Raw genomic sequence first — 144,179 nt, forward strand, 5'->3', positions numbered from 1 at the left:
TCATACTCAATGGGCAAAAATTAAAAGCAATCCCCTTAAGATCAGGAACAAGGCAGGGGTGCCACCTTTCACCACTCTTATTTAACATAGTTCTGGAAGTCTGAGCCACAGCAATCAGACAATAAGAAGAAATAAAATGCATCCAAATTGGAAGAGAAGAAGTAAAACTATCATTATTTGCAGATTATATGATACTGTATATAGAAAACCTTAAAGTCTCAGTCAAAAAACTACTGGACCTGATAAAAGAATTCAGCAAGGTGGCAGGATATAAAATCAATACTCAGAAATCAGAGGCATTTTTATACACCAACAATGAACTCTCAGAAAGAGAAATTAAGGAAACAATCCTCTTCACTGTTGCAACCAAAATAAATAAATAAATAAATAAATAAATAAATAAATAAATAAATAAAGTACTTAGGAGTAAATTTAATCAAGGAGATTAAAAACTTGTACTTGGAAAATTATGAAACATTGATAAAAGAAATCAAGGACGATACAAACAAGTGGAAGCATATACCATGTTCATGAATAGGAAGAATAAACATCATTAAAATGTCTATATTACCCAAAGCAATTTATAAATTCAATGCAATACCAATTAAAATACCAATGACATACTTCAAAGATATAGAATACATATTCCAAAAATTTATATGGAACCAAAAAAGAACACAAATAACCTCAGCAATCTTGAAAAGTAAGAATAAAGTGGGAGGCATCACACTTCCTGATATCAAGTTATACTACAAGGCCATTGTACTCAAAACAGCTTGGTACTGGCATAAGAACAGGCATATAGATCAATGTAACTTATAACAGAACAGAGAACAGAGAAATAAACCCACACCTTTATGGACAACTAATATTTGACAAAGGAGGTAAGAGCATACAATGGGGTAAAGACAGTCTCTTCAACAAATGGTGTTGGAAAAATTGGACAGCTACCTGCAAAATAAATGAAACTAGACCACCAACTTACACCATTCACAAAAATAAACTCAAAATGGATAAAAGACTTAAATGTAAGCCGTAAAACCATAAGCATCTTAGAAGAAAACATAGGCAGTAAGCTCTCCGACACCTCTTGTAGCAATATATTTGCTGATTTATTTCCATGGGCTAGTGAAATAAGACAGGATAAACAAATGGGACTATACCAAACTAAAAAGCTTTTGCACAGCTAAAGACAATATGAACAGAATAAAAGACAAACCACACAATGGGAGAACATATTCGACAATACGTCTGATAAGGGGTTAATAACCAAAATTTATAAAGAACTTATAAAACTCAACACCAGGAAGATAAACAATCCAATCAAAAATGTGCACAAGAAATGAATAGACACTTTTCCAAAGAGGACATACAGATGGCCAATAGGCATATGAAAAAATGCTCAACATCACTAATCATTAGAGAAATACAAATTTAAACCACAATGAGATATTGCTTCACACCAGTCAGAATGGCTCTCATTAACAAAACAACACAAAATAAGTGCTGGCGAGGATGTGGAGAAAAGGGAACCCTTCTGCACTGCTGGTGGGAATGCAGACTGGTGCAGCCACTGTGGAAAACAGTATGGAGATTCCTCAAAAAATTAAAAATCAAACTGCTTTTTGACCCAGCCATCCCACTTTTAGGAATATACCCCAAGAACACCATAGCACTATTTCAAAAGGAGAAATGCACCCCCATGTTTATGGCAGCATTGTTTACAATAGCAAAGATCTGGAAACAGCCTAAGTGTCTGTCAGTGGACGAGTGGATTAAAAAGTAGTGAGTGGTACATACATACAATGGAATACTATGGGGCCATGAAAAAGAAGGAAATCTTACCTTTTGCGACAACATGGATGGACCTGGAAACTATTATGTTAAGTGAAATAAGCCAGGCAGAAAGAGAAAAATATCATATGACTTCATTCATTTGAGGAATCCAATGAACAATGAGAACTGAGGAATGGAATTGAGACATAGGATGGATCAAAGGGACCAGAGGGAAATGGGATGATAGGAGGGGATAAACCTGAAGGGAAGGGGTGAGTGTGCTATGGGGAGGAGGGCAAGGGAGATGTTGAGGAGAATATGGGGGAGGGCAGGATGCATTTGGGGCGACACTAGAATTTATGTTAACACAATAAATTAAAATCAATAAAAAAAAAAGATCTCAAACTTTTCCCCTAAGAAACTAGAAAATGAAGGATCAAATGAAATCTAAAGAAAGCACAAGAATAAAATAATAAAGATCAAAGTATAAATTGATCAAATAAATAACAAAAATAATAAAAAATTGATGACACCAAAAATCTGGTTCATTGGGAAGACCAAAAAAAAAAAATTGATAAACCTCTACCCAGACTGATTAATAAAAAAGAGAGAGCACACAAATTAGCTATATTTGCAATGAGAGAAGTGACATTATCATAAATTCTACAAATAATAAGTTATTAGAAAAATATTATTGTGGTGGATGACTTTGATATCTCCCATGACACCCCCAATAAGAAAATGAAAATCCTACATTTTCTATTCTTGAACTTTATTCGTTGTACCTAATTCTGTTGTAGCAGAATTCATTCCCATAGTTTTCTTTTCCCGCCCCCACACCTTGCCCTTCTCAGAAGTACAGCATCACATGTGTGGGAGGAGTTGTTGCTTTTAGTCTATTTCTGTTGAGGGTTTAGGGGTAGGGACTTAAAGTAGGGCTGAATTTGGAAAACTATAGAGAACATGAAGATTCAGAGTTTGATTTTAAAAGGGAAAATTTAAAGTTTTATAACTAAGGTAGCAAATTTAAATAAATTCCTCTCTTTCTTGTCATTTTTGAATGCATGATGTATTGAACAGTCTCAAGCAAGAAATTGAGAGGTGAACTTTATGCAGGACTGAATTTCTACATTTAGAATAGATGTACTGCTATTTTCCTAAATGTTTAGGTTAAAAAAAATAACTTTAATTTCATGTAGTTAATAAGTTGGATTTCCCTCTCTCTCTTTCTCTCTCTCTCTCTTTTATTTAACATGAATTCACTTGGGAATCTGGAGACACTCTCTGAAGATATTAAGAGCTACTGCAAACCATCTCGCAAGGATTCCATTTTAAGATCACCTCTGGAGGACAAATTTAATGAAAGCTCAATTCTAATTTTCCTCCTATCTAGTGCCAGAAGACCAAACTGACCCTGCTGGGATTTGATCCTTTAATTCAGTTATTTCTCATCTGATATTTGGACCATTTAAAAGTGCTGTATTCTTACATTGCATTTCTAATCAGGGAACCATAAAACAAGACCTGTCCTTAAGCTGTATTGACCTTATAATGATCTCCATTTCCTTTCATTAGGCATTATCTTTATAAATTGCTGTTCTTAAAGATCCCTTTTTGTCTGGAAAGTGGGCAATAGATCAGGCACTGAAGGTTCTTGCAGGGATTGAGATTTTAGCCACATGTTATATAACCTCCTGAATGCTGTATTTAAGGTGACCAACTTTTTTACAGTGAAAAGGAGGACAAAAATAAGTTGAAGAAAACAATATCGTAAATAGAGGAAACATTTTATTCATTGCAACAATAATACACTATAATATGATAAATGCATAATAAAAACATTTGTAATATTTTATATTATAATTATGCTTATTAATTTTTAATAATAATTGTAAGAAAAAAGTAGTCATTTAGATACAAATACATCACATCACACACAATGGATTGATTCTGCATTGATTGAATATGGACATTTATACAGATTAGCCTTCCAATATCAAAAAGGAGGACATGTAGAAGGACATTTTTCAAGGAATGATGGAATTTACAAATGAAAGACTGTCCTCCCTAAAGAAGGATGATTGGTCACCTTAGTTGAATTAATACCCCACAATATTCCTCATTTTGCTCTTTGTTTCTAATTTGTATACTAGCTACTTTAGCAAATTAGACTGGCTGGATTCTCCCGGCAACAAAGCATACTGTTTATCTAAACTAAGAACTAAAAAGCATACAAAATATTACCATACTTAGAAAAATCCATAGAGTACTGAAATTGTTTAATAAAAAAGAAAGAAAGAAAACAGTCCTATAAGTCAGGTCACATTCCTTACATTCAAATGTTAATTATTCCCAGTGAAAATTACCTTTGTAATTGATTTATAGAGGTATGTTAGAATTTGAATCACTTACCTACATTCATCCCTAGAAATATAGCAGTAGTTTAAAGAAAACTTACATGGTAATTTGTCTGTACTTATTACACTTGGAGGAACACTTAAAAAGCACTACACATAAACAAAATACAAAGCAGGCACATCACTGTGGAGTACAAGTTCCTTACAGTGACAGTAACAATTAGTATAAAAAGAGTAACGTTAGCTCTACTGAGAACTACCATTTCCTCAAAAGCAAAGGAGCAATTTAAAGGAAAGCTATTGGAATTAGTCACCATAGCAGTGAGTTGATTGTTAAATAATGCCGTGAATTGACTTTGAAATAACACATGGGTATAGCTATGCTCCTGGCAAATGGTACAGAAAAAATTTCTAAATTCAGTTACATTTACCCGACTCTCTTTTTTATCAAGGTTTTTTTTTGTTTTGTTTTGTTTTGTTTTTTTACCACTGAGAAGTCAGGAAAACACCTGTCCCTCTGTTAATTTTTATAGTATTAGATTTATACCTCTAATAGAGGTTTAAAAGGCTACTTTGTAATTATCAAGTACAAATCTCAAATTCATATTTAAAAATAAAGATAATGTCATACCCAAAGTCATGGAAAAATGTAGAAATGTTGTTTAAAATAGAAATTTAGACTACTGACTTGAAATCCCATGCTCTGACCACCAGACCACACGCCTGCCCAGGGATACTTAAATTTTTTACTGAGTTATTCTTCTTTGTAATTAGATGCAGTGATTAGAGTCTCTTTTGCATTACTCTGCATTTTTCTTTTAAGTCAGGGTTGTAAGCCACATAGGGCACTGTCCCTTACAAACTAAACAAGGGATTTTCAGTCTTGCAATACAATCTCTTGATATTTGTTTATGGGTTTCACACATCAAAAAAACAATGAAATCTGTAATTTTTCAAATTACAATCTTTTCATTCTCTAAGTTATGTGCCTATGAGAATTTACAAATCTTTTGAGGGGAATGTAATCTTTATGCTTACAAAATGTAGGCTTTCATATTTGGGTAAAATGACAAATTAAGGCCTTTTCCCCCTCATAATAATCAGTTTCTCAAAGTTGTGGGTTTTCCTCATTTGAAAATAAATTAATGGGAGTTTTAAAATATAATTCATCCAGTTATTAAATCATTTCAATCTTTAAAATTAGATTTCTATTCTCAATTTCCAAAGAAGCAATGGCAGAAAATGCCTTATGTTATAGCTTATTACTTTAAATTTTTTATTGAGGGAATAAAAATAAATAGCTAAAACGAGTTTAATTTAAAATTTAAAAACATTTATATGGCTGCTTATTGTTATACTTCTTTTTCATGACATTTATATTTTGTGTGCTTAAATACTGAGTTTTTCTCTATCAAGTACCCTGTAAGAGAGGTCAGTTTTGGAGCAGCAATAATTAAAAGTACTGTGGAGGGTTTCCAAAGGAATTCAAATTAGATAGTAGTTAATGTTGCAAAAAGCAACGATAACCTCTCTAGCTCTAAACATCAGTTTTTTTAAAATTAGAGATTGAGGTACAGTACAAAGGAACTAATTTTGCATGATTATTTTTTAAATAATACAGCATAGTTACTAAATTATACAGTAATTTTGTATAGAGATACATATTTTCTGAATGCTGTCATGTAATTATTTAGAAATTTTATTCTCAAAACCATGAATTTTGGACACAACTTACTTTTTTTCTATTAATACTTTATTTTTGAGATGAAAATATGGTCATTCACATTTTTTCCAGCCCTTTCTGGAGCAAGCTGCAGGGCTGGACGTGGGAGCTGGCGGAGTCGGGTGGCAGTAGACACACGTAAAACTTGTTAGGCCTCATATAAGAACACAGGCTTTTGGAGAGGGTCTAAAGAGTTTCCCAGAGGGAAGAGAAAGTGGAATCAAGAACATCAGCGCCCATAAAAGGAGGCAGTCTCCCAAGTAGTGTTGCTCTTTGTCAAAACTCTAGAAAATAAGCTTGGAGAGAAGGTTCTTTGTCTCATTTGCTGAATACTGTAACTCTGGTGTTTAGAATAGCAAATATTTGTTAAATGAATAGATGAATGGATGAATAAATAGTGACTCTTTTAGACGCCTTTTAAATCAAGTTGCCAAATTCACATGAATAATCATAGCTAAACAGAAGGTAATCCCGCTGGTCAGTGAGGGGTACAGGAAGTATATACACCCAGAGAATATTTGAGAGAACACAACCATGGTTGGGATCAGGGATACTTGAGGGCAAATGGGCACTTGAACACCTGAACTTTTTCAAAGCAGATGAAAGTCTTGGAAAGACTAGTTATCTATTGACATCAAAAACCTCTTCTTAAATTTATGGATGAAATAGGATAGGTGGGGTATAAATGAAATAAAACTGGCTACATATTGATAATTATTGGAGCTACGTCATGGGATCCATTATTCTGTACTCTTTTCTGTTTTGGCAATCTTACATAAAAGTGAGTCCTCTTCAGAACTTGACATGATATTTTTACTGCCTGAGATGGAGATATCAATCTCATTTTATTTTTTTATTCTTTTTTTTTTTTACAGAGACAGAGAGAGAGTCAGAGAGAGGGATAGACAGGGACAGACAGACAGGAATAAAGAGATGAGAAGCATCAATCATTCGTTTTTTGTTGCGTGTTGCGACACCTTAGTTGTTCATTGATTGCTTTCTCATATGTGCCTCGACTGTGGGCCTTCAGCAGACCAAGTAACCCCTTGCTTGAGCCAGAGACTTTGGGTCCAAGCTGGTGAGCTTTTGCTCAAACCAGATGAGCCCACGCTCAAGCTGGCGACCTTGGGGTCTCGAACTGGGTCCTCTGCATCCCAGTCTGACGCTCTATCCTCTGTGCCACCACCTGGTCGGGCAATATCAATCTCATTTTAGAAAGTTTTTCTTACAATATATAGATAAAGAAGTTAAAAAAAATTTCTTTTCATGACAAAAAATTAGACTTAGCTCTAGATGCAACAAATTGTGATAGAAATCAGTACTATATCATTGATAGCAGGGTTGTTGTTGTTTTTTTGTTTTTATAAATAATCTTAGAGAAAAGCTAAGGAGAGATGCCTAGACTTACCTTTTACCAAAGCCCAAGTAGTCCTCAGCACATCTTTAAACTTAACTTGGATAACAGCTGAGGAAGTCAAGATTATTGGAAATGTAACCAAGTAACCAAGGTAACCTTGATAACCTACCTATTGCTAAGCATCTGCAGAAAAACTTAGGGGTAGCCCTCTTATCAGGTGCTGGAATTTATTACTTTTTTTTTATAAAAGTTTTTTATTAATTTTAATAGGGTGACATCAATAAATTAGGGTACATATATGCAAAGAAAACATGTCCAGGTTATCTTGTCATTCAATTATGTTGCATACCCATCACCCAAAGTCAGATTGTCCTCCATCACCTTCTATCTAGTTTTCTTTGTTCCACTCTCCCTCCCCCTCTCCCTCCTTCCCTCCCCCTGCCCCCCGTAACCACCACACTCTTGTCCATGTCTCTTAGTCTCATTTTTATGTCCCACCAATGTGTGGAATCCTGCAGTTCTTTTTTTTTTTCTGATTTACTTATTTCACTCCGTAGGAATTTATTACTTTATAGTGCTTTCATGTGATTCTCATTGCTTGATCATAAACTAGATTTATTTATCAGATGTAATCTTAGATTCTGGTCTAACAACCATCTTGGTTCAATCAGCTGCTATAAAAAAATACCATAGACTGGGAAGCTTCTAAACAACAGAAAGTGGCCCTGGCTGGTTGGCTCAGTGGTAGAGCATTGGCCTGGCGTGCAGGAGTCCCGGGTTCAGTTCCTGGCCAGGACACACAGGAGAAGTACCCATTTGCTTCTCCACCCCTCCCCCTCTTCTTCCTCTCTGTCTCTCTCTTCCCCTCCTGCAGCAGAGGCTCCATTGGAGCAAAGTTGGCCCCGGGCACTGAGGATGGCTCCATGGCTTCTGCCTCAGGTGCTAGAATGGCTCTGGTCGCAACAGAGTGATGCCCCAGATGAGCAGAGCATCGCCCCCTGGTGGGCATGCCGGGTGGATCCTGGTCGGGCACATGTGGGAGTCTGTCTGACTGCCTCCCTGTTTCCAACTTCAGAAAAATACAAAATAAATAAATAAATTTAAAAAAAACAACAGAAAGTTATTTCTTACAGTCCTGGAGGCTGGAAGTTCAAGATCAGAGTGACCATGTGATTGGATTTTGGTGAAGGCACTCTTCCAGGTTACAGATTGAAACTGTCTCTCTATATTATTTTATATAGGTACTTGGGGTCCCTTTTATAAAGACAATAATACCATTCATGAGGGCTCCACCCTCATAACCTAATCGCCTCCCAGAGGCTCCATCTTCAAGTCTTCTTGGGTATTAGGTATTCAGCATATGAATTTTAAAGGGACACAAACATTTGACCATAGCAAACCCTTTAATGACTTTCCATGTCTCTTAAAGCTGAATTCCTTAATAGAGGATGCATGTATTCCCCTGTCTCTTTAAAGGACTTTTTCAGGCCTTTTTTTAGCTCAGTGATTTGTGACTTCATAAATAGTCTAATATATCTAAAGTAATTAAAGTACAATAATGTTGACTTCTCAATTTATCTTTAGGAACCATCATAAGTGTGTGACACATCCAAATAAGAGTTGATGAGAGGTGATTGTTCCAACCCAATCCTCATGCTTTTCTACTCAATGGATATTTTCACTAACATTGATTTGTGAATGTTTGGCGTGGAAGCTTAAATTAAAAAGCTACCTGTTAGATGGCCCTACAGGTCAGGAAATGTCTCTCCACAGTACCGTTTTCATTTTCTCACGGCACCTAATAAATAATTCTGTTGCATTGTAGACCCCAATACCTTTTATTTTTTTGCAACTATTACCATCACTGTCACCACACAGCCTGGCATGAAAATAAATAACTCTAATCTTTAATAGGGTTAATCGGAAAATTTTACAGTCAATCTTGTTACTGAATTAAGAAATTATACAATAGATCAGTACTAAGACTGAAAAATCATTACTGTAAGAGAACAAGGTCAAAATTAAGTGAGCTATTCAAGTTGTACCTTAAATCTAGTGTTCATATATTATTTTGCAGTTTCCAGCTGACCCCTCAAATCAACTTACAAGAAGAGAAGTTTATAATTCAAATATTATAGGAAGAGGAAATCTAATTTTGACCTTCAGTCAAATTGATGCTAAAAAAAGGTTATGGTTTTCTTTACTTTATAAGCTGTAATTGCAAATACAGTTTCCTTCATTTAACAAACTACTCCACCCTGAAATTTTCAAACAAAAATAGATTTTAGAAACATTGGCAAAAGACATGTTCAAAGGAAACTAACTAGTTTCAATGAGAGAGGGAGGAGAGATGGTGCATATTTTTAAAGGGATTATGTTTTCAATATTTTGGGTACTCCGTGTCTAAATTCTGTTGCTTTTTAAAAAATATATTTCTCATTTAAGATTTAAAAGTATATTAGTAATTTAAATGTGCTTAGTTTGTAAATAAGATAAAAACATGAATGCGTGTAAGATAACTTTAAAAGAAAAACACAATATGAATATTTTAAAATATTAAATAGAAACAAAGTTGAGCAAATGCCATAAAATACCAAGATATGTGGATCCATATTATGGCATTAAAATATAGAAATTTATGAAATTTTTTTAACAAAAATATATTGAATGATTATTTTTCTTTTTTTCTTTCTTTTTCTTTTTTTTTTTGAATGATTATTTTTAACAGAATATTTGATACCATAATTTTGTTTAATGGCAATAAATAAATTATGTTGGTTTCCCCAAACACTGTTACGGTGTGTCTATAGGTTAAATTTAAAACCATGCTTAACTTTGAGATTAACTGACTCATCACCTTTGTCACAACTAGATTGCCTAGTGTTCAACATAAGACATGTCATGATTCTGGTTTTATGAAGTTAGTATATTATTTCAGTAAGTGAGAGGTTGGTATAGGGTAGAAGTTCACAGTAAGTAGAAATGTTATCCCTTCTTTTCTTATTGTTGCAGGTTCCAGGTACTTATACTGATCTTCTAAGTTCTTGTAAATAGATAACTCTTTGGTGTGTGTGTGTGTGTACACTAAAATAATCTCAAATCTTTTTAGTTTACCCTTGAATTAAATTTATCACCTTCTGAAATGATAGTTGCAGTAATGAAAACAGGAGATCCCTGAATCACTGATAGTACCTCAATATTGGAGTAAGTTCATTTATCAGTTAACTGGCCATCCTTTTGTTAAAAAGAAAGGCCAGAGGTTCTTATTGTGTCTAGGAAGAAATTTAATACAATATAAACAAAGGAGCTGGAAAAGATCCAGAGAAGCATCACATCTTCCCAGGATGGCTTTTGTGTCTGGTCGGGTTAAAATGATAGGTTTAGAAAGATAAAGCTATTTCTTCAAGTTATAACCCCCCCACACACACATACACAAAAATCCTGCCAGATTAACCAAACCAAAACCAACTAAACTAAAACAAAAACAATCAGAAAATAAGATTAAAATCAATTTTATAATCACTAAAATTATAATGGTTATTGTGAATATCCAGGCAGACAATATACAAAGTGGTGAGACCCAAACTTGTTTTGATTGTGGAAAACTTAGCATCTCAAGGAGTAAATGTCCCACAGACCCTCCTCAGACTCTTCAGTCAAAAAATTCTTTAAAGGATATATGACTGTGGTCTGTAAAATATGAAAAGTTCAGAGAATTGCAACCTAGATTTTTGAATAGTAGAATTAGGAGCTATCCTCTGAAATTTGAGGGAAATATGTACAAGCAAATCTTTCTTAAGAGCTGGTATATATGGAAAATAAGCAATATTAAGAAAAGTTTGAAAACTTAACAGATACCTTTGATCTGTAAGAGGAAGTTAGAGGTGAATGATCTCAATAGATCCCTGAAACTGTACAAAGTGACACTAGTCAAACCATCCCTTAGAATATGAAAGTTGGGCTGTGCTCCTACCCAACAAGATAATTTGTAGAATCTTAACATTTTAAGCTAGAAAGGGCATTGTGGACTACCTTGTCCAGCTTCCTCTTATTGCCGATATGGGAACTGAGGCACAGAAAGCCTGAGTCATTTGTCCAATGTTATCCGCTTGATGACAGGCTAGAATAAAAACATGGCTCTTGATCTTTGTGATCCCGAGTTCTTTCCACTATGCTATATTGAGTAATCAGGGACATCTCTATATCCACTCAAAGCCAAAAAATGTGTTATTCATAGCATTGATTGCATTCTTACAGAGATAATGTGGATTAAAGAAAGTGAAATGCCATTACAATTATTGCCATCATACCTGTCAGAGCTCACTACTCTGATCCACCAGCTGGGGCTCTATTTTAAGCCACACAGGTTGGAAAGGTAGTCCATGTCTCGTAACATAAAATAGTAACATGGGGTCAAAACAATTCTGTGGTAGTTTTTGCATTAAAGCTCTTTTTTAAACAACCTTGCCTTTTCCCATTTCCCAAAGTAATGGTACTTCATCTTAGAGGAGAATAGGGCTTCGATACCCAATTTCCCTGGCTCAACCTGGTTGGCAATTCTTGGTGTTTCCGTTTGAGGAGATGAACAAAGGAAATGCTAAAGGAACGAAATCTTTTAGTATATGGCTATACTAAGTTTATCTCATACAGAAGAGGAGAAGATTGGATACTGGGATGGGAAAAACAAAAGAAAATTATAGCTAATTGAACATTTTTGTCTATAAAATTAGGTTTTAGTCACCTCTGTTAGTAGAAATGCTTTTCCCCTATCTGTAATGTAGGCTTCCTGTACTGCCCTTAGCATGTGATGCTCCTGGTAGTTTGTGCTGAATATCTTCTTTCAAGTCAGAAACAAAAACTCATGTGGTTGAAAAAGTGAAAGAAACTTCAAATTTATTATGTTTCACATCATCTCCTTTCCATTTTACTCTCCTTTTAGATTGAGTAGAGGTATGCAAATACATATTTCAGCAAAATGCCAAATAGCATAGTATTATATCAACAATTTTCAGAGGCTGAAGTGAGACATATCATAGAATAAACTTCTTGGAGGTAAGAAATATAAAACAGGAACAGATATTCAGATTATTGTCAATCTCTTTCCCTATTTCTTTAACAAACTAGAGATTCTTATTTTTATACAAGATTATCAGCTTTCACAATCTTCCCTAATTTTGTAACACTTTGCTCTCTTCCAATACTTCTAGCATGTAAAGAAATTTTAATTCCAAATTATATCTATGTATTCATATTAACCGGTTCGTTTAGAACGGTCTTCCTTGTTGGCATCATGTCTCTAGTTTGCTGACTCTATGTGATGCAGACATCGTAATGCTGACATAGATGTGTGGCTATCTGATTTTCCAACGGCTAGAGGGGAGTCTGTAGTTGAAGCCAAATAGAAATCTTTTTTTTTTTTAATTTTCTAGGGTTTTTTTTTAATTTTTTTTTTACTTTTATTAATTTTTAGAGAGGAGAGAGAATGAGAGAGAGAGAGAGAGAGAGAGAGAGAGAGAGAGAGAGAGAAGGGGAGGGAGGAGCAGGAAGCATCAACTCCCATATGTGCCTTGACCAGGCAAGCCCAGGGTTTTGAACCGGCGACCTCAGCATTCCAGGTCGACGCTTTATCCACTGTGCCACCACAGGTCAGGCCCAAATAGAAATCTTGACCACACACTAAAGTCAAAGTCAAACTTCACTGAGTCCTAGTTCTGAGTATGGTAGGAGATTTAAATAAGTAAAGACGACCCTAATTTTTTATAGTGTCTATATTCTCATTTCATCTTTTTCTAAAGAAATAACTTGACATTTTAAACTGAAATCAATAAATTCCTCTAAAATCCACAAGATGGTGCTATGAAGTGGTGTTTAAAAAAATTTTTTTTTAAACTGGATGCCTTCTAGGAGCTATTTTTAGGCAAAGCCAAATAAGTACCGTTTAATAACATTGACTAGAGATAAACGCTATTTTTAAAAAATGTAAACCATATTAGTTAAAATAAGGAAGGCATACTTTGACTCCTAATGGTGTTTCTTAATACTTGATCATAAATTATACATGTTAACTTTGTTATTGGTCTCAGCTTTTAAGAATATTTTCTTAGAAGACTACGAATTGAACTTAGATCTCAGCAGGGCTAAGGTCATAACGTAAAGTACTGGACTGAAACAGAGACGGGGTCCTAATCTCTAAGCAGTACCCAGCATCCAGCTGTTCTCAACCTGCGGCAATTTTGCCCCTGGGGCCATTTAGCAATGTCTGAAGACATTTTTGATTGTCACAACAGGTAGTGTGGTGGGGGTGGGGGAGATTGTTATTGACATCTGGTGGGTAGAGGTCAAGGATGTGTGCCCAGAACAACCTCCACACAAAGAATCATCCTGCCTGAGATATCAGTAGTGCTGAGGCTGACCAACTTGACCTATTTACTGACTTTTTTTGTTTTTTTTGGTTTATCTGTTCATTTATTAATTCACATATTCATTCATTTATGCACTATTCACCCATCAGTCCATTAATTCATTCCTCCATCATATTCTTACAAAGTATTTACTATGACTCAAGACTGGTCTAAGCACTAGGGATTGGAAAGACAAGAGTTAGCCTATGCTTGTTCAATCTAACTGTGGAGAAAGACCCATGTGAAATAATATTCCAATAATATGTGATCAGTATTTCAGTGGTAAGTATAGTACGTTATGAGAACACATAAAGAGAATGATAAATTCTGGAGAATGTGACAGAATTCAGGAAGGCTTCACAGAGGTGGAAGCTGTTTATTGGGTGGGCAGAAGGTGGTCAAAGAACAAACAAACCAGAAACATAGAGTAGTCCGAAGTGTGGTTGGTGAGTAGTATACTGTTGAGGTATGAGAATAAAATGAGGAGGAAAGTTGGAAAAAGAAAAAAATCTTTAAAAAGTAGAAGAGGTCATCCACCATATGCAAGAAATTGGACTTCACCTTCCAGGCATTTAAAATTTTAAATAGAAAAATGATGTTAGACATGTGGCAATCACTTAACCTCCTTAAGCCTGAATTGCACACCCTTAAAGTATTTGGTGAGATAGATACATTTCAGGTTTCCTTTTAAAAGTATGTTTTATAATTATAAAGCCAATCTATTGATATTAGATATGTTAAATACTATAAATTCTTAGATTTATATTGCAACTGCCTATAAAGATCACACTATCCATAACGAAAATATCTTTTTATATATAAAAATTGTTGTCACAGATATTTACTTTAATTATAATGAATAAAATAGCATATATTTCTATTAATATATTTGGTGTCTGTTTTAAGGCTGGAAATACTTAAGAAGATCAAATTATTGTGCAGAATATATAGTCTTCTTATAGGTTTTTTTCTATGGCAATAACTACTTTAGGTTACGCCCAAGATACATTTTTGAAATATTGCTTACTCAACCTTCTCTACTATTTGTACTCTTGTAAATAAGTTTCAGACAATCTAATTAGACCTAAGTGGTTTAATATATATAATTTAAACATTATAACATTTTATAATTTGAATAATTACTTCAAAATTATATTTAAGGGAAATAAAACAATGGAGTCTTTTATGTCTTACATTAATTAATAAATGAAGAAAACTCAAAGATTAATAACTGTTTGGATTCTACTTCAGTTAAATTACTAACTAAAACAAAATAACAAAATAACTGCCCCCCCAAATTAGTAACTATCAAGTGAGTATTTGATATAATTTGATCTTGGTTTACAAAATGTATTCTTATTGTATACTTTTCATTTAGTATGTTTATATTTATAATTTAAATTCAGCTTAAAAATATAGGTAGCTGAAACCACTGCTAAAGGCCAGGTGTTCAGAATTTAAACCCAGAGATGAAATGCATAACGTGAGATTAAAAAAAAAATAGAATGGGAGATGCAGAATAGAAAAATGGGCTCCATATCTAAATTAAAAAACTGAAATCTCCTATGAGGAAAACTGCCATCCTTTTACCCCAAATAGAGAAATGAAAATACTGATGTTAGAAATGTCAGAGGCACTGGGGCTTTACTCCGGTCTTCTCAGCTCGCTAGTGACACATGACCACGCCTCTTTCATTCTTGCCTGCGGTCTGACTATACTGCTCACAAAAATTAGGAGATATTTTAAAATGAATATGAAGCTATAAAATATCCCCTAATTTTTGAATATTGTCTACTCTACTTGATTGTGTCTTTTTCATTCCTTTTATCTCCTTCTCCAAAATCTTTATCTTTCTGGTGTCTGTACCACATGTTCTCAAGTATTAATTAAAGCCTTTGACGGATTGTTTTAGATATGAAGACGCATTCATATATATTTTTCTTCTCAGAATTATTATTAAAGCCCATCCAATGATTTAAAAAGTAATGTGCATTTTCTAGAGTGCTTCCATTTTGAGACAGCGTCATGGACTCGTTTCAAGATAGAGGGTGAATTTGCAAAAGAAGGTAACCTTGTACAATGTTATAATAAAAAGGGTTTCAAGCCCAGAAGAGTGATTAAACTAGTCAGTGGTTTTCAAAGGCACCGCGGGGTTCACAGAGGGCGGCAGAAGCAGCAGCAGTGGGGGTACAGTGTAGGAGGCAGGACACAGCCCCTGCCCGCCCCACCCTGTGTCGTCACAAGCTCTGCTTCCACTTCTATTGCCTACCTATTCCAGATCAGATGTTGTCTGAGCAAAGGTTCCAAGGAAGTGCTGGATGATCTCGAAGGTCTCTTTTGAACTGACTTTCTATAAATTTTTCCTTTCATATTCTTTTCAAAAATATAGAAAACTTCAAGCTAAAAAGGTTGCATAAAGACTGAGAAGCACAAGAGTACGTTAAAAATAACAGCACCCAAAAATTAATCTTTCCTACCTCTTCCTAAGAAATTAGACATTCCTTATTTAAATGTAATTTAAATATATTTAAAAAGTTAAATCCTTTCAGACACTGAGATAAACAGTAAAAGACAAATCAGCAGGAAAACCTTCACTCAAACCTTCCATTTGAATGTCCTGCAGAGACAGAACTTGGAGATCTGTCCAAGAGCAGAAGTGGTTGTTTCTCTTTAGAAGGGCTCCCTTTCAAAGCAAGGGACGGCTCTGAACACACAGGTGAATTAGGATATGCAGACATCAGAGGAATGCTTCTGTTCAGGGTCTCTGATTCCTGTTCATACGAGGGGTTACCCTCTTAGGGTCAGTAAGAGTTGACATAAAGAGAATGATAAATTCTGGAGAATGTGATAGAATTCAGGAAGGCGTCACAGAGGTGGAAGTTGTTTATTGGGTGGGAAGAACATTAAATAACAACAAAACAGATGTGGCTACAGGTGCACCGAGCATGACTGGACACTGTTGCACTGTCACAATATGTGTCATTTTCCATAATGCAACGTGGCAGTTATTACCCAATGTTTAAGATTTTCAAGTAAATATTTGTTGATAAAAACCCTCATAACCCAACAAAAATTCATGTTACTTAGGGGAAAATGTTTCTAAACATTCCCAGCATTTTTCTGGATATACTGTAATAGGATATATTTTGTGAATTATAGTAATTTGAGAAATAATCTTAATGTAGTTTTAGAAATGATATATGAGCTAAACAAATTTTCAGCAAAGATTCAAAGTCTGTTTTAGAAACTGCGTTTCATCTGTAATATAATTAATAGCTATGAAAAAACAGCTTTGGAGAGAGACTCTAGAAGACACTTCATTCCATTCAGTGCCTACGTCCAATAATAAAGGAATGAATGCTCGTTGTATGACCACAGGGAAGGCTTAAAAAGGCAAGGAATAAATTAAGGGGTGGACAGATCATAGACTTAACTTTTGGCTAGTTACATGAGATATTTCGAATGTGAATGAATAGAATGCATAACAAGTGATTCCAATTTAAGCTAATAACTATGCTTACACTGTAGAGACAGATAAAACGATCAGTTGACTACAGAGAAAGTATCTAATCCATGTGTGTAACGGGAAAGACATTTCCCAATTTTAAGATGAAAAAACGGTTGATTCTGGAAATTTTGTGTTTTTTGTTTTCCTCTTTCATGAAAGCAAAAATTGCTTAGATATCATTTCCCATAGTTAAGGCAGAGATGAATCGACAATGGAGGTATTTCTGTGAATTGCTGTAACTTTTTTTCAGGACATCAAGCTTCTTTTCTTCATTTAAATTAAATGGATACCATAGCTTCCCCCACTCCAAACTAAAAATGGCAGCAGTGAAACCCATTTGCTATTTTAGAAAATGACTAATAAAACACATATTTTTAATATTATGTGATTCAAATAACTTAATACAAGTAATTAAAACCACTTCTACTCTTAACTTATCCTAAAATGACAACCAAAGTCATTTTTTAAAATCTTTCATTTATTAGGCCACATTTACATGAAAGAAACAAAATCTTTTCATGTTCCATGAGGAGGAAAGAAGGTATAATTAAATCTGACATAGTACAAGAATATGGTGAAAGTGAAATCTTCAATGAAAAAAAATTGCATTAAGAATTACACTCCTGTCTTTCTAAGGGAAATTCTGTAGTCATGTTTTTCAGAACACAAGAAGATGCTAGAATATGAAAATGGAATACAGCCCATAATATTAGTTAAAATTATTTTAAAATCCCATAGCACAATAGAAACTTTCTAATTATCATATTCTGAAATGTATCAGGTAAATAGTTAATGAAACGTATTAGGCTAGTGGAATTGATTATTTTGCTTGTTTTAATAAGGGTTTGCCTTCTTGTAAGATAAGTTGGCCAAGTCCTATACATATGGAAGTCTAGGAAACTCTTGAACAGACTATAAATCATATGTATTCACTGGCCTGGAAATTTCTACCCTTGACAGTTCTGGTTTTGTTGCCCCTTTGGTGACCCAAAGGGAGGATCCAGGCAGAGTTGAGTGGTGCAGTTTCCTCTCAACCGTACAACCGGAAACAGTCTGGCACAAAGGGGACCACAATCACCAGGCAGGGACCAGGGTGGGGCGAATGAGACTAAGTTGGCCAGTGCAGGGTAGGAGCCTGTCTCTATTTAAACTATTGCTATTGTGTTCACCATAGATTTTTAATTTTGCATGAAGTTTGACTTTTTTAAGGTACTGTATCACTGAGTTTTTTGCCACCCATTTAAATATTGCTCCCAAGTGAGTGTCTCAGTCTAGTGCCAGCTCTGCTCAAGCAGCACAAGGGCTCTGGTTCCAGGAGATCCATGGAGTCACACTGCCTTTCCCTTCTACTACCTCAGCTCTGATGGCCGGGAACTAATGCATTCTCCCTGCAGGCAAAGTGAAATGAACCGTACTGGAGGACGTCCTCCTTTTCTCCCAGGAATCCAGTGGGGGCGTCAGGAAACAGTTGTCATTGATGGAACTGACACTGGACTTCAGCTGTCCTGTCTTTCAGAGCTTCTGTTTCTGGACAGAATCCATAATGAACAAAAGAAGTAATGCCCTGAACATGAACTTAGCAGGAGAAACGAGGTGTCAGAGTAACATATCACCCAAAAGTGTAAAAAATCCCTCCCAAACATGCTAATTTAAATAGAAGTGAGAGGCATGATGTACATACATTGTAAATTAATATACAGTGCTTTAAAATCATGAAATGGGAAGGATTACATGTTGTAGAGGTAAATAACACTAAGGGTACCTTTCTATTCTTGAAGAGAACAAAGTAATACTTTCAATCTTATTGCTAAACTTCCCATCAGACTTGCTGATACCCGTCTCCTGTCTCCTTGTCTTTACCCAAAAGATGTGCTGACAGTCCTGAGGCAGGACTAGTCACTGCCCCCTCCATAAAAAACCCTGGGGTGCTTTCTCTCCGTTTGTGTTTGATGAGAGTAGACTGGAGAAAGGGAATGAGGTTTACTAACTCCCAGGTGCTTATGCTCCCAGAAATGTTGTCTTACTGGATGTCTGGGCAGCGCTGTAAGGGAAAGATATTCTCACAGAGAGGATTAGGAGAAGTGAGGAAGAAGTTTTAGTTCTGGCACTTGCTCCAGCTAGAACCAAGAGGCCCCTCGTTGTCACACTTTTCTCCGGATGGATATGATAAGCCCAAATGTAATGTTAATACTCTTTCATTTTAGCAAGTAGTCTCACAATAGAAATGTTCGGACACATGAAATACAGGGGCTTCAGTTCCACCATCCTCCATGCAAGTTAACTTTTGACACGAGTACTTTTTGGAAATTGGAAACTAAAGCTATAGGTAATAAAATCTCTCAAAAGGAAGGAAGAGAAAGTTAGGGACATCAATCTCATTAAAAAGCTCTCAAAATTATTTGCTGACATTAGATAGGTATTGGTTTTTAGGTATTAACAGGGCTATATTTCTATTTTATACATTTCTATGCAGATTAGGTAGAAAAAGCACTTAAATACATATATATTTTATTCCACAGGACCCCAAAGCACTTGAGGATTTAAACTGATAAGCCAACCTCAAAGGGACTGATTCTTGTAACTAAAACACAGACACCACTGGGGTGAAATGTGGCAACAGTTTGACAGGCATAGCAGTAGTTTAGGCCAGAAAGGATTTATCCAATTAAAATTATGGGATGAATTTTGGCTGGCAGAATGTAATTACCAGCCTTGGAATGGATCCAGGATCCTGAGGTTAACACCCCTCCTCTTGCCAACAGCCCTCCTACCTGCCAACACTCTGAGATGGGGAAGGCTGGATCTGACACAATCACACATAATACTGTTGTGACATCTAAGTACAATGATGATGATGTGCGAAGCATCATGAACCTGATTTTTTTTTAACACTCATTATGTTACTTATTTTTATGCCACATTAGGCTAGAAACCAAATGTCCACATAAATGTTAATTTCCCCAAATCTGTGTTTAAAAAGTATAATTAGAAAATAAAAAATAGATTTTAAAATTAATTTATTCCATCAAAGTAGTTATCTAGTGATTATATCAGTTAAGGAACAAAATTGGATCAAAATAGTGACATTGAACTGTTGCTACATTTTTTTTAAAAAAAGAGCAGGTTCTTATTTTTTGGAAGACTAGTATGTTCTCAAAGTTCACTGGCCTAGAAAGAAGGGAAATGCTTACTGCTTGGTTCATATTGGTTGTAACTTTGACTAATGGTCATGTGCAAGGACTGCTTTTATCCTGGGGTGGGTCCAGTTCATTTTTACAAGGACTCGAGGGTAGTATTTCTCAGGAGGGAATCTACCAAAGGAGTGCGTGTGCACGCCCCTGTGCACACCGAAGAGAAGAGCCCCCTGCTGGCGTATGATCAATGGTAATGACCACATCATTGGATTCTACTGCCCTTTTAGAAAGTCATTCATTCACCAGAAAGAATTGTGGAGAGTTCCAAAATGAAGCAGTGGCGACGAGGAGACAATTCTAAAAGGAACGTTAAGCTTTCCTGGACGCGGGAGCGGGAGATCGGGGCCGGGGTCAGGGACAGGGTCACGGAGAGAACGGCAGGCTGGAACGCGCCCAGGGCGCCCGGGAGGCGGAGCTGGCGGCGGAAGCTGCGTACCGGTCCCGAGCGGCGACTCCGGCTCGGTGACATCCAAGCCCGCCGCCCCTCCGCGCACGCAGGTCGGTTCTCCTCCCCAATCGCCGAGCGGCCGCGCGGCCACAGGTTCCGTCGACGCCCCGGTCCTTCGCCGCTCGCAGACCATGCTCCTGGCGGACCTCGTAGGGGCGGCCGGCGAGTCCCCCGGGGCCCTCAGGTTACCCTTCGGTCCACGTGGCCCTGGGACACTCCCTACCGGAACCGGGGCGGGGCCGCGCAGAGGGGGCCCCGCCGCTGGTTCCAGCCCCAGCACACGCTTCCGTCTGGCTGGCGAGTCTCTCTGCGTCCCTATAAGTGCTGATGGTCGTGCGTGCGCAGGAGGCAGCAGGTCTGGCGGAGCCGTCGCGACCGGCTCCACTCCGCGCTGGCTCTGCTGCTGCCTGCCCGGGCCAAGCAGGTTTTTGGTCTGTCGCCGGAAGTCACCGAACGGTGATTGAAGGGACCGGCGGTCTGAGATCCCACTCTCCTAAAAGTGTTTGAAGGGCTTGCCCTGGGTCACTTTATTAGAGGAGAAAGGAGAGAAATTTTTACCCTTTGACTAACAAGCCTGAATGCTTTCCAAAAGCCTGGCACTGCGGCTAATTTCAGCTTTTGCTGTGAAGGTAGATTTTCCTAACAGCATCTTTGTATGATTTAGTTGTCCACAGGGAATCAAACTGTGGAATGAGAAGATGAAACTAATCCTTTCTCTTTCACTGTTAGGGGTTGCCATAAACACCATTTGTTAAAAAGCGTAATTATGTTGGGAAAGTGCCTGATGAGACAATTAAGCTACATAAACACACCGAAAACAAATGAAAGCCAGAAGACGCCCACACCCCTTGTGTAAAGCAATTTTTTTGGTTTACATAAAAACCAGAGGTCTGAGGTGGTTTATTATAAAAATGTTATTAATGTCTAGAAAAACCTAATGGCTGTATATTTATGACTTTGCGATGCGATGATGGTCACAGTATGAAATCCTGAACTGACCATGAGCCTTGTACTCCCTCTAGATTAACATGACTAGGCCAACAATCCTAGCGAACCAAGCCAGTGGATTCATGCACTCAGAGCTGTTATTTGCACCCAACACGTTTAGCTTAAACTCGTAAGCTTAATGTTTATCTCAGAGTTGGACACCATTCACTGGAGTATCCCCTACACAGAGAACATTACTTGACACAAAATTACCTTTGTCAAATATATTTTGAATGAATTCATGAAATCTACGTTCATTTTTAGATATGATAATTAATAACCCAAATATGATTGGCTGATCTTGAAAAGGGAAATTCTTTTCTTGTTATTATTATTATTTTTTTCCCAAAGCTGGAAACGGGGAGGCAGTCAGACAGACTTCCGCATGCGCCCGACGGGGATCCACCCAGCATGCCCACCAGGGGGCGATGCTCTGCCCATCCGGGACGTCGCTCTGTTGCAACCAGAGCCATTCTAGCGCCTGAGGCAGAGGCCACAGAGCCATCCCCAGCGCCCGGGCCATCTTTGCTCCAATGGAGCCTCGCTGTGGGAGGGGAAGAGAGAGACAGAGAAGAAGGAGAAGGGGAGGGGTGGAGAAGCAAATGGGTGCCTCTCCTGTGTGCCCTGGCCAGGAATCGAACTGGGGACTCCTGCACGCCAGGCTGATGTTCTACCGCTGAGCCAACCAGCCAGGGCAATTTCTTGTTATTTTGAGTTATTTAAATTTGTTCAATTCATATCATTTGAGGTATGCAAATACAATGACTTGAAAATGCCTTTCTAGAGTACTAAAGAGAATCAAAGCAACCCCCAAAATGTGTGTAATTAATCCATTTTCAATGAAAGAATTAGTCACGTTTTTGGCATTATTGAGTAACATACCAGAGTACATGTCAGCTTTCAGTTCAAGGTACAGAGTCCTGTGACATTAAACTGATTTAGAAACTTTGGAGCTCAAAGTGCAAAAGGAACTTAGTTGCACGGTTGTCATTTAAAGCCCCAAAATGATTCTATTTTTTTGCTTGAGGAATAATTTTTATAACAATCAGCATATTGAATATCTCATCATTCCTCTTTTTTGCATTTCCCCAGTAAGTCTCATTTAATAAAAAGGATCATGCTTATTTGTTACATAGTGAAGACCTGGAAAATGGATAAGCTAGGGAAAGCTATGCTTAAAAGGGAATAATATACTTCAATGAAAAAGTTTCACTTACAGGACAGAATTCAGGCTGAAAAACTTGAAGGATATTTTCTAGTGTTGTTACTATGCTCATCTGTGCATATGTGCATGGCCACATATATGTGGTTTCCTGATGAGTCAGTCTGAGGATTTTTATCATTTAGGTGTCCTCTAGAAATGAGAGTGACATGTTAATATTATGACTAAATTGTTTCCAAAGAGCTAGAACTTCTTTTATGGTTAATAAATATGGAAATATGAATAAACTGTAGAGACCGAAATGAAGAAAAAGATTCTTTTTTTTTTCCCCTCTATTCTAGAAACAAAATCAGCATGTCTTCCTCCAGATTGGGGCTTCGTTTGGCTGCCTGTTTACTAAACATTTCAGAAGCCAGAAGAAAACACATTGTTGAGAACATAGCAAGAGCAGCTCTTCTTGGAAAAAACGGTAGGAACAACAGATGATTGAAGTGGATATGTAGAGTTTTGATAATATAGTAAATTTTGTACCTTGCAGACAATATCTATAGAGCACTCTTTTTTTCTTCGTCGATTTCCCCCCTTGTTCTTGAGCTGTTGTCACAGCTTCTGCAGGACTCCAGGATACTGAGATAGAGCAGTTATGCAGATGTGCACAGATGGTCTCTTCCAATGCCTGCGTGTGCTCAGCAGCGCAGTTCTTGACACTGGAGGCCGAGAGTCTGAAATGCCCACTGTTCAGAATATTGACAGGATCCTGAGAAGCGTATAGTTACATAAAGGTTGAATGTTCCCCTCATAGGGCATTTATTGGGTCATTAATAGAATGAGCATAATTGGGCATTATGCTTTTTATTCAGCAGGTTACATAAAAAAATAAACTTGCCAAATACTGAATACCAACTACTTCTCAAAGCTATCATTACAGCATTATTATTTCTATTCCATTTTCTCTATCTAAAGACTTAGGCAATTGCATTTCAGTGATGTTCGTAAGTTCACTTAGCAATTCAGAAGATTGGAGCTCAAGACTCATTACTCCTCCGGCCAGTATTTGTTATGAGAGATACCACTCTTTTTTCTTTTTTAACTCCTGTTGAAATGTTCATGTGAACACAGTTCTAGACATTTGTTTTTATACACAAACACAGTATATTTACAGACCTACAATTATTTAAATATTAAACTTCATTATTAAATGAAGTTTTTTGACAACAGATAAGCATTAGGACCATAACCCTAGCAGGGGTCTCCAAACTTTTTACACAGGGGGCCAGTTCACTGTCCCTCAGACCATTGGAGGGCTGCCAAATACAGTGGTCCTCTCACTGACCACCAATGAAAGAGGTGCCCCTTCCAGAAGTGCAGTGGGGGCTGGATAAATGGCCTCAGGGGGCCGCATTGCGGCCCAGGGGCCGTAGTTTGGGGATGCCTGCGAAAGCATTTCAGACAGTGTATTTTAATTTTTGATTATCATTTTTAATTTAGTTACTGCTTTTCATGAGAAAGAAGTGTTTCCTTCAGTCTATTTCTAATGATAAGCACATTTAAATTATTGTCTTGCAACTTTGCAGGAGCTGGGAATGTCTATGAAAATTTCCGATAATTGCTGATAAGAAAAACCCTCCGGAGTCAGTATAGGGCTGTGCTTGTGCATTCTCTGTAGGAACAGCCCACTTGGGCAACTCATTGTCAGACAAGTACATCTAATGGGATTGGGTTACCGGTCTCTGTGATTAAGTGAAAGTGCAAAGACATTTGGGGAAGCCACACACTGATGGACACCTTGTCTGAACTCACAGTTTTTATCAGCTTATTAGTGGCAGCAGCTCAAATGGAATTATAGCTATTATACTCCATTACAAATACCAAACAATTTACTTCCACTGAGATTCAGACTGACAGCTCCTCCTGCCAGCAGTAATTTTTTTTTTCTATATGCATACTTAAGAAATTGCAGGAGAGAGTGTTTCATTTTTTTCAGCATTTCATTCAATTGAGTCATATGAAACTGAGAATAAAAGCTTTTCAGAAGAAGATTTAGGATGAAAAAACAAAATCATCTCTTCTAGGAGCTAGAGTATATTGAAAATACATTAAAAAGGAGGTTGTATGACCTCGTTCTTGCTTTATCTTTTATAGTTATAAAAATGCGGGGAAGGTAGTACTAGTTAAGAAAATGACCTATTGTTTTACCAGTGCTTTATAGGCATTTGTTTTTAAGTGAGTGGAATAAAGCTGTATTGCCTATAATTTTTCTAATTAAGTAATATGGAAACATTTAAATGGCCAAAAAGGTCTTAGGTAAAGAAACCTGAGTTATAAATTTCAGACCTACACTGGGGCAGGGCTGTGTAGATGCTCATTTGGCTATGAGTGAGTGACATAAGTTTATCTTTTCGCATTATTAAAGTTAATAGCACAGGGCTGCTGTAAGCTCTGTAGTTCCTGCGTGTAACTTGTTTTTCCTCTCTTCTGAAAAGATTAATTGTTAAGCTGCCAGGGGACAGGGCGACAAAGGTATAATGGCATAGTGAAATGTTTAATTACCGCCTGAAAACTTTTGTCCTTCACTTTGAATTTGCTCCTGCAGGCTTAAGGGGGACTTTTAAGGGGCCTGAACCAGGCTCGTAAACTTCAAAAATAACCGGGGTTATGTGTGGCCGCCATACAGGGTATGGTAGCTTTCTCCTCCAGGTTACACATTCAAGTGAGTCACAAGCCATTGAAAGCTGGAAGTCATTAACATTGAAGGCTGTTGGTGGCCTCTGAAAAGGAGATGGTGGAATATGAACGGTTTCTAATAGACAGGTGCATGCGTCCCAGAAACCTCTGCTTTAGGCATTAATTGGCCTATCCTAGTTTTTCCAGATGGCAGATTTTTATCCAGTTTGATTTCTGGGTTTGGGAAGAAAAAATGATAAGGCCTAGAAGATGAGATTGTTAAGGAACAGAATTTAGGGAGACATGATGTGACAGTTGAAAGAAGAAGCTACCACCTAGAATTAATTAACATATACCAAAGGCTAGTGTCCAAGCTGAGCCATCTGGTTATAATAGGAAGACTGTAAGAAATGGAGATTACGACCCTTAAATTTCATGATTAGCCAATGTCAATTCATAGCTCACATCCCAGAATTTTTCTGTTGAATTAATTTAATATTATCAGAAGAAATAAAGTATTAAGGCTTTATCACAAAAAATAATTCTTGCATTTGTGTTTTTTTTCTTTATAGGGAAGAAACATCCTAAAGTGTCAGTGCTCAATATATTTTCTGATCAAGACTATAACAGATCAGTTATCACAATAGCAGCTTCTGTTGACGAATTAGGTGAGATTGCAGTTTCTTTCTTTCTTTATATAATATATATGTCTATGATTAAGGATAGCGTTCAGGTAGATATGAATGCTCTTTAATCACTGATTTTCTGTGCAAATATGAATAGTCCATTAGTTGCAGAGTTACTTCAAACCTGCATTTCATCATTTTTCTGAGCATACACATCTCAAACATTTCTCATTTCTTCTTCATTAAAATGAAACTTGGGGTCCAAGAGTTAATACCATTCTTTCCCTGAAGATGATCACATATACTTTGTGGTTGAGAAAAACATCTTCAGTTTCTAACCTGTGGAGCAATAGTGTTGAAGTCAGCCTTGATTTCAGTAAGTCATCGTAGAATGAAACATGCTAAGCAGTCGTGTTTTGAGTTGGGAGCCTGGAATCGTGAGTTGGTTCATGGGTTGGAATGAAATGGGTTCCATGTCTCTGTTGTAAAGTTTAGTGGGACTTGAATTTGAAGGATCATGATTGTTTAAACAAAAGCCTGTATTATCTTAATATTGTTTAGTAAAGGAATCAAAATATTTTTAAATAAACTTTATTTCAATTCAGTGGATTGTCTTTTTCCAAAAAGTGTGTTTGAGGAACAAAGAGCTGACTGAAAACTCCCAACAAACAGGACAAATTATTTTGCATGTTAATCATAAGATGTAAAGTTTGCTTTTTTGTTGTTTATCTCTCTTGCTAAAATTGTCAGAGTAAAAACCTAAAACTATTAATGCTAATGAAAACTCAGAGTAATAACAGAGAACTCTGAGGTGTCTTGAATATGTATTTAGATAAAACAACTTAATAAAAAGTCTAATTACTGGACAAGAGCACAACTGCAATACATATGCTTTTAAAACTTTATGTTTGTGTATATATTTTAATATCAGTTTATAAAACATTCCAAAAATAAAGAGGGATTCTATCAGATTAATTTGATAAAACTAAAAAGTTTTAAAGTAACCTATTGTAAAAAAATACAAAGATGTTTAAGACTAGTAAACATTGTGTAATTTCTCCACATTGGGCGAGCTGGAAGAAATGTGAAACTTTATGACAAGTGAGAGGTGGTACAAAGGGGAATGTTGTATCTTTTTTTTTTTTTTTTCTTAAGCGGGAGAGAGAGACAGAAAGAGACACACAGAAAGGGACAGACAGACAGGAAGGGAGAGAAATGAGAAGTGTCAACTTGTTATGGCACTTTAGGTGTTCATTGATTGTTTTCTTATATGTGCCTTGATTGGGGGTTCCAGCTGAGCCAGTGAACCCTTGTTTAAGCCAGCAATCTTGGTCTCAAGCCAGCAACCTTGGACTTCAAGCCAATGACCTTTGGGCTCAAGCCAGAGACCATGGGGTCATGTCTATGATCCCACGCTCAAGCCAGCAACCCTGTGCTCAAGCTGGGTGAGCCCATGGTCAAGCTGGTGACCTCGGAGTTTCAAACCTGGATTCTCAGTGTCCCAGGTCGACACTCTATCCACTGTGCCACCTTTTGGTCAGGTGGGAGATATATCTTTTACTGTTCTTTATTTTGGATGACAAAAATCTTCTTAACAGATTACAATAGAAAAACAACTATTATTCATAGTGCTGCTTCTTTAGTTGTGTTTGCAAGTTTAATGAGTGTTTTTTGCAACTTTACCATTTTAAGGCAATTCTGTTCTGGCTGCCTGCTTGGAGGCCTTCCAGTCTATTGATATGGAAGTTCAAGAGGGAATCCACCCTTGTTTGGGAGCAGTGGACCTGATTCCCATTTACCCTCTCTCTGATGTTGGAGTGGAAGAGTGTGGAGCTGTGGCCAGAAGTAAGAGAATGTTTGGGGTAGTGTGTTATTTCTTAACAGAAACCATTTTTTACGAATCAGAACAGCTTGTGACAATATAATCACTCTTCAACTCCATGGGAAAAGTCAACCTTCAAGACTTGTATCAACAGTAAGATTTCATGGGTGATGGTGTGGCACACTGTGACTATGTGACTCCTCCTTCCACTTTCCAGCCATGACACCATGGAACACGAATAGCTGTGGGATGCAGCGAGTCAATCATTTGTCCCTTGCAAATTCATGATGGGTCACGAGAAAACAACAGTAGTTTCTAATGAGTTCTTTAGACTCTTCGGGGCAGAACGATGCTGTGTTTTGCCCATCTGTGTCTTATTTTCTTGAGCAGGGGTAATGATGAGGTTGAAAAACCACTTAAATGTTAACTCCTACCCCTTTTTCCTCTGACTTTTTTTTTTTTTCCTTATGCACAACTCTCTTTAAGATTTCCTTTATAACTGAACTATCACATGCTTGATTTCAGCCCCAGGGGTAAGTTTAATTTGGAAATTTTGAGCTATGTCACTTGAGGTGTTTTTGAATTAGGCAAATTGGGAGAAAAGAAAGACCTTTTGCCTGGACTGTCTAGCTGCTCCCTGGTTAATTACGACATGCAGAGGCTCATAACCTTCGGGGAAAAGTTTGCCTTAGGATAATTGCATTCTTCTCTGTATGACCTCAGAAATCCTTCTATGATGTTGCCTCATTTTTATTTAATAGTGAATGTCTAACATTTGGGATGTAGATTTGGAATCTAGCTGAGCTATATCAAGCACCAGGAATAGGAAATCAGACTGGTTTTCAAAGGAGAACCTCACTGTTGTGCTGCATTTTAATATGACCCGACAAGCTAAGGATTACTTCCCAGCAAAATATTGGCCCAAAATTTGCTTTACTTTTTATCCAAGAAAAGGTTAAAATTCAAAATGGGGGAAAATATGTTTCACACAAAAATGAAGAGTTCAGAATTGTCCAGACCAGAATAATGATTTTAATTGTCTTCAAAACAATTATGTTCAATTACATTAAATCTCAAATTAGCCATACATGAAGTTTTTCATTACATCAGGACTAGTCCACTCCAGATGTTCGTCCTGCAGAGGAGACAGTTGACAATCGGAGGGTCTGGACACAGTGTTTTTCCCTTCCCTTACCCTTTTGCTTCATTGGCAGCTACTGTACCTCATGATTTAAACATGGACATTTCTAATTAAACAAGAGCTCAGCTGCATTCTTGAACTAATTTATAACATTTGATTTGAAATGTAATAGCTTCAATCTTCATCTGATTAAAAACAGTCATGTACTGTACATGGTTACTATTTTGATGCTCCAACATGCAGTTTTTATTTTTATATTCCCCTTTCTGCACAGCTGTTCATCTAATATCATCCAATTTTTTTTTATTTTATTTTTTTTTTTGTAACAGCATGCTCAGACATTCTTATAAGGCAAAGTATAGGATCTGGCTGTTCTCCAAACAGTGAAGGGATGTTTTTTCACTAAGGTAACCCCTTCTCAGGATGCCCAACTTTAAGTTAATGATGTGACTAATTTTCTTTGGAAAGAAGGGCAATGGAGAACAGTCCAGTGACATAAAAGATAGTTAATATTGATAATTGATATTCATAATTCATATATGCTCTGTGTGCAAAAACTCTGAATAATACATTTCAGAACTTTTTTTTTTTGTATTTTTCTGAAGTTGGAAACGGGGAGGCAGTCAGACAGACTACCGCATGTGCCCGACCGGGATCCACCCGGCACGCCCACCAGGGGGCGATGCTCTGCCCATCCAGGGCGTTGCTCTGTTGCAACCAGAGCCATTCTAGCGCCTGAGGCAGAGGCCATAGAGCCATCCTCAGCGCCCAGGCCAACCTTGCTTCTAAGGAGGAGCCCTGGCTGCGGGAGGGGAAGAGACAGAGAGGAAGGAGAGGGGGAGGGATGGAGAAGCAGATGGGCGCTTCTCCTGTGTGCCCTGGCCAGGAATCGAACCCGGGGCTCCTGCACGCCAGGCCGACGCTCTACCACTGAGCCAACCTGCCAGGGCCATTTCAGAACTTTTTGACATCAGCTCTAAGCTTGCTTATACCTTAAGGAAAAGCTTCTTAAAGTGAGGTTCAAAATTGGTATTCAGGACTTATAAATGCTGTCAAAATCATTTGCAAAATTTTATGCATGTGCTTTCTTGTATACATACAAAGACACATACACTCACACACAATTTTTCATATAATTTTAGTTTAAGAACGTCTAGACTCGCAGGGGTCTCCAAACTTTTTACACAGGGGGCCAGTTCACTGTCCCTCAGACCATTGGAGGGCTGCCAAATACAGTGGTCCTCTCACTGACCACCAATGTGAAAGAGGTGCCCCTTCCAGAAGTGCAGTGGGGACTGGATAAATGGCCTCAGGGGGCCGCGTTGTGGCCCGCGGGCCGTAGTTTGGGGACGCCTGGTAGAGTAAAGGGCACAGCAGCGGAGAAGCTCAGAGGTGAGAACAGCCTGGGCTTCAGGACCTGCAAAGGATTTCAGTGTGGCTGGCCAGAACTTAGATATAGAGTGGGATGAGAAAGGCATTCCTGGGAATATTAAGAAATGAAGTTCAAGAGGTAATTAGAAGTCATATCATGAAGTTTTATATGCCAGGTCAAGGAGTTCAAACCTTATAGGAAAGCATTGGGAACCATTGAAGAGTTTTAAGCAAGAAAGTGGTCTGATTGGCTTGAATTTTAGGAAGATCACTCTGCCTGCATGATAGAGAATGGACAGGAAGCAAGCAGATCAGTTTGGAAAGTTGACCGTGGCCTAAGATACTAGAGAATAGAGACACTCCATAGGATGTTGGGAGTGGGGAACAAAACAGTGGTGTGTAAGTGTCATCAATTACAAATGATGGAAGGAAAGAGCTTTGAGGTGAAGGCGCATGAGTACGTTCTTTACCTTCTGCCCTTTGGCGTAGAATGAATGCACAGCTGAGACTAGGAGACACATAGACCTACTCTATTATTTAAGGCAGTGGTTCTCAACCTTTCTAATGCTGTGACCCGCAATACAGTTCCTCATGTTGCGGTGACCCCAAACCAAAAAATAATTTTGGTGGCTACTTCATAACTGTATTTTTGCTACAGTTATGATTCGGAATGTAAATACCTGATATGCATTATGTATTTTCCGATGGCTTTAGGCGACCCCGCTGGGGTCGCGACCCAGAGGTTGAGAACCGCTGATTTAAGGCTTACCAATTTTTAAAAATGTTTTGGGGTTTGGTTTATATTTTCTATAAAAACTACAGTTAGGATACATCTCATTTTTATTTCTATTATTAGTCTCTAAATTTTCCCTCTCCTTTTTCCCCCTCCTCCCTCTGTTCTTCCCTCTCTCTCTTCTTTCATCCTTCCTTTCCTTTTTTTTGGTTATCAAAATGATACATGCATGTGGATAAAAGTCAAATATCCCACAGGGTTTGTCCCCAAACTTAAAGTAGTTCATAGCCCACCTCTTCCCCTCACCATACACATTCAACTTCCTTCTCTCCTGAGCCAAGTACCATATTTCCCCATGTATAAGATGCTCCCATGTATAAGACACACCTTAATTTTGGGAACTGAAATTTGAAAAAAAAATGTATTACATAAAGTTATTGAATTCAAGGTTTTTTTCTTTTTCTTTTTGTTGTTGTTGTTGTTGTAAGATACCTGAGAGAGACACAGAGAGGGACAGATAGGGACAGACAGGCAGGAAAGGAGAGAGATGAGAAGCATCAATTCTTCATTTCGGCTCCTTACTCTCCTTAGTTGTTCATTGATTGTTTTCTCATATGTGCCTTAACTGGGGGGTGGGGGAGGGCTACAGCAGAGCAAGTGACCCCTTGCTCAAACCAGCGACCTTGGGCTCAATCCAGCAACCTTGGGCTCAAGCCAGCGACAATGGGGTCATGTCTATGATCCCATGCTCAAGCCAGCAACCCCACGCTCAAGCTGGTGAGCCTGTGCTCAAGCCAGTGACCTCGGGGCTTCAAACCTGAGTCCTCTGCATCCCAGTCCAATGTTCTGTCCACTGTGCCACTGCCTGAACTCAAGTTTTATTCATCATAAAATTCATACAACTCCTCATCACTGTCAAAACTCCCATCCATGAGCTTGTCCTCATCTGTGTCTGATGACGAATTACTGTCTTCAACAATGAGCACAAAAACAAGCATGAAAAAGCAGGAAATGAAAGTAAAAAAATCTATAACCACTGTTTAAGAAGCATCCAGTTTTTAGACCCCAAATTTTTCAAAAAAGGGTGCATCTTATACATGAAGAAATATGGTACTTTCAGCTTTCATTTTATTACTTAGGATCAACTCCAGATACCTAAATAAAGGTAATTTTTAGTTTTTCAGTTTTAGGCATTGTCTACTGACTTCTTATTGCAGGTGATGAAAATTCAGCTTTCTCTTACCCCACCTGTCGTTTTGAATACACACACATGCACACGCGCACACTCTTACTTCCCAATCCTTCTTTCAATATAGTTATGTCAAAATTTGGATCACTACTTAGTGATTATAATATTGACTATATAATCATTATCCACAATTAATTATTTAAAAATTATAATTTTATCCTTTCTGAAAAACCTTTTATTTATTTTTTGCTGGAGTTGATCATTATCTTTTTGACTGATGACTTGGTATATCCACTTATCACTGGTTTAGCCTCAAACTCTGTTAACATTTCTCCATGCATTCAGACACAACAAACACCCCATATATTGAGTGTTCTATCAATTTCATCTTTTAAGAGAAGCATCTTCGGGCCCTGGCCGGTTGGCTCAGCGGTAGAGCGTCGGCCTAGCGTGCGGAGGACCCCGGTTCGATTCCCGGCCAGGGCACATAGGAGAAGCGCCCATTTGCTTCTCCACCCCTCCGCCGCGCTTTCCTCTCTGTCTCTCTCTTCCCCTCCCGCAGCCGAGGCTCCATTGGAGCAAAGATGGCCCGGGCGCTGGGGATGGCTCTGTGGCCTCTGCCTCAGGCGCTAGAGTGGCTCTGGTCGCAATATGGCGACGCCCAGGATGGGCAGAGCATCGCCCCCTGGGAGGCAGAGCACCGCCCCTGGTGGGCGTGCCGGGTGGATCCCGGTCGGGCGCATGCGGGAGTCTGTCTGAATGTCTCTCCCTGTTTCCAGCTTCAGAAAAATGAAAAAAAAAAAAAAAAAAAAAAAAAGAAGCATCTTCTAGAACTCTCTGACCTATTTCAGTTAGGACTGTTTATCCTTGGTTTGTTGAGTATAACTGTCACCCTGGGATCTCCTCGTTGCTCCCCTGTCTTTCTCCATGGAGATTCCCTGGTTCATGAATCTCATGTGTTTTCTCTATCTCTCTGTCTCTGTCTCTTTTAGCATTTATGTCTTTGTTTTGGTGGATCCCATGCTCTGGTAGCTTTCAGGAAAAAGGGGAAGTACTTTTCCAACACCTTGAAGTTCTGAAAATGCCATTAGTCTACCTTCCCATTTAATTGTTAGCTTGGCTAGGTATAGAATTCCAGGTTAGGTTAGAAGTAATTCTCCTTTATTTTAAAAATATTATGTCATTGAATTCTTCTTCTTTCTTTCTTTCTTTCTTTTTTTCCTTTTTTTGACAGAGAGAAAGAGAGAGAGAGAGAGAGAAAGATAGGGACAGACAGGAAGAGAGAGAGATGAGAAGCATCAATTCTTCATTGCAGCTCCTTAGTTGTTCACTGATTGCTTTCTCATGTGTGCCTTGACTAGGGGGCTTCAGCAAAGTGAGTGACCCCTTACTCAAGCCAGCAACGTTAGGCTCAAGCCAGTGACCATGGGGTCATGTCTATGATCCCACGCTCAAGCCAGCAACCTTCTGTTTAAGCTAGTGAGCCTGCTCAAGCGTGATGAGCCTGCTCTCAAGCCGGTGACCTTGGGGTTTCAAACCTGGGTCCTCTGCATCCCAGTCTGATGCTCTATCCACTGTGCCAGTGCTTGGTCAGGCTGAATTCTTATTTTCATGTTGCTGTTGAAACTTATGAAGCCATTATGATTCCTGATCTTGTATGTGATCTGTCACTTTTTTCTGGAATCTTGTCAATCTTTACTTGGTTTCCAGTTTTGAAATTTCTGTGATGTTTCTTTGTATGGGTCTGTTTTCATTCATTGTCCTGGAGACTTAATAGGCCCTTTGCATCCTTAAAACATTTGTCCTTCAGTGCTGGGCAATTCTCTTGAGTTATTCCACTGATGATTTATTTTCCCAGTTTTTTCTAGAAGCCCCATTGTTTAGATGTTGTAACTCTTATACTGATTCTCTACATTTATTTTGTCTTTTTTGTCTATTATTTTATATTTTAATACTTTCTTGAAAATTTTCTCTATTTCCCAAGTCTTCAATAAGTCTTATTTCTCCTGAATTAGTTTACAAGTACTTTTAATTTACTCCATAAATCTTCCTTTTATTATTATTATTATTATTATTATTATTATTATTTTAAATCATGGCCTTGTCTCGTGTATGCAGTATCAGTGAGTAAGTTCTGACATTTTCTTCTTCCTGAACGTGTCTGCCCTGCAGCCTCCAGCCCCAGCTTGCTTTTTTTGTTTGTTTAAAAGGCTTCCCTCAGGGTCTGATGAGCCATGGTTGGCAGCTTCTTCTCAGACTGGACACTAGAGACTGAATGGATGCTCTGAGTATGTTGATGGGATTTTTTAGCTCTAGGCTGATCTGACTGGGTTGTTTCTTTGAGGACCTCTTATGTCTATATTTTCTTGGTCTTTCTCTTGGACTAGTCAAGTTACCAGCAAAAGATCTTCCAGTCTTCAGCCTGGAGTGTAGATGTAGTTGTCTTTGTTTTAGGAGCTAAACTATGGAAGAGAACTAAAAAGGTCTCAGCATTTAGCTTGCAAATGTTCTCTTAATTCCTGTCTTTTCATTAGTCACCCCTGCCCTCAGTGGTTCCAAGTGTCCTCCTGCCCAGAACCCTTGGGTTTTACCTCTTCTTCTGCCACAATGGGGACTGGGCAGTTTCCTGTCTGTGTGGAGAAGGTGGGGATACAACTGCTGCTTAAACAGACTTCCCACCAGTTTCCCTGTTTTGATCTTTGCCTTTACCTCCCCTCCTAAAGTGAGGCTGCCAGTTCTGGGGACTGTCAGGTGCCTGTGGTACAAGTCTGGTTGCTGCTGTTCCTCTTGATGCCTTAAGTCTGTTAAATAACCATTATTCCTATATCTGCTCTTCCAGGTCCAATACGATTATCTCTTCTTCCTTTTCTATTTGTTTGAACGAGTCAATGCTTTCTAAAAAGTATCTCTTTACCATCATTTTCCTGGGATTTTGTGAGGAAGTGAAAGTAAACATAGGGATCCACACTCCCATCTCTATTTGGAAGGTCCTGCTTCTCTAATTCTTCTTTATGATTTTTAATTATTCTGGATCCTTCAAGAACAATCAATTCACCTAATTTGGAATCAATGGTAAATTTCCAGGAACATTATTATTTCCTCTGACATCTAATTCAATATTGAAAATATCTAGTCTTATTTTCTGGATTTGTATACATTTTTTATGGACAATTTCTCTGAAGGATTCCTGCGTGTCAGAGTGCTTCCTGTATATTTTCCACTTCTTCCTTAGTGTTTTCAGGTGTGGGAAACATACAAGCCTTCATGAGAAGGATGGAGTGAGAATGGAGGGGAGGGGTCACGGCAGAAGGGTGCTTTCAGCTCTTCTCCCGATGATTTCCCAGTGAAAAAGGGCTTACCGAGCATATAAATTCGTAACATTCAGCTTTAAAAGTCTGGACCATAGGTATGAAGTTTGTAAATGATATGGAAACTTGCTTTTTGTTTTATGTCATTAATCAAATGAAGTAATGTTTGTAAATGTTATATAAATTAATAATATTTAGAAAGATAAAGTGCTAGCTAAGTTAATTCTAGGTGTAAAGAAATAGCTTCGCCCTGGCCGGTTGGCTCAGCAGTAGAGCGTCGGCCTAGCGTGCGGAGGACCCGGGTTTGATTCCGGCCAGGGCACACAGGAGAAGCGCCCATTTGCTTCTCCACCCCTCTACCGCGCTTTCCTCTCTCTCTCTTCCCCTCCCGCAGCCAAGGCTCCATTGGAGCAAAGATGGCCCGGGCGCTGGGGATGGCTCTGTGGCCTCTGCCTCAGGCGCTAGAGTGGCTCTGGTCGCTACACGGCGACGCCCAGGATGGGCAGAGCCTCGCCCCTGGTGGGCGTGCCAGGTGGATCCCGGTCGGCACATGCGGGAGTCTGTCTGTCTCTCCCTGTTTCCAGCTTCAGAAAAATGAAAAAAAAAAAAAAGAAAGAAAAAGAAATAGCTTCGGCACGATTGATTTTTATTTTTTAATTTATCTTAAAATATATAAAACATTAATGAATTTGATTAGAGTTATCAGCCTTGTTTAGTGTTTTCTCAAGCATTTTTTTATGACTTGGAGGACACGTGCCACGACAAATTCACGCTACATCGACACTTGCGTGATAGTCTTGAGACCCTTTGATTACTTTATTACAGATTGTGAAAACATGGGCTGATCTGAAAAATCAGGGACAACTTTTCACTTCAAGAATTTTCTATTCTGCTTCTCCAGTTCCTATGGAGATTGTCTCATAAAGCAGCCTTGGGTTTGGTTGAGATTCGTTGATTTGGATTCTGGGTTCTGCTAGAGTTCTCTCCGCCATCAGTATTGCCCTCATTGCCATAGCGTAAAGCACTAGTTGATTTTACAAGCATATGTTAACATAGTTTAAGGACGTAGCATTTATTTTGAGAATTGTATAATACTGCCACCATATAAAAAGCTGAAAAAACAAGGGGTGGTGCATTGGGAGAGTACTTAAAATATTAAGATCAGTTTCTGGGGACTTTAGTACATTTTATCTATGAAGGAGAGTGACCAGGCTGTTCATAAACACACACCGCTACAGGCTTCTTAAATAAACAGGACTCTGTCTACCACTGTAAAGCAGAGGTACTGATGAGGACGAAAAAAGCCAAATGGAAGAACAAGACTGCACCTATTTGTTCTTCTGGCAAATATCGACAAACGCAGCCACACTTGAAAAAGCTACTTATTTTGGCTCTGCGGTAATCTGTAGTCCAAGCGAGTTAAAACCCCATGCGGCAACTCTCGACCAGAGCTGATAGATAAATGGTCTTGCCTTTAGTCCTTGAGATGGATAATTGTAAGGTCCATTTCAGCAAAGTGCAGCTCCAGTTGCTCAGAGCAATGACTAGCTTGATAGCTTCCCCTCCTCTTTATTTCACTCTTAATATATATTAAGTAGGGTTTGTTAAAAATAATGACAACTATCAATGTACTATAAGAATCTTCTAATTGGAATGAGTGAGTGAAGCGCTTGAAATCTTGCTGCCTGAATATATACTTCCTGTAATTCTTTGTTAGTTTCAAATTCACTTAAAAGATTTAGAGTTTAAAACTGGGAAGCCCGTCTCCCCATTGCCACTTCACCTAGGGGAGGGGCCTCTTAGAACACTCAGGAGTAAGCCAGGCATTACCGTGGGAGACATTAATTGTCGTTCACTCCTTACTAGCAAAGGGAGCCTTGGGGCACTCAAAGTTTAGGGGCTGCAGGTTTTCTGACTTTGAATAGTTGTCTACAGCCCTAAGAGATTAGTTTTATATGATCACTGATGGTGTTTTGAGAATGTGGATCTAATAAGGGATTTCTAACAGGTGATTGGTACTATGCTAACTTTTCCAGCTCAGGCCCCCTTGACCTTGGTGAAGCTTTGCCTGAATTTCTTTTCCTTTTTACACCTGCTTCCTAGTATTTATTGTGAATTCCAGTGTCAAGGCCACTAGGGTTAGAAAATTCTGGAGAAATAATATAGTGATGCTAGGTGGGTCTGCAAGATTAAGTGCAGGAACCCAAGGCTTTCCACACCCTCAGGCACCCCACCCCCACCAGCCCATCTGCCTGTTCTCCATCGGCCAGAGAGCTTCTTCAAGAGACCTAGGGCATGTGATAACAATATGGTGACAAAATACGGTATAACACCATTACTAATTAGATGATTTAGATGATCATGTATTGTTTGACTATTAAAATTACATATTTTAAATAAGTCATTCTCCAATTTTAATTAACCAAAAATATATAGGAAGATAATATCTCAAAATATTAATGTTGTGTGTTTCCTGGACAGTCTGTGTTACCTGCTACCTTGAGGTATAGAACCGTTACAGTGAGAATGCGGAGGTGACAGTCAATGTTCTTGTTTGAATTTTTGACAAACAAGAAGAGAGGCCTTGTGAAGGCAGGGTACAGCATTTATTGCATAGCAACAGAGAAGAGAGGGAGGGAGACCACCTCACTCCCTGCCCTGAGAAGGAGGAGCACTGGAGTGAGGTTGGGGAGGAGGGCACATCTTCCCCAAATTTTGAACCAGTTCAACAATTGAGAAAGATAGATGAGAAATGGAGATACTAACATTACTACTAATAAAACTAATATTGACAGCTGAGCTTATCCAACTAGAGAATGAGATATCATAGGCCGCACTGGACGGTGCAGGCCTGCCCTTGAACAGCGTGTGGCAAGGAAGAGTGGGCCGAAATGTGTGTTTCCTGCCCAGGGAGCCCCTAATAAAGAAGAGAGAGGAAGGGGTAGGCCTGTGCGGACCTGCTTCCCCCAAACTTCCTGCTGCAGAGTGAGTGCTGGGAGGGAACAAGGCCAATGTTTTAATTTCCTGGGCCTGCAGTAACCAAATGCCATGGATTGGGTGGTTTAAACAAGAGAAATTTGTATGTAAACATGACTCTGGAGCAGTGGTAGTTAACTTGGTCCCTACCACCCACTAGTGGGCGTTCCAGCTTTCATGGTGGACGGTAGCAGAGCAACCAAAGTATAAGTAAAAAGATAGATTTAACAATAGTAAGTTGTTTTATAAAGATTTATTCTGCCAAACAGCGAAAATCCGACATAAAGTACTTCATAAGTAATTATTATTATGCAGTATGCTTTAACTTGCTGTAACTCTGCTTTATAAATTTTATTGAGTAAAGTTACTTACCTACTTTATAAATCACCATTTCTGTGGAACCGGTGGGCGGTTAGAAAATTTTACTACTAACAGAGATACAAAAGTGGGCGGTAGGTATAAAAAGGTTGACTACCCCTGCTCTGGAGGCTAAAGGTTCAAGACCAGGGTGTCAGCAGGGTTGGTTTCCTCTGAGGGCTGCGTGGGAAGGATCTGTTCCATTTTGGTTTGTAAATGGCACTTATGTTCACATGGCATTCTCCCTGCATATTGTCTGTGTTCAAATTTCCCCTTTTTATGAGGACACTAGTCATACTGGATTAGGGCCCCACTCTACTCCAGTATGACCTTATCTTAACTAATTGTATCTGCAATGACCCTATTCCCAAATAAAGCCACATTATAAAGTCCTCCAGTGGAGGCTGAGTGCATGAATGGGCTGGGGACTATGAATTCATTACATGAATGGAGGGGGGGGGCTCAATTTATCCTATAACTGCCAGTAAGTAAGAGCAGCAGAACTCTCTCCATGTGGGAGGAATGTCAGTAGTGGGCAACAAGCATTTTTCTGCCAAAGGAGATTAAAAGAGGTGTGCATGGGGCATGTGGACGTTCCCTGAGAGGTGGCAAAGAGGAGGACAGGGACTGTGGAAAGGGGAATAGGAAGACTTGACCTATTTGGGTGGGGAGAGATGGTGAGAGTTTGGGCTAGGCTTGAGACTATTGAGAGGTTGTTGAGTGTTGTTGGTGGCCAATGGCTGGGAAGATGTGTGGTTGCCAAACACATACAAGGAAACCAAACTAACTCGTGTACACTATCTGAGTGCCGTTCGGGGAGTATTGGCTGGGTGGAGGGGCTAAGTTAACTCCTCACTGCATGGGGAGCGGGCTTTATATTGATGGCTCTTTACACATTGCTGATACATTGGTCAGCAGAAGGATTCTTTGCTGTCCCCAAGGCTTTGCCGTGTCCCATCTGAACTACTCTTTGGGGCAGCCCCGGCTTCTCAATAGCACCCCCTGAAAAAGAGTGAGAGGTCCTTACAAAGGGGAACCAGTATATGGAAGTAACAGCACAATCCTAATCCCACCCACCCATTGCATATGTGTGTATATGTGCATGGACTAAACAATTACATTATGTTGAGTGGCTAGACCAGGAAACCAGGTGGGAAGTGGAAAAAATAAGAATTCTGGAGGTAAATAAACCTGAGTTAAAATCTCAGATCTGCTACTTAATTGTGAGGTAACTTGACGAAAAAACTTTAGTCTCTTTTATAGTCTTGTTTTTGTGTCTGTACAATGGGGAATAATATCATGCTGTGAGGATGTTAGGAGAAATAATGCCTGTACATAGAGCCCCTGGCTCTCTGCCTCCCGCCAGAGAATAGCTGTTGCTATTTTTAGCGATTCTCTGTAGCCTTATATAGGAGGTACGTAAGGAGTTGGGGCCAGGCTATTCCTCTCCTCACTCTGCTTTGTTGTATGTTATCAAGATTCCCAATAAGGTGCTGTTTTTAAGAAAAGGGATTACATGACAAGATGTTTGAAAACCACTTGTGCCTGTCCTGTGGTGGCACAGTGGGTAGAGTGTTGACTTGGAATGCTGCGGTTGCTGATTCGAAACCCCTGGCTTGCTCGATCAAGGCACATAGAAGGAATTATGAGTTGATGCTTCCTGCTCCTCCCCTACAACTTTCTCTCTCTCTCTCCCCCCTCTCTCCCAAATCAATAAATAAAATCTTTTAAAAAACCACCGAGATTGCTGGGCTCTACCTACCCTTAGAGTTTAATTCAGTAGATGGATGGTGGAACTCAATAATTTTTTTTAAAAAAAGGAAAAGAAAATCACTTGCGTGGATCTCTGAAGAGCTGTTATGTATAAAAGTCTAAGTTCTATAACAGACATCTTTTCTCTTGTTGCTTGTTCATTTGCAAAATGTATTTTGAAGAAATATTAGGAAGCTAAATGAAGAGGTATTTGTTTCCATTTACCATAGTAGATGCTGTTGTATCTATCATAATAAATAGGATTCCTTCCCCCAAGAAAGCTAGAGCCACGAAATCTAAACCTGAAACAATGAACATCACAGGACAGAACAAAACAAGTCACTGGGTACAGTGTGTTATATTTGTTAGGTCACTCAGGAAAGTGTAATTTTTTAAATGAACAATATCATGTCTGCACAAAGTGGTATTTATATCAGCATATGCCCTATGAAGAATTAACAAGCACTTTGCACATATACCTCTGTGAAGTATATGTCATATACAAGGAAATAACAAGATTCTTGGATTCTTATCTATAAATTAACTATTATAAATATATTATATATGTATAATGTACCCCAAATTACTAATTTACCATATATTTTCATGTATTTCTATATCTCCATGAAAGTACATGGTATATTAAGAATTTGGGGGCACATATTATTTGTATTTATATGAGGATATAGGATAGTGAAGTTTTTCATTCTCTAGCAGGAAAACAGACCTAGAAACATTAAGAAACTTACAGGTTTCCATCAAGGTAGTGGTAGAACAAAGAATCCTCACAATTGTTTATTTATACCCTTTGTCTGAAACTTTTTTTAATTCTCTTTTTAAAAATTTCAAGCATTACAGGAAATGTTCAAGTTCACCTCTATCATGTCCCCCGTTCCTGGTTTCCGGAACCACCTGCCAGGTTATGGTATGAGTACAGTAGGCTCACACTGAATTTAGGGTTTTTCCCACACTTTTATTTATATGCATATGTACATGTTGATAAGTCCAATACAGTATTGCTTCTATGTGTTTATAATATAAATCTGTCATACTAGAACTTTTGAATCAGCAAGATATCTTGGAAATCAGTCCATAATATTGCATCTAGTTCTAGTTCGTTTCTTTTAACTGCTGTATAGTTATCATAGTATAAATATATTACATTTTATCTAGTCCCCTATTTGTGGACATTCAGATTGTTTCTCCCTTTTCCTACCACAAATAATGCAGCAGTGAACATTCTTCAATAATCTTTCTTGTGCACAAAAGCAAGAATTTCTCTGGAGCCAAAAGAAAGCAATGGAATCATTAGGTACAAGTATTTGAAACTATTTTTTCAATAGTATTGAAACTATTTTTTTTACAGATTAATGTTTATATGAAAATCAATCTTGTGCTTATACTCATTTCCTCTTGATCTCATTTTCATAATACATAACAAGCTTTTCTCTACATTTTCTTTTTTACCACTGTGCTGATGATAAATCGACAACTCAGCGACACAAGTGAAATTACTTTTTTTTTAGCAAGTCCTATTATTTTGAATCCTACATGCTGTTGTCAGCATATCATTATTTGTAAGCTTATTTGTCCTTTAGAAATGAAACGTGACAGAGTAAACAGTAGCATCCACTAATGTGCTGGAGAGTTTAGTTTTCCTCTTAAATTGTTTTCTGCTATCTCAAGAAAGAGCAGGCCACAGAATGTGTCGGTGGAAGTGCAATTTAGGAACTGCACTTGATCTCGTTTTTCAGCTTAATGTTTCTGTTCTTTCATCAGAAAGATCAGCTGCGTTTTATTTTTTTTTCCAGTCCCTTAGAATAACATCCAGTTCTACTCAGCATGTTTAATGTACTTCTCAATGTTCTAGCACAATAAATTTTCATATCTCGTGCATGTGTACATATGGTAAAAATTTCTTCAAGTTCTAGCCATGTGGGGGAGGAATATTGCGGTTGCTTTGTTAATGCAGTGTTTGTGTTGGAGTGGTGAGGACCCCGTGCTTTAACTCTCCATGCTGGGCGTAATGAGATGGCTTTGATGGTGGCTTAAGAGACTAGCGGGATGGCCACAGCTTCACACTTCAAAGCCCAGCATATGGGGTGAATACTGGGCAGCTTTCTGCTCTACAGGGATGGTTGGGAGACAATTTTTAACAACTCTGTTTAATGAAGACATTGGAAAAGAAATGCTCTATCTTTAAAATTATTTTGAATTGCAAAGAGAGAAATTTCCACCCACCCACCCCCTTCCATAGCCTAAACTGAGAATAATTTTTCTTAGGCTGCACTTAGAGGCAGTGCAGCATCAGAGCACCACACTGTATTTTCAACTGTCTTCCTTCTCAAAGTACTGTGGGGAGATGAATCGGCCAGTTTTATTTTAGGGATGTGTGTGAATTTAAGCAAAAACTTTTAGGGCTATCTGTTTTACCATCTGAGAGATTTTTGTGGCTTCTGGTAGAGAATCTTTTTTTCCCCTTCTCATTAAAAATAATACTAAATAAAAAAAATCAACCAAACAAAAAACTTGGCTATATTAAGAGAGATTTCCTAAAACTATAAGATGGTTGTAAGATTCCAAGTCTAGCACCCAGTTTAATTTTTAGATTCTTTGCTTTTTTACCTTTTCTTGTTATTCAGTACAAGGGGATGAGTTTGCAGTCCTCTTTTGACTGCTCTGTACTTATGAAAAGATTTGATACTCTTTGGAGTATTATTAGAGTTCTGCTTTAAAATAAGCCACACATTTATACCGTATGTGGGCAAGAGGAAAGAGAATTTATCTATTCTAAAGGAAGTGGAATGACAGATTTGAGGGGTTTTTTCCTAGCTGTGCATTTTGGCTGCCATGAAAAAATGTAACAAGAGTTAGCTTATCAGTTATGTTCCTTCAGCTGCTGAAATGCAATTCTGTTAACAGTTAAATTTCAACTCCTTTATACCAGTAGTTCTAAATTGCTCTGAAAGACCAAAAGCAGAAGGGAAAAGGATATTAAATATCACCGTAGACATGAAGTGTGTATTGGTGTAGGATGGGCACATACATTTAATTAAACAGATTCCTAAATACTATCTTCATGGACTACTATAACTATTGCATATTCTCAATACTATGTTTCAGCCACACTTACCTCTTTTGTAGGCTCACAAACATTTTGTTAAGAGTATGGAGCTTAAACTTCTTAACGCAGAGAGAATTGTCTCCTTACATTAATCCTCCTTTTGCAAAGAGGAATTTCCAAGCTCTAACATTAAGACAAAAAATAATAAATATACCTGTATAGAAATTGCTAAGAATAATTTTTGAGTAAATAAGATCAGCCAATCATGAAAGTTAAAATATATATATTTAAAAATATTATCATCAAATCAGCCTTTTTAGAATATGTCTGGTGAAAATGGAAAGATCAGAACTGTTTATAATAGTGGAGGGAAAAACTTATCAAAAGTGGAATAAAAACAAAAATAAATATTGTTCTTTTAATAAAGAGCAATTTAGGAAGCTGCAGAGTTTTACTTTGCCTATTTCAGGGTGGCATGATGACATTATACTTTTGCAGCACAAGTCTGACAGTACTGACTGGCTCAGGTAGCCACTGATACAGGAGGTTTTGACAGCTGTGGATGGGACATAAAACATAAAAGGACAGCTTATAAAACACAATGGCAGTGGTAGAAGATTGATGCCACGCGTCCTCACCGCGGATACAGTGAGCGCCCACTGGTGTTAAACCCGGTTTGCGTTCTGTTAGCACAGCGAGCCCTTGCTCTCGTTTGTCAGTTTGGGAGGGGCACTGCCATCCCAGGTTTGCAGTGTCTAACATCTGCAAAATGCCCCGAAATCAAATTCAATTCATTCAACTTAACAAACCTTAATTGTTAAGGGAGCTTGAAACCTAGATGGAGAGACGAAAGTCCACAATGAACAATGTAGTACAAGTCGATTAGATTTGATGTGATAGCCAATAAAAGCTGTAAAATACTACATGAATACAAGAGAGGAAAAAATGAGTTTCACTGGAGGGACAGCACAATTCTAAAGGAGGGATAGTTCAGGGGTTCTAGTTTCTTGGTCATCTTTGAAAGCATTAATACTAAATGTCCCTGCTCTGGCAATGCTTGGCTCCACTGTAGAAGGGAAAATGCACACAGAACCGTTGCTTTAAATAATATTGCCACTTCCCTGAGCACTGGTGGTACTTCGTTTCCCACAGGCTTGAGTTTGAAGTGTTCAGAATTTCTATTTTCTTTAAGAGTCCTATTTGTTTGCATGATGTGGGTATTTGAAATTACATGGAATGATTGTTGCATAGATTCATTGTGAAAATAAAACGATAAAATTAAAACAAGCTCTTTTGCATATGGGATTTATATCACAAATAGCTTGCTAACAAGTGTTCTTCTGACTAAATTTGAGACATTTCTTTGAAATGCAGGCAATCTACCTTTACTTTTTAGCAAAATTACAAATACCTTCTTGCCACGGGCCCTTTGGTTGCAGTCATTAGAAATATCAATGTTATTTCCTTGACAATAAAGAGTATAATGTACTGTTTCTATTACACAATGTCCGTTTGGTAGTGGTTGTCTCTTTGTTGTATGTGAATAATGAAATATTTTATTTTCTTGCTTTACTAGAAAACAAAAATTAAGGTTGATTCATTCCCCCATGAATTTGTATAGAAGAGATAATGGAAGAGGAGTAGTAAGCCGGGAAATGCCAGGCCCAGAAGGTATTTCGTACTTATTAGAATAAGAACCGTGGTTCAGGCTGGCAGAAGGGCAAGAGAGCAGCATTTACTGAGTGCTGTGCACCCGGCATGCTCGACGCTTTCCTTTGTTGATCTGATCTTAATTTCTCCATCTGTTCTATGGGATAGTTTCTCTTCTTTGTTTCCTTTATTTTTCTCTTCGTTTCTCTCTTTTTATCTTCCTCTTTTTTCCTTTGGTTTACTAAAATATTTTAAATCAAGTTCTAAAGATCATGTTATTTCACGCCTACATATTTAACATCTACCTCTGAGCAATATGGACTTTTTTTTTTTTAATATAACCATAGTGCCATTTTCACATTTAACAAAAAGATAATTCTTTGGTGCCATATAACACCCAGTGTGTAAGCCAGGCAAATGTCTCTTTATGATGGGCTTGTTTGAGTCTGGATCTGCCTATGACTCACACATCACATTGAGTTTTGTATCTCTATATCTTTTGATCGAGACCTATTCCCCTGCCCTATTTTTTCCTTCCCATTCACCGGATTCAGAAACTGGGTCAGTTGTCTTACGGAATTTCCACATTCTGGGTATGTCTGTTTGTTTTCTTGTGGTATCATTTAATTTGTATCTTTATCTTTCACATTTTGTACAAACAAAGCACTAGAGGTTTGAAGCTTAATTAAAAAAAAAGATTGATTTTAGCAAGGGGAGAAGAGAGAGAGAGAGAGAGAGAGAGAGAGAGAGAGAGAGAGAGAAAGGAGTATCAGTCTGTTCCTGTATATGCCCTGACCAGGGATTGAACTGGCGACTTCTGTGCTTTGGGACAATGCTGTAACAGATCAAGCTATCCATTCAGGACGAAGTTTATTTATTGCCAAAAATCTTCAAAGGTGGGCTGTGAGCTTCATACTATCAGTTCAGGAGTCCACAGTGTCTGGTTTTCTAGTCTCTGGTGATGCCAGTATGAGTTGCCTTTGTTCCTAACTGACTTTTCGTGAGGTTTCATCCTTTGATGATCTTTGCCTGAAACAGTTATTTTCATAGGAACTGCAAAAGGTTGATTTTCTAATTATATCGTCACTTCTCAATTATTAGTTGGATTTTTTAAAATTATTATTAAAAAGTCTTTCCCTCATCAGTTCAGGCTGTCTGGCTACTCTGAAATACAGTTTATACATGAAAGGCAGGGTAAATGCTTTGTTCCCCTTTTGATTGCCAAATTTCTAGGTAAGGAGTTAGAGCTATAGAGGAAGCGTTTTTTCTTTTTCACTTTACAGATAGAGAAGTTGAGGCTCAAAGATGTCAATTAAATTGTTCAAGATCCCAAATATCTATTAAAGAACAGAAACAGTATGCAAACCCAAAAAGCATATACTGTTTCTACTAAACCAAAACGCAGCCCTGCCCTTAACCCCCACTTGCTGACAGCTGTAGGTTGTACTGCAGATGTCTCCCACCGCTTGACCCTTAGGCAGCAGGCTCCAAAAGCCCTACTTTGCAGCATTCCGGGCTTTACAGGCTTTACAGACTTGCGCGGTTCTCCAGAACTACAGTTCCAAATGGAGGTGCTGGCCTGGATAGGCAGAAAACTTGGCACAGCCAGAAAATACGTTATACTATCTAGTAGGAGAGGCTTTGGTCATCACAATTGTGTTTTAGGCTTCAGTAGCCAAAGTGTTGGAGCAGATATGAGGGATCCAAACAATTAGGAATGTTACATCTTATCATCTGAAAAACATTCTACGCTTTCTTCTGCCACCCCCACTGTCTGCCATATGGATTTGAGAATTTAGCAAATTGCCTAAACAATATTTTACAATTCTGAAACCTCAGCTGACTGTATGTGCCTTGACCTCTGGTCCCACCCACCTGCCAGGAGCAGTGGTCCTTCAGTATCTTAGATTATTAAAGAAGCAGATATCACTTAGTAAATCTGGGAGATTTTCTTGGCTTCGTGGTATCTACATCATGGGCTTCTCATGCTGGCGTCCTTACCTGTCTCAGAGAAAGAACATTTGCCGAGACTTTGTACAATCCAGAGATCCAGGATCTTTGTTAGTAGTCTCCATGTTTCACCACTCTCGTCAGTATGGTAGTCTACATTAGAAACCAGCGAACAAATAACGGACCCTAAAATTGTAGTTGGTGAGGTTTCCTATGCTTATGTGACTAGAGGCCCTGTCTCAGCCACTGATATTCTATGATGTACCTCCAGTAGAATCTATATAACCATAATAAATTTTAAAACAATTTTAAAAAAAAGAAAGCCCACATTCCTGCTGTCCCAGGTTGGGACTAATATTCCCCAAATACCTAAATTTTATACATCAGACAAAAATTTTTGCTCTGTCTTTGCTTACAGGGGATTGTAATTAACTCCATGAAAATGTGCCGTCTGCAAACAGAGGTTCTCTAAAGCAATTCTCTAGAATAAATAGGACAGCAATTCTGTAACTGGCCTTGAGAGGATACGGTCAGAGACAGGATCTAAAGAGTAGAAGAAGAGGACAGAAAATGATGTTAAAGTTGCCTCCACAAAGTAATGCTTAATGAGTAGGCTTCTTTTTTTTTTCTGTAACAGAGAGAGGGACAGACAGACAGCAAGCAGAGAGATGAGAAGTATCAATTCTTCATGAGCACCTTAGTTGTTCATTGATTGCTTTCTCATATGTGCCTTGACCTGGGGGCTACAGCAGAGCAAGTGACCCCTTGCTCAAGCCAGCGACCTTGGGTTCAAGCTGGTGAGCTGTGCTCAAACCAGATGAGCCCGCGCTCAAGCTGGTGACCTCAGGGTCTTGAACCTGGGTCCTCTGCATCCCAGTCTGACACTCTATCTACTGCGCCACCACCTGGGCAGGCTATGAGGAGGCTTTTTTATGGAACCTCTGGTCCAGCACAGTCCAACAGAGCTTTTGCAGTGATGGGTGCTCTGCGCCTGCGCTGTCCAACATGGAGACCTCCGGTGTGGGGTTCTCGAGCCCTTGACATGTGCCTAGTACAGCTGAAAAACTTAATTTTTAATTGTATTTCATTTTGACTAATTAAAATTAAAACTTAACAGCACATGTAGGTAAGGTTTACCATATTGGACGGTACAGATCTGGCCCCTGTACTCTTTTTATCTCTCCCTAACAATATTCACAATTTGGGACTGTGATAAAATTGTTCAAGAACTGAAGGCCCCAATTTCATCACCAGTCTTAGTAATGAATTACTCTTGTGAGATTGGCTTTGTAATGGCTTAGAAATTCTAGCCTTCTTGGACAAAGACAAACTTTTATTATGAAACTAACTGCACGGGAAAATTATGCTCAAACTTTGATTTTTAAAGTGAGTATGAATTACATGCTTTAGTGGTGATGGTTACACTACGATAGAAATGTACTTAATGCCACTGAATTTTACCCTTAGAAAGGGTTAAGATGGTAAATTTGGTGTTAAATATATTATACCACAATAAAAATTTTTATGCTTTATTTTCTTACACTGGGCCTGATTTTCATTTACTTTTGTGAACATCTCCGCCTGCCCCTAGGCCTGGCGGAGAAGCTGGTCCTGCGTGTCCCGGGCAGCAGCGTGTTTCTCTTCGGCGAGGCCGACCGGCCTGCGAGGCGCCCCCTCGTCCAGAGAAGGAAGCAGCTGGGCTGGTTCACACGGAGGGACCTCGGTGCTCTCGAACCTGACCTGGGAGCTGCACCTGACCGAAGATGTGGTTTAACAGGTGTGGTTTCATTCTGTTTTTAAACTTGATAATAGAATCCTGAGATCCACTTAATTTGGTCTCCCCTGCACAGTCAGTGTAAGTTACAGGTGGGGCTTCTTATCGAGGTGCGTGAAGTCCTCTCAGCTCTTTCCCCTATGTCTTCATAAGGAGGGTTAGAAGCCCTCCTCAGCTATTCAATGGTAGTCCCTTAGAGTGATATTCACAATATATGTATATAATAAACCCAGCAGCATGGCCATCGATGATGAGAATGGTTGTAACTGCTGACACTGGGCTGGACCCTGGAGGCCAGGTGCTGTGCCAGGTGTGGGTCTCATCTCTGGGGTGACATGGGGACACTTGTGGGTAGGGACATAGGTAGAGGTTACTTTTACCTGGTAGGAAAGTTTCTCAGAACTTGACAGTCCAGTGTGGCCACGTTGACGCAGACAGCTGGAAGTCCATTGTAGAGGCAGCTGGGGAAAAGATTCTCTAGATAACGGGCTTCTAGAATGAAGTGAGCAAACACCAGGAATGGTATCCGCCTTTCCCACTGGTCTCGCCAGCTCTCGCCTTCTGCTGCTCCCTCTGTGTGTAGGGCTCACCAGAGGAGAAGGCAACAGTGTCCTCCTCCAACACGGCATCTCCACTTCCTGCATGTCACCATCCTGGTGCCATTTATTTGAGTCAGTTTTTTGTTTTTTTGTTTTTTGAGAAAACAAGAGAAAGAGAGAGAGAGATAGACAGACAGGAAGGGAGAGAGATGAAAAGTATCAACTTGTTGTTGCATCCTAGCTGTTCATTGATTGCTTTTCATATGTGCCTTGACCTAGGGGCTCTAGCCAAGCCAGTGACCCCTTGCTCAAGCCAGTGATCTTGGAGCAAGCCAGCGACCTTGGGGCAGGCCAGCGACCAGGGTTTATGTATATGATTCCACACTCAAGCTGGCGACCCCATGCTCAAACTGGTGAGCCCACACTCAAACCAGATGAACCTGCCTTCAAGCCAGCAACCTCAGGGTTTCGAACCCAGGCCCTCAGCATCCCAGACCAATGCTCTATCCACTGTGCTACTGCCTGGTCAGGCCATTTATTTGAGTCTTAATTCTTTTATTCTCAAATATATTCTGTAGTGGTCACAGATTCAACTATGTTAGGTAACGTTTTGGTAGTCAATTAATAACTCAGCTGTTACAAAAGTACATCCTGGAAACCCAGGAGGCGGGCAGGCAGAAGAAACACATTTCTCTGTGGCACAGCTCTGCTGCATTTCCACAGGGCCCTCAAGTCCTGGGCCCCGGGGCAGAACTCTGCTCTCAAACCAGTGGTGTCTGTGATCAAATAGGGCACTGCAGTGAAGTCTCAGGCTTTGAGGTGGTGCTCGAACCCTGGCCTTGCTGCGTTTTGGCTGTGGATTCTCCAAGAGTTCCTTAATCTCAAGCCTCAGTTCCCTTGTCTATGAAATGGACATAATCAGCAAAGAAAATCTATTTTTGTCTTCTGATCTACATATATGACCCAAGCCTGACAAATACACCTGGTTTGCTCTAACGTTTTTATCTGGACAGTCTGTTATGCACTGTGGTTTCAGGTGTGCAGTGATCTGTACAATGGTTTTATTCCCAAGTATGCCTTACACAAAACAAGTGTTTTTTTTCTATATAGATCCTTGCCTTAATAAATATGCACTGTAAATTTTAAAAAGAAATGGATATAATAATGGTACCTCCCTCATATAACTGTGAAGTGGAAATAATGTCTATGAAGTAGCAAATGCAGTACTAAAGGGCCACTTCTTTCTTCCCTGTACAGAGGAGGTATATAAAAAAGTGATTATAAATGCATTTCAGTATGTAGTTATGGAGACAAGGAAGAAACTGATTGCTTCCTGCCAATTTGAACCTAACTTATTTTCCCACAATTTGTCTCACAAGTGTAGAAGTGTAAGTTTTATGACTAAATTCTTGGAAATATAGTTCTTAGTTTCTAATTTGAGCTTCCCTTAAGACTGATGGGATCACACCACAAACCTAGTCAGCACAGCACTCAGTCGCGGGGTGTGCGGTCAGCGGATGGCAGCTGGGAACAGGGATCCTGTGTTAAGAATACAGAGAGCTGGCTCCATTCAGGGTCAGGTGAAGGAAGCAAACCCTTGAAAAAGCTCAGTTCTCATTTTTGCAATGCTGTGAGAATGAATAGGTCAGTAGTTGGGAAAAACTCTAATATGATATAAAAAGCACATCTGAGTTAAAGACCAAATGTTCAAAATTGGTGCAAAAATGTTTAAAGATGGTCTTTTAAAGGCAGTGTTTGATACTGGTAAAGATGTGCTTACAAGCACTCCTACAGCTAATGGTACTGTCAGTCGGTTTAAAGCTGTTGGACGAGAGCTGGTGATGTGCAGCAAGAGCTCTAAAAATGCACATGGCTGCCTGGCAGGAGAGCCTGTGACAGCCTAAGGAGACAGTAAAAGGTGCATGCACTTCTGTACAGGTATATTTATCAGAGCATGAATATAGATGTTCAGTACTGTATTTGAGAATGATTAAATAGACTAAGTCATACCTAAGTGAAAGACTATTACGCAAGCAATTAAACATGATGTTGTGGAGGAATTTTTAGAGACGTGGAAAATATAATAGAATGTAGAGAGAATTTGTGGATAATTAATGCAACAAATATTTGTTTAAGTAATTGATATGCACCAGGTATAATCATCAGTGACAAAATATGTAGGATTTATGTGCCCTCTAAGAATTTATATTCCAGTGGGTAAGGGTGAGGACATAGACAATAAATAAGAAGCTTAATAAATAATGAATTATATAGCACGTTGGACAATGATAAGTGTTACAGCCAAAAAAACAAAGAAAAAACCAACAACTCATGAGTTCTGGGCTGGGGGTGAAGTGCGATTTTAAATGGGATAGTTTGAAGTAGGCCTCACTGTGAAGGTCACTTTGGAGCAAAGACGAGGAATGAGGCTGGTAGCCATGTGGAGAAGTGGATGCAGCCAGATGTGGGCAGACGGAATAGCCAGAGTCAAGGCCAAAGAATATAAACTAGTCTAAACAGTATGACCTCAATACTGTAAAATATATGTGCATCTATTTTATTTACTGCATATATTTATAAGAAAAACATTTTTATTTATTTTTTTTAATAAATTTTTATTAATGGTAATGGGATGACATTAATAAATCAGGGTACATATATTCAAAGAAAACATGTCTAGGTTATTTTGTCATCAAATTATGTTGCATACCCCTCGCCCAAAGTCAGATTGTCCTCCGACACCCTCTATCTAGTTCTCTGTGCCCCTCCCCCTCCCCCTAACTCTCTCCCTCCCTCCCTCCCATGTCCTCCCTCCCCCCCCACCCTTGGTAACCACCACACTCTTGTCCATGTCTCTTAGTCTCATTTTTATGTTCCACCAATGTATGGAATCATGTAGTTCTTGTTTTTTTCTGATTTACTTATTTCACTCCTTATAATGTTATCAAGATCCCACCATTTTGCTATAAATGATCTGATGTCATCATTTCTTATGGCTGAGTAGTATTCCATAGTGTATATGTGCCACATCTTCTTTATCCAGTCTTCTATTGAAGGGCTTTTTGGTTGTTTCCATGTCTTGGCCACTGTGAACAGTGCTGCAATGAACATGGGACTACATGTGTCTTCACGTATCAATGTTTCTGAGGTTTTGGGGTATATACCCAGTAGAGGGATTGCTGGGTCATAAGGTAGTTCTATTTGCAGTTTTTTGAGGAACCACCATACTTTCCTCCATAATGGTTGTACTACTTTACAGTCCCACCAACAGTGAATGAGGGTTCCTTTTTCTCCACAGCCTCTCCAACATTTGCTATTACCCGTCTTGTTGATAATAGCTAATCTAACAGGAGTGAGGTGGTATCTCATTGTAGTTTTGATTTGCATTTCTCTAATAACTAATGAAGCTGAGCATCTTTTCATATATCTGTTGGCCATTTGTATCTCTTCCTGGGAGAAGTGTCTGTTCATGTCCTCTTCCCATTTTTTTATTGGATTGTTTGTTTGTTTGTTTGAGTTTTATGAGTTCTTTGTAAATTTTGGATATTAGGCCCTTATCTGAGCTGTCGTTTGAAAATATCAGTTCCCATATAGTTGGCTGTCTGTTTATTTTGATATCAGTTTCTCTTGCTGAGCAAAAACTTTTAATTCTGATGTAGTCCCATTCATTTATCTTTGCCTTCACTTCTCTTGCCATTGGAGTCAAGTTCATAAAATGTTCTTTAAAACCCAGGTCCATGATTTTAGTACCTATGTCTTCTTCTATGTACTTTATTGTTTCAGGTCTTATATTTAGGTCTTTGATCCATTTTGAATTAATTTTAGTACACGGGGACAGGCTGTAGTCAAGTTTCATTCTTTTGCATGTGGCTTTCCAGTTTTCCCAACACCATTTGTTGAAGAGGCTTTCTTTTCTCCACTGTGTGTTGTTGGCCCCTTTATCAAAGATTATTTGACCATATATATGTGGTTTTATTTCTGGGCTTTCTATTCTGTTCCATTGGTCTGAGTGTCTATTTTTTTTGCCAATACCATGCTGTTTTGATTATCGTGGCCCTATAATATAGTTTAAAGTCAGGTATTGTAATGCCCCCAGCTTCATTCTTTTTCCTTAGGATTGTTTTGGCTATTCGGGGTTTTTTATAGTTCCATATAAATCTGATGATTTTTTGTTCCATTTCTTTAAAAAATCTCATAGGGATTTTGATGGGAATTGCATTAAATTTGTATATTGCTTTGGGTAATATGGCCATTTTGATTATATTTATTCTTCCTATCCAAGAACGAGGAATATTTTTCCATCTCATTGTATCTTTTTCGATTTCCCTTAACAATGCTTTGTAATTTTCATTATATAGGTCCTTTACGTTCTTTGTTATGTTTATTCCTAGGTATTTTATTTTTTTTGTTGCAATCGTGAAGGGGATTATTTTTTTGAGTTCGTTTTCTAATATTTCATTGTTGGCATATAGAAAGGCTATGGACTTTTGTATGTTAATTTTGTATCCTGCGACCTTACTGTATTGGTTTATTGTTTCTAATAATCTTTTTGTGGAGTCCTTCGGGTTTTCGATGTATAGGATCATATCATCAGCAAAAAGTGATAGCTTTACTTCTTCTTTTCCGATATGGATGCCTTTTATTTCTTTGTCTTGTCTGATTGCTCTGGCCAGAACTTCTAGCACCACGTTGAATAAGAGTGGAGAGAGTGGACAACCCTGTCTTGTTCCTGATTTAAGGTAGAAAGTCCTCAGTTTTATGCCGTTTAATAGGATGTTGGCTGATGGTTTATCATATATGGCCTTTATCATGTTGAGATATTTTCCTTCTATACCCATTTTGTTGAGAGTCTTAAACATAAAATTGTGTTGTATTTTATCAAAAGCCTTTTCTGCATCTATTGATAAGATCATGTGGTTTTTGTTCTTTGTTTTGTTGATATGGTGTATTACGTTAACCGTTTTGCATATGTTGAACCATCCTTGAGATTCTGGGATGAATCCCACTTGATCATGATGTATTATTTTTTTAATATGTTGTTGTATTCGGTTTGCCAGTATTTTGTTTAGTATTTTAGCATCTGTATTCATTAGAGATATTGGTCTGTAGTTTTCTTTCTTTGTGCCATCCTTGCCAGGTTTTGGTATGAGGGTTATGTTGGCCTCATAAAATGTGTTTGGAAGTATTGCTTCTTCTTCAATTTTTTGGAAGACTTTGAGTAGAATAGGAACCAAGTCTTCTTTGAATGTTTGATAGAATTCACTAGTATAACCGTCTGGGCCTGGACTTTTATTTTTGGGGAGATTTTTAATAGTTTTTTCTATTTCCTCCCTGCTGATTGGTCTGTTTAGGCTTTCTGCTTCTTCATGACTCAGTCTAGGAAGGTTGTATTGTTCTAGGAATTTATCCATTTCTTCTAGATTGTTGTATTTGGTGGCATATAATTTTTCATAGTATTCTACAATAATTCTTTGTATATCTATGATGTCTGTGGTGATCTCTCCTCTTTCATTTTGGATTTTATTTATTTGAGTCCTGTGTCTTTTTTCCTTGGTGAGTCTTGCCAAGGGTTTGTCAATTTTGTTGATCTTTTCAAAGAACCAGCTCCTTGTTTTATTGATTTTTTTCTATAGTTTTTCTGTTCTCTATTTCATTTATTTCTGCTCTGATTTTTATTATCTCCTTTCTTCGGCTGGTTTTGGGTTGTCTTTGTTCTTCTTTTTCTAGTTCCTTAAGGTGTGAAGTTAAGTGGTTTACTTCGGCTCTCTCTTGTTTGTTCATATAGGCCTGAAGTGATAGGAACTTTCCTCTTATTACTGCTTTTGCTGCATCCCAGAGATTCTGATATGTCGTATTTTCATTTTCATTTGTCTGTATATATCTTTTGATTTCTGCGCTTATTTCTTCTTTGACCCATTCATTTTTTAGAAGTATGTTGTTTAGTTTCCACATTTTTGTGGGTTTTTCCCCCTCTTTTTTGCAGTTGAATTCTAGTTTCAAGGCTTTATGATCAGAAAATATGCTTGGTACAATTTCAATTTTTCTAAATTTGCTGATATTGTCTTTGTGGCCCAACATATGGTCAATTCTTGAGAATGTTCCATGTACACTAGAGAAAAATGTATACTCTGTCGCTTTGGGATGAAGTGTCCTGTAGATGTCTATCATATCCAGGTGTTCTAGTATTTCGTTTAAGGCCACTATATCTTTATTGATTCTCTGTTTGGATGACCGATCTAGAGCCGTCAGCGGTGTATTGAGGTCTCCAAGTATGATTGTATTTTTGTTAGTTTTTGTTTTAAGGTCAATAAGTAGCTGTCTTATATATTTTGGTGCTCCTTGGTTTGGTGCATATATATTAAGGATTGTTATGTCTTCTTGATTCAACTTCCCCTTAATCATTATGAAATGACCATTTTTGTCTCTGAGTACTTTTTTTGTCTTGTAGTCAGCATTATTAGATATGAGTATTGCTACGCCTGCTTTTTTTTGGGTGTTGTTTGCTTGGAGTATTGTTTTCCAGCCTTTCACTTTGAATTTGTTTTTATCCTTGTTGCTTAGATGTGTTTCTTGTAGGCAGCATATAGTTGGATTTTCTTTTTTAATCCATTCTGCTACTCTGTGTCTTTTTATTGGTAAGTTTAATCCATTTACATTTAGTGTAATTATTGACACTTGTGGGTTCCCTACTGCCATTTTATAAATTGCTTTCTGTTAGTTTTGTATCTAGTTTGATTCTTCTCTTTTGTTTTTCTATCATTTGTTTTTGTTTGTTTGTGTTCCATACTTCTTTCCTCTGTTGCTACCTTTTTTAAGTCAAGTGTTTTTGTGGTGGTTTTTTTAAGGGTGGTTACCATTAAGTAATGAAAAGGGTACCTACCATATTCATTGTAGTACCCTATCTTATAAGTATTTCTGCACTTCATCATCCTTTGCTACTGTTAATCTCCATCCTCTCCCCCCTTTTTTTTCTTTGTTGTCACAGTTTAAGTTTGGTTTTATTGTGTTCTTGGTGGAGCTGTTACTTGTGGTGTTGTTTTCTTTTGTTCTTTGAATCTGGTTGGAAAACCCCCCTTAGTATTTCCTGGAGTGGGGGCTTTCTGTTGATAAATTCTCTCATCTTTTCTGTATTTGTGAATGTTTTTATATCTCCTTCATACTTGAAGGATAGCTTTGATGGGTATAGTATTCTTGGCTGAAAGTTCCTCTCTTTCAGGGCTTTAAATATTGGGGTCCACTCTCTTCTAGCTTGTAGAGTTTCTGCTGAGAAGTCTGATGATAATCTAATAGGCCTTCCTTTATATGTTGTACTCTTCTTTTCCCTGGCTGCCTTGAGAATTTTTTCTTTGTCATTGGTTTGTGTCATCTTTATTATGATGTGCCTTGGAGTGGGTTTGTTGGGGTTAAGAAAACTTGGTGTTCTGTTTGCTTCTTGAATTTGAGGCTTTAGTTCCTTCCACAGGCTTGGGAAGTTCTCGTCTATTATTTGTTTGAGTATATTCTCCATTCCATTTTCTTTCTCTTCTCCCTCTGATATACCTATTATTCTTATGTTATTCTTTCTAATGGAGTCAGACAATTCCTGTAGGGCTTTCTCGTTTTTTATTATTTTTGAGTCTCTTTCTTCTTCTCTCTGTTGTGCCTCAAGTTGTTTGTCTTCTATTTCACTAATCCTATCTTCAATCTGGGCTGTTCTGTTAGCTAAGCTTGTTACCTCGTTTTTCAGCTCGTGAATTGAGTTTTTCATTTCTGTTTGATTTGTTTTTATAGTTTCAATTTCCTTGGTAATATATTCTTTGTGTTCATTGAGTTGTTTTCTGATCTCCCTATATTGCCTTTCTGTGTTTTCTTGTATATCTCTGAGTATTTTTAAGATTTCTATTTTAAATTCTCTGTCATTTAGCTCCAAGGCTTCCAATATGTTAAGTCTTTTCTCCATAGATTTTTCCACATCTATTTGTGTTACCTCTCTTTCTTTTGTATCCATAATATTCGGTTTCCTCTTTCTTATCGGTATTTGAGGGTGGTCTTATTGATAGCACTAATTAGAATTAATAAAGGGTAAAAAGTAAAAAAAAAAAAGGTAAAACACCCCACAAAAAAAAACAGTAATAATTTATTATTTCCCCCTTTTTTTCTCTCTTCTCTTTCCCTCCTCTCCCCTCCTCAGGGAAATAACGTGCCTATAATGGAGGGCCTGATTTGGGGTGAAGAGTTCAAGGGGCAAAAAAAAAGGGAGTAGGGACCTACTAAATGCAAAAAAAAAAAAAAAAAAAGGAAGAAAATCTTAGACAAGCATAAGATGATTTGCTTGTAAGTGATGGTCAACTAAGAGATATAATGAGAGGGATAAGAGGGAACCAGAAAAAAGGACCAAAAAAGAATAATAAAGAAGAAAAAATAAAAATAATAAGTAAAAATCTGTTGTATTAAGTGGAGCGAAGACTAAATACAATGGAGACCTTGGGTTGGGAGGACCCAAAATGCCACAAAAATAAACAAACAAGAAAAAAAAATAAAAACAAAAGCAAAAAAGAGAAATAAAGCCAAAAAAAAGCCTTGAGTCCCAAATTAACTAATTTGTTCGTGATTGAGGATTACATGGGAGGAAAGTAAAATGAGAAAAGAAAAAACGAATAGAAAGGAAAAAATAAGAAAAAGAGAAAAACGAAGGAAGAAATAAAATAGGAAGAGAAAAAAACAAAATAAAGCAAGACAAAAAAAAAAAAAAAAGAGGAGAGAGTGAGAGTTAAGTGTTTTGGAGTATAACCTTAAAGGAGGGTGAGGATGAAGAAGAAAAGTAAAATGCAACACTCATGGGTAGTGTAGTTCAAGAAAGGGGAAGCATAAGATGGGCAGAGAATAGAAGGACCGAGGTGGAGGAAATAAAGGCAAAAAGATAGAAGAAACAAACAACAACAACAAAAAAAAAAATTAGTGGATCAAGTTGTAAAGTCTGTGGGTTTTTCTTGATTTTGAGAGGTTAACTTCTTCCTTTTTCTTTTCTCTCCCTCTTCCTGGTCGGTGACTCTGTACCCCAGGCTCTGCCCCTGTGTCACTCTTAGGTAGGGATTTGCAGTTGATGGGATTCTATGGCAATGTCATATAATTGGCTTTAGTCTTGCTGGAAGTAAAGGCTTGTTGGCGTTTGCAGGGTCCAACGATGAGAGAGTTTGCTTTCCTGGATTCTCTCTCCTAGTCCCCCCTTTCTGAATTAGCAGTCTGGTGATCCAGGTATAAGGCTGCAACTGCTTCTGCCTGGGGAGTAAGAGGCTCAAAGAGCTGGGAAATCCCCACTCTATCCCCACTCAGTGCAAGGCTTTGGGAAAGGCTCTGACAGTCAGGGCCTCCAGTGTAATCAGGCGGGGGTGGGAGTCAATTGTTGTCAAGGTGACTGTTCAGCGCCTATCATTTAGTTGGACCTCTCAACCCAGGCTTTCCACGCTTTGTAGCCTGTTTTTGCAGGGAAGAAGAGGCACTAGTCTCTGCTTACGACTAGTGTAGTATAGACCTTATTATCTGCCAAGTCCTTCTTGTTAGCGTTTATCCCTGAATATGGAGGCTCTATCAATCAGAAGTTTCCCCCGCCCCTTTAGCGAGAGGCACTAAAAAATATCAGGCCTCTTGTCTTGGGTCGCTGAACTGAGAGAGATCTTATCAATTAGAACCGAGGGTGCGCAGATTTTATGGGTTAAGCTAATTTCAGTGATTGGGTCTCAGCTGTGCTTCCGAAGGTATTTTAGGCTGCCTGCGCGCGCCCCTCCCCCAACGCTTGATTGTTAGCTTGAATGGCTGGGTGAGGTGCCCCGCCCACGGAGAGAATCTCCCAAGCCTCTCCCGCTCGCCCCACCAGCTGGCGGCTGGACCGCACCAGGCGTAGGATAATGGAGCCCCCTGGGTGTGCGGGCCAGCAGGGCGCCCTGGGCGCGTGGAATGCCCAAGGCACGCGCGCGAATGGGGCACTCCGGGCACCAGTGGCCGGCGACCCCCACTCGCAGTGTGCGGGCCGCTGGGAACGTCAGCGGTGCTCAACCGGACCGGGCAGCGGCTCGCGGCAGCGGCTCGTGGCGGCCGCTTGCGGTGGCGGTTCGCGGCGGCTCGCGGTGGCGGCTCGCGGCTGCTCGCGGTTCCCAAGTATATGGGCTGACTCACCACAGGCGCACTTCCTTGCGGTTTGAAAGAACGTCCCTGTGGTAGATTCCTCCACACCCTCGTCTCTCAGATTCAAGTGATAACAGTCCTTTCACTATCAGTTTGTGTGGAACTCCGGAATGCTCCGAGGATAAATTTTTCTGTTTCTAGTTGATAAATTTGTTGTGATTTAGGGGAGAGCTGTCGGACGCGCTGCTCACGGCGCCATTTCCGTGACGTCACTCAGAAAAACATTTTTAAATCTGTAATGCTTCCAACTTACTTTTGTCATTTCTCTGAATCAGTCTTTTGATTATTTTCCAGTATCTTCCCTAAAGGATAATTATTAAGGTTTATCAGTGATCTGCATTTCAATGTATTTATTCAGATTGGATTTGATGGAAGATTCAAGATAAGAAGGAAAAGGAGAAGAGCTCCCCCCCCACACATATCCTTTCTGCTGTGTCACCTGACAAGTGCTAGAAGGCTTAGTTTGTACAAAGAATGTGGAAAAAAGGTGCTAAGGTTAGGTGACAGTTTAACAGGCTCAAAGCAGGTGTGCTAAGTGTTTCAAGGTGGAACAGTGAATAAGGGATGTTGATAACCAATTCATTTCTAGTATTTTCCAAACCAGGCTGGGATTGAGTTTAAGACACAATCAGCCCAAATCTTCGGTGACCTTACTTGCACAAATTTTCCCTTAAAAAGAACATTTAAGTAGGAAGGAATAAAATGCTTTCATTTTTTAAAAATTACTATCTATTGATATAGAATTTATAACATCTCTGTCATTAGGGTAGAGATGTTTTTCATCTAATTTTTCAGTGTGTTTAGTTTTCAACAATGGTGATTTTTCCTTCTTATTTTAAAATTTAATGCCTTTATATGTTTTTCTAACATTTTAGGTATATCATTGTTTCTGAACAAATTTTTCCACTTTTCCCATCAAAACAGAAAAGATTCAACACATTGTTGCTGTTTATTTCTTTTCCAAAAAAAAAAAAATTAAATAGAAATGATTGGTGCTATCAACTGAACACTTACAGTTAACTTTCCAGTGACAAATTAATCTACACAGTCCCCGAGAGGAAGCAGATCTATGAGGGAACAGGTTTCTGTTTTGAAGTTCCCTACGAATATTATAAACAGAAGAGAGAAAAAAAGTGAGCTCAGAAATGACTAACACTCTTAGTCAGTGCCAAACAGACAAAATCTTTTAAACCAAATTCCTTTTAAAAGTTTGTAGTTGGCTAGCGTGTGGGGAACATAAATTAGGGCAAAGCAGTAATAGTTGATACTTTTGGATCTATAAATAAATACTTTATACATATATATTTTAAAAACCCTAAACATTTATGGGATAACTTAAACACTGCTGGTTGATATGTTATATGAATGGCCTGCATATACTGTTTGCATCATTGTTTAAAAATACAGGGACAATTCTTTGAACTACATAGTTTCATATGATGCTTTAGGAATCATAGATGGAGGTAATTGGTACATCTTGGAATCAGGGACTTCTGTTTAGTTATTTAAATGGGTTACTGAGAGCTGCCCCTGCTACTTCTCTCTCTGTAAATGAGGAGTGTGGCATCATCAGCCACTTTTCTTGACATTGAATAATGCAATTTACTCCACATCAAAACTCTTGCTTAGCCTTTGAAAAGGAATTTTCCTGTTTTAGAATGGGTCTTTTAAGTTTTAAGGAACCTATATTCATAATTTTCTGTATGATTGTAAATCCAGTTGTGATGATGGAAGATGAAAGTCTGGATGCGTAATTAAATATGTAACCTGTAATGGACACATTCAGGACTTGGGCGGTGAACTGGTGAAGGGCACTGGTCTACTATAGAAAACTCAGGGGCAGGCAAGTCACCTGAGGTTCCCTCACCTGGGCTGGCTTCATTCCATGACAACGTGAATGTGTGCCAACTTCTGTGACTTCCCCTCGGAATCAGTGCTATTCTGAAAGATTCAAAGTTGAGAAACTGAGGCTTACTGAGGTTTCTTGTAGACCAGGAAGGTATCATAGCCACTTTGCAGAAAAATAGCTGAGCCAAGGTAGAGCCCTGAAGAGAAATTGAATTTAGACCCCTGCGGTGCCACTCCCAGCCCTGTGCCACGGGGCCTGCACTTAGCTTTCTTCTCTGTGGATCTGGCCACGCGCATGAGTCCTGCATTCTTCCTGCCCTGGGAGCGTGGGGCTTAGCAAGTGTGTGTGAGTTTTACGGCCTGAGTCATCAGATGTTCTGTTTCAGCTGTGGTTTCTCTTTAGTACATGTTCTAAAAAATTTAAGTTCCCAATGTGTAATGATGACTAATTGCTTTTGGTGTAATAACTGTTTATATTTTTGAACCTGAGTTCCAAATCTATCACCTTGCTCTCTTTATTACTCTGAAGCAAAGACCACATTTAGCCTAGGTGTTATCTTATTTCACCCTTCCTCATCTTTTTATACCCCGTGACCTGCATGGTTCCTGACACTCAGAAGGTTTTCAGTAAAGACGTATTTAATGAGGGAGTTGCATGTTGGTCCACGAGACTCTCTCTATTTATTCAAACTGTAACGTAATCCACAAATTTGAAGTTCTCTCTTCAGATAAAAATGACTAATATTCCAAAGCACCACCTCAGCACTCCCCTCATGCATGTTTTAATAGTAGCCACCAAAGAGGAGTTTAGTATAAGTAGAACTTCTAAAGACATCCCTCAGCAACTTCTGACCCACGAAAATGAAACATTTTCTGTGGAGGAAAATATATTTAGACTCCTTTCACTTTTTTTTTTTTTTTCATTTTTCTGAAGCTGGAAACAGGGAGAGACAGTCAGACAGACTCCCGCATGCGCCCGACCGGGATCCACCCGGCACGCCCACCAGGGGCGATGCTCTGCCCACCAGGGGGCGATGCTCTGCCCATCCTGGGCGTCGCCATGTTGCAACCAGAGCCACTCTAGCGCCTGAGACAGAGGCCACAGAGCCATCCCCAGCGCCCGGGCCATCTTTGCTCCAATGGAGCCTTGGCTGCGGGAGGGGAAGAGAGAGACAGAGAGGAAAGCGCGGCGGAGGGGTGGAGAAGCAAATGGGCGCTTCTCCTGTGTGCCCTGGCCGGGAATCGAACCCGGGTCCTCCACACGCTAGGCCGACGCTCTACCGCTGAGCCAACCGGCCAGGGCTCCTTTCACTTTTAAAGAGTACTTTACCTTCAATCTAAAAAACTTAATTTTGAGAATAATTTTGATATTTGATATAAAGGCAAAAAAAGGACACATGTTTCTTCTGAGTTCTGCTTTTCCACTGTTCTAATGGGCTCTTCACTATTGTTTTGTCTGACTGCAGTTTTTTATTTGTGTTATTCCAGACGTGGTCCTACCACAAGCATCTTTAAACCAGACATTAATAGCATAGTTCACAGTCATTACTGCCAGTGCTCAAACACAAATATTGCGTTTGTGTTTGCAAAAGCTACACATCAGATGTTAATTAAGTGCATTTGGGTTTTTTTTTTTCCTGCTTAAACAATCTGGCATAAAGAGTTTACATCTATATCAGTTCACCATAAGGTCTCTACAATATCTGAATCACCACCATGCAGTATATGATAAATACAGTGTTTCCACACAAGAAATAACAGAATTGTCAGGAAAACATCAGGCCTGTTATATTTCCTAGTGAAATAATAGTAGCTGAATCACAGTTTCTTTTTCTTTTTGATAAAAAAAGTATTTAACTAGGAGTAAACACCAATATTTAGAATGATAAGTTTTTCATTAAAGAACACATGGAAAGTGAAATCATACCAAAGCTCCCCCCCCCCCCCCCCCCCCCCCCCCCCCCCCCCCCCCCCCGTCTCTAGCTTGCTTCAGGGCGTTGTGGCAGTCGCATTGGAGAAAGGTGAGAATTGGGGCTTTGCCGTGAGGAGGTGCTGCGCCAGAGCCGCCAGCGCCAACCTGCAGGAGGCAGCCAAGTCGCAGACTGGGAAACAAACCTGCACACCAGGTTTCTAATTTTAGAGAAAAAATGGAATTACTTTCGTTATATGACATTTAACTAGAAATACGATTTGCTGGGATTGATGATCTCCCCTTATTTAAAAATCCTTACTAAGTTGAAATTAGCATAAACAATCACATTCAGCATTCGAATAAGGTCAATAGAACTGCTGGATTGAAAAGCGGAATTTGATTCATTAGAATTATATCACCACATTGGCGTTAGACTTGAAAAAGATTAAATGGAGGAAGTTGGGAAAGCATGCATCTGGGTAGAAAGAAGGTGTTTTTTTCCCTCTCTTTTCCCCTCCTTTCTTCCCTTCCAAGGGAGAAATGAGTCATGGCTTCATAACCCCTCAGGAAGGAAACTGCTACCTGATTAGATCAGAAACTTCTCAGATTCATTAATTGTCTCTGTTTATTCACTGCTTAAGTAAGATATAATGATAAAACAAATCAAATGATTATGTATAATAATTAAAGTTTAATAGAAAGAGAGCCTGGCTGGTGGCTCAGTGGATAGAGCATCAGCCCAGTATATGGACGTCCTAGGTTCAATTCTCGGTTAGAGCACACAGGAGAAGTGATCATCTGCTTCTCCTCCCCTCCTTCTTCCCCTTCTCTCTCTCTTCCTTTCCTGCAGCCAGTGGCTCGATTGGTTAAAGCGTGGTCCTGGGCACTGGGCACAGCTCTCTTGGAGTGCATTAGCCTCGGGTGCTAAAAATAGCTTGGTATTTGAGCATTGGCCCATGAAGGGGATGCTGGGTGGATCCTGGTTGAGGTGTATGTGGGAATCTGCCTCATTATCTCTCCTCCTCTCACCTAAAAAATAGAAGTTTAATAGAAAAGTTTAAAATATACATAACAATGGCATACATGAAAAATGATCATTCTGTGTTAAGTGGTTACCTTTTATTTAATTTAAAAAAGACTATTAAAGTTACTTCTAATTAATTATATTTTTCTAAGAAATAATTAACTTAATTTTGAAGGCATTTTAAAAATAGGGTTTTTTTTAATTACGTAAATCAATATTGGGACAACTATATTCTTAAACTCTTGTGTTCTGGGTTTAGGATCTAAACATTCTCTATATTCAATAATTAATCTTAGGCGATGAATTCATTTGTTAACAAGAACGATCAGCTTTGGAAATTCTACTATAAAAGGGACAGTCATTGGGCATATGCTGGTGTCTTGGAATTTGTTGAGTGTGGGATTCAGGAACTGTCCTGCGGCTGTGAGGATAGAATGGCCATGCCACCCTAGTGTGGGGAGGAAGAACCCTGGCTCCATAGGAAGGAACTTCCATTGAAAGTAACTTGCTCTCTCAAGATGATAAATTGCATGTGAACATCTGAATGTGGATTGGGCATATCAGAATTTTGAAATAGCAAAGCACTATAGGCCCAATATGTATTTTGAATAGTTGTACTTACTGCCACTCAATATATAGATACAAACTCTTCAGCAAAACATCAGTGGATTGTTGGAGTGATGCTACAGATCAGACCACTTCTTGAATGAGAATAGGGTATGAATATCAGATTTGAGGAAATGGGACTATTCGTAACATTTACTGTTGAGGGATGGGAGAGAGAAAAACCATGCTTGGATGTTTTCTGTTAATGAATGTTATTAGCATTGACAAAAAAAAAATCTTTTTCCAATGTACTCTGTGAAATGTTAAAACTGATATACTTCTCAAAGATATTTAGAGTAAGTGATTGTGTATGAGATTATGAGAGAGAGATGTATTGACTGTTAGGAAATTTAATTTTTATGAAATCAGCATTATGGAGAAATACTGTAATCTGATTCATTTCTGCAGAATTCCCAGTAGGAAGAGGCCCAGCATCAGGAGTTGAAATGTTTCATTATGTGTACATGTGTGGGAAAAAAGACGAAATGTGGTTTCCGTGTGCTGATTTTCTGTGAAGCGTCTATTTGTATGAGAGTGCTCAGGCTAAGGCAGCAAAGCCCCCAAACCACGGCCGTCTAGGGGAAAGTGAACCCAGAAGTATATCTCTGATGGATACTGACATCATAAAAAATAAGTTTGAAAGTGGCAAGAAAAAACTATGACAGTAAAATAATTTTGAAATAGTAGCTAAGGAATTGTCATATGCTGAGGATGAGGTCAGCCTTTTATCCCCCATCAATCCCTAATCAACTTTGCTTTTAGAAATGTAAGGTTCCCCCAAAACGAAGAAACTGCAAACCTAAGCTTTTTATACCAATGCTAATTTAACCAAGTTGTCCATCTTATAATGTAAACCATAATTAGAGCAGGGCTATTTATGTAACTTGAGCTGCACGATTCCTGAGGCAAGAATAGGAATAAGAGGGCCATCTGCCCCTGGGCTCTGAAGTAACAGGGCTCTCCGGGACACCGGCAGTCCCAGGCCCTGGGGAAGCTGCGTGTGGAAGGAAGAGGTGCTTCCAAAGATTGTACCAAAGAACATATACATAGTGCTCCAAACGCTGCCAAACCCACACTCATGAGACACAAGTGACTTTTCCTTTTCAGTTCTATGGCTGTTTTGTCACCTTTTAGTGACCTTCCCTAACCAAGACTGCTGTTGAGGTTCTCCTGAATTGGGTGTTCACCTAGCTCAGTGATATCAGGAGTGTGATTGGGGAGGGAGGGATGGGTACAGAGTGTGATTTACTCTTGTCTCCCAGACCCTTGGGCCTCACACTGAATTCCAACCCTGTGGAGACGACCGTGGAAATAAATGAAAGGCCAAGGCTTTTTGCTGCTGTTAATATTTAATACTAAAGCGTGCTTTCTTTTTTTCTGTTGATATCTTGGAAGGTCTGGAGTCTTCTTAACCATTCTAGAAAAAAAACAACCTTTAGATACTTTCAGAGTAGATAAAAGTTTCTGAAATAGCTCTATTATAAAGCGTATATATATATATATATAATTCTAGAGTTAATAATAAGAGATATTTGTAATTTCTAAAATAAAACCAAGTACAGGTAGCTCCTTGGATTAAAATAGGTTGAAGAATAGAACATTCAAAGAGAAGGTTTTGCTTTGCTCGATTAACATGCTTTTCTAATGCTTTAGGCATCGGCGCCAGCCCCTATGTGATGAACTGCAACGTTACCATTGACTCTCAAGACTTGGCTTTGGGAAAAGAGATTGCTGGTGCCATTCGGGGCTCAAATGCAAACGGATTGAAGGGCGTTCAAGCAATGGCTTTTCCCCATGAAGGGAAAATTGAGATAGCCTGCAACGTAGAGAGTTTTGAAGACCAAGAAGCTGCAACAACCTCAGAAGACCCTAGATACATGGCTTATAGTGTCCTCGGGGATCAGTTCTCTTATGTATCTCCTCATCATATAGAAGCTCAAGTTAAGAAGTTGGCCGGTGATCGGGGAATTGGTACTGTAGGGAGAGCACTAATTGGATTTACGCCCCAAGAGTGCAAGAACTGTGCTGAATATGCTATAAGGGAAAGTATTGGGGAATTCTGGAAGATACGGGGAGGTGTTTTCATGTGATCCAGTTTAAGGCTTCATGGAAATTTTAAGGGAAAATATCAATCATTACAAAGTGGGTTTTTTTTTGGGGGGGTGAGGGAGGCCAATGGAGATGAGGGGAAGATAAAAAGAGCTTAGTTATAGCTGTGTGTTGGAAACATTCTTTGTTCAATAACCAGTCTTTCTATCATAAATTGCATTATGATATTTCTAGTTGTCATTAAAACTTCTTGAGAACCGACTCTGCATAAAGCTTATGCGCTGTGTCTTTTAGAAGCTGTCCCGAATCATCTGAGGAGTATATCCATGCTTGCTGAACCACCTTTAATTATTGTGAACAAAACCAAAAATAGACTTGACTTACTTGATTTCCCCAAACTCTTTATTCCCAAGTTCTGTATTCAACTTTCATTTTTTAAGTAGTCATTTTTGTAATGAGTACTTTAAAAAAATCAAGTACTAAGTGACTAAAAAGTGGAGAGCATTATAAAATAAAATCACTCTTTCAAAGCATGACTCTTCTTTTTTGCATTTTCTAGGGTGACCTGTTGTTTATTCCAGAGATAACTCCAAAAACCCGATTTGCCTGACTTTTTAATGTTTATATTGGGAGGTGGAATGGTGGTGTTGGGCATGACTTCAAGGAATTGTGTTTATCCTTTTTGGAATTTAAATGGAAAGTCTGAGGATTTAGGGAATATATTGCTTTTGAGCAGTCATTCTGTGAACTAAAAGAAGCCACTTGTTGATTCTGGCAATTTTACATACATCTTTAGTATTTATATAATGCTTTAGAACAAGGTACTTTCTATTCATAAAGTGCAAAGCAATTGATTTTTTCATTGATTTTGTTTAGCAAGAAAGATTGTGGTCTTTCTAAATAAGAGCACATGATGTGGATTTATTTTAAGGAATTAAAAAAAGAAAGAATGAATTCAATGTTCACATGGGATCCAATGATATATCCTAATATTTTATTCATTTGACTCTTGAATCTGGTTGTATTAATTTTGTTGCAGAATTATTCTTCTTTGGGTGTTTTCTTTTCACTGTCAAAATAAATACCAAAAAGATGGAGAAATGATGGACTAGGTTTGGTTTTTAGGCATAGGAAGTTTAGTTGTTTTGGTGAAGAGAACAAATGCTGTCCAATTAGACCTGATGCATCCGTTTCTTAGTCTGAGAGCCGAGAAGCAGTAGTGCCTCATTCTTTGAGGCTAAGGCAGAGGCCACACAGCCTAGTGGAATGAGCACTGGACAGTGGATTGGAGGGCCTGGATTCCAGTCCTTGCTCTTTCCTTTCACGTAGCCAGAGTTCCATCACCTATAAAATAGGGGGAAGAGTTCTCACCTTGAACAACAGCTATATTCTGGGGAACTAGGTTGAAGTACTTTGTAAGCTGAAATGTAAAGATGAAACCTATTCTTTCCAGACACTCTTCTTTCCAGAGCTATTCCAGAGTTTTGCTTCAGTTGTGGGCATCAGCAGATGAGAGAGGGTAAAAGCACATGGTGCCACTGAGTTATCTGAAGTTGTGAGAGGATTTGTTTGAATCATTCACATTATCTGAATCAACCTTTCCACATTCCTGTCACTGCATTCCAGGCTTCTGGCTTTGTACAAGGCCTATTTAAAACCAAACATCTGTTTAATGGATACAGGGTTTCAGTTTTAGAAGATAAAAAATATTCTGGAGATGGATGGTGGTGATGGTTGCACAACAATATGAATTCTTAATACCATTGAACTGTATATTGAAAAATGGTTAAATGGTAAATTTTATATTATGTATATTTTATTGCAATTAATTACTAATAAGTATATATTAATTCCACAAGAGTTTATAAACACAAAACAAAAACATCTGAATAAAATTACTTCATGAAGCTCATACTTTCTAAATAAAATTTTGGCAAGTTTCTCATATCCGTTAAATATTCAAACATAAAAGGCCTGTTTTCCCCTTTCTAATCTATATATTATGATTGGACTTTGGCGCTACCTAGGCAGTTTAGTTAATGGTTTGAAATACAGTTGATTGAATTTGGCCTTTGATCGAAAAACAATAATTTACTATTTTTGTTATAAAGAATTTTCAAAACCAGTACAATCACCTCCTACCTCTTATTCATATTCTATTGTTTTTCTCTCTTCCCCTCCTTCCTTGATCCACCATCATTCCTTAGAAAGTATGAACTAGCAATAAGTTGCTGTAGGTTAACCCGTGGACAGATACCATAGCATCCGCATTCTCTATGCCCACGCCGGCCGAAGTAGCTGGAATAGATCTATAACAACTACGGGTGATCCTATTGGGTGGAGAAAACCTGACAAAATGAACTAACAAATAACCTGACTCGTATTAACCTTTTCTCATATTGGCCTCTTAGAAGCAAACCCACAGTTTGTGCAAATGTTTCTGCAGTATTTCTTTTTTCCAGTGGGACCACAAAGTGGACATTGTATGGAATGTGGCTTCATAGCTTGTTGAACTTCCCTCGGCTGCCGCACGACGTAGCCGGTGACTTGGGGGTGGGGGTGGGGTGTGAATAGGGCAAAATGGAGTTTACATCGTCTCAACTCTTCAGTATTTCTGCTCTATCCAACTTTAAACCTTAACTTTTTGTTTCTTAGAAGAGGGGCAAGGAAAGCAGAACCTCGGCTCTGAGGGTGATAGGAGCTTTTGTTGTTTCTGGTTGGAGGCGGGGTGTCATTTGTTTCCAACCTGGATTTGGGCTTGACTCAACAATACATTAAAAACTACTTCAACCTAAGGGAGTGGGGTGGGTAGCTGCAAAATAAAACAAAATGGGGGGTAATATTTTCATTCCTCAACATAATGAAAAGCTTGCTCTGTAATTGGTTTGTACTGTCTTAGAAGTGGCGTCCGTGGTCCACAAAGGACCACTCTGTGAGAGATCTGCAAGGAATTTATCATTCCCTCTGGCTGAGCCAACACAGGCTTGATATACAGTTTTGTTTAGTATAAATATTCTCATGTTACTGTTTACTCTGTGGGGATACGAGGATCTCACTGACAGGGTACGTGCTCCACTGCCTTGCTTTTAAAAGGCATTTATTTGACTCTGTTGTTTGTACTTGCCCAGAAACTTCAGAGAACGACCCAGGAACTTGTTTGATAAGCATCCAGACCATGCTCCCGGAGTATGTCGTGCTCGGGGGCTAGAAAAGCTTATTGTTTTAAGCAGGCCTGCACATGGCTTCGAAGGAGCCCATTTTTCATAGGTACGAACAGGGCAGACACTAAACGGCGGTGTCTCACAGCGCTCCTCGGAGCTGTAAGGCAAGATCCGCTCAGTGCGGCTCTGCTGGAGCTCGGCCTGATGTTGAATTACTGTGCCATTTCTTTTGTCCCTATTTGAAATACGTATTTTGCAGGAGTTTCGTTAGTTGAGATATGAGCCAGAGACCTAATCGGGAGATGAGTTTCTCATTGTAGAGTGTGTGCTTGCCCAGCTATTGTCTCTCGGCCCCATACCCACCCTTCCACGTGCTTTCTGCCCCTGGGACTCTGCAAATTACATTTCTTCTTTGCCAGCTGGTTCCCCCGTTAGGGTCTGCCCGTATGGGGCGCCGGGTGGGGGTCTGCAGGGGGGAGGGGGAGAGGGCTTGCTCCTTCCTGTTTGCTGTTTTTGGCAGAACCACCTCTCCACGGCTCTTAACCTGACGTTGGGTCTTGGTTCCAGGCTCCAGCTTGGTTTTTTTCTTTGTTTTGTTGTGTTTTTGACTCTTTAAGAACTAGTCTCATCGTGCCCGTCAGAAGCACCGGCCGTGGCGCTTTGCTGCTTCGGAGGTCTGAGCCCCAGCCCTGCCGGCTCCCCTCCCAGCTCCGGGCTCTGAGAACCAGCCTGCTCCCTGTGTCCCCTCAACCTCGGCCTGGTGCTTCCTGCAGCTCTGTCTCTGGGCACCACATTCTCTCCTTGTCTTTTAGTTCTCCAACTACTGCCGGCCATTTATTTATTTATTTATTTATTTATTTTTATTTTTTATTTTTTGTATTTTTCTGAAACTGGAAACGAGGAGGCAGTAAGACAGACTCCCGCATGCGCCCGACCGGGATCCACCCGCATGCCCACCAGGGGGCGATGCTCTGCCCATCGGGGCGTCGCTCTGTCGCGACCAGAGCCATTCTAGCGCCTGAGGCAGAGGTACTTCGTTGTTTCTGTTTTCCCTCCTGGAGCCTGTCAGAAGTAAACCTATCAGCAGACCAAACTGAAGGAAATGAGAAAAAGGCAGAAAATATTCAATGTGGATATAGCTACTAATGGAAACAACCCATTGATGATTACGCGTCTTTTCTTCTCATTAGCGTATTATTCTCTTGCTTTCTCTTTGTCCAGTGTCATTCTGGGTTCCCTCTCACAGCCTTGCTATTCTTTCAGCTCATGAGGTCTGAGTGTTGACTCGCTGTAAGACTGGGAAATATTACAAGTCATTGGGTGGAGTTTTCTAATGAATGTCTCCTGTGTGGTAGTTGCTTTTACCATTTAAAATGTAGACTAATATAATTGTAAAATTAAAAGCATTACAGTCTTTTCAGGCTTATACTCCTTACTTGTCTTTCCTTTTGTATCCATCTTCACCTGCCACGTGTTTGATGCTTTGCAGCTGGTGGCAGGCTCCCAGCCTACCTGAACCTTCTTTCCAAAACCTTTTGTGTATCATCTTACTTTTTCTCAGGAAACCCCTTCTGTAACCAGTCATTATTCCTAACTTCTTAGGCACCTGTATCTTCATAAAGACCAGCTACTTTGGAGAAAGTAGTGATTGTCATTGGTGTAGTGTAGCAACGAACACTTGTTATAAAACTATGTTGTTTCTGGTAAGTGTAAATAATCTTTGGCAATTAATAAGTACTATTCTCTGTCTACCCCCAAATTACGTTTAGTACTTTATCTTCTTTCGTGATACCTACTCCAATATTTCACAAGGATAAAAGGAAGATAAAATAGCAAGATCCCTGTACAAGGAAAGAAGTCTTCCATGAACCCTTTTAGCATCATTCATTATAACTACTTTTTAGTGAATTCCAACTAAGTGTCAGGCACCAGTATGTGATTTTCACAACAACCCTCTAGAATAGGTGACTATAAAGTAATAAAATTCCCCAAGTTCTTTTAGCCCACTGGTCCCTGTAGATTTCTATCACTGCCCTAACCCTAAACAGTACCCCTGGACACACCTCCTCAGGACTCCCGGCCTTTTCTCCTAGGCCCAGTTGGCTTCTGTCTCTAGTTTTTTATGATCCAGTTAGAAATTGTAAAGCCAGTTGGTTGACACACCCCTTCTATGGAGGATGACCCACCTCCAGATCTTGAACTCCTTCCAGACTTTAGAACTCCTCCATGCTTCTTCATCTTTCTTCACTTAAAATGTCTTCCAAATCTGTCTTTTACACAGTTACGATCCACTGAATTCTTGCTCATGTGTTCTTTCCTGTACCTGGAAAATCCATCAGCTTTCAGTTTCATAGCTTCCTCCCTGGACCGTCAGGGCCTCCTCTGCAAGACAGCATGTTCCGTTCTGTTAGACATGACCCTGCTTCATCGAGTGACGAAGTAGAGGATGAGTCCCCACATCCCCACATTTCTCCCAGATGATTTTCCTGGATTGAGCCACAAAACTTGCTGCAACTAATTGGGAGATTCCTGGAATCATTCCCACTGTCTTGAAAGAGCCAAGTCAGCCATAGGACCCAAAATGGTCCCCATCGGTGTTTAAGTCAGCAAAGAAAATTGCCACCAGATGGTGCCAAAACTGTAGCCAGGACCAGGATAGGTTTGGATTGTGCAAGCAAATACCCCAGAATTCTGGCTGGCGGACTCTATAGAGTCACTTGGGTTAATTTATTTTGAATTCATATCCCCACATTTTATGCATTTATGTTTTTTGGACTTGAAACATTGAGTTGTAGAAAGGTTTTATTGATCTCTTATTTGTCTTGCTGGCTAGATGGGAAAGTCCATGAGGATAAGGCTTTATCCACAAGTATTTATTGAGCACCTACTGTTTTTCTGTAGAACAGATTTACCATGATGCTAATGATACTTAGGCTGTAGGTGCCCTCACTTGCATGAAACCCTTGTAAGGCCTGGGACAGACTCTCTTAATAAGCTCATATGGTCATATGATTTGTAAAACTTGCAAATGTAAGATATTTTAGCCACAATTTGTTGAAACTGCTCTCTTCCCACTTAAATTTCTTTATTATACTTTCCTTCATGATTGGTGGTACCTGGGTGGCCAGGATCAGCTTCTTGGGCTCACAACCTGTTCGACAGCACAGGGTCCTGCACGACAGCACAGGGTCCTGCACTTGGTTCAGTGCCCCGCTGTCACTGATAGTCTGAATATTTTTAAGGAAGAGGATCCCCATTTTCATTTCCACTGGACTCCACAAATTATGTGGCTGGTTCTGGAAATGGTTATGGGCCTTTTTGGACGCAGTTAAAGGGAAAACTGAGTTGGGGATAATTAGGATTTAGTGGGATATATTTATGTGGTTCATAGTCACTTCCATGTGTAGTTAAGTTATTGCCCACTCTTCCAGTGTAGGAATGGCTTCCAGGAATACTCCTCTCACCCACTGTGTTGGACACATGGAGCCAGGCCAGAGGATTACCACAAATGCATGTGTCCTCTGGTGCCTAGCACCAGAAGTACTTAAGTGAGCAAGAAGAACAAGGTTCAAGGGGTATGGAATCTATGGAAAATCTTTCCAATTATTAGTAGCATGAAGTTGTAATCGAAGAATGTGGTTCTTAATAATGTCCATCCAGAATAGAACCTCTGTCCTATAGTAGTGTATGTATTGATGTAGCATATACAGTTACAAACACAACAGATTATTTCTTTCTTTCATGACAAAATATGAAATAGAAGTAATCAAAATTCATGTTTCTGGCAAATGAATCTCTGGTAGAACTACAAAGAGAATGTATATCTGTGTGTTGTATGTTGTATGTTGACAAGTTGCATGTCAAATATTAATAATTAAAAACAGGTTTCTATCTACCCTTCTAGAAAGAATGAATTAGCTTTGTATTATCTTTATATAAAATAACATATCATTGCCACTTGAATGGGTGATCAAAGAATATGCACCATAAAAATGTGGAAAACATGTAGAAAAGTATTATAGAGATAATTAATAAAAATGTCATGTTTCTAGAATTTACAGTAGTGATAGTATTTCTCTACTTTTAAAAATGTGTCATGATTTACTTTCTCATTCAAAATTTATATATGAGCTTATTATTTATTCTTCTATTTATTTATTTATTTATTTATCAAGTGAGAAGCAGGGAGGTGGAGAGACAGATTCCCACATGCACCTGACCGGGATCCACCCTGCAATCCTGTGTGGGGCTAATGTTCTGCCCATCTGGGGCCTCTGCTCCATTGCTTGGCAACTGAGTTATTTTAGTATCTGAGGCGAGGCCATGGAGCCATCCTCAGTGCCCAGGGACAACTTGCTTACTCGAGTCACAGCTGCTGGGGGGGGGGGGAGAAGAGGTAGGGGGAGGGGTGGAGAAGCAGATGGGCGCTTCTCCTGTGTGCCCTGACTGGGAATCGAACCCAGGACTTCCACATACCCGGCCGACGCTCTACCACTGATCCAACTGGCCAGGCCTATTTATTTTTAATTTAGGTATAATTGACACAACAGCATATTAATTTCAGGTGTACAATGTAATGATTCTATATTTGTGTATATTGCAAAATGATCACCACAATAAGTCCAGTTAACCACCATCACCATATGATTACCGCATTTCCCCATGTATAAGACACACCTTTTTTCGAAAAATTTGGGTTTTTCTGAAAACTGGGTGTGTCTTATAAAGTCATTGTAGACTTTTTTTTCTTGCATTTCCTGCTTTTTTGAGCTTGTTTTTGTGCTCATTGTTGAAGTCAGTAATTCATCATCAGACACAGATGAGGACAAGCTAATGGATGGGAGTTTTGACAGTGATGAGGAGTTGTATGAATTTTATGATGAATAAAACTTGAGTGTAATATCCATTTTTTTTCTAATTTCAGGCCCCAAAACTAAGGTACGTCTTATACATGGGAGTGTCTTGTACATGGGGAAATATGGTACTTTTCTTAAAGATGGTATTGAAAATTTTATATGCTTCAGGTCTCACGGAACCCATGTGCTGACCACATGTGTGCACTTGACTCATGCATTATCTTCTTTAATCCTCTCAACATTAGTCAGATCAATGCTCTCCAGATTTGTAGGGCAGACAGCGGGGCTCAGGTTCAGTAGTGTCACTGAGGTCATACAGCTGGGAGGTGAGTCCAGGTTGCCGTCCTGGTCTGCCCTCGCTGAAGTTCATGCTTTATCCTCTGCTCTCTGGTTTCTGGAGCAAGGCATCATTTCCTCGGGAAACTCTTCTAAGACCACCAGGTTAGGTTATGTGCTCCTTAATGTCTGTCCTTTCTTTCCTCATCCGCATCACAATTATTTAATTATGAAAGTGAGTGATGTAATTCTGCTTCGACCCCCGAGGAGGAGTCTGTTTTATTTATAGCGCAGGGGTCAGAGTGCATAGTCACCGCATTAGTTCTTTTAGGTCTTCTGGTTTCCAGAGGCACCTTAGAGCAGCTCTGGTTTCAAACTCGTTTTCAACTTTCTTCCTCCCAGGCAGAGCAAGGGTCTGGGGACCACAAAGCATTAGGGTCAGAATTAATGCCCTGAGAGGGTTGGGGTTGTGCAGGTAGCTGATAATGGAGAGATGTGATATTTATTCATTAGTACCTTCATATGGAAGCGTGGTACCTCTTCTAGGTTCCAGGAATCCATATCCGGGGGCATGAGGGTGGTAGCCATTCATGCCATAAATGTCTGCTTCATAGGTTTGTATTTTCGTAAACTGAGTCATCTTAAAATGGGGGAACACCTGTATCCAATTTTCTCTGAAATGTACAAGTGAGATCTCTGATACTCCTTATTTCAGATGGGGTTTTCTGGATGACACCATCTGGCAAATGTCACTTTGATTAAAGTAAATATGCAGCATAGTTAACACTGGGAGCCTATTTGAATTTCCCTAAGTAGCCACATATTACAGGAGCAGAAGGCAGTCGGCTCTTTGGGTTGGGAGAACTTGAGAGTGTTGCATTCCACATTTTGGTGTCATTCGAATGGCAGTGTGTGGCCTACTGCGCTTTGAAGGGTTTTGTGTATTTTTCTTTTCTTACCATTGGGCATTTTTTTTCTTTTTCAGTTTATTTTGACACTAGGAAGAAAATATATAAAAATAAAAAAAACTTAACTTTATGATTGCCAAGTTTCTTCCAAAGTAAGAAAAGAAACCAGTTGTTGAAAAATATGATGAATGGTACCCTTTGTTTTAGTTTCAGTGTAGTGCAAGGGGGCAGTGCCGTTGGAATGAGGCCAAATTCCCCAGGCAGGAGGGAGCATTGGGCTGAAAAGAGGTCTAGTGATTTGGGGGGGGGTTGTCAGGTTGGTGTGTCAGGATTTCCTCTCAGCCATTGCAAACATCTCTCCTTTCTCACATGCCCACCCCTCCTATCTTTCAGTCATTCATTGTGTTTTCAGCACTTGCTGCTGATGAGGATGTCATCTATTTGTAAGAAAATGCCATTGGTGCAATGTGGGCCTTCCAAGCCTTTGAATTGTGGTTTTCCCAACTTCCACAGCTACTGACTTTATTTGACTGTGGGATCGTGTATGGTTGAGGCCAGCAGTCAGTTGTTAATGTGTAAGCAAACCCTAGATTTGTTAGCATTATTCCTCCTTTGCTGTTGTCTTGTCACCAAGTGGTTTGGGAGAGTCAAGGAGCAGAGAGCCCAAGCTCTTTGTTCTGTAAGCTAACCTCAGAGCCGACCCCTTCGCCAGCCGCACACTGAAGTTAAGAGGACGGGATTGGTGGGAGGGGGTCACACTTCACTTTCAAGGGAGTGAAGGAAATGTCCCAGATGCCTGTAGACTATCCATATGTTTTCTAAGAAGTGAAATCTAAAACTGCTCTGTGGACATAGGTAAACTGTCACTCAGCAAAACCTGTAGCACTTGCCCAATTTGGAAGTCCCTTCTGAAAACTTTACGTACCATGACTGGCATATTTAACTAATTTTTTTTATAAATTTTGTTGGCAAAGGTGTTCCCCCCCCCCCCCCCCCAGACTGTGTGCTCTGTGGGAACAGGGACTGTTTTACTCACTTTGGTAATTCCAATACTTGGCATCAGAAAATCTTTGTTGAGTAAATTCATGTACGGATAACTGAATTCAGAGCCCTGTTGTTGGGTCATGACTAGACAACTTTCTAGGTTGAAGGTGGTTTAAGCATTTATCAACTGACTTGAGGTCTTGTTGCAAGACATTGAGTTACATTGAGAAGGTAGATTTAAAGGAAGGAACCATTTGGAACTTCTAGGGAACAGAAAATTTGGCTCAGCTGATGTGTGAGGCTAGGGACACGGGGTAGAAACCCCAGCATTCTTTATAAAGACAGGTAATAAAATGACTTTAGAATGCAAACACCTGACTCTTAGGCAATGTCAGTGGAGGACAAAGTGTTAGTCTGAGTGCCTCAGACTTCTTCCTCTTGTCTTCACTCTTAAAATCAGGCTGTCTTTTCAATGCTCCACAAGCCACTTGTAAACTCTTTAAGGAAAAATGATGCCAGGTTCTGTTCTGTGGCTACCAGATTGGAGCTTTTCTCTCCCTGCTTCATTCAGTTAATTGAGCTGTGATGGAAGGTTTAGTAATTTATTCTATCGAGTCTTTCTGTACAAACAATCCCAGGCTGAGGAAAAGAGACTTAACTGAATCTCTCCAACACTTGAAATGCAGAATTCATGTTTTGGAAAACACCAGTGAGTCAGTGTCCTTAAATGTTATCAATAAAAGACAGTCTCTATCATCAGCTTTCATGAACTGAGCTCAGAGTTGCCTCCTTTTATTGCTTCTTATATGTTTACAGTGTCTCATTTTTTTCCTTGATTTCTGGATTTTCACACCATATGGCCACATCTTTAAGTCATTTTTCAGCTGCTCTATTAAATAGTAAAATGAGATTCAGAACAGATTTCTTTGATTTTAAAATAGCATTTTGGGTGTGTGATTTTTTTTTTCTTTTGTAAATATAAAAAAGAATTAAAGCACTCAAAAGCCTGAAATTTCAGGTATTCTTATGCAGATGGTGAAATATGTAGCTTTATATTCACTTAGAGTAAATATATGCTTATCTCATGGTATTTCACCTGCAGTATTATTGATTCATTCATTCTGCATATTGCAATTCATTTCTGCTTAAACAAGATTTAGCCTGTGCTGTTGCTAATGAACATAGATTGAAAATGAAATTAAAAGTATGCCTTTTATAACTATCCAGTATTATATTTCTCATTATAAATGACTGCTGTAGTTTTTAAGTATATATACTACATATCAACAATGCTCTATTGCTATAATTGCGGTTCTGATTCTGATATTTAATAAAATAAAATGTAGGAGTCACCTGTCTTACCTTTTTTCTGGGATATCTAGTGGTTAGCTTTTTGAGAAGCTACAAAGGAGAGAGTGTTATGCCAACACTTAGCTCCTTAGTGGAGTTGGTCCGTGAGGGCTTACAGAATAAACTCTCGCCATTGGATACAGTTTACTCCATAAAGGATTGGACATTTAAAAGGCTATTAAATATTTACTGTTTGTTTTCTGAGCCACAAAAGGCATTTTGTTGTAAGCTGATTTTTTTTTTTTTAAGGACGATACTTAACAAAGGGAAACCGCTGCATGAACAAATGTTGTAACATGAGAAAAATATGCCATTGATTCAGACTTTAGCAGCAGGGACTGTGTCAATCATAATTAATCAGCTGAGGAGTATGTGATCTGAAATCTTCAATTATCCATTAAAATCTGGACATCGACTTCAAGAAACGACTGACCTAGAGTTGATTGTTTAAAGTTAAAACCAAGTGCACTCAACATCCGGAAGGTCAATAGTCTCTTAATTGTAATTCAGTGAAGTCAATTTTAAGTAACATACAATTTGCAAGTGTTATAAATACAGTTTCCATATTTTAAATTCAATGATCATACTATTTGTTATACAAATAATTTTTAGTTGAGGCTAAGTCCATTGAATAAATATATTTTGGTTACTATTGACATTTTTAAGTTTACTATTTAATATAATACATAGGAATGTAGCAAATTTAGAGCAACTGTTCTAAATATTTTAGGTAAAATTCTGCTTTTCCTGAATTATCCTAGTATATTCATTGTTTTTACTGTCACCATGTCCAAGGTCCATGAGACCTTTCAATGGTAGTAACAAAAAAGTAAAAAAAAAAAAATTCTTAATCCTGTTTAAAATCACAATCACCTCCACATGATCTATTGTATCATTTTCCATAACATAAATCTCTGGAAGAAATTGAAGCTATCTCCCAAGATGTTCTGTACCATTTCTGGAATGTAAAGACTGTCTTCAAGACCAAAATTAAGAAGACTTTATGTTTTCCAGAAAGCAAAAATCATTACCTGAAAGTTAGTGGTGATAGACATGAGTGCTTTGTCTTAAAAATGTGATATAAGAGAGATGGCACTTACCCAAAGACGAATGACAATGTGCTGTAGACAGTCCACTGACAGGTCAGATGGACAAACATTTCTCTGTGTTGTCATTTACAGCCTGATGTGGGGATCGGGCATGTTTGCATTGTTGTAGAATGGTCAGAGAAGGAAGGCCTCGTGGATAAGAGGCCTTTGGAGCTGAAACAAGGTGGAGAAAACAGAATGTGCTTGTGTAGGAAGAAACCAAGTCAGTAGGAGAGCTCAACTAAAGCAGGCAAACATCGTCTCTAGCCACCTTATGTTAAGTGGCCATGTTTAACATAGCATAGTGAGGGTTGGGGAGACACCTTTCAAGAGTATTCAGGTCTAAGGGTCCCTTATTTCCCAGTAAATATCATCTTGGAAAATAATAATAATAATTTCATTACCTACCATTTATTGAGTGCCTTGTATGGCAAGCATTGCGTTGCGCATTTTGCAAAAGTCCAAGCTGAAATTTCTATGATGTCCTTTTCTCTAATAAGGAGACTGATGCTTACCTAAAGTTAACTGACTTTCTCTGGCCCACATAGCTTTGAATGGTAGAACTGGCATGTTGGCCTCAGGTCGGTCTGACTCCAAAGTCCTTCCCTGAAAGCTGTTGCCTTCAAGAGGGTAAAGTGCCTGGGGAAATGGTCACATGGATGGATTATTAAAATAGCTTTAAAATGTGACAAATATTATTGTTTTTAACTGAGCAAGAAAGGCTGAATTGTCTACTGGGGAAAATCAGGATAGCAAATGACTACCAACCTCTGGTTGGCTTTAGTAATGACAGCAAGATTTTCCACCACAGAGAAGTAGAAATGTGGCTGTTATCATATTAGGCTGGACTCTTTGGGCCACTGATCAACATAATCTATGACTCCTCCTCTTAAGTGAGAAATATTTGCTTTGGCCATAATGCTTTTTTTAATATACTTTATTAGGAATATTGGTTCTCCTATGCAAATATAGCCAGCCCACTATTATGTGTAAAAGCCACCCCTAGTCCCTTTAAGCCCACTTGGAAATATATTAAAAATGTCCAGCTCCCAACTTTTCTATCAGTTCATACTCAAATAGATGACATTAATAAGATTAACATCCATTACTATTTATCTGGAAATTCTATATGGTTTTTACGACATCTGTATTTTCAATGATGGTGCTTAGAGATTTCTATCCATCTAAAGCACATCAGCCAGGATACTGATTTGTTTGAACATCGATGTATGGGAAAGTGATCTCTAACTGGAATAACTAGAGATGCAGATCTTACTCTTTATGTCACTCCTGTCTGCGAGGTTTTGGTCCTACACTTTGAACTAAACTTGCAGAGAAAAAAGTGATAACGAAGTGCAGTGCACATAGAAAGAGTATCTGTTAAAATACTAGCTTTGGAGAGAAACTGAGGTTTAATGCAACACAGGAATTTTCTCTACGTCTTTAGCAGATTCTCATTACAGCTGATTTTAGGTTTTGACCCAAGTGCTTGTGAGTTCTTGATGTCAATTCCATATGTTTAAGAGAGAATGTCAATCTGTTAGTCATTTAGACCCTTCCTTCATTCATGGGTGCTATGCATTTAATACTGGACTCTACATTTTAAAAAATGAAAACGTCTATATCAAAAAAATTGGCTTAGAGTTTGAATCAAATCACCATTCACTCGGAAGGATGGTTAAGATATTGTGGTGAAGATTTACAAGGGCAAAGTGACTGGATAAATATACTGAACCAAACTTTGAAATACTTTTATCCTCTCTGTTCAGTACTTGGTGGTAATAGTATTATTATTTTTATGAATGATAAACACTCATATCTGTTTTATGTTTCTGTCGCTTGCTTTTCAAGTACATATCACCCTTCCCCATCTATTCCTAGAGAGTTTGCACTCAGAGGGTTTCTCTGGGAGACTAGACAAGAATTATGCCTTGAGTTATTTGTCCTTTATTCATACCTCCCTAATTTATTATTTATTCAACATCATGTATTATTCCCATGTTTCAGAACAGTCTCATTATGGTTCTAAAGGAACTTTGAGCATAAAGATACTTGCAGGCAGTTGGGGGTGTTAATTTCATATAGACAAGTGTAGCAATTAGGATCAAGGGCTATCTCCAGCCATTGTGTGATTCCAGAAGTATTTTGAAGTCAGTCTTCATGTGTGTGCTCCCTAATCTGTTAAATACAAATCAGAAAATTATAAATTTAATAAGATATTTGAGAGTACAATGTGAATCGAGAGAGAGAGAGAGAGAGAGAGAAAAGACTTGCTTCTTAATTTAACCAGAATTGATGATTAAATTATTTGTACTTGGTATTAGGATATTTGGAAATTTAGAGAATAGCCCCATGGCTTCTATTTCAGATCTTGCTTTGAATAGAAGTATGCACATATGGAGCAATTAGATAGCAATTTGAAGCAATGCGTGGACACAAGAAGGAGACAAATGTGTATTCTGGGTATAAATGGACTGGAGAGATAAGAAATGATCAGAAGGAAATATAATCAGTTATGCATGAAGCAGTACTGAGGAGGGGAAGAGTATTAAATAATGAGATAACATGAGGAAGAACACAGAAGTGGGAAATCAGCAATGTTTATATGGGCTGTTGGGAGGCAAGTATGTACACGGATGGTACAGAAAGGACCAGGCTTTGGTTTTAACCCTTAAGGAGCTCACCGCCAAGTAGGGAAAAGACTGTGCAAATTACCTATTATTATAGCACCTGTGGTAAGTGACCATAGACTGTAAGAGCAAAAAAATCCTCTGCTGGAGGAAGTCAATGAGAGCTTCTTGAAGGAGGAGGTAAAATTTGAAAAATAAGACAGGGACTTTCAGACAAAGGGAATATGAGATTTAGTTGGCTAGAAGTCAGTCCTTGGTGAGAAATAATCTTCAATGTACTTTTAAATCTATTATCAATTATTTCCAAATTTACTAAAAGACTACTAGTTTGTGAGGCCTTGTTGCACAATTGCTTTGGGACCTCATATTTTAAGTATTTGTGAAAAAAAATTAATACAATCATCAAGTATAATAGAAAAATTACAATTTTTGCCAAATTTCGTCTTCCACCATTTTTAGGTTTTCTTTCTCAACTAAATTTATAGTCAAGTATTTTTCACACATAAACGTGTACAAAGATAAAAGAAAAATTCATGATGGAAAACACTCCACGTTTTGATCTACATATTATTATCTTCTAAAGGGGGTAACATAATTCATTTTTTCACTATCACTATTGAAATGAACTCACAGAACTCATGTAACTTTTAAAAGCTGATAGTATAATCCAAACTTAACATAGCATATAGTATATGAAAATAAGTATATATATATATATGTGTGTGTGTGTACATATTTGTTTGAATAAGACATCTATCTTATATTTCCTTGAAGTCTCTCTCCTTCACCTTGTACTGTAGCATCAACAATTTTTCTTTATACTATTAGTCCTTTAAAAACCACAGTTAGCCCTGGCCGGTTGGCTCAGCGGTAGAGCGTCGGCCTAGCGTGCGGAGGACCCGGGTTCGATTCCCGGCCAGGGCACATAGGAGAAGCGCACATTTGCTTCTCCACCCCTCCGCCGCGCTTTCCTCTCTGTCTCTCTCTTCCCCTCCCGCAGCCAAGGCTCCATTGGAGCAAAGATGGCCCGGGCGCTGGGGATGGCTCCTTGGCCTCTGCCTCAGGTGCTAGAGTGGCTCTGGTCGCAACATGGCGACGCCCAGGACGGGCAGAGCATCGCCCCCTGGTGGGCAGAGCGTCGCCCCTGGTGGGCGTGCCGGGTGGATCCCGGTCGGGCGCATGCGGGAGTCTGTCTGACTGTCTCTCCCTGTTTCCAGCTTCAGAAAAAATAAAAAAAAAAAAAAAAATTAAAAACCACAGTCATCCAAGTAAACAAAAATAGGTAGACCTGACCATATAATATTATATGGATTTAACATAAATTTCATATGATGTACAATGACACTATTAAATGTGTTAATACAACACATAAAATGACCAATTCTCTTTAAATTTTAGTGTTTAGCATATTTGTTTTGATTGTACGTGTGGGAGCTGCGAGAACAGCTCTGCAAAAATACTTTGCAAGTTACCATAGTGACTAAATTGTGGTGCTTTATGATGTTGTCTTTCCCCTGGGTCTTAATTCAGTTGCATGGTTTTTCAATCACAGTCTAATAGGTGACATTTAAATTTTCCTATTAAAAAAATTTTGTATACGCACATAAAGGTTTATAACTTTACATAAATGTATAATTTGATAATGTTACACATTCTTAAAGTATTCGTTTTCTCTTTCTCTTTTGCTGGGTTCCCACATCCCTTTCCCTCTCTCCTTCCATCCCCATAATAATAAACTATGTTAGCAAATAGTCCGAAGCCTTTTACTTTTTATCCATTTTCATACAATTATATACAGGCCTATATATGCATGTACAAGAAGAATAAAGCAAGATTTTATGAAACCCTTTCAAATTATTTAATATATAGTAGTTCCTATGTATTTTTCAAAGGTGACTTAATATTTCATGTTGTAAATGGGCCATAATTTATTTAACCACTTTGTTTCTATTTTTCTACTATGAATAGTGCTTCGATAAACACCATTATACATATGTCCTCACTTACTGGTCGTAGTTTTATTTCTATGGGATAGGTTCCAAGAAGTTAGGATTGCAGGGTCAAAAAATATGTTATATATTTTAAATTTTCATAGAAGTTACCATGGTACTTTCCAAAAGGACTGTAACACATTACATTTATACCTAGAAGTTTTTGTAAGTCTTTTACGCATGCCCCTGGAATCAGGTGTTATGATTCTCTTTAGTTTATAAAAGTAAAATTTCATTATTACTTTAATTTGCATTTTCCTGACTATTAACAAGTTTGTTGGTTGACAATTTGGGTAAGTTTAAAGAATATATTTGTTTAAAAATTGTATCTAGCCTCACTGGTGGTAGTGCAGTGGATAGAGAGTTGACCTGGGACTCTGAGGTCCCAGATTTGAAACCCCGAGGTTGCTGGCTTGAGAGCAGGCACATCTGGCTTAAATGCAGGCTCACAAGCTTGAGCATGGGGTCGCCAGCTTGAATGTGGGCTCATTGACATGATACCATGGTTGCTGGCTTGAGCCCAAAGTCACTGGCTTGGCTGGAGCCCCTGTCAAGGCATGTATGAGAAACAAGCAATGAATAACTAAAGTGCTGCAACTATGAGTTGATGCTTCTCCTCCCTCTCCCTTCCTGCCTCTCTCTTGCTAAAATAAAATAATAATAATAAAAATAAAAGTGTAACTATTTAAGAATTGCCTATTTATATTATTCTCCATTTGTTAGATTTTAACTTTTTAGAAATCAAATTGTGAGATTTCTTTGTATATTATAAATAAATATTTCCCATTGTACATTATATGTGATGCAATATGGTTTTTCTATATCCATTGTTTCTCTTGTCTTTCAGGCAATTTATGCTATACACATCTTTAAAAATTTTTTTTATAAAGCCCTTCAAAAATATGTATATATTCCTTGTGACAGAGACAGAGAGAGGGGCAGATAGGGACAGACAAACAGGAAGGGAAAGAGATGAGAAGCATCAATTCTTTGGTGCGGCTCCTTAGTCTCCTTAGTTGTTCGTTATGTAAAATTATCTAATCCCTTTGCCACCTCCCCCAAACAAAGCTCTGTTGAAATTTAATTGGAATGGCATTATTTTTATGTATTGACTTTTTAATGAAGTTAAGTTTTATCAATCAAAATCTGGTATGTCTTTCTACTAGTCAGACCCTACTTGAAATCTTTCAGTTCCTCTTATACAGGTCCTGTGTCTTTCTTGGAAAATTTATTCTAAGTATCTTATCATTGCTATTGTATATATAACACTTTTTCATTTATAGATTCTTAAATGAAGAAAATAGATTGATATTTAGATATTTATCTTATATCCAACTATCTTGCCAATTTTGTTAATTCTAAAGGTTATTTTTTTCACTTGCATTTCTCATATGCTTCCATGCACTCATATTACCAACAAGATATATAGTTTTATCCAGTATCTTTTTTTCCATTTTTTATGTCAGCTCTTTTATTTTCTTCAAAAATCCCCAAGATGGCATTAAATAATAATGAAGATACCGAGCATAACTGCCAAGTTTCTAATTTTAATTAAGATGGTTGCAATGTTTTAACATTTTAGGAAAATATATGCTCTTTTCTTCTAACTAAATACTCTGTGTTATAAGTTTCTTTTGTTGCTATTGTTCTTAGATATTTTATCATTGGAGATGACTTCTAAACCATATCAAGTCATAGCATTTGGCATTTATTAACTTTTTTTTAAAGTGAGAGACAGAGACAGACTCCCTCATGCACCCTGACTGGGATACACCTGGCAAACCCCCTACTAGGCAATTCTCTGCCCATCTGGGCTGCTGCTCCATTGCTTGGCAACTGAACTATTTTTATCACCTGAGGTGAGCCCATAGAGCCATCCTCAGTGCCTGGGCCAACTTTGTTGGAACCAATTGAGCTACGGCTGCAGGAGGAAGACAGAGAGAGAGAGAAAAAGAGAAGGGAAGGGGAGGAGTGGAGAAGCAGATGGTCATTTCTCCTTTGTGCCCAGACTGGGAATCAAACCCAGGTCCCCACCTGTTGGGCCAATGCTCTACTGCTGAGCCTACCGGCCAGGGCCATATTAACATTTTTAATAATTTTCCCCTAATGTGATAGGTTTACTACTATCAAATCATTTTGCATTCCTTGAATAAATCATCCTCAGTCATATTAACTATTCTTTTGACACATTGATTCTATTTTTACTGGTACTATGTTTAGAATTGTATTTATATTCATAGTAAAATTAACACAGTTAAAAATATTTTTTATTACTATCTTTAATGGGTTTTGATATTCAGGTTATAATTCTTTATGAAATAAATTCAAGAGCTTTCCATCTTTTGCCATAGTCTGGAATAATTTAAATAAGTTTGCAACAATAATTGTTTAAAGATTGGATAAAACCATATTGCCCTGGTGACTTTTTCAAAATGATAGCTATTTTTTGTGGTAATTTCCATATTCAAATTTCACTTCTTCATAAGTTGATTTTGGGAATTTATATTCAGTTAGGAAATCATTCATTTCCTCTAGATTTTCAAATTTGTTTTTCTATGAAGTTACATACAGTATTCTCATAATTTCTAGTTTCTTTAGGTTTATTTTGTGATTATTTTCCCAGTTTTTTTAATAGGTATCACTTAATTCTTTAATTTTTAGCTTTTTCTTCCTGTAAAAGCAAATACTTTGTCATAAATTTTCCTCTGCAAATATCTTGCTGTATCTCATAGGTTTTTTATTATCTAAACGGTTCCCAATTGCTCTTTTTCATCTTCAGGGTTTATTTAAGAGAGTATTTTTAAGATTTCCAAGTTGTTAAGATGATTTTGGTCATCTTTTTTATTTACTTTTAATTTTATTATATTGTGATCATAGAGTATGCCCTATTAATTTTTTTTTTTTTTTTTTTTTTGTATTTTTCCGAAGCTGGAAACAGGGAGAGACAGTCAGACAGACTCCCGCATGCGCCCGACTGGAATCCACCTGGCACGCCCACCAGGGGCGACGCTCTGCCCACCGGGGAGGGGTGCTCTGCCCCTCTGGGGCGTCGCTCTGTCACGACCAGAGCCACTCTAGCGCCTGGGGCAGAGGCCAAGGAGCCATCCCCAGTGCCGGGGCCATCTTTGCTCCAATGGAGCCTTGGCTGCGGGAGGGGAAGAGAGAGACAGAGAGGAAGGAGAGGGGGAGGGGTGGAGAAGCAGATGGGCACCTCTCCTGTGTGCCCTGGCCGGAATTGAACCCGGGACCCCTGCACGCCAGGCCGACGCTCTACCACTGAGCCAACCGGCCAGGGGTGCCCTATTAAAATTTATTCATTTTCTTTCTTTCTTTCTTTCTTTCTCTTTCTTTCTTTCTTTCTTTCTTTCTTTCTTTCTTTCTTTCTTTCTTTCTTTCTTTCTTTCTTTCTTTCTTTCTTTCTTTCCTGTCTCCCTCCCTCCCTCCTTTCTTCCTTCCTTCTCTCTCTCTCTCTCTTTCTTTCTTTCCCTTCCTCCCTCCCTCCCTCCCTCCCTCCCTTCCTTTTTTCTTTTTCTTTCTTTTTTTGTGACAGAGACAGAAAGAGTCAGAAAGGGACAGATAGAGACAGACAGACAGGAAAGCAGAGATGAGAAGTATCAATTCTTCATTGCAGTTCTTTGTTGCAGCTCCTTAGTTGTTCGTTGATTGCTTTCTCATATGTGCCTTGACTGGGGGAGGCTACAGCAGAGTGAGTGACCTTAGGCTCAAGCAAGCAACCTTAGGCTCATTCCAGCAACCCTGGGCTTCAAGCCAGCAATCTTTGGGCTTAAACCAGCAACCGTGGGGTCATGTCTATGATCCCATGCTCAAGCCAGCTACCCTGTGCTCAAGCCAGATGAGCCTGTGATCAAGCCAGCAACCTTGGGGTTTTGAACCTGAGTCCTCTGCGTCCCAGTCCAATGCTCTATCCACTGCTCCACTGCCTGGTCAGGTTGCCCTATTAAAATTTCCACTTAAAATAATCCCTTTTCCAAGACTTCCTCCCTTTCCCTTCCCTTCAGGTAAAACGGGTATATACCAGCCTCTGTATCTTATCAAAACAGAGAGATCTTTGGGGAGGGCTGAGCAACAGGCTGGAAAAAGAACCTGGTCCCTAAATAAATATATGGGAAAAGTCACATTCTTGCCAGGACCTCTCACTATTACGTGAGAGAAAAATAAGCTCCTGTCTTCTTCAAGACATTGTGTTTGTCCTCCTTGTTATAGGTAGCATCTTAACCCTTGTATTTATGAACCTTATCTGCAAGCTTACCTTTTCATAATGTTTTGGCCATTATTATTTAATGCAGATTTCAAATTCCTTGCATGGAATATAAGTATGCAATGTTTACAATTCCAATTTTGCATTTAGTGGTAATGGCACTGTCACCTCAGGGATACAAAACAAAATCATATCCCTGGAAAAAATATAAATGTGTCTATATATTTGTATAATTTATATTTTTATTTAAATATGGAAATACTAAAATTGTCTGAGACTGTGTACTGTGTTTTAGCCTATCTAAGTGCCATTAACTCTAGGCATTCTTTTTTAACCACTAAGAAAGAGAAACTTCTGCCAGTTCCATGGTTCAGTGAGTCAATGCTTCATAACAGTTAGCGTGTTTATTCTGTACTTAAAGATTGCTTTTAGACTTCTTCAGACATAGATTTTAATTTTATATTATGCTTTTGCATAGATAAAATTGAATGATAAGTGAAATAAATTAGATGAAATATTCCCCAAACTTCTTCACATTCCGAGTCTGACTTTTCTGAGTTACTTTCAAAATATAGTCATTGAGATTCACTCTGTATTTTTTTTTCCGTAAAATATTATCCTCTTTAATATCAAGATGCAGAAAATTTTAAAAGAATGCTTTACTCCGTCTCTGAGATTTTCTCCCAAACTTCTGATATCAGTTCTGAAAGTTTTGATAAACATGTGTGTGGTGGGTAGAATAATGCCCCCCCTCCAGATATCTGTATCCTAATCCCTGGAACCTGTGCATAGAATACATGCAAAGACAATCAGTCGCAAATGGAATTAAGGTTGCCAATCAGCCAACCCTAAGAATACTGAGATTCTCTTTGATCCTTCGTGTGGCCACCACCTAATCACAACGGTGAGGCAGCTGAGAACTCAACCTGCTGTCACTGGCTTTGAAAGTACAGAATGCTGTAGTCTGGAATAATTTAAATAAGTTTGCAACTATAATTGTTTAAAGATTGACTAAAACCATATTGCCCTGGTGACTTTTTCCATGAGCGAAAGAAAGAGGGCAGCCTTTTGAAACTGGAAAGAGCAGGGGAGCATTGTCCCCTAGAGCCGCCATAAAGGAACACAGCCCTAATGACACCTTGACTTGAGCCCAGTGGGGTCCATTTCAGACCTCCAAACCCTGGAACTGTAAGATAATAACTATGTGTGGCTTTAAGGCTTTAAGTCTGTGGCAATCTGTTCAGCGACAATAGAAAACCAATACAGTGTTCCAACAATGATAATGTCTTAAAGTTGACACCGGACTGACAGCAATTTGAAGTTATACCATGATTTCAGAGACCTTGAAAATATACCTTGATGAAATATGGTAAATATTTATTAAATAGGTGTCATGGAAAAGATCATCTCAGGAATTGTCATTGTAGACTCAGATGGTTTTGTGATACTCAGAACCCAGCTAGGCATTTTAATATCTGAAGAAAGTGTATCAATGCCAAATAAGAATAATATACAAGGAGTTGGGATTCTGTCATGTTCAGAGGTCTTTAGAGCTGATGGGAATATATTTAAATAATTTAAGAGCCAAAAAAGAGATGTGACAACTGGGACATGGTAAGTGACACCTTCTTTTAAAGTTCTGGGGTTCCCGTTATATACTACACCCAGGCTGGAGGCAGATTGCTGTCTCAGATAAGAACCAAGACAGTGTTCACTCCTGTGGTCATTACACAACCGCGTACTCGGGGATAACACAACTTTTTTTAGGACAACATCATTAATCCATTGGTAACAGCGTTAAGTCCAGGCATGTGAATTGCTGCTAATAATAGCTAAAACTTCGTAAAAGATATAATTTGACATAATATTTACAGGTAAGCATGCCATCCCAGAGTAAAAGCACACTTAAGAATCTATAAGATTTCAGAGGCCCCTATAGAAAGAAAAGTATCTGATGATATATAATAGTTTGAGGTCTGTGAAAACACCCCAGAATATGCTCTAACCAAAGAGTGAATGAAGCAGAGTATGTAACTCAAGTCAGGGAAGATGAAAGAATTAAGAGTGGTGCGCAGTGAACTTCGACACTTCTTCCTCTGGTTGGGAAACCCTAAAATGGATAGCATTACATACTCATTATTATTATTATTTTTCTTGTTCAGATGAATAGCCAACTTCTCAGCAGTTCTCACTAACTGGCCGTGTGTTTGTGAGCTCGGACTCTGCCCTGGCTGCAGCTCCCTCTCTGCTGTCGTAGAGGACACTGTGGTGAACCACTCAGATCCCTTTCCAGAAACCCTCATTTCCCAGCTGCGTGGACAACTGGTTGCTGACAGCTCACAGATGGGTGTCTTCCAGGAGTTGCCCCAGACAAAGGGAGAGAGTTTACACAGGGCTGGTTGCTATGTAGTGAAGAGCCCTGGCCTCCTAGTCTCCACCTCCGAGGGAGCTCCCACCCCGCCGACCCCAGCAGATCGGCTGAGGCTCCCTACCGCACCTGCACTGCGCACTGCATTTCAGCTCCGTCCACCTAACCCTGCTTCCTTCACTGCGACCGCCATTGTTTCTGAGAGGACGCCTGCGCAGACCTCTAGCGTCCAAGCCCGGAGTCTCAGAGCTTGTTTCCCAAGGAACATAAAACTACCGCAGGGATTTCGGAGCCGAATCATGTGCCGCTAATTGGCAGAGAGGACCGCCATCAGCAGCGGCAGATGGAATAACAGTACTTCCTGGCAGTTTGGGTGCAATTCATAAACTTGACCTGGTGGTGAGCGGGGAATCGACATGTGTAGACCAAAACGCATGGTGCTGGAGTAGCTCAGGCATTTGAGAGTACTAATTATAGGGATTTGGAAATGAGATTGCTGTTGCTGGGAGTTATTGATACATTGGAGCAAGACAAGCTTGAGGGTAATTATTCCCCAACGAGGCCTACTGGGTAACATATAATGATACTCCCATATCCTGTAATTAAAGGGCAGAAGGGCTAAGGATCAGATGCTGAACTCAGTTATAAAGGCAGTAGAGCATCAACACAAATTCAACTCTCCACCCTGAGAGGTCGGCTCCATTGAGGTTAGGGCCCCAACGGGAACAGAGTGGGCCCCTGAGACTTGGAATGGGATCACAGGGAAGATGTGCTTGGCAGTCTTGACTCCCCAGATCCATCCGAGCTCTGGGGGCCTGCAGAGTGGTCCACTCCTCCCTGCCCATGGCTGGCCTGGCCTCCTTCTTTGCAGCCCAGTATGTACCTCACTTGCAATATATCTCGCCTGCCCACAGGCTACCAGACCAATAACTCAGTGATTACAATATGACCTGGCTAGTGAAGTACTGGGCCTGCCCCAGGAGAGGAATTATATCCTGAAGGTGCTGCAGGACCCAGCTAGAAGGTTGGAACAATTGTTCTGTGAATGTGTTCTGCTAATGTGTCCAGCAGCTGTTAGGTCCAAGAGAGACACACAGACTGGAATTACGAGTACAGATGTGGATGATGGATGGATCTTCTGTCTGAAATGATTACTCCAGGCCTCAGTAGTTCACGAGAATACTTACATAATTATCTAGTAAGTTAGGGAAGTTTAGGTTCGTCAGCATAACTGTATCTCTTCTAGAATATGTTTCACTTCAACTTTATTGTTCTAGTCTTGAAATTTTACTCGAGTGGACATCAATAAAGCCTTCTGCCCAGGTGATTTAGCCAACCAACAAAATAATTTATTCTCTGTGTAGTGATGACTTGAATATAGTAGTGAATATTTCAGCCAGCCTTTTCTCTTTACTAGGCGGGAAAGCAGTGCTGTCTTCATTTTACTGTCAATGCACTCATGAACTTGGAGAGGTACATTTTAAGACTGAACAAAGGTTTCAGTTGTAATCTGATAGAAAAAGTACATGACCAAGTGCTCTTCTTGGCATAAAAGACCTTGTGATGATCCCTCGTGTCCACTGGTAGAGGCTGCCCTGAGCCGTTACAGACATGCTTCCTTGGCCATTGCAGCCAGGAGAAACCATTTGCCTGTCACAAGAATTTGCAATTGCACCAGAATGTCATCATTCCAGGAAACTGTAAAGCAATGAACATGTTTATTTTCAGCCACAAAGGAAAAAAATATCCTGAGAACCAGATTTTCTTGGCAGTTTGAAGCATTTATTAGAAAATCTGTAATTTCTTTTTGTAATCCCACACTCAGTGGGCATCCCCTTTAATGGAGGTATGTCAAGCCTGGAGAATTATATGGTACATTCTGAACTTGCTTTGCTGGGAAAATAAGACTCATGACTTAATTTATAGGCTTGTTGAGTTCACCACCCTTCTGGCTCTCTGGAAGGCAGAATTAATGTCTCGTAATGGCTTAAAGTGGCCTAAAGTGATCTCAGGTACCCTTAAACACTGTGAAGGGAGGACATTGAAATTTGATACTGGTATTTTACCTTAAGTAACATCTAGTACAAACGGTTCTTTGCAAAGTTAGAGACTATTTGGGAGCTTTCTGGGTAATCCCACCAGGTGGAGATTATTTTTCCGTGTTTCTACGGATTTTATTTTTTATTCCTCTCCATCTAGAAACATACAGGCTTTTAGGTGGTTACTCCTTAGAATGTGCTCTCAATGTGGACATAATAAGAATCACTGATGTGTTAGGGAGATAAAGCCTAGCTCCTCTCCACACCCAGACATGTGCTGGCTGGCCACATGCCAGTTGCTGGCAGGTATGTCCTGGGTTCCTCTCCACTGTGCACGGGGGTGCTGGCTTCAGGTGGACTTCCTGTGTAAGTGGCAGGTGTCTGCAGTTTTAATCCAGGATTTAAACCTCCTTTGGTTAGTATTTCTTCCTCTTGGTTCACTACCTCTATCATTACATTTTATTATTCATTAAACTGGGAAAATCTGCATTCCCTTCATAACAGAGTCTGATTCTGTTTTTTGGATGAGAAATTGCTATCGTCTTTTGAGCCTCACCCACTCTTCTGCCCCTTTGCACCGCACATTAGGACACCAGTGATAAGAAGGTCTAGCTGCTACTTCCTTTGGTGCTGGAAGGAGGATCAAACCATGCAAACCCCTGCCTGTGTGTGGGGAACCCTCCCCATGGTCCCAGCCCCTCACCAATATAAAAACCCAACTCAGCCCCCTTTCCAAAGTCTCTTCAGTGATTTTTGGATTTCAGTGAGTTTGGAACTGCTGTGTGTTCTGCCCAGAGAACTTTATCATGTGAGCTTGTCTAGGTCACAGTGACTAGATATTGTATCAAACATTATTCTAAATGGTTTATAAAGGTATTTTTAAAATTATATTAAAATTTAAATCAGTAAGCAAGTGTAAGGCTGTGGTTGAGGCCAGGCAGGTCCACATTGGATTCAGGCAGATTGTAAAAAACTACGGAACCAGAAAGTGTTAGGCCAATCTGTTTAATAGAGTCTCGCAACGGTGGACAAGTACATAGGCAGAGAAAACCTCTTCTCAGGCAAACAAACAGCAAAATGGCCCCCCACAGTGGCGGGAAGAAGCACTCATAGCCTTAAATAGGCCATACCCGTGTGGCGCTGCCACAGGCTCATGCACCAATCAGGCAAAATGCTTGCAGCTGGTAAATGAGTGCACAAGTCTAACACAGCTGCCCCACAGCGAGTAAATTAGATTACCTTTCATAATGTGGGTCCCTCGATAAAGGAGTTCTGCCAGCAGACCCCCTTCAGACGTGAACTGAAGCATCAACTTTTCCCCAGGCTGCCGGCCTGCCAACTCACCCTACCGGCTGCAGGGTTGTAGTAGTCGTCGATGGAATGTCATCCACTGAGAGCCATGGGGGTGGTTACTAGAACACAGCCAGCTAATCTCAGCAAGGAAGGGACTCTCTTCATCTCAATAGAAAGAAGTCAAGGAAGCTAAGGGCAGGCATTCCCCACCCCCCCTTTAAAAAGTCACAATTTCTTACCAGTGTCTGGACATGAGCCAGTTCTTAGACCTGGACAAGGGGACTTGGACTCTAGGGGAAAGGACCCACAACACCATAGCAAGTATTTGGTCAACGACTCATTTGTATTTTTCCCAAAGGGTCTTATGGCCGCTTATGCACGGATGCTTATTAAACCCTTAACTATGTGCCAGGACTTGAGAATGTGACCCCTGCTCTTTGGGACTCCACAGGCAAAACAAGAGTTAAGCGCTTTAAAAGGGTAAGTCCAAGGTGTTACAAGATGATTTTATTATTCTAATTCTGCTGTTTTAAGTGTAGGTGGTCTTCTTTTTTAAAATCTAAGTGAGGTAAAACATTGGTTCCCTATGAGAAGATTGTGACATTGCTCCCTGTCATTGGGAAGTGCAGAAAGGTTCTGTAGTCCAGAATTCACAAAGAATCTTTTCATTCAATGAGCTAAATGACCATACATAATACATTTAAATTATAACTCACAGTTTTCTCATTTAGTGTTTGTTTTTGTTCTTTTATACCATAAGAAATTAATGAGGCTGAGAGTCTTAACCTGTGTTTTATGTACTTAAAATAATTATGATTAAAGGCCTTTTACACATGTGTATTTATCATGAATTCTTGTTCAAGGAATGATTTTTCATGGTTCAAGAAGCAAAATTAATTTAAATCGGCAGCTAATGCCCAGTTCGCAATTCCGTGAGTCAACTGGATGATGCTGACATTTTTATGTGGCGCCTCCTCTAATGTAATAAAAGTGTATCAGTCAGCAGTGTGCCTGATGGAGGACGGGGCGGAACACTCCGTGTCTGAATTGCTCACTGCCGTGTTCCCGGTCGCGTCAGGGGCTGTAGGGCTCCATTTTCTTCTGCGTCTCTGCTATCCTGAAGTTGACTTGTGTGATGAAACTGAATAGTGTCGTCAAGCGTTCATAGTGACATTCACCTCTGGTTAGACTTCCTGTCACTAAATGTGCGCGCCTTGCCTTCTCCACCAGACATCAGAGCAGGGAGTGAACCCGCTGTCACTTGTCCAGGATCTCCAGCACGTGGCAGCGTGAGGACTGACGGCGAGTCGGCTGCTCCACTGTGCACGTGCATGGCGAACTTGCATTTGTTCTGAAGACTCAGAACCCCAGTGTTCTGGCCTAAAAGGGGCTGGATTCCACGCAGAGTAAGAGCCCACAGCCCTGGGAGTTCCCTCTTGTGTTGATCTGCTGGCAGCCAGGTGCTCCTTGTAGGGCGGAGTGAGTAATTGTGAATATTTTAAATGCGGGTCGTTGGTTTGTTTTCTACTTGGTGTGTAGCTGAGAGTGAAGCTCTAACAGTGCCTGGAATTCCCTTTGGGTTAGCCTGAGCTCCTCTGCGAGTGTTGAAGTCAAGAGCTGCAGGGCTGCCTTCTCCCCTCCACAGATATGCAGAGAACCCTGGAACTCAGTCTGTCTGGGTGGTGGCTCTTTAAAGTAGTAGGTGCAGGGATAATGCATGAATGGGTAACAGCTCTGGAGGAGCTCAGGGAAATTTTATTTTGCTAGGAGGGATGATCTATGCTTTTTGAAATGGAATAAACAGGACCCAGGTGTGAAGAGGTGAACATTCTGCTAATCAGTCATGAAGCCATTAAAAACTATATAGCATTAGTAATAGCACAGAATGTTCTAAAAAAAATTTCTGGCTTTGGGCTCCAACTTTGCCACCTACTCACTGTGAGATGTTGGGCTGTTACTTCTGAGTCTCAGTTTTCTCATCACAATAGGGAGATTGAACCAAATTATCTATTAAGTTCCTTCTTACTGCATCTGTGATCCTGTGACATGGTCTTAAGATTTCAGGTGAATATGCACTCATACTTCCTAGCAAGAGAAGGAGTGGCTTCTACAGCCCAAGGAAGACTTTTATTGAGTGCCTAATAGTCAACACAGGATAAGAGTGAAGTACGTTTTCAAGTGCCCTGGCAATGCTGAAGATGTCGAAGTCCTCTTTACTCTTCCACCCCTTTAATCCTAATCGTCTGTGGGGGGATGAAGAGTGTATGGTCCCTTCATCAGCATAAGCACTTGGTATTAAGAATTTTTCTGCATGCAAATAGGTGAACCAAATAACCATGCAATCTTGTATAGAGAATTTGGGTTGGTTTTTAAGAATTCACAACTTTCAGAATATATCCTGGCGTCAACATGATTGATTCTCATGTTTGAGAACTTCTTTCCGTCTCTCAGAGGCCGAGCTCTGTTGCGGATACACAGAGCAAGCACCAGGCCCTCCACTGGATGCATCACATCCTGTCTTGCTTACCAACACATACATTTCGAGTTAAACAAAACTCAGTTCATTGAGAAATTTCTTAGTTTGGAAGTGGCCTTTTAATTCGTCAAAATAAAATTTGGGCAGTACTTCGCCGGAGGTTTTAAAAGTTAGATGGTTGCAAAAGTTAATGAATACAGTTATTTTGTTATTTCATCATCCTACGGGGTTGAATTGATACCGACAGGTGACAGGTAACTCTAACCAAGTTCTCTCAAATGCAGTAGGGTTGTATCAGGGGGATTCAAATAGAGGCCGACTCACTGCTGGGTGGTTAAGATCTGAGAGAACTGAGCTATAGAATGCAGGGTCAGGCTCCAAGGGCTTCTGAACCCTGGGTTTCCAGGACTCTCATATGGTACTCAGTGTAGACAACAATTTAATTTTCTAAAACTTATTGTTTTTTTAAAGATTATTTGGCACTTTAAAATTTATATAGAAAATCATTTTGACTTTACACACTGCTCACCTCTGACCCTACTGTTCTCTTTGCAATCAAATATAACTATTTTACATTGGGGTTTTTAACCATTAAATCCTAAATATATCAAAATTGTATTGATTTGGAAACATAGTGACAACCTGCAATATTTGTCTGTTTTCTCTTCCCTAGCCCTACTCCAATAACTACAGATATTAAATATTTTAAAGACCTTTTCTTATGTTGCTCCCCATACATTTCAGTAAATCATTATTGTCTAGACACCAAGAGAAAGTCAGAAACCATTGCTGGAAGTGAAAATTCTTTAGGGATTTTTATTCAATCATAGAGCAATTAAATAGGACATATTATTGAATAATAGAAAGTACTTTCTTTACAATCTGCACACTTAGCAGATGCATCATTAACCATGAAGTCAACGCTTAAGTTCAGGGCCGCATATGCTGAAAAAGCACTGTCTTGCGCATAAATACATTATGTATCTTTGGAAAATACTTAACACTAAGTAGAAAATGAAATGCTGAATTTCATATGAAAGCTTCTATTTGGTATGTTGTGATTATCTACATCGCTATGGTAACTAAATTAGATAGAACAAAATTATTAAAGTACAACAATAATCCTGCTTATTTAATCAAAAGATACACCCTGAATCCCTTATGGAATTGTGATCTGCCCTAGTTCAAGGCCACAGTCCGTGCAAAGGATGGTGGATGTTTCTGTCCGTAGGCTAATGTGGTAAGGCCGTGGCAATGGCTAAATTCAGCTTACAATTTACTCAGCCTGTCAACTTTAAGTTAGGTATTCTTTACAAATGTTTATCTGTGTGTGGGTGGGGGGGGGGAGGGTACACATTATTTCAAAATTTATGCATGAAGTGAAACTCTTAATGTTGTTAACATTGTGCTGTTTCAAAGTCACACATTTTTTACTGCATGCTATTTAAAATTTAAATTTGCACTTAAAATGCTTAACTTACTGCATGAGCAGCATTTCCAGCTATTTGACCTTAGAAGCAGGGTTTTATGTAGGCCCTGCCCCGTTGTCGGGACTTCTCTGAGTGATGGGAAGCGTGGTGTGAGGGGAACTGCAGAGAGAGAAGCCAGATTGTCTTACATGAGAAAGGCCTGCGGCTGTGCGTGTGCGTGTGTAGTGTGCACACGTGTCTGCATGTGCACCTGTAAATAAAAAGAAAGACAGACGGCTGAGGACAGAGAATGAGGAGGAAACCCAGTGACGAGGCAGGGGGACCTCGGTGGGCTGAGGTCTCAGGGAAAGAAGACCTACGTGTGGTTGCACACTCAGGGTGCGATCTCCTTTTTGCTTCCTTTTCAAGTGATGGAAGTAAAAACTCATTATTTTTTTAATCGATTTTATATTTTTAGGGAATTTTGAGCTTCAAAGCACAGAGTTCTCATATACCCTCTGCCCTAACATACTCTCAGCCCCTCTCACTACTAGCATCAGCACCAGAGTGGTAATGTGTTCCGATCCGTGACCCCCGCATAGACTCACCATTATCACCCTCACTCCGTCGTTTCTATGAGGATTCTCTCCTGGTGCGGTACATTGTATGGATGTGGACAAGTGTATGATCTCATGTGACCGCCCGTATAGCATAATACAAGGTACTGCCTTAGGAATCCTCTGTGCTCTGCCTGTTCATCACTCATGTCATTGTTTAATGCTCTTTGCTTTTCAATATTTTGGGCCTGAATCTTATTGATCTGGGAGTTGAAATGAGAAAGGAGTCTTGGATGTTTTCAGGTTCTAGATGTGGGCTGCTTAACCAAGAGTGACACTGAGCCATATTGTGGGGCCTCAGACTACACGCAAGGTTGTCCTTAGGAGACAGCATCCCCGGGACTGTGTCCAGGTCAGGGAAGCCTCAGGGCTGAGCCAGGGCAGGTCTGAGTGCTGGTGAGGGGGAGAGTGCGTAGGGGGAGACCTTGACATGGTGCAGGGTCCTTGAAGGTCCCGTCTGCACACAGAGCTATCACAACCGAAGGTGCATTGTGATTCTAGATTTCACATGCCTGCATCCACTGGGGACAGTTTTCAAGGCATCCACAGTAAGTTCTCTTCCAGTAAAAATAAATGCCAGGCTGACTCCTCCAGGCCCTGGAAAGGGGTAGCTTTCAATACCTCTGAGTGTCAAGTGACAATAGAATCCTTCTCCTATACCCTGCACTTACTTAGAAAAGTCAACTTAAGAGATATTGTAGAAAGTGGAAAAAAATCTGGCCCTGGCTGGTTGACTCAGTGGTAGAGCGTCGGCCTAGTGTGTAGAAGTTCTGGATTCAATTCCCAGCCAGGGCATGCAGGAGAAGTGCCCATCTGCTTTTATACCCCTCCACCTCAATTCTCTCTCTCTCTCTTTCTCTGCTTCTTCCCTCCTGTAGCCATGGCTTGATTACAGCAAGTTGGCCATGGGCACTGAGGATGGCTCTATGACTTCTGCCAAAGGCGCTAAAAAAAATTGACATGGGTTGCAGCAGAGGAAGGGCCCCAGATGGGCAGAGCATCGCCCCCTAGTGGGCTTGCTGGATGGATCTCGGTTGGGGCGCATGTAGGAGTCTGTCTCTGCCTCTGCTCCGCTCACTAAAAAACTAAAAAAAAAAAAAAAAAGTGAAAACATCTGGCCAAACAATCAATCTATCTTATGAATATTAGACATGTTAGAATGTATTGGAAAGGAAAGCCCTATGGGAGCTGAATCATGAATACCAATTCAGTCCGAGTCTTTGGTTTTAATCTAAGTGGAATATGGCACCAATCTGAGAAACTGTCCCTAAAGCCGAAGTGCCAGGGCTCAGAACCGAGGTCTTCTGCTTTGTCATCTGTGCAACTTTGGGCAGGTTACTGAACTTCTCTGTGCCTCAATTTTTTCATCTGTAGAATGGGGAAGTAATAGTGCTTGGCTCAAAGGGTTTCTGGGAGGATTAAGCAATGTTTAGTAATTAAGTGTCTATCCATCTGGACATTGCCTGGCACAGCGTGTGTGCTCTGGCAGTATTTATTAAATAATACTCCAACCTGGTCATTTAACAGATGAGGAAAGTTTTCTTAGACATCATTTACTTTCAATTTTCACAGCTATTTCTCCAGTCCACCATAAAATCTTATGTTTATGAAGTCACTGGCATTGGAGATTTTGAGCATACTCTCAGCATTGCATAAAGCTCTTTCCTAAGGAATTGTCTCTCTGGTCAAATCTTCAGGTTGCCCCCTTATGGATAGGACCACCAGAAACTGGTGAGAGGTCAGGCCCCTGCCGTCAGGGAATAGTATGGATAAGCAGAGGGTTAGGAAATGGTGAGTGGAGTGCTGGAAGGAGGCAGAGGAAGGTGCCGTTATTTCCTCCATAATGACCCTTTGGGAATCTTTAGTTGGTGGAAACTACATAACAGTATTTGAAGCAGAGGGCCTCTGTTCCCTCCCACCTTATAAGAGAGCTTTAGCTTTGTTTTATAGCATTAAGGATGTAAATCACCCACATTGCAAGAGGCTCTGCAAACTCTGTACAAACTGCAAGTCATGCCTGGGGAAAAGGACAGCACAGACATTCCAGCTCCAGATGAGCATCCAGCAAGGAGCTTGGCTTTCCTGCAGGGCTGGCTAAATCCACCTCATTAGTGAGGGTGAAGGCCTGGCAATCACTGGAGTGTTGTCATCTCTGCAGGGTGTCTCTGTAATTGAGGTGACTCAGAACTGGATGGGCGCTTAGCAGAGCTTCTGGGTTAGAAGATACTGATGTGTTCTGACTCAGAACCAGATGTGTTGAGGAGTGCCTCTCTCACTTCACTTTTCCAGAACCCCTCTTTGGAGTTCAGTCATGCATCTAGTGACTATTACATGATCTCCCTAATAATAGTACAAAGCACATAATAGAAGGTTGACCTCAAATATGTTAATTTACCTTGTATTCTATAGGAATGATATTGTACTTGACAGTTTTCAGAATTTTGTCACATTATCTCATGTAATTGTCACATGTAACATATAAGATGAAATGTGTTATATACAAATGTAATATAATATAATAATATAACAATATATCAATCTTACACACACAGATTTTCTTACCACCATTGCACAGGTGGAGCATTTGAAAGTTAGAGTGATATCATACAATATAGGATAACATTGGAGAAGCTCATTCATTCATTTGGTTACTTGTTTACTTGTCAAATACTCATCTGTGCTCCTTGGGCCAGGAATTGTTCTAAGTTCTGGGGAGACTGAGGAAAAGACTAAGAAGACCCCACTTCTCCTGGAGCTTACATTTTAGTGGGGGCAGGATAGTCATTAAAAACAACCGAGAGCCTGACCAGGCGGTGGCGCAGTGGATAGAGCATCGAACTGGGATGTAGAGGACCCAGGTTTGAGACCCCGAGGTTGCCAGCTTGAGCGTGGGCTCACCTGGTTTGAGCAAAGCTCACCAATGTGGACCCAAGGTTGCTGGCTTGAGCAAGGGGTTACTCGGTCTGCTGTAGCCCCATGGTCAAGGCACATATGAGGAAGCAATCAATAAACAACAAAAGTGCCACAACGAAAAACTGATGATTGATGCTTCTCATCTCCGTTCCTGTCTGTCTGTCCCTATTTATCCCTCTCCCTGACTCTCTCTGTCTCTGTAAAAAAACAAACAAACAAACAAACAAAACAACTGAGAGATACAGTGGTCCCTCGTCTATCGTGGGGGTTAGGTTCCAGAACCCCAGAGATAGGCGAAAATCCGCAAAGTAGCGAACATATTTATTTTATTATTATATATACTTTAAGGCTTTATAAACCTTCCCCACACTCTTATAAAGCTTTCTCACTGTTATTGACCTTTCCCACACTTATTTTGCTTATTTTACCACAAAATAATTAAAATAATATATAACAATACCTATAGATCGCAAAATCCCACGATAGAGCAAAAAGTCAGTGATACAAAATTAGATATATGCAATTTAAAAAATCCACAATACAGTGAGACCACAAAAAGTGAACCACGATATGACGAGGGATGACTATAATGTGACATAGTAAGAAATGTGAAGAAGAAAATAAAATGGGTGATGGGATGGAGTGACTTTTGGTTAGGCAGCGAGGGGAGGCCTCTTTGAGCAGATGGCACGTTACCTGAGGCTTGAGAAAAGTCGGAACCCGCCGTGGGAAGACGTTGGGACTGAGCATTCCACATGAATGGAACAGAGAGAACGAAATCCCAAGGGCAAGACTCAGCCGTGCACCTTTGGACCAGAAAGGGAGAGGTCGCTATGGCTGGGGGGTAGTGGATGACAATGTTGGGGTCTGAGATTTTCCCCTACTTACCAGTTCATAGATTTGCCTGATTCTGTTTTGTGCATGTTGGAGAAACTGTGCGACTCCTGCGTCCGACTCAGCCCCGTAAGCAGCAGGAGAGTTGTGTTTGTGTTAGTTTCCTTTTGTTTCCCCAAGTCCCAGGGGGCAGCCTCGATGGCCCAGGCTGGGGCTGTGTTCTCAGTGGGTTTGTGTGCAGGTGAGGAACACCGAGCTCAGGAACCTACTGCTCTGTTATAGCAAGTGGTTAGCCAGCTGGCTTTGTCCTGGAGAGAAACATGACCTCATCCAGCTCACCTGCCTCAAGAGTGGCCAGGGCCTTGCCTTCTGTGTACACTCAGCCAGACCTCACAGGATGCTCAGGCCTGTGGCGGGTGGCCTCTCCCTACAGGGGGCAGACATGCAGAGAGGCACACCTGATTGTGCAGGACCTGATCTGGCCCTGGCCAGGAACAATTCTGGGATGGCTGGGACTCCGTTTGCCAGTTGATGGCTTTATACCAGTGTTCACAGAAATCTGCACACTTCCTATTACTCTGTGCAGCAAGCAGTTAGGGTCCTGGCAGGAAACTGATGGCACACTTATGGGATTAACTGAAAAGGGTTTCATGAAGTGACTAATTACAGAGGTGTGGACTGGGTCAAAGGCACCAATAAAGGGTGGTTAGGGACTCAGGGACCAGAGAGAGCTTGAAGCCTTGGAAGATGGACTGCCAGGTGGCCACTGCCTGCAAGACGGTGAGGAGGCAGGACAGGCACGAGGACTCAGGTGGGATGGAGAACCCCCACCTCTCTCTTCCAAATCCTAATCTCTTGTGCTTATTCCCACTGGACAAACTGTGGGCAAGGGAGCCCACTGTGGAGGTGGGCTTCCTGGGGCCAGAGCAGCGCAGGAAAGTGTGCAGAGTGGATCCAGGATGGCATGTGGAGGATAACTAGCATCTTCTACCATTTTATATGCACAGTGGTGGGATTCAAATACTTTAACAACTGGTTCTCTGCCCTACTAACCGTTTTCAGTATAAAAAAATGATGTACCGAGCCCTGGCCGGTTGGCTCAGCGGTAGAGCGTCGGCCTAGCGTGCGGAGGACCCGGGTTCGATTCCCGGCCAGGGCACACAGGAGAAGCGCCCATTTGCTTCTCCACCCCTCCGCCGCGCTTTCCTCTGTCTCTCTCTTCCCCTCCCGCAGCCAAGGCTCCATTGGAGCAGAGATGGCCCGGGCGCTGGGCATGGCTCTGTGGCCTCTGCCTCAGGCGCTAGAGTGGCTCTGGTCGCAATATGGCGACGCCCAGGATGGGCAGAGCATCGCCCCCTGGGGGGCAGAGCACCGCCCCTGGTGGGCGGGCCGGGTGGATCCCGGTCGGGCGCATGCGGGAGTCTGTCTGACTGTCTCTCCCTGTTTCCAGCTTCAGAAAAAAATGAAAAAAAAAAAAAAATGATGTACCGAAAGCTAGTTTATTATTTCATGCACTTAATACTTAAATAAGAACAATAAAAGAGGTACAAAAAACTAGATTATGTTATAAGAAATTTTAAAATAGTAGTAAAAAAATATTAATTCCTGACAAAAAACAATAAAACTGTTAAGATATTTCCATATTGCTTTTTAAATTTTTTTTATTGATTTAAACTTATTGTGTTTACATAGATTCAACTGTCCCACTGAATGCATCCTCCCCCACCCCTGTGTTCCCTCAACATCCCCCTTGCCCCCCCTCCCTCCAGGGTCCTTCCCCCTTTCCTCCAGGATCTGCTTTTCTGCTCTCTATAGCGCTGTGTTATGTATATATAATTTCACCAATCTCTTTCCCTTCTCTGATCCCATCCTCTCATCCCCTTTCCCTCTGGTCCCTTTGAACCCGCCTCTGCCTCTATTCCATTCATCAGTTCACATTGTTCATTGAATTCCTCAAATGAGTGAGGTCATATGATATTTTTCTTTCTCTGCCTGGCTTATGTCACTTAACATAATAGTTTTCAGGTCCATCCATGTTGTCACAAAAGGTAAAATTTTCTTCTTTTTCATGGCCCCATAGTATTCCATTGTGTATATGTACCACAGCTTTTTAATTCACTTGTCTACTGAAGGACACTTGAGCTGTTTCCAGATCTTGGCTATTGTAAACAATGCTGCCATAAACATGGGGGTGCATTTCTTCTTTTGAATCAGTGATATGGTGTTCTTGGGATACCCCAGCCATACTGCTTTTTGATTGGCATCCTTACTTGCAATTTTTTTACCTACAGATGGAATGAGCATTATTATGGGTGCTTAGAATACGCTGTGCGCAGATGAATGTTAAAAAAGAGTAAGGAGGCCCTGGCCGGTTGGCTCAGTGGTAGAGCGTCGGCCTGGCGTGCAGAAGTCTCGGGTTCGATTCCCGGCCAGGGCACACAGGAGAGGCGCCCATCTGCTTCTCCACCCCTCCCCCTCTCCTTCCTCTCTGTCTCTCTCTTCCCCTCCCGCAGCGAGGCTCCATTGGAGCAAGGATGGCCTGGGCGCTGGGGATGGCTCCTTGGCCTCTGCCCCAGGCGCTAGAGTGGCTCTGGTCGCAACACAGTGACGCCCCAGAGGGGCAGAGCATCGCCTCCTGGTGGGCAGAGCATCGCCCCCTGGTGGGCATGCCGGGTGGATCCTGGTCGGGCACATGCGGGAGTCTGTCTGTCTCTCCCCATTTCCAGCTTTAGAAAAATACAAAAAAAAAAAAAAAAAGAGTAAGGAATATCCATTTGTGATTTCCACATTGAGTAGGTGCCCAGATGCCCACCTTAGAGAGAATCTTGATTACAAGTGCCATTTTAACAACCAATTCACCGAACTCAACAAAAAATTATGTATTGGTTCTGCTGGACTGGTGCTAATTTGCTGATTCTTACCAGAGAGAGTGTGTGTGTGTGTGTGTGTGTGTGTGTGTGTGTATGTGTGTATGTGTGTGTGTGTATGTGTGTGTTTAAGAGATTTGTCAAAAATAATTCGACATGCAGAATTCTTAAATTCTTATAAAAGGTGTACTGTACTTATGTTTATAAAAGGATGTTTTCCCCATAAATCTTTTTTAAAATTTACTTAAAGATATATAGTGAAAAGCATTGAACTCTGTTTTTCGAAAATAATTTCCTTATAAAACTGGGCTGACTCATCCACTGTATCCAAGTGCTAAAGGAATTCGTGTTTGTTCTGTTTACATTCAGGAAGGAGCCGTGAGACAGGAAAACTGGACTCTCGTCTCGAATTTATCATTAGCTGGTTATGAAATGACAGGGCTGTTAAGGGCTCTGAGGCACTTTCTGGTTCACTGCTATGTCTGAATACTGCATTTGATCAAGAAAGTAGGACTTTCTCTAATGGGGCAGAGTTGGTTGAACTTTGTAATTAGCTTTGCCATACTCTGCTTTATAATATAAATTTTGTTTTCTTTTTAATTATTTAATCAAGGTTTCTATATCTGTTTTCATGGGAATTCTAGTTTGTTCATATTTCTCTATATCTTGCTCAAAACGAACCCAGATTTCTACATGTTACAAACCGCTTCTCTTTCTTAGTTTCTTAAGATGATATATAAAACTGAAGCAATACAGAGTGATTGAAATAAATCTTTAGTTTTTCTGTTGAAAATCAATGCATGATATTGACTGTCACTGCAGTTCTTCAATCTGAGGCCATCTCTGTGCCCCGTGCAATTACATGCCCCATTCATGAGTACCATCTCAGCCAACGCATTGTGCCGGGATGGGGCAGTCATGTGCTTTACATTTACACACGGTTCCTACTGGAACTGGGGTCCTGAAAATTCAATTCAATCCAAGTGCTGGGAACACTTTGAGGAACAATTTGTTTAATCAGGTCTTTACACTTTTACTTTATTTTTTTAAAATATTTTATTTATTCATTTTAGAGAGGAGAGAGAGTGAGAGAGAGAGAGAGAGAGAGAGAGGGAGAGGGAGGAGCAGGAAGCATCAACTTCCACATGTGCCTTAACCAGACAAGTGCAGGGTTTCGAACCGGCGACCTCAGCGTTCCAGGTCCATGCTTTATCCACTGCGCCACCACAGGTCAGCACTACACTTTTACTTTAAAAACAAAGAGCTTCTCAGAGCCACAGTGACGTTGAAACAGGAAATCCCAGGCCGGTCATTTGTCCTAAGATGATATGTGGAAGTATCTGTTAACTAGTTTCTCAGGAAACAGAGATACACGTGCTTCTCTTTGGTTCTGTGCTCAGATTTATTAAGCGGCCTGACTTGCGCACTAGATGACTCTGGCGAGAATCATGACACGATCAAGCAGGATTGAAAAGACTGGAGCTAGCTGGCCCGACTCCTCCTCCGGTGGGTGAGGAGGCAGAAGGCCATGAGGCAGGCACTTCCTCACAGTAACACATGTGGATGGGGACCAGGCAGGATCCAGAACCCAGCTTCCCAGCCAAAAGTACACGATCACAAACAGGACACATAGAAGCTCTTCTTGCAAAAATTCAAATGAGACAAAAAGCTGAGTCTCAATTCTAATATACTTCCCAAAATAATCAGTGTTATCGATAGGTACATGACCTCTACACATTTTACTGTTTCCACGTATGCATACACATGCATATATATGTAGAAATGTGTGTGGAAATATATGACATCGTTCTGTAGTTGTTGTTTTTTAAACAAATACTCATATATTTGCTACTGCAGTGTTTATATTGGATATTTTTCTGGATCAGCACACATCTACCCCATTTTTTCAAACTGCTGGCTAATTTTCTAAAATATAAATAAGCCATGACATATGATGGACATCTAGGTTGTTTCCATTTTTCTCCATTACAAACAGTGTGAGACACAGTACTTTTCAAAGTTTAGCAAGCACCAGGAGGGCTTGTTCATATAAAGTCCAGGGCCCCAATCCCACACACCCTGATGCAGTAGTTCTGGGACGAGTTACCCACCCCATTTCTAACATTTCTAATGAGCTCTTGGTGAGTGTCAATGCTGGTGGTGCAAAGAGCGCACTTTGAGCGTACTGCTGTAATGCCTATCAGTGCATCGACGTCCGGGGTGTGTCTGTGAGTGGTCTCCCATGGTTGCATGGTGGCGGGAGGAGGAGGTGGAGATGAAGAAAATTTGCTGGGTCCCAGACCTTGTGTTTTAATTGAAAGATACTGAGAAATTGTTCTCCGAGGTAGCCATACTGCTTTGTGTATTTAGCTATTCCTCCCCAGCAGTGTGCAAAGCATGAGGGTGCTTGTCCCCTGGCACGCTCACTGCCTTTGATGCAGACGACTTTTAGTTTGTCCCCAGTGTGTTTGGTGAGAAGGATACCTTGCTCTACCTTGCTCACTGATGAGGCTGACCGTTCATAATGTTACACGCCTTCTGAGCTTCCTCTTCTCTGAATTGTATAGTACAGCCTAAGCACATTTTTAAAAAATGGCTTGTTGGTTTGTTTTTTTCTCATAAATTTATAGCAACTTAAAATACATATTTTAGATATCAATTCCTTCCCTGTTCTTGCCTTCTACAAAACACGGTTACTACTTTACTCCTAAATTTATAACATTACCTGGATGTCATTGGTCCTTCTGAGGATCATAAAAAAATTCCAAGATAAAACATTATTTTCCTTTTGGAGCCTCGGTTTAAATCCTGTGACTGTGCTGCCAAGTGTTGGTTACTGGTCAGCTGGTTGTGGAGAACCTGAGAAAAGGAATAGGTGGGCGATGCCCCCTCCCCAACCCCTCTCGGCCCAAGGAGCCCCCTGTGTGGAGGAATGCTGTGACCTCATTCGGAGGAGGAAGACTCACACATGCAGTGGAAGCCAAACCGCCTCCATCTTGTCAAAGAGGAATTTCCGTCAACTCCTGAGTAAAAGCTCTTCTAAGCCCCTTTGACATAGAATTATTCTCTTTTGACATATTATAAACATTAAAGAAAATTTAATGCCCATCTGGACAGTTAGTTTTTGCCAATTGCTACCACCACCAGCTGCAAAACTGCACCGACTACAAGCCATCCAGCTGCCATACGTCCCCGGTGCCAAGAGAGAGCAAGCTGCCAACGCTGCTTCAAGTGGCTGGGCTGGTCGGCTGCCAGGACCGGAGGGAGGGTGTGCTGTGAGACGCGGTAGTCACTTCACCACTCGGCTTTTCAATGAGTGTTATTTGTGTTTGCTTTTTTTTTTTTTTTTTCTGGTCATCTACTGTGCGAGGCTGCTGGGGACACCATCCCTTTCCTGGAAATGGCAGCAAAACATGTTGATCCTTCTTCCTCTGCCTTTTACGTACTGGCTGGCATCCTTCTCATTCACGTTCCGCCTACCTGCAGGCAGTCATTAGCTGGAACCGCCTGGAGCTGCAGAAAATGGTGTCGTCTCTCCCAGACTGGGTTTCCCCAGCTCCTAAGCTGTCTCCCCATCCCTAAAAGCACCCTTTTCTTGTTTGTTTGTTTTTTTCTCTACCTTATATGTTTGGCATTTATTTTCTCATAAAAAATAACAAAAAGAGCCTGCTTCCTCAGCTAGTGTTTTCGTAGACGTATTCCTGTATTTGTGCACTTGGGTTGCAAACTCTCTGCAAGGCGATTTCCCCTCAGCAAAGAGGGGTTCTCATTCCTTCCTTTTAGGAGCAAATCATTTTCCAGTTCAGAAGATGAATTCGCCACTGACACCTGCCATTGATGGTACCAGTGTTTGCCAAATATTCCATCTTTTCCCCCCATCCTGTTTCTCCCCTGTGGGTTTTGTGGATACTTCATCCCTTCTTTGTTGAAGCCAGGAGAAACTGTGACTTGCTTTGGCCACTACGATGTGGGCAGAAGTGATGTCTGTCACTCCTTCGAAGTAGTCTTAAGAGCCAGCTTACTGTTTGGAGTGTTTCTCTTCCCTCAGCCAGAGGAAGAGCAGTGCTCAGACTGAAATCGCCCCGTTGGCTTCGGTCCTGGGATGAAGATTGCAGCAGCGTGACAGTGACCCTGATGGACATGTTGTGCAGGTGAAAACAAAACTGAGTTCTTAAGAGCCACTAAGATATGTGGGATGATATGTTACTGCTGCATAACCAAATCAATTGTGACTGATACAACACATTTCATTTATAGGTCTCTGTAATCAAATAACACGTTGAGATTACTTAATAGAACATGGAATAAGAAATCTATAAAGTTATCCCTAAAACTAGGCCATGCTGCTTGCCTGTGAATGTGAATCTGGCCATAGCGTGGAATAGGAGAAACTGCGGGGAACTTAGAGTTGTCCCAGTTAAGCGCTCTTCTCTGCAGGGAGGGGACTTGGGGCTCAGAGCTGTTCAGCGGCACGGCACGCTGTAAGCCAGCCAGCTGGATGCTGGAAGACTGTGGCCCAGGCCGAAGGCAGCCGGGCACCCGCTCCCACGGCTCTGTCAATCATGCCTTCTCCTGAGAGGTTCAGCCAACTTAGCACTGGGGAGAAGACCAGGGAAGATCCTTAAATAAATATTGTGTACCATTTTATTTAAAATATTTCTGATCATCTTAGACCCATGAAACTTTCAGCTTCCCATTTTAAACCTCAGATTGTCTCCCTCTTCCTATACTACTGCTTCATGTTGAGGACAGGTTTTTGTTTGTTTGTTTTTTTACAGGGACAGAGAGAGAGTCAGAGAGAGGGACAGACAGGAACGGAGAGAGATGAGAAGCATCAATCATCAGTTCTTTGTTGCGACACCTTAGTTGTTCATTGATTGCTTTCTCATATGTGCCTTGACCGCAGGCCTTCAGCAGACCAAGTAACCCCTTGCTTGAGCCAGCGACCTTGGGTACAAGCTGGTGAGCTTTTTGCTCAAGCCAGATGAGCCTGTGCTCAAGCTGGTGACCTCGGGGTCTGAAACCTGGGTCCTTCCACATCCCAGTCCAATGCTCTATTCACTGCACCACTGCCTGGTCAGGTTGAAGACAGTTCTTAGTGCCAAAATGAAACGCATGTTCAGAGAAGCAAATTTACTACAGAGGACAAGTAGGAGAGGTTTTATTTTAGGCATTAGTCCAAATATCCACATTCATAATTCTCTTCATTTCCCATACAGTTAAGAATTGACTGTGTGACTGTTTTTCTAAATCAGTCCTGTCAAATTTTATTTTAGAACATGTGAAGGGTCCTGCTCACTTCCTGGATGACAAACCTCCCTATTTTGTAAGTTGTTACTCCTTAATAATAGCAGAAGCTGATACATAATGCTTACTATTACTAATGCTCAGTGCAAAGTGCTTTGTACCTTTTTATCCACTTAGCCCTCATAGCAAAGTGTGATGTATCATTATCATTCCTCACTTACAGAGGATAAAATGGGCACAGAAAAGTTAAGTAACTTATCTAAGGTCAAACAGTAAGTGAGTAACAAAGCTGGGATTTGGACCTAGGCAGTCTAGCTATACTGTTTCTAGAATGATGGTAATACTGATAATGATTAAAGTGACAATAGCTGCAACAGCAATTATGTAATTATTAAGTAATTGCTAAGTGCAGGGTACTATGTAACTTTATGTTGATTTGTGATCCCTAAAATATGTCTTATTGTAAGACATTATGTGACCTCGAGATCACATAAATGGTGAACCTGAGGTTCAGGGCTCGGTCTATCTGACCTCTAAGTCTGTCTTCCCTTCTCTTGTCCACTTCGCATCTTGTTTTCATGGCATCTTTACAGAAAAGCAGTGTGACAGAGTAAAGATGCTGCTCTTAACAAATGTTTACACTTGATGTATTAAATAGACTAAGCTGAATAGCTGTGGGGTCCTTCTCACCTGGAAACACAGACTCTGAGCAGAATGCATGACAGCGTCTTATCCAGGAAGAGACGAAGGGACACCGGCATTGGATGCGTGTTTGGACCAGGCGCCCACTGATACCCTTTCTTCGCCCCAAGTCTTTAGACGCTATAATCCTCACAATATTTCTTTAGGAGAGTTGGCTGTTTTCGGAATGTAAAATCGAGGTACAGAGCTTAAGGTGCTCAAATGGCCTAACTGTGATGTTGCTTCTGGGGCTGGTTGTAAAACTAGGGTCCTTTACTCAGATATCATGTTCTCTGTGATGGATTTCACAGTTTCGATTATATGGGAATGTTTTTTGCAGAGGTTTTCAAAGCCTGGGTGGAACATTTTACCTCTGAAAGTGTTGAGACTGTTTTCTAAAAAGAAATACATGGAGGGAAATATTTTAAAGTTGTGTGTGTGTGTGTGTGTGTGCGCGCGCGCGCATGTTTGTTTTAATTTTTAATTAATGGCAACCAAGAGGTGGTTGCAGAAGGACGTGGACTCACTTTGAGAAGCATTGCTTATCTGAACTTCAGGGCACAGAGAGTTTTAGGTCCCCAGTCTGGGAACAGGGTTGTGGGAAGATGCTAGCTTTTATCTTCTCCCCTTTAGGATGGGTGGGGATGGGAGAATTTTATGGTACTGGAGGCTCTTTAGGAAACAACCTGTCTTATTTAGAATATGGTTTTAAATAACAGCTTAAGTAAGATAGACATTATTTGTTTCTCACATCCAACTCAGGAATTAACCTCTTGTCCTGAAGGGGTGAGGGAGCTCTATGGTATGCAAGACCCAGACACCCCCCAGCTTCCGTTCCAGCACCCCTGGTATGCTGCCTTTACTGATCACCCACATGGCTTTCCAACATCTCTAGACTTCATCCGGTGGACATGGAGAAAAGGGGCTAGTACACAATTGCCTTTTGAAGAATCTTCTGGGAATTACATTTACTCCCTCTACTCATCCCATGAGCCACAGTTTGGCCACATGGTCACACTCAACTCCAAAAGAGTCTGGGAATTAGAGTCCGTATTCTGGGTATCCAACTGCTGAGATAAAAGTGTTATTACCATGGAAGAAAGGGGGCACAGGTGTTTGGGGACAGTACCAGCTCTGCCCCCCTCCTCAGGTTTATGTCTCCACCACCACAGGAAGGTCCTGAGGCCCCGCTTATTACAAGCAAGTCCAGGTCACTATTGCTCTGGCCTGGTGGGTGCTTCAGTGTCCTTTTTGTAAGGTTTCAACCCTTTTATAAAGGTCTACACTGCAGGAGTGGTTGAAAGAAGGAAACATTATCCAACAACCAACAGTAATAAATAAATGACTCATCTTTAATTTACTTTTCCTGATAGATACAGAAAGACCCCATCATAATCCACAGAAATAGTTTTAAGTTATCCTTTCCTATCTCCCTAGTTCTCTATCCTTGAAAGCTGCTCCAAGGGAAAGAAGGAAGCCCCAAGTAAGCTTCTTCCTTAACTAGCAAGCCCCCCTACCCAAAAAACCCTAGGGCTGTTCAGCCTCAAATGGCTTTTCTCTCCCAGCTCTCCATTTGTAATTATTTATTTCAATTCAACCTGTCTCCCTCTAAGTAAGACTCTCCCTGCTCTAAAGGCAGCCTCTCAGGTGGAGCAGGTGAGTGCAGGTTTTCCCATACCCAGTGGGAGAAGACAGGGAAGGGGCGTGCCCATCATGAGATCTTGCCACGTGTGTTCTATAATAGTAGCCCAAACACTGTTTACAAATATAAATCAGGGTGGTGTCACTCCTCTGCTTAAAACCCTTCACTCGCTTCTCACTGTGCTTGGAGAAAACAGGCCTGGCTCTTGAAGGCAGACATGCTGCAGCTGCCCCCGCTCAGGCCCTCCCCCTCCGTCCCTTGCCCACTTTGTGTCTGCTGCTGCCTTGTCTGAAATGCTCTCCCCCCAACTTGGGCAACTGTTATTTGCTTTGTATTGTATTTTTTTTTTTTTTGTATTTTTCTGAAGCTGGAAACGGGGAGAGACAGACAGACTCCCGCATGCGCCCGACGGGGATCCACCCGGCACGCCCACCAGGGGCAACGCTCTGCCCACCAGGAGGTGATGCTCTGCCCCTCCGGGGCGTTGCTCTGCTGTGACCAGAGCCACTCTAGCACCTGGGGCAGAGGCCAAGGAGCCATCCCCAGCGCCCGGGCCATCTTTGCTCCAATGGAGCCTCTGGCTGAGGGAGGGGAAGAGAGAGACAGAGAGGAAGGAGGGGGGGGGAGGGGTGGAGAAGCAGATGGATGCTTCTCCTATGTGCCCTGGCCAGGAATCGAACCCGGGTCCCCCGCATGCCAGGCCGACGCTCTACCGCTGAGCCAACCGGCCAGGGCCTGTTATTTGCTTTGTCGTTTCTCTAAAACGTTGTCTTTTCAGAAGAGTGCGTGTAACTGACCTTTCATTTTATAACCAAACAAGTTTGTTTCTTCTGTTGGGATTCAGCTGATATCGTGGCATACAATTACCTGTGACTTTATTTGTTTACGACCTGAGTCCTGCACCGGACTGTAAGCTCCAGGAAAATGAGGCACCGTGGTGACCCCTCCTGGCCACCTCCATCTATGTAGCCAGGCCTTTGTACTGTTGGGGGCTGACATCCTCCCTGTGAGCTTAGTCTGAACTTGTGCCACCCTCAATGACATAGACTTGTTTTCTTTAAGGAGAGGGCGCGAAGCCTGCGCTCACACCTGGGCTGGTTAGGAAGCTCACCTCGCCGCTCCCAGCTTCTTTTCCATCTGTTTTCTGGTTACTCTGCGGCGGAGCACGGGTTACCCCCAGCCCAGCTTCACACCAAGGGATGTCGCCGTGGGAAGTAAGAGAGCCACAGCTTCCCCTTTCTCAAGGCTTTTTGGGCCCCTGTCACTACCTCATCTTAACCTTTTGGTGGTGGAGTGGTGATCACAGTCCACACTATCAAGGGCATATGGATTAGGGTTTTCCAGAGAAACAGAGCCTGTAGGCTAGATCTATGTCTATATCTGTCATCTTCATATAAACTGTGCGTCTGTGTCTGCATCCCTCTATATCTACTGTATACCTACTGTATAGCTACAGTTATCTCCATCTACGTCTATGTGTATATCTGCACCTACATCTCTATCTACCACATCTAATATATGTCTATATACACTATATCTATATCTATATTTCTATATCTGTATTTATACATAGAGAGAGATTATGAAGACTTGGCTCATGTGATTATGGAGGCTGCAAGTCCCAAATCTGCATGGTGGGTCTGCAGGCTGGGGACCCAGAAAAGAGCCAGCGCTGCAGTTCAGGTCAGAAGGCTGGCTGCTGCAGACTCCCCGCGCAGGGGTTGGCCTTTTGTTCTGTTCAGGCCAGCAACTGAGAGCAGAGGCGCATCTACACTGCGAAGGGCAATTTGCTCTACTCAGAGTTCACTGATTTAAATGTGCATCTCAATTCAAGTAAAAAATAAAAAAAAATAAATGTCAGTCTCATCCAAAAGCACCCTCACAGAAGCATCCAGAATAATATTTGACCACATAGCTGGGCATCGTGGCTCAGCCAAGATGACATGTAAAATGCACCAGGATCATGTATAAACTTGTTCTACTGCGGGAACAAAAAGTTGCAGTGTTCTTTTGAGAGTATAAATGGTCCCCAAACAAGAGCCAGAGTACTATGGTTGGGAATGCTGGTGATGGGGAGGGAGGAGCCGGGCATCCCCAGCCGCAGGGAGGGTCCCCTGTGCCCAGAGGTCCAGGTGACACTGATGGAGATGGGAGGAGACAGATGAGGAGTCACAGGGGAGGAAGATGAAGGAATAACAGGGCGGAGACAAAGCCCTCAGCATGGGGGAGGCAGGCCCCCACCCGCCTCCTTCTGAGGCCTCCCCCTTTGCTTTCTGCCTGTCTGTGGACACACTGCCCCTCCTCCTAGTTAGTGACTCGGTGGTGGCTCCCTGCCACTAGGCTTATTTGAAAGCAATAGATAAATGTCAGCACTTAGAAGCTATGAAACATCCTAACTGTCCCCCCTAGACTAATAAACATAAAAAAAAAAAATCCTGATTCAGGCAGCCTGATGGGCTCATTGGTGAGAGAGAGATAAAGTTTTCCTTCAGGACATTTATAATTTACATAATAAAAAGCTTTTCACCTTCCAGTCAAGGAGCAAAATTAATTACCATGGCCCTGTTACCCTCCTGGAACATTTTTTGCTTAAACTGGCAGGAACAGTTTGTGTACTCTTAAATGAGGGGTGGGGGCCCAGGAGCGGGGTGTGATGGAGGCAGGACAGGGAGGAGAGAAAGGCACCCCCAGTTCACTTTACAATGGCCTGGAATAGGGTGAGGGTCTTCGGCATTTAACAAAGACATTTGTGATTGACCCGTCCTTTCAAAGCATTCAGCACCAAATAAGGCGCTAATGATAATGGACTGGGCAATCTGAGGCCCTATAATCACCTCCCCTCAGACAGATGTTGAATGGACAGTCACCAGAAGGGTTGTCTCCATTATATCCTTCAGTCATGTCTTGCCCTCATCTCTTTTGGGCACCAGTTCAAATAACAAATAGAAAAGCTGTTGGTCCAGTACCCCTGGTTCTAAGATACATGAAGCCCAAAGTCCTTTGATACCCATGCCTCTCGTCCCATTTCCCCCAGCTCTTCGGGGAGCTGACGGCATTAACCGAAGAGTGTTAACTCTCACCCTGTCCTGTGAGGGAAGCAAGTGGCCCACATTATTTCAGATTTCTGCAGATTGAGCTAATGGTAAAGAGAGGTTAAACAGTTTGTTTCACTGAGGAACTGGGTATAGAATTCAGCCTCAGGACCCCCTAGGGTAAGGGTGTCTCCTGGTAGACCAGGAGACTCAACCAAGGATTTCTGGGAGGTGTGGAGGTGAGGATGGAAATCAAAGCCTCCTTCTGACCTTTTATGAAATAGGAACCATTACTGATTTAATTTCCATTGCTATTTTATAGTAATTATAAGATAATTCAAGATTACAAAAGGACATAGCAGAAGAGGGCATGGTTTACATGTATGTTTTTTATGTAAGCCTGATTTTCTGTCTTGGATAAACAGAATGTCAATGAGTAAACGTGGTAGCTGCTTTTATTCAGAAGTTCAGAATTTAAAGGGAAGAGCAGGATGCGAGGACAATCAGCGCACGAGAAACCATCCATTTCAGAGTCCTTGGCGCCCCTCTCCGCCCCGATATTCACTTTGGCTTCTCTGTCCCCTCACCTGATTCAAATTTCTTTGGCCATTTCTGGAATCCAGGGTTCTTGAAGCTGCAGAGCACCCATATTTTTGGCTCTCTAGGTAATGATTAAGTCAAGGTCATCTTGGAACCAGTTTTATAGGGAAAGGGGGCAGACATCAGTTCTGTTAAGTTGGGAACAAACCCCTCCACACACACACACACACACACACACACACACACACACACACACACTGAGTTTCGGTGTGTTATGTATCATGAATCATGGAGTGGCTGGATCTAGCTACAAAATAACTGGGATTTATGGTGTCTTTTTAATCTGAATATATGATGGAAGCTGAAGAAAGGTTAGTGTTGGTTCTACTTTGGAAAATATTGTTTTGTTCTTTCTAATAGAAACTACACAATGCTCATTTGTGTCCTGAGAGACAGTATATCCTATTGGGGGAGAATGTGGGCTGTGCATGCTCTGCTGGTGCCTGCTAGGTACCCATGGGTAGCTTCTTATATGTATAGTGGGCACATAAACACATTTTCCCTTTAGAGTTTTTGTGAGACTAAATAAATTGGTGCACATAGAACACTTAAGACAGCCCTGGCTGGTTGGCTCAGTAGTAGAGTGTCTGCCCAGCATGTGGAAGTCCTGGGTTTGATTCCTGGTCAGGGCACACAGGAGATGCAACCATTCACTTCTCCACCCCTCCCCCTTCCCCATCTCTCTTTCTCTCTCTCTCTTCCCTTCCCATAGCCATGGCTCGATTGATTTGAGCACATTGGCTCTGGGCACTGAGGATGGCTCCATGGAGCTTCTACCTCAGGCACTAAATATAGCTCAGTTGGGAGCATGGCGACAGATGGGCCGAGCATTGGTCCCAGACAGGGGTTGCCAGGTAGATTCTGGTCGAGGCACTTACAGGAGTCTGTCTCTCTAGCTCCTCTCCTCTCACTTGAAAAAGAACAAACAGCAGCACCACCACCAACAAAACACTTAAGACACTTCCTGGTGCATAGTTAAGCATTCAATAAATAAATGTTTACATTCAGTATTGATTTATAGTAGTTTCAGGTATACAGCACAGTGGTTAAACAATCATATACTTTACAAAGTATAAACTGTAATTGAAAAATAAAATTTATTTTTAAAAGAGAGAGACTGGAGATAGTTTAATAAATATGGAATGTCTGGGGGGGATAAATGTTAGCATTTTATTTACTTTTTATTTATTTATTAAAAAATTTTAAAGGCTTTAATTCAGTTTTGAGAGAAGAGAAAGAGAGAGACAAAAGGGTGGGAGGAGCAGGAAGCATCAACTCCCATATGTGCCTTGACCAGGCAAGCCCAGGGTTTCAAACCGGCGACCTCAGTGTTCCTGGTTGATGCTTTATCCACTGCACCACCACAGGTCAGGCCAATGTTAGCATTTTAAAATTAATGATAGTTGATGTATACTCTTTTTTAGAGTTTATTTCATGTGATTTGATCAACAAATAGCTATCATATTGCAGGTTAAAGGACCAAAATAAGTAGCTCAGTTGTATCATAATTTCCTTATTGCTGCTAGCTTAGGGATCAGATTGGATTGGTTGTACAATAAGAAGACATTTCTATGGACAATAATAAGATATTGTGACAAACTCCAAAATCTATGAGTCAGCTCATGCAGACCTGACTGCCAGAATTTCCTTCACCTATTATTTATTTACACATGAGCGCATTTATTCAAAATCCACTAAGCATTTGTGAGCTCTGGTCTCACCCCTGAGGAAGTCCTGACCTGGAGAAAAGACAGACGGGAACACATGGCAGGTATCTGTGAAGGGCTGCTGTGCCCCAGGTGATGGAAGAGCCCCGTCCAGTAGGAGGAAATGTCTGAGTAGAAGCTTGCTAGGGAAGGGGGAGATAACCAGGAAAGAAAGAGAATTTCAGACAGACGGAAAAGCAGGAACGACATACGGAGAGGGAGAGCCTGGATGGGCAAGGAGCTCGGGGTGGCTACAGTGGGGTGTGCGCAGGACAGAGGGGTGGGAAAGGCTGCCAGGACCCCTCTCCTGTGAGCCTCCTGTGCCTGGGAAGCATGGACTTCATCTTCTAGGCTACAGGGTCTGGAGGGAATAGGGGTGCAGGGGAGGTGAGCAGAACGGGAAGAAACTACCTCAGAATGAACCCGAGACCTTCCCAACTCCCCTTCAAACTCTCACACCATGTCCCTATCAAAAGGGAGGAAGGACAGTAATTGTAGAAATGGTGTGCTCTGTAAAAGTTTCCTGGGCAGATTGGAGTCAATTCTCTTTCCTCTACCCTTTGACCCTTGAGAATCACCTTCCTGGCAATGGAAGCCGTGGACAGGTCTCTGTAGGGCAGGCACACATTTGAAGGATGCCTTTTGGAATGATCGCCAGTGTTGCCATGTGAGTGATGGATGACACACAGATCAAGGACAGATTATTAGCACGTGATAGTACAAATTCAGGCAGAGGGGCTCAGGTAGGAACTAAATAAGAAGCATTGAGAGAAAGATTGCTCTTAGACCCTGGGGTGGGGAAGAGGTGGCTTCCTCCATTTTCCTTAACTAAGGTAGGAAAACAGAAAAGGAAGCAGTTTACTTTTTATTTTGACTGCACTGGTAAGACTTCCCCATGGAGACATTCAAGAGTAGTTCAGAAACATAGATGTGTAGTTAAGAAAGAACCCTTCAAATTAATAGTCTTGTTTTGTAGTCCTTATCTAAACTATCTGAATATCGGAGATGACGTCCTTTTTTTAAAAAAAAAGATCTTTTCTATAACTCTTTCTCTAGGATTTATAAGAATGATGATGTACAGGTCAGAACGAATGGGCTTTGTTTCCCTATATAGAGTATATTCTATGAATTTTAATGCCTTCTAACTTGAATTTTCCTTCTATTAGACTATTCTTCTTGAACCTAATATTTCTTCTCAAATACATATTACATTTCAGAAGTTAACTTTATTCAGTTTTGCAAGTTAAAGGTTCACAGGTAAAGGCAGCTTAAGAAAAATAAGGCCACCGTTGAAAGTAAATGACAAGCTTAAGTAAGGTTAGGGGAGAAGAAAAAAGGATAAAAATTAGCAATCTAAAATTAAATTAAGCATAAAATAGAGGTTCCCAGGCCAAGAAGGGTCTTGGGAAAGGGGAAGAGAAGAGAGACTGAGTGTACTTATGTTGATGTTCTTTGCTTGTATAAATTTTAAATCAAATTTGGCTCTCGAATTCTGGCAATGCCGACTCAGTGCAGAGCGGGCTGGGAAATGGAGACTTCTTGCTTGCTACTTTTAGCTCTCACCATTCTGCTGGTTCAGACAACTTCTCGCTGGGTTCAGTATATGGCAATGAAATGCAAATCACAAACATGAGAGCTGGCCTCCGGGGAAGAGGGGGGCCCTGGATGCAATCCAAGGTCTGTAACACAGAGAAAAGACATATTTCTTTGTCACACACAGTAGATTCTCCCCGAGGGTTTCAGCGATGGGAATAAAGTGATTGGGAGGGGGTGAGTGAGTGGTAGTGGAAATCATTATGACGTTCTTCTCTCCTATGAAAAACCAAACAAAAACAAACCCTGTGTGAGTGGGAACACAGACAAGCCCGAGGCCTTGCAGCCTCTCTTCACGGCACACTCTATATACCATAGTTATTGCCCCGGGCGTCAGACTGGGCAGGCCTCTGTGACCACGCCATATACCTACGTACATATATTTATCACTCAGGCTGACCTGGGGTGGGGAAGCTGTCAAGGAAGTTTGAATTTATTTCTTAAACATCTTGCATTGAGGAAAATTCAGAATACATTTTCCCAAGCACTTTCCCTCTGAATATTTAAACCCATGCGTATTCTGAGGGAAATTTAATCCACATGTTTCTGGTTCATTTACACTTAATTCATCAAATTGTTGTTTTGTAAGTCATTTGATGTCTAAAGAGCTTTATGAGGGTTTGGGTTTTTCTTTTTATTATAAACCTTCTTATTTGAAACAGGATGTTTCTCATGCCAACACTGACCTGCCCAAAATGCAGAACACCAGTCTGAACCTGATCTTGAAACCCAACAGGTTTAAGGTAGTGGGAGGTGAGGGCAGGAAGAGGAGTGGAGAAGGACCTGGGTTTGGCAGAACACAAAGAACATTCTCTCATCTTTAATTGAGATGCTGGGAGTGGGGTCTTTTAATTTCTCAAAGTGAAATGAATGTGAACACCGCCTTGTCCATGGGAGGCCTCAGCCGCCTGCTTGTGCTTCTCAGTGGAGTTGGTTTTCCATTGTCTCAACAATGAGGTTTTGGAGCTTCTGCTGGTTTTCAGGAGGATCTGAGCCCTGAATAGAAAGATTATAATTGATTTTCAAAACCAGCTTGATGAATGGTGGCCAAACACCAGCAATTTTTTGTTTTATTATTATTTAGTGAGAGGTGCGGAGGCAGAGACAGGCTTCCACATGCACCCCGAATGGGATCCACCAGCAAGCCTCCTACCAGGTGATGCTCTGCCCTCTGGGTTCCTGATCTGTTGCTCAGCAAACAAGCTATTTTAGTACTTGAAGTGAGGCCATGCAGCCATCTTCAGTGACTGGGGCCAACTTTGTTTGAACCATTCGAGCCATGCCTGTGGGAGGGGAAGAAAAAGAGAGATGGTAGGGAAGGGTGGAGAAGCTGATGGTCACTTCTCCTGTGTATCCTGACTGGGAATTGAACCTGGGACTTTCATGTGCTGGATGGATGGTCTACCACTGGCCAGGGCCAACCAGCAATCTTTAACAAAGCTTATTCTGTTCAATGCCTCAGGCTGGGCTTCATCTATACGTTAGATGCTGACCTCATAGCTATCCAGGGACAAGTACTTGGACTTCTCTGGCCCCTGGCATCTATGGCATAGATATTAAGCTTTGTCCTCATCATCAGATTGGCTTGACTCTCTACAAGCATTCCAAGAGCTGATTCTAACTTGCCCCCCCCCCCCCCGTGGCAGAAAGCCAAGTCTTCGCAATGTCTTTAATATAAGTTTCTTGGAATTAAACCCCCTTCTATTTTGACCCAAACACATACTTCTTGACCTCATCCTGCATGAGCATTGTTATCACTGTCTTTGTTTTGGAGAGAGTGAACTTAAGTGTGACAAAACTGTCAGAGGAATTAAGAAACAAAGACAAGATACAAAGGGTGGGGAACCATAGCCTAGAGAAATTCTTCTTCTTTAACATAAAACCTTAGGATGCTGATAACTGTCTACTGATTTTGGTATAGGAAAAAAAATCACTATCCTCAAACATTTATAAATATGATAAAGGGAATTCTGAGTTGGTTGACTTTATAGGCAGGATTTTTATACCATGTAAAATGTGATCCATGTTGCTGAATCATTTGTATTTTATACATGCATTTTACACATAAATATAAGCTAGCTTTTAGATATTTTCAGAAAACAGTGCTTTGAACCCAGGATAGAAATTTGATTGAGACTTGCTGTAGTTGAAAATAAAATAATTACAGGGTAAATTCAGTGTTCTGGCTCTGAGTTCATGCTTGTAACTCTTATCCAAGTTCCCCGATCAGCGTGCAATATGCATTTCACTGTCAGGACCTTGGTTGATTTTGTCTGAAGCAGTGCAATGGAGTTATAAGAAATCAGCCAAGAAGGGTCCCCATGGAGAAGTTATGGGAAATTTTGTTTGTCTTTTTGCTGCCAGTACAGGGCTTAAGTGGAAACTAAGAATATGAAGCACTTGAGCTTTGCTTTCTGATAGTTAATCTGTACTCCAGACTTCAGAAATCCTAGTTTCCAACGCTTGTATTGATATGAGGTGTGTGAGGGCTTTGGGAAAAAGTAGAGTCAATTGCCTTTTGTTCTTCAATGTTCCTATTGGTAAATAGGACTACAGGTCATGTTACTAACTTTCTTGAAGATATGAGAAAATACATAAAAAAATACTTAAAGACAGCTCAGTTAGTTAGTGTGCTGTCCCAATATGCCAAGGTTGTGGGTTTGATGTCCTGGTCAGTGCACATACAGGAATCAACCAATGAATAAATAAGTGGAACAATAAAATCAATGGTCCCCCCTCCTTTTCTATCTAAAAATCAAAAATAAAAAAATTTAAAAATCATTCAAGATAGTAACCTGTTACACAGTAAGGAAAGGCATGGTTTGGAAAATGAAGAGCAAGCCCTGGCCGGTTGGCTCAGTGGTAGAGTGTCAGCCTGGTGTGCAGGAGTCCCGGGTTCAATTCCCAGCCAGGGCACACAGGAGAAGCGCCCATCTGCTTCTCCACCTCCCCCTCCTTCCTCTCTGTCTCTCTCTTCCCCTCCAGCAGCCAAGGCTCCATTGGAGCAAAGTTTGCCCGGGCGCTGAGGATGGCTCTGTGGCCTCTGCCTCAGGTGCTAGAATGGCTCTGGCAGCAACAGAGCGACGCCCCAGATGGGCAGAGCATTGCCCCCTGGTGGGCGTGCCAGGTGGATCCCGGTCAGGCGCATGCGGGAGTCTGTCTGACTGCCTCCCGTTTCCAAATTCAGAAAAATACAAAAATAAATAAATAAATAAATAAAAAGAAAAGAAAAATGAAGAGCAGTGCTACAATAAGAGAGTCGGTGTGCCATAGGAGAAGGCTGTACAAAGAATATTAGCTTTTTGGAGATGGGAATTTTTTCTTACTTATTTCACTACAATATCCTAAGTCCCTGAAACAGTTCCTGGCACACAGTAGGCATTTCAGTAAATATCTGTTGAATGACAGAATGGATGGGTGAATATCAGTAAAAGTAGGCACAGCCCGGGAGGGATGGACTGCCCTCTTTCACCTCTTCAGGCAGAGCATCCGAGGGACACGTGGGGACACGGCAGATAGGCAGGCAGCCACCGGGCTGTCTGTGTCTGTACATGATCCTGGAGCCTGATGCCCTGGGGACCTATGCTTCCATTGTGTGCTTAGGAATGCTGCTGGCTGAGCGACAAGCATGAAGTCACCAGTTCTCTAAGGACAAGATGAAGAGGTGCTTGTGCACACTGGGTATTTTCCTGCCTCTTGTCCTGTAACCCGTGGCCAAGTCTCAAAGGCTGTGATACCCAGGAAAGTTCCAGATCTAGGACAATCAAGCCTTTATTCCTAAAAAGCTGCTGTTCTACTTCAATTCTTAAACTCTAGAATAAGAAAAACAAGTTGCCCTGATTTAGTCACTGAATAAAAATGGAAGTTGTTTTAGGTGATATCACAATATTTTTAAGGGGAGGGGTATTAGTGTTCTAGGGCTGTCATAACGAAGTACCATAGGCTCGTGGCTTAAACAACAGAAATATACTGTCTTACAATTCTGAAGGCTGCAAGTCCAAGGTGACGATGTTAGCAGGTTTGGTTTCTCCTGAGAGCTCTCTTCCTGGCTTGCAGATGGTCAGCTTCTCGTTATGTCCTCACATGACCTTTTATCTATGTGTCTTGCGAACTAAAGAGAGAGAAAGAAGGAGATCTAGTAGTATGTCTTCCTCTTCTTAGAAAGACACCAGTTTTATTGGATGAGGGCCCCACCCTTATGACCTCATTTAACCTTAATTATCTCCCTGAAAGCTCTATTTCAAATATACTCACAGTAGAAGTTAGGATTTTAACGTATAAATTTGGGGAGGAGGGGAATAATTCAGTACAGAACAGGGGGTTAAACAGCCCATTCTCAGGTTCAAGTGGGGATGCCAGCATTCAGGGGAACCTCTGAGGCTCCTCTAGCAGGAGTTTTCCTGGAACAGTCCTAGTCATTAAAAATTAAGGATTTTCTTATGTGTTAAGGTGGTGGCAATGTAAGGCATGTTCTATGATCTCTGGCTCCTATTTAAAGCACTGTAATTACTATTGAATTGTGGCATTGGTCATGCCACAAAATATATATAAAGGCTAAGGCCTGCTTTATGGTTGGAAAGCCTAGGCAAAAGGCATGTTAATTAGGAAGACAGCCCATCTATTTCTTTATTCATTTATTTTTAAAGGCAATTTATATACTGGAAACATAGTACTTAGGCTTTCAAATTCTTAAGCAAACCACTGAAAATGCAAATTATTTACCAGTAATGTCAGCATTCTTGAGAGAATTTCTATTCCTTTCTATGTTGAAACTTTTACTCTAGAAATTTTAGAGCTAGAAGAACCGTCAGAGAAACTGATGTTCTCACTTTATTAATGAGGCACTGCAGACCCAGAGAAGTCATGAGACTTAATGAATGTCTGCAGCGAGTCCAGGGCAAAGGCAGGAGGAGCACTGGGCTCCACATATGGTCTCGTACAAGCGCCTGGAGCTTCTCCTGGGCTGGCTCTGCCGGCTGCTTGAAAGTCACAGAAGGCTTCTACCCACTTGACCTACACGTGTGCTCTTAGGCCTCATTTAATCAATCAGTGAACAAGTGTTCAATGAATACGTACTTCATGTTCAACAACAATAGACAGAAACATACCATTTTGTCTCAAGAGATACCCTGTGTAGTTCTGGATGATGAGGCTAAAATTTATGAAAACAAATACAATTTCACTAAAGCACCTTAAATCCTAATGGGCTTTTAAAGGTTGCTTGGTTTTCTTGGAGTCTTTCGAGGGACTGTGGGGTCAGATCTACAGTTGAGCTCGCTTTTGTTACTAACTTGGTGAGCAGTCACTGGGCTTACTGAGCCTCAGTTTCCCCATCTGCAAAGGGGAGAATGTAGGGCTAGGGACAGATACATGTGAGCTGTTGGGGTGGTCGTGGTTGTTATTGTCACACGACTACAGTCCTAACTACACTGCTCACAAAACTTAGGGGATCAGGGAACGTGCAGATACCCCAGTTCTTTCAGCCTTTTGTATAGTGCATTTTCACCAATGAAATAAAAGTTGGTTTTGCATCTCATTTGCATAACCAAACAACTTTCTTTGACTCATTGTTTGCTTTTCTTATGTTCTTGTTTAATAAAAAAAATCAAATGCTTCTTTTTTTTATCACTTCATATTCATTTAGATATATCCCCTAATTTTTGTGAGCAGTATGCTATTAATAGAGTTGCCACCAATAGTCCCACTTCCTCTAGTGACAGCACAGCCGAAGCTTTGCTTAGAGATTAGCCTCCAGCAGGCCCTTCATTTCAATGGAATAAATATTACTTCCAATCTTCATTATAAGGCCCCTGACTAGATTTTTTTTTTGCAAGATCTATTTGTAATTCTTCTGTGATCCTCCTACATTGCACCATAAATATCTAATCCTTCCCCCTCCTTGGCGAATTGGCAGAAAACTCAACCTTGTTTCTCTACTTTTATTGTGATGAACTTTTTTCATGTTTGAATAGACATATAAGCATATTATACCATTGGAGCTAAGAGGATCTTTGGGTATAATCTGAGCTCTACGTCCACCTGTTGTGTGAACTTGAGCAAATTTCTTAACTTCTATGGGCTTTGACTTCTGTATCTGCAAAATGGAGACAATCACATATTCTTATCATATGGTTGTGATCATTGAACAAACTAATCCATTAAAAATAATTAGTGTGGAGACTGGCACATGGTAACCACTCAGTATATATTAGCTATTATTATCATTAATATCATCAAGATTTTAAAGAGGAAGTAAAATTAGTTTGTGTAGGACTACTTTGAATAAAGAAGGAAATCTCAGAACAAATTACGCAGTCATTGATCCATGAATACTACAAGCATTATAGTAAACCCTGAGGAAGATGGATCCCCTTCCTGGAAGAGCTAATGGGGAAACAGAGGGGAGAAACTCCATAATGATGTCCTAAATGGAGGGAAGTACCCATAAGGGCCCTGATATCGAGAGAGCGGTGTCTTAATCTTCTTAAGGGAAGGTAGGGAAGCAGGGGGTCATCACAAAAGAAGAAGAGCCGATGGGAGGCTTGAAAGAATGGTTAGGAGGTGGCCTGGTGGATACGAAGGTCAAAGGATGCGCTAGACAGAAGGATTGGCATATTTAAGACATACAGACATGAAAAAACAAGGCAGTGTTAGAAGAAAACAAATAGCGGTGTCTGTTGTAGTAAAAAAAAGGAGAGAATGGCAGGAAATGGAGCTGGTGATGGTGGGCAAGTATTGGCGTATAAATGGCTTATGTGCCAAATTAGAGTCTAGATTTTATCATGAAAGCCAATATTACCTACACTGTGTCCCCAGATTTCTTGTTACATTAATATGTGTTCCACGAATAAAATACTGTGGCTCAAAAAATTTGAGAAATGTTTGGTATACCAAAATTAAGTAGTTTTTCTTACTGTAGGATTTTTCGGAGCTGTTGCCATAAGAGACATAAAATGGAGCTATCTTTAAACTAATTGGATTTTAGAATAATTTTTATATTGAGTACCTATTAACATCCAGTTCCAGAGAACAATGAGGAATTTTGAGGAGCGGAGTAACATATGATCATATTTAATTTATGGTTAGTGTCTATGATGAAAGGTGTTTTTCAAAAAAATACATTTATTTTAGGAGCAGAAATAAGTATCCTGAAATTGGGCAATAAAAATATACTGCTCACAAAAATTAGGAGATATTTCAAAATGAATATGAAGCAATAAAAAAGAAGCATTTGATTTTTTTTATTAAACAAGAATATCAGAAAAGCAAAAAAAGTCAAAGAAAGTTGTTTGATTATGCAAATGAGATGCGAAACCAACTTTTATTTCATTGGTGAAAATGCACTATACAAAAGACTGAAAGTACTGGAGTATCTGCACCTTCCCTGATCCCCTCATTTTTGTGAGCATATATAAAAGTAGAGAAACAAGGTTGAGTTTTTTGCCAATTTTTTGGATTCTTCCCTAATCCGAAGGGATTGCTCATTAAAAAAATAAAATAAAATACTGAGTTAGTTTTATTTACAAAGTATGATAATGCTTTGAAGACCAGTGCTACTTCCTACAGGGAACTCATCAGAGAATTGGGTGACTATTTAATAGAATTCTTTGCGTATCCTGTATAATATGTTGCTATATATACATATACAGGTTGATAGGGCTAGTTGGGAAGCAGAGCTATATGTCACCTGTACAGAGCTATTAGGTAAGAGGAGCACAGAGTCTGTTCCACCTACTGAATGCACGACCATAAGCAAGTTATTAAATCTTTTCAATTCCAAATTTCCTAACTTGTCACGGGAGGTAATTCCTGCCTCTGGGAGTTGTTGTGTGTTGGTGGGATGGTGTTAAAGTACTTTGTGAACTGTAAAGGATTACCTAAATGAGTAGTTGTTGAACACTGGTGGAAGGTGAGGATGCAGTAGGCGTTCAGTAGCATTTGCTGACCCATTCAGTGAAAGTAGGTCTTGACATTGTCTTCTAGCAGCATGAAGAAGGTCAGTTGCTCAATGTGCTTGACTGGATCTTTAAAACTAGAACTGTCAACTCCATCAGATGAATCTCAGCTGTGCTTTCCAGGGGCCTCTCAGCAACTTGCCCACAAATCTTTCTCCCCTAAGGAGGACTTCCAGAAGTTTCATGAAATGCATTGCCTTTGCCCTGGCTTGTGGGGCAGGCAGTGATTTGTTTCCAAGACCTTCTCCCCTGCAGTGTTGCTCTTGGTCACCTTGGGAAGGGATTGGAGTGAGGGTGTACCATGGAGGTCATTGTAGTGTTCTAACTCCTCCTCCAGCCTGGGTCCCCGGCCCTGGGCTCCACTCTCTCTTCTGGGCAGCTCTGTCCTGGTAATTAGTTTAGGAGAAAAGGTATGGGCAGAAAATAAAGCGTCAGATGCTGTTGCAAGCTCTCTGGGTATTGTAATTCAGTGTGGATTCTCTCTCTAGCTGTTGGTGCTGTAACTGGCTACAGTTGAATTATAAACTATCCAAACCTTTTGCAGAGTTTTCTTTTTTTCATGTTCTGTTCTGTCTCAAAAGTCACAATTGCCACATTGGCTGCCTTTGTTTCTTTTATCTTTTCATTTAGGTGGACCCTGTCAGGGATGATAGTACATAATACTGGGCTCAGTAACAATAATAAAATAAACCAAGTTGTTTTGAAATGAAATAATGATATTTTGAATTTACAATTTTTCTTAACTTAGTTGTGAAGCTAAGATCTGAAACAAAAGAAGGAAAGAGAGAGAAAGAAAGAAAGAAAGAAAGAAAGAAAGAGAGAGAGGGGAGGGAAAGAAGGAGAGAAGGAAGGAAGGAAGAAAGGAAGGAAGGAAGGAAGGAAGGAAGGAAGGAAGGAAGGAAGGAAGGAAGGAAGGAAGGAAGGTTAATTTCTGAGTTACACAGTGATGGTTTTTTACTCTCAAATGTAGTTTGTTGGGAGGTAATGTGGCCTCTTCCCAGCAGGGGGCAGTGTTCATCTTTAAATGATGTGAGCCTAGCTGGTGGTGCTCGAAGAACCCGAAATCACCCTTTCCCTGAGCCCAAAAATTCCAGGCCCTCCAGAGCAAACATTAGAGGTTCTTCCTAAACACAAATTTCCTGAATAAAAATCTTATGGTTTGGTAAGCCTAGATTTGCTCTGAGTTCCGACATTAAAACAAAAAGCACTCCATAAAACAAACCATTGGAGACTTCAAGGCAACATGCATATGACATTATCGTCCTTGTGAATAATGTTTTAATCATTTGGGGTTGTTGGGACCGTGAAAGAGTCACTGAAAATTGCTCAGGTGTTATCATAGCAGCTAAACTAGGGTTTTGTTTTGGTTTGATTTTGCTTATTGTAGTCATCCTGAGGCATCAAACAAGGAAGAGATAAAACAACTTGTTACTATTCAGTCAGTCCAATCCCTCAGCTAAGGCCCCTTTATTCTTTCAAGTAAACATTTTATCTTTCCGGAACAGAAGTGAGCTCTTCATCTATGATCACTTGGGTTTTGAATGAAAGGACTAGAATCAGGAAATGTTGCAAGTCAACTTAACCAGCTATATGCTCTAAGTTTTGCCCATAAAAACATTTCTGAAGGTAAAAAATATCAAGGATGCATTTGTGTACATCTCCACAGCTTTACCCCACCCCCAACCCGTGGCAGGGGGTAGGTAAAGAGGAAAGGTTTACCTCCCTCCAGGGGAGCCAGCATGCAAGAATGTGGGTGAAGTCAGAGTGTTCAAGGAGCCAACTGCTTCCAACACTGAAATCTTACTTAAAACACAAGGTCTTTGTTTTTATTAAAATCAGAAACACATACTTTAAGGAAGCAGTTATGATTAGTTTTTGCCAGGTTCTTGAAGAATTTTGCTTTTTTCTTTAAGACATTATTTCTAGTAACTTTCCCATACAATTTGTGCTTCCTGTGACTGGTAGTTTATTGCAATGCCTGACACATTTTATGGAGCTATTACAAAATTTAACAGAAATATATGAGAATGATGTGTTTACAAAGATTGTGCAATCCTCTAAGTTAATAGGAACAAAGTTCCTTTGAAAGAGTTAAGTGGATCTTAAAATATAATACCGAGAGAAAGAGAGAGAGAGAGAGAGAGAGAGAGAGAATTTAGCCCTTAAATTCTCCACTTTTACTTTTCTCAGTTATCATCATTTATAGTTGAATTCAGTGTTCACACTAGGCAGCTGTGGATTGAAGCCGACTTCCACAGAGTTAAGGAATTTAAAGCCCTAGATTTTGGACTTTGAGGAACACAAAATGTATTGTTTGACCTTGAATTGTATATCACAATCCCCTGTTTCAGCATAAAGGCTGCATATGTACATGTTTAATGAATAAGACCCTTAAGGTTTGCACAAAAAGCAACACCCTAGATTTATATATTCCATTAAACATGATCTTCACTGGCTAATTAGTTAGTAATTTCACCCTTGCTTGTAATATAAACCATTTTATGCTCAATAATAATAAAATCTATGTAAACCAGGCTCTTTATTAATAAACATTATGTGCTTCTGGCTTTCAAATAAAATAATGCTTTACGTGCTCTTCTCTCTATCATGCTTAGACTAATCACACAGTAAAAATCAGACAACTATAACGGTGGTTTTTATCTCATGCTGTAGGAAAACAAGCCAGAGATCATGTCCAGAGCTTGAGAACGAGGCGTCCACTAAAGCAGGCTGGGGTGGAGGGTGTAAGAATCCCAATTTGCCTTTCAGTGTTTGGTATCAAGAATCTTTTAGGCTCCTTAGATTATTCAAAATACGTTTTTGAATAATAAGCTGACAGTAGTGGATTCACAGATGAGGGAAATGACTCGAGTCACCCTCGCTCACCATCATCCCCTGCCCTGGGTCACCCGGCCAAGTGCTCCATGCAGACGCTGTGGTTCCATTTTTTTGTGTCTGTGTTGTGAGGCCGCCCAGTCTTCTGAGGCAGCTCCGTCATGGACTTATTAATAAGCACAGGAAAACTTACGTTTCGGTTACAAGTATCCTACCAGCTGAGCTAATATTTAATGAAATAGTTTATTAAAATCTTTTCACAGAAAGGCTCCGATTTGTGGAATGTACATTACTCGAGGATCTTAACTACCAGTAATAAATCACCCCTATCCTGGACCAGCGGAATAATGTTCAGGGCCCACTGCAAAATGAAAATGCAGGGCTCTTTGTTCAAAAGTTATTAAGAGTTTCAAGATGACGACAGCAAGCACTAAAGCAAGTCGGGGACTTCTGAGTGAGGGGCTCATGGAAGTGTGCAGGGTGCACGTTCACGAAGCCACCTCTGTGCCTAGAAGACGGGGTGGCCCCAGGCTCTCCACTCAAAATTTATTTTCCTACATATTTCACCTTCTTAAAAGATGGCCCATTTTACTCAACGGAAGAAGAGCTCTGGTTATTCTGGAGCCAGTAAAAAAGTTTTCAATAGGGATAATTCCATATAACCTTTTTGTGAATATTGTATCTCATATAAGCTAGGAGCATTTAGAGAACTCTGGAAAAATAAAATTTTTACTAACAAATGAAAATATCTTTGCTGGGGGAGATATTATTTAAAACTTAAAAGCTGAAGAATTGGAAAATTTCAGTCATACTATGAAGGTTTCTCCCTGAAGTTTCTTTCTGTTAGATAATACCAAAAAAATGGCAAACATTTATTGAGTGTTTACTAAGTGCTTATATGTATTAACCCATTAATCCACTAACCCTTTAGGGCAGGTAGTATTATGTCCAAATTATAGATTGGAGGTGGAGAACAGTTAGGTAACCCGCTCCAGGTCACAAAGATGGTAAGTGACAGAACTGTGATTTCCTTCTAGGTGGGCTTGCTCCCAGAGTTCATGCCATTCACCATTACATCAGAGCTCATGGAGAGGGAGGAGAATGAGTAGAGAGAAGTTGCATCTTTGGAAGTTTCTTTCATTCAGGCGCTGTGGTTCAGGACCCTGGAAGCCATTTACCGTTTTACCAATATAGATAGTTCTATATTTCTGTGTGTCTGTTGTCATCAGCATTCACTGCAACAAGGGGCCTCCAGGATGACTGCTTTGAACTGAATTCATTCATTCAGGCCTGACTTGTGGTAGTGCAGTGGATAAAGCATCCACCTGGAAACGCTGAGGTTGCCAGTTCGAAACCCTGGGTTTGCCTGGTCAAGGCACATATGGGAGTTGATGCTTCCTGCTCCTCCCCCTCTTCTCTCTCTCTCTTCTCTAAAATGAATAAATAAATAAATAATATGAATTCATCCATTCAATCAAATAACCATTCGATTGACCACCAAGTCAAATACCTAGTTTGGCTGATTGTTTACTCAACTCCATTGATTGGTTGTCTACTGACTAAATGGGCCTATGAGTCTTTCGGGGTGTTGTAGACACAGCCTTCCGTAGAAGTGACATTGTGTTGCTGAAGGACACTAGTCAAGTTCTCCCTGTAAAAATCAACATCACCAGTGTTGACTGTGTGAAAAAGGGCATTTACTTCTTCTCTAATTGAATCTGGGCAACTTAAAATGTGGTTATTCCTCTGTGAAGGCAGTTAAATGGATTAATACAGAGGTAAAGACAACAAAAGGGACAAAAGGCACCCTGTTATTCATCCTAGTAAAGGAGAATGTTGCTGATAACACCTGAGAAGATTTTTTTTCAACCCAGAAAGTCAAGGTTAGCATCTACCTTTGTGTGTTCTAAAGCCAGTGAGCAAGTCAGACATCTCCAAAGTTCTGAAAGAACAAGTTGGAGGCCAGAGGGCAAACCAGTATTTGTTTAAGGTTGACTAAGGCCCGTAAATGATCCCATCCGAGGAGGCTTATGGCGGAGTTGAAAGGCAGACGGTTGGAAACCTGAGGAATGTTCTGAGAGCCAGGTGGGTACTCTCCTTGCCCTGTAAGATCTGCAGGGTGATTCCACTTACCCGCATGGATCTCTGTATCTTTTTATCACTATTAAATATTTACAGACTAATGTTTAAGCACCTGGGGGCTTAAGGAGTTTTACTTATCAGAAAGCACTTTTTTAAAGGCAGTTAACACTGGAGCTGGAAGGGGGTTGAAAATGCCCAATGTTCCACTCATTTCCAAATAGCTAATGATTTTGCTGGGCAGGAAATCTTGCAATATTCTGAATGAATTCATAGTTGTGAAAAGGCTATTAGAAGTGGTGTACACAATCAAATGATAGATTTGTCCACTGTCCAGTGAGTCTCTGAGAGAAAACTAGATGCCCAGATATTCTGGGTTGGCTTTATTCATTCATAAATATTCAACCGATATTTATTGAGTGCTTTCTTTCTGCCTGGAGCTATGCTAGGAATTACAATAGAGCCGTGACTGTGGCAGACAAGGATGCTGCCTTCAAAAAGCTACAGCTGAAACGAGAGAAGAACACACAAAGATAGCATCTGGATACTACTACACTTTACTACCAAACATGGAGAGACAAACAAGAGCTGCTCCACTTTTAAATGTTCTGTTTTCTTAGCGCATCTTTGTAAAATAAGTTTTTTATCTGAGGGGCAGATGCAAACATTTCCTTCCCATCATTAAGGATATATCTAAGGAAAAGCCAAGGAGACATAGCATAGCACCCCATAATAATTTAAGCTGTAAACTTTAATTTATTATACACATGTAAAAAAAAAAAGCAATCATATTCACTATTGGATAAATCAAACCAACCATTTACTTGATAACGTACTTATATGTACAGTGTGTCCCATAGAGCTGAACCTTTAAGACTGTTTGCTAATGTTGGCATATTTGCACCAAAGCACAGCTACATAACGCGGCACGTAAAGTTTTCCTCCATTACTTGGCCAACATTTGCTCAATTGAATAGTCAAAGTTAGTCATGTTTTTTTCCAGCCCTTTAAAAATTGAGCCTATCTTAGAGTTCCCATGTTGCTAATCACTAGAATGCATTTTATATTTAGGACTGATTGCTCTGATAACCAGTTTTTCAAAAGTTAGTGATTGTATTTGTTTGACTATTAAAGGAACATTAGTACATTCCAGTTTCCTGTAGCCTTGATGGCATTTTAAGACACCTCTGTGGTTAGGGCCTGGAAGGAATGAAGGACAAAGCAGATTTTTATTTATTAGCCTCATTTCTCCAACTGTTTGTCAAACATTGGGGTTTGGCAAATTCTTTTAGCACATTTTGCCACACCCTTTCTCCCATAATTTTTAAAAACTGTATGTGTTTCAAAAGAAATTGAATCTACAAGTCCCCATTCATTAATACTTGAACTCATTAGAATGTTATTTTGCTGAGATTCCTTCATTGTCTAGGAGCACGGTGGGTACTCTAGCACATGTCCTCTGTCACAGTGTCTGAGAGTAAACAAGGTTTAAACTTTATAATCCTGTATTCTCAGGAACCAATCATTCTGGTGCTGCTTGAAATACTAACTTGTTCACAGCTTTGGATTATAGTGTGTCATCCAAATTTCCTTGGGCCCAGAGTAAAAATAAGTAAAATAATTTGATTTAAAGATAACATAATTTTAAGACAAGTATCAGCTCTAAAAGAAGATTTTCTGAAAATGACATATTTGGGAAAGTTTAACAATTTCCAAATATCCTGCCTGCCATATAATCATTAGTAAATGATTAACAGTATTGGTTGATGCCTGTCAAAATGCCATCATTTGAGATACATTTGAAATCAGAAAATTGGTTCTGACCAGTTGGTTCAGTGGTAGAGTGTTGGCCCGGCATGTGAATGTCCTGGGTTCAATTTCTGGTCGGGGCACACAGGAGATACGGCCATCTGCTTCTCCACTGTTCCCCTTTCCCTTTCCCTTTCTCTCTCTTCCCCTCCCACAGCCAAGGCTTGATTGGTTCAAGCGTGTTGGCTTGGGTGCTGAGGATGGCATCCTGGAGCCTCTACCTCAAACACTAAAGATAGCTCAGTTGTGAGCTGTGGTCCCAGATGGGCCATGATAGGGGTTGCCAGGTGGGTCCTGGTAGGGGCACATGCAAGTGTCTGTCTATCTCCCCTCCTCTCACTAAAAAAGAAAAAGAAATCTGAGAGTTAAAGAAGGTAAAAATCTGGGAGCTTTTTGCCTCCTCCTAAAGGTATTTTAAACTTGCCTCTGAGAATGCTGCAGTGCACATTGCGTGTTTTATAAAGCAAGACAGCTAACCTGTCTCCTAAAAAACTGTCAGCATACACCAATATGAGCTACTGGAAATTCTTTGGCTCGGAGTCAAAAACCCAGCTTTCCAGACCTGAGTCTACCCCCACCATCTTCTGCATTTTTGTGTGGTTTGGGAATAATTTATAAAACACCTCTAGTTTGGGGTCTTCCCTTGTGTAAAATTGGAGAAACCAGGCTTGCACTACTTATTTAAAGATATTTTTCAGGATAAAGTAAAATAATAAATAAAACAATACTTTAAAATCTTTAAATGTGAAGCATTCTACCACGGTACTTCTCAAACCATTTTTAGTGAAAGATATTTTTTTCCCCTTCAATTTATCATGGATTGCAACTTTTTAAAAATACAACAAAAATGAATTGCTAGGAAAATACAATTAAAAAAGACATACAAAAATGTATGTGCAATTTTGAGAATGATTAGCCCCCAATAAATATAAAATTACTGTGAATTACATTGGTAATAGGAGTTTCTAAATGCTTTCTCTTAATTTCACATTCTATCTCATATATGTAGGGGTAACAGACACTCACGGACCTGGCTGGCCCAGGGACCACACTGGGGACAGCTGGGCTCTGGCAGACAGAGCAGAGAGAAACAGTGACCTGTTGTTATCGTCCTAAGGGTGTTCTTTCAGCACCTGAAAACAATGGTTCCTAACTTCATGTCATGTTGTGGTTTGGAACTACTCTCTCTCTCTCTCTCTCTCTCTCTCTCTCTCTCTCTCCTTTCCTAGATACAGGAACTCTATTTATGTGACATATTTCTGAGTATTTCACATTTGAATTATCAGCCCCGCCCACTGTAAGGTACCTATCACACTGTGACCGAATTAGCCTTCTTCAGCTGCATCCCTAATTAGGTTGTCCCTTGCTCCCAAACCTTCCAAGGCTCCCTAATTTCTGTCAAATGAAACACTGCCCGTCTTTCTCCTTCCTACCTTTTACCCTCACTTCATGCTATCCTTTTTGCTTACAATGGCCCGCAGCTCCAGTGCCCTGACATTTGCATCTTCCCTATCTCCCCAAGCTGATGTCATCTTCCCCAGAAGCCTTTGCTGGGGGGCTGTGCTCTGTCCTGCCCAGACCTCTCCCTGACAGACTGTCCCACGCGCCGCAGCTCCGTGCGGAGATGCAGCCACGGCCCTCTGCGCTTGTCTGTCCCCACCTCAACTAAGTCATGGACAACTTGAAGTGAGGGGCCTTGCTTTACTAGTCTTTTACATTTAAAAAAAATGTTATTAATTACTGAGTAACATGAATTCCCTTTGCCTTAAAAAAAATCAAGTAACATGGAGAGAGTTAATTTTCCCTTGATCACGTCTCCTAACCTCAGTGCCTTGGGTCTCAGGTAACCATCCATGATCATGTGTTTGGTTATTCAGGTTGATTTTTGAGACCATATATCATATATCATATATATATATATATTTATATATTGACTGTTGAAATAGCTTTGTGTGCACGTGCCAAGACATACATACGTGTTAGCTATTATTATTTTTTGTTCTGCAACTTGTCCTTTTCGTTCAGCAATCTGCCTTGGAGGCACGATCTTGTCAATACCCCTAGACTTGCCTCACTCTGTGACTGCCTCTTAGAGTTCCAGGAATAGGTGTAACCAAGGTCACATAACATGGCACATCAGGATTCCCGCTATTTTTTTTGTTATTATGGATATCTGTGTCTCCCTTTTCTAGACTCTAGCTCAGTGCTTTGCACATGTGAGTGTTTCATAAATATTTGTGGAATTGACCAATTTCCTTTGATTTTTACTCCTTGTTTAAGAGATCAGGAGTGCATGCTATGCTCTTGAGGCAGCCTATAGGAATTTCCTGGAGTTTTCTGGATAACTCCCATTTGGACTTGATGGTTAGGCTGAAATGTGGAGAACATAAGGGCGGGTTTCAAGGAGATTAATGAAGACAAGAAAAGCAGAAAGTAAGGGCTGGGAAGAAAGGCTAAAATGAAGCTGAGTCAATTTGATAATCTTCTTATATGAATGTGGGTCAAATAAGTTTGCAAATATGATGTATATGTTTGCTTGCCTATAGTTTGTATTGGGTATGGGGGACAGGCTATCAGCAGGCAGGGTCCCTATAGCCTAAGGCTTAGTTTTAAAATAAGCTTTTCACACCCTTTTACTCCTAAAATATTCTCAACACTAAGCTTTTCCCCACACCCTTGGCTGTTGCATGATGTGGGGTGGTGCACTCTTATGAGGAATCCCATTTATGCCTCAGCTAAGTGACTTTGTATCAGAGACTTCCTTATTTGTATATTGGCTTAAAAGTTTTGATTTTTACACTATAAAATGGGGCAGACCATGATCTCTCTCACTCGGTTCCTGAAATTAGCATTGCAAGGAAAGGCAGCCAAGATGGCAGAGTGCTGAAGGAGAAGCCAGTCTGTGCAGAGTTTGAGTGGAGAGAAGGAGATGGGGAACAGAGGTGAATAAGGCTGGTGAGCTAGAAACCTTTGATTCTAGGAAACTCGGATAAGTCAGTGGCTTTGCGAGCCCTGATGGAAAGGGAAGTGTTTTCTCACTGTGTGTATTTCTCGCCCACCAGGTGCAAGCTAGGATTAAAGGTAATGGCCCACCAGTTCTTGGCTTTGTTGTTTCATTACCGTCTGTCCGAATCAAATGCAAACCTGTGTTGACCAGGTGGCTGTGATGGTGGCCGTGATTACTGGCTTTACAATGAAGGTCATCATTCTCTCTCTACAAAGATAGCAGTAGGAGAGGACTGTGACCGTGTTAAACTGATTTAGCTGGAGAATGGTTAGATCTGGGATAATTATGAATTGCACCTCCTGGAGAGTTTTGTGAGCCAATTTGTTTCTCCTCTCCAGGAAGATGTAACAGTGTTCTTATCTAATAGCAAGGAGCTGTAATAAATGACTTTTCAGGGATTTTTTTTTCTGAGAAAGAATTTATTAGCTCATAATTACCATCAAGCCCTTAGCGCTTGCCATCACAATTGGTTCAGCAAATTCAAAGTTCCTAGAGGTCACTATTGTTATGTTAATGATGGGTGAAATGTGAGGGTTCAAGTTTTCTATTTAATTACATTGTTCCTTTTTCTTCACCTTTTAACTATCATTCTCTGAAAATAAATTCTTTCAGTAGGTTGGTCATTGAAGCCTGCCATTTAGTTCTTTTATATTTATTTAGGCTACAATTACATCAACATCAGTGGATCATAATCTCAGTCACGAGTGAATTTTGAATGCAGGCTTAATCCTAGAAATACAGTGTGTCCGTAAAGTCATGGTGCACTTTTTTTTTTTTTTTTAGAGAGGAGAGAGAGACAAAGAGAGACAGAGAGGAGAGAGAGACAAGGGGGAGGAGCTGGAAGCATCAACTCCCATATGTGCCTTGACCAGGCAAGCCCAGGGTTTTGAACCGGCGACCTCAGCATTTCCAGGTCGACGCTTTATCCACTGCGCCACCACAGGTCAGGCAAGTCATGGTGCACTTTTGACCAGTCACAGGAGAGCAACTAAAGACGACAGAAATGTGAAATCTGCACCAAATAAAAGGAAAACCTTCCCAGTTTCTGTAGGATGATGTGGCAGCATGTGCGCATGCGCAAATGATGACGTAACACCGTGTATACAGCAGAGCAGCCCACGGCCATACCAGTCAAGATGTGGAGGGTACAGAGGAAAAGTTCAGTGTGTTCTGTGACTCACTAAATTTGAATCTGTGACCAAAGTGCAACGTGAATATTGGCGCGTTTATGATGAAGTGCCACCACATAGGAATAACATTACTCAGTGGGATAAGCAGTTGAAGGAAACCGGCAGTTTGGTGGAGAAACCTCATTCTGGTAGGTCATCAGTCAGTGATGAGTCTGTAGAGGCTATACGGGATAGCTACCTAAGGAGCCCTAAAAAATCTGTGCATGAGTCCACATCGAACTGCACTGAATAGGTATGAAACTGGGAGAGTTTTCCTTTTATTTGGTGCAGATTTCACATTTCTATCATCTTCTGTTGCTTTCCTGTGACCAGTCAAAAGTGCACCATGACTTTACGGACACACTGTATATACAGTATTCATGTGTCAGACCCATGTCTTTTTTTTTTTTAAAACAAATTTGTTGATTGAATTTTATTTCTTATTTTCCCAATGAAAATCATGCAGTTTTTTTTTTTAGATTTTATTTATTCATTTTAGAGAGAAGAGAGAGAGAGAGAGAGAGAGAGAGAGGAGGAGGAGCAGAAAACATCAACTCCCATATGTACCTTGACCAGGCAAGGCCAGGGTTTTGAACCGGCGACCTCAGCATTCCAGGTCGACGCCCCATGTCCTTTTGAAGGATCATTTAAGTTATTATCTCTAAATATTCACTGAAATATCAATGATATAGACTGTCATTTCTTTGATGACTGAGATAGTCATGCCTTCTCTAGTTTCTAAACGGGTTTGTGTTTCACAGCCCCGGGGCAAGTGCTGCCAAGAAGGAGGCCCGTGAGCACATAGATGAATGAACGAATGAAAACGTATTAAGGAAACAGCTAAGTTCGTATTCTCTGTCACACTTTAGGCTTCTAAAAGGTTTTTTATTTTTCTTTTCTCTTTGCTTATTTCTGGATTCCTGGCAAAGTTCCACATGAGGGAGATTGCCCACGAAGAAAGACATTTGTCACTCTGACACCTAACACTGCAAGAAAAGGAGCAGAAACGCTCAGAGGCAGCGAACCACGGGAGTCAGGACCGTGCCAAGCCCTTAATTGGGGACAGAGTAACCCCAGCCATTTCCCTCCTCTGCCTCCTGAGAATCCTACTACCAACTTACTACCTTTTTTTCCCAACAGGATTCCATACTTACATTTATCCAAGAATTATCCAGGAAACTGCTAATTTTATTTGTCCTTTCAGCTTGTTATTTCAGGTTAAATCAGTAAAGGTAAATTATTAGGGCTGTAACTCTAATCCCACCAATTTTCTCAGGACTCATGATAAAAAGCATTATAGTAAAGTCCTATATAAGCAGTTCCTAAATGATCAGGAGTCTCCATCAATCTGAGGTGTTTTTACTATATATAATTGGCTGTTTTAGGGGGTAGGGGGCAGGTAATGGAGTCAATTAAACAACTTCATCAGAGAGAGTTATAAACACAAAAATGCCTGCCAGGACACACCTTGTATACTTTCTTCATTTGTGATGCATGATATAATCGTATACAGAATTGTGGAGAATTATAATTAGAAAAGGCCTTAGAAAATATGTTCTCCTGATGGAGCACAAGGGAGTTTCTTGTCTCTTTCTTGACCTGGGGCTGCTTATACAGGAGTGGGTTCACTTTGTGATAATTCCTTGAGTTGAGTATTTATGATTTTTGTACTTCTCTGTATGTCACACTTCAGTTAAAACATTTTAACTAGAAAAAATATATAATTTAGTTCAACTATCTTTCTTTTAATAATCTTTCAATTACAGCTGACATTCAACATTATATTAGTTTTAGGTGTGCAGCATAAGTAGTTAGACATTTATACAACTTACGAAATGATCATTATCTTTCTTGATAATGACGGTACAGGGAGCCAGATGTCAAATGCAATGTCTAAATCGTGACCTCATTAGTGGCTGAGATGGACCTAGAACACCAGCCTTTGAATTTCCAAATTGACTGTTTTAATCTGGTATAATGGCCTGGAGCAATTTCTAGCTCATCATTTGTCAAATAAAAGTTCCATTATCTTCATTATACTTAGTAAAGCAAGAAAATTAAGTGATATGACTTTGAAAGGAAAAGGAAGAGTAGAAACAGAGAGCATTTTCTGCTCAGTTTTGATTTAAAAGGGAACTGTCAATTATCCAGAACGTCCTAAGGCTGCAGCTCTCTGCTCAAACTCTGGGGTGTGTGTGTGTGTGTGTGTGTGTGTTAGGAAAGGCTGTACAGTTCAGGATTCCATATTACATGTAGTAAAAGTTTCTAATGACTTCAGATAATTCAGAACCAATATCCCCATGGACAAAATGTGAAATTAAATGACACGTTTGGGGCAGGAATTAGACTGCTGGTTTGGGGACCCTTTCTGGTGCCCTTATTCCGAGAGACATGTTACCAGCCCTTTTCTACTCTTTTCCATTATCTTTACACCGTTGAACATTTCTCTTAGCAGCTATGTTACCTTGAACAAATAACTTCTCTGTGCCTCAGTTTTCCCATCTGTAAAGTGAAGGTAATGATGCTAGGTATGTAGCTCATAGAGTTGCTTGGAAGATTAAATGAGGTTATTTCTTATATATCATACAGGATTAGGTCAGCTGCTTATATGATACAAACCAAAATAACAATGACTCAAACAAGGTAGAAATGCATTTCTCACTTAATTTCAGATAGGTTGAAGGCAGGCATCCTGGGCTGATGTGACAGCTTCCCTGGGACCTGGCATCTGATTTTCTGTCCTGCTGTCCCAGCACAAGCAGAGCCCGCCCACCTCTGTATCTGTGGCCCTTCCTGTCCTCTGGGGTCACACCTTCCCGGCACTGCAGCACTCCTGGGTGCTCGGGTTGCCCAGCGATCCTCAGCCACGCTTTCTTTCCTGGGGAGTTTCTTTCCATGGTCAACTTGCAATTGTCCATTTGGTAAGAAGGAGAATTCAATTTACACTTAGATGTGAATAATTGATAAGCCTATTTCATTTGTCTTTTTATTGCTCAGTTCACAAGAATGCTGCTCCAACAGTGAGGTTTAGGACTCAATGATGGACATGTTTTGGGAAAAGAGGATCTTTCCTGTCCCCTTCCATGCCACCACATAAAGGCTGCCTGCAATGACAGTCAAACTACATACTAATGTGTACTTGTGCATTTTTACAAATGACTTCAATTTTAGAGATTTAGCAATCAAGTATTTGGAAAGTTGAGATTAGAATAAAGAACATTGAAAATGATATTCAGATGACTTTAAAATCTTTTCCAGAGTACATTTTATTAAAAAAAAATTTTTTTATTTATTCATTTTGGAGAGAGGAGGAAAGGGAGGTAACAGGAAGCATCAACTCCCATATGTGCCTTGACCAGGCAAGCCCCGGTTTCAAACCGATGACTTCAGTATTCCAGGTCGATGCTTTATCCACTGCAACACCACAGGTCAGGCGAGCACATTTTCAGAATAATTGTTTCTTCTGATTATAAATATAATGGAATATTACTATAAAATGGATAATAAAGAAAAGCACTTTGTGTTAATAAACTTGGTAGCACATACAGTCTTATAAGTTATACAGCATATTTTCTTATAAGATATTTAAAAAATTCCTCCTTTGAAAACTACAATAAGTGTAAAAAATTCACATGAGTATAAAAATCCAGACAGTACTGAAATAAGTAAAGTGAAAAACAAATGTTCAACTCTCAGAGAAGTAACTGTAAACATTTTTTTTCTCCACAACTTTTCAGTTGTTACCTTTATAATTAAAAAAAAAATGTGTATATTGTCATTTTGTTCTTTATCAACTTTAGCCATAGCTATTGTTTTGCAGCTCTGGAAGTTGAGAACTTTGTCTTTCTTAGACACTTTCTTCCCCCTGCCTTTCAGTTACTGTTACATTTTTTGGTTCTTCTATTATTAAACTTACCATTTTAAATGAAATACTTAAGCCTCTTCCTTGAGCTATCAGACTTGAACCTGCTATAACTTCCTTAAGAAACAGACTTCCCCTACCTGCCTTTATCTCTTCTCTGTCCCCTCTTCCCTCTTCCTCCAGCTTCTCTGTTGGTCCATTACTTAGCCCTGCTATCATTTGTAACATTTACATTTTATTTTGTTACTCTAATTGTCTTTAATATTTGTTTGTGTCTGATAGTAAAAAGGACAAGTATTATTGATGGTTAATTTTGAACATATTGTTTTGGAAGGGCCATATACACAGAAGAATTCTTGGGATTATTTTTCTATTGAACCCTTCCATGGTGACACTTCCTTGACTGGCAATGGCTTTACTGTTTTTGAATTCCTTCTTGGCTTTCATTGTGCATATATTTTCAAAAAGTGGGCCTGAGAGGTAAACCATCTGAATCATTGCCTACATGAACATGTCTTTATTTTTGTCCTCAATTACTAGGCTGGAGTTTGTGGAATTTTAAATTCAAAACAGTTTTCCTTCAGACTTTGGAAAGCATGCATGGCTCCATTGACTTCTAGAATCCAATTGTTCTGATATCCAAAGCAAATCTGATTGTTATTCCCTGGTTAGGATATGCCAACTTTGGTTCAGTCTTGGTATTTGGCCCAACTCTTCCATTATGTTTTGGTTTCAGCAACTGTTAAATCGAAATAGGTGAGAGACTTCAATGTCATTTCTGGCATCCCTGAACTCACGCATGTAAGTTTCTTTAATCAGTCCTATAAAGGCATTGCAAGCAAGGCATGCCAATATCTAGGCCTTTACTTTCCAATATTGATGAGCATTTTAGGTATATACCTTTTAGTAAGAAAAAAAAAGTCCTTATATTTCGAAATTCCACCAGTTGAAGCATATATGTGTAATCATCATTATAACACTACAATGGCATACTAACGATCAACAATGATAGTAAGAATATAGGTTAAAAACAATTATTAAAAACTTTCAAATATTTAAAGAAAAACAAGCGATTGAGAGTTCCTCCGGCTGTGAGAGGGAGTGTGTGAGCTGGACACGCCCCGCGCTGCCTCCGCGGCGACCGCAGGGCTCGGGGCTGGGCCTGGCTCTCTTTCCCGGGTCGTGTTGTGGAAACTCTCCAGACTCCAAGCTGGGGCGATGGTGAGGCTCACCTCATTGGTTTCACATCTCTCA

The 144,179-nt window shown here is 40.2% G+C and overlaps 1 protein-coding gene across 5 annotated transcripts; it reads left to right on the forward strand.

The window, feature by feature from the left end:
* The first annotated feature begins 20,667 nt into the window (after window positions 1–20,667).
* FTCDNL1 (formiminotransferase cyclodeaminase N-terminal like) lies at window positions 20,668–67,980 on the forward strand. 5 transcript variants are annotated; one of them, XM_066280013.1, is made up of 6 exons: window positions 20,668–20,814; window positions 23,255–23,382; window positions 26,150–26,245; window positions 27,896–28,048; window positions 49,108–49,293; window positions 67,034–67,980. In XM_066280013.1, exons 2-6 carry the CDS (start codon window positions 23,268–23,270, stop codon window positions 67,468–67,470), a joined length of 987 nt encoding a protein of 328 aa, XP_066136110.1. In that variant the 5' UTR covers window positions 20,668–20,814; window positions 23,255–23,267; the 3' UTR covers window positions 67,471–67,980. The 5 variants fall into 5 exon arrangements, with proteins under 5 accessions (XP_066136110.1, XP_066136111.1, XP_066136109.1 ...); XM_066280014.1 differs by lacking the exon at window positions 20,668–20,814 and adding an exon at window positions 21,110–21,220; XM_066280012.1 differs by lacking the exon at window positions 20,668–20,814 and adding an exon at window positions 21,257–21,393.
* The last annotated feature ends 76,199 nt before the right edge of the window (window positions 67,981–144,179 follow it).

The sequence above is a fragment of the Saccopteryx bilineata genome, chromosome 5, assembly GCF_036850765.1.
Source record: "Saccopteryx bilineata isolate mSacBil1 chromosome 5, mSacBil1_pri_phased_curated, whole genome shotgun sequence".
Classification (NCBI taxonomy): Eukaryota; Metazoa; Chordata; class Mammalia; order Chiroptera; family Emballonuridae; genus Saccopteryx; species Saccopteryx bilineata.

What these genes read in the sequence shown, in the direction of transcription:
- FTCDNL1 (XM_066280013.1), top strand. Translation starts at nt 23,268, where the DNA reads ATGTCTTCCTCCAGATTGGGGCTTCGTTTGGCTGCCTGTTTACTAAAC. An exon ending in AGCTCTTCTTGGAAAAAACG is followed by an intron (nt 23,383 to 26,149) that starts GTAGGAACAACA and finishes TTTTCTTTATAG; the next exon opens with GGAAGAAACATCCTAAAGTG. An exon ending in AGCTTCTGTTGACGAATTAG is followed by an intron (nt 26,246 to 27,895) that starts GTGAGATTGCAG and finishes TACCATTTTAAG; the next exon opens with GCAATTCTGTTCTGGCTGCC.